Source organism: Conger conger, chromosome 5 (assembly GCF_963514075.1).
Source record: "Conger conger chromosome 5, fConCon1.1, whole genome shotgun sequence".
Taxonomy (NCBI): domain Eukaryota; kingdom Metazoa; phylum Chordata; class Actinopteri; order Anguilliformes; family Congridae; genus Conger; species Conger conger.
This window is the reverse complement of record NC_083764.1, coordinates 50,590,231-50,734,409: the sequence shown is the minus strand read 5'-3', so window position 1 is coordinate 50,734,409 and position 144,179 is coordinate 50,590,231. Positions and strand designations below refer to the sequence as shown.

The following is a 144,179-nucleotide window of genomic DNA, read 5'->3' as shown; positions in this document are numbered from 1 at the left end:
AATTGTGACAGTCACAGACATGCTCCAGGCATGTTGCATACAAATCTATTGGCGAAATTATACAGTATAATGGCTATCACTTATTCCTGAAAAACACACTGAAACATTGAACACCTGCTGCCAGAAATCAATGGGCAAGATATTTTGTCAATCCTTTCTATAAATAGAAATTTCTCAATCAATCTCAGTCTGCCTTTACTGAATGAATGCATAGAATGTAAAAAAGAGACATATAAGTCAGATCAGTTCAGGGTAGCCACTAAACCAACAAATAATCAGACAAAAACAGAGACAGTGAGTTGAACAAAACAGTGATATGTCTAGTCACAGTCTCGTCTGCGTGCTCAGCCCATCCCGACACCCCAGTCGGAAGCTTGTCAGAGGCTTAACTCCCAGGGTGTGTGTGTCATCACCTTGATACAAGGAAGTCCTGATCCTCTGAGCACCAAGGTCATGCTCAGCCGAGCAGGCGTGACATCCTGACAACTCAACACGGCTGAGCAGGGGAAGAGAGGAATCGCAGCCTCAGCAGAAGGAAAATACACAAACCAGGAAGCCAATAGATAGCACCACCAACAAAAACCAATGTCCACTGCTATAACTGTCACAAGGCCCTTTGCATGAGTGGTACTGTCAGGGCTCCATTTTGTATTGTTCACTTGTCAGGTCACACAGGCCAGCGTACAGTACAACCATGTTCCTGCTTTTTAAACAAACATAAATAACTCACTACAGTCAGGGTTTCTCTTAGTCTGGTCATCTCTCCTTATGGGTGGGTTTTGGGGGACAGGGAGCAGCGAGTCAGCACCTCTTTGGAAGCAAAGGGACAGGGGCGACTGATATGATCTGACCAGAGAGGCCCCTGCATGTCTCAATACCGTATTATCAAATGCACCAGCAGCTGATGGCAGCCATGCATGGCATTAAAATATACGTCAGATAGGCTTGGCTCCCTCCTCCTCCTGCTGGTTCAACAGGAAGGACAGCAAGACAGAACTTCCCCAAGGCCAAGCACACATATTAGAACAAATAAAACATCAGAGAGGCATTGAATGGGGTACTCAGCCAAAATGATTATTTCATAAGCTGTTCCTCAAATGCATAACAACTACTATTCATTTTCTCCTGTCAGTAATCAGCTCCAGTGCCCAGAATCAACGTGTCAAAAGAAGCCTTGATGCTACTCTGCAGTGTTCATCCTTACTGTGAGTGAGAATCAGTCAGGGTGTGTAAAGGTTCACATTGAGACAAGCCTCTATGTCATGACCCCAGAATGAACTGTGGCCACTTTGCTCACTTTGCCTATTTAATGACATGGTATGATTCACGCCTGCAGGTGGTGATTTGAGACTAGGAGGCCTGTTTGACTGCATTTTCTGAGTCGGCTTGCTTCTCAGAAACAGGAGTGGGTCTTTAATCCACTTAAAAATACAGTTATGTTGCTTTGGCACCGGGCCAACATAGAGAGGGACTGTGGGAATGATTTCCCCCCTTTTTGCTTGGTTATGTATTTTTTTTAAGTACACCTTTTCTATCCAGTGCTAATTTTCATCAGCTCATAATTCAGAATCTTGTTTGGTTAACACCTTTTATGAGATTCAACTGCTTGGTGCCTCAAGTCAAATGCTCCTCCTGTTTTTATTGTTGTATTTCAGGTACGTTTAACAGTCAGTGTTGTTGTTATGAGGCAGTAATGAAGCCAAACTCCACCCACTATCACCATGAGGATGTTCAGACAAGTAGTTCAGAATAATAATAATAAAATTTACAACTGGGCGTTAAGAAATTAATTATCACGTTACCTTAGCTTTCACCAAGGTGCTATGCCTTCATATTGGATAAACAGAGCAGGCATACAGAGACAGAATAACAGGGAGTAGCAGATATAGTATTCAGAACACAGCATCCCATTTAGTGGATTAGCAACACTGTGGTTCACACTAAGACCTGAGATGCACTTCAGCATCAGGTACTGGACAAAAAGGGGACCTGTGCTGTCTCACTGCCCACAATAGCACGACTACCATCTGCTGCTATCAGGTGGTCTGAAGATGTGTCTGGTCATTATGCATTATGGTTGGGTGCTGTGCCTTTAACCCTTGTGTTGTCTTAAAGGTCAAAAATGACCTGGCACTATGATTAACAGCAGATAAAACCTCATAAATGATCTTTTTTCAACTTGAAATTTGATGACAAAGTTTGTGATGAGTGACAGGTTGTTTTGTCATGTAAAATAGATTTGGGGTTTAAAAATCAATTAAGCTGCTTTATTTTAGGGGTTTAGTGCAGGCATGGCATTTTTTACTCTTAAGACAAGGGGAGTATACAGAATGTTAAGACTACACAAGGGTTAACAAGAATGAAATGTCACTGAACAAGAAAGCAAATCCAAGACGGAAATTATCCAGCAAGACAAAATAGAGAAGAGCAACGATGGAAACAACAAATGAAAGACAGAAGGAGTAATGGAGACGGGAAGACACATCTAGTGTGAGCACATGAGTTTCTGTTGCTTTGCAGAATTTGGGGTGGTGCACTCATTTCTGGCCCCAGGGCAAGATTCCCGCTGGTGTTCGTGGGGCTGTTAACTGGCCTGCATGAGCTCACTGCCCAGGGGATGTCTCCTGAAGGCACAGCGAAGGGGGGAGGAACAGAGCTGTGAGGTAGGAGACAGGGGAGGAGACCGAGAACCCCCCCTTTCTCCAATCATACCGCAGCCTTGTGGGCTGAATTACAATGAGCTAAAGGTGTCTTTTATCATAAAAAAGGAGAGAAACTTCCACCACAAACCCAGTACAAATAGAGCTAAGCCATCCCATTGACCTTCAACAGTTTGTGCTTGGCTCCAAGCTCAGATGAAAGTATCTCATCTCTATAGCTGCAAATCTAAAGCCAGCACTGACTTCAGATCAACCATAGAAGGTATCCTTCTCTAAAGGAACAATTTACAGATACTAATACAGACCACTCTAAACACAACATTAATATCTCTACAGGAACAGGAAAAAGTAGTGCTGGTCATGGAGTGGTGGTGTATGAAATGGTGGTTCATTAGTTTTACACAATACACTGTACCTTGTAGAGGCACATTCTCTGCCAGTGGGATCCCTTTCTGTATGTCTGCTACACAATGACGTCACCACAAACCCCTTTCTCTACCCTGCTCTGAATTCAAGCTAAGACCATCTGCTGGTAAAGCTGTTTTTTGCTGGTCTACCAGCTGGTGTACCAGCTTGGCCAAACAGGGCTGAGCTGGTTTACCAGCTAGGTCAAACTAGGCTGGGCTAGGCTAGGCTGGTGTACCACACTGATCAGGCTGGCTTTAGCTGACAGACAAACTAGGTCAAACAGATGACCCAGTCAGGTCAAGCTGGCCTGATCAACCAGCTTGGTCAATGTGGTTCATGATGGACCCGCTGATTTTCTGGTAAGCCTCTTTCCCTACGTTGATGCAATGTAATGTAATGTTATGATTACAAGCATGCAGTGTAAAGTTTGTTCTGATTTGGACAAAGAACATTTGTTTGCTTAATTACATATTAGGGGCCTTATCTTGCACTTGGCACAACACAGCCGTAAGCTCTCTGAAACAACGCTAGTGTCATTGCTAGTTTCAGAGACGTGTAATGAACTTTTTCTCTCCAGTGCCTTGGCTGTAGCAAATGACCATTGGCTTGGTGTTTAAATTAGGTGTGGTCATGGTAATTCTCTGCGTGTTGCTATTTTTTGATGGATGAATGTGTTCGCATTTTCACCACCCAAAACCTGGTCTTAAGTCATGCCGCAGTTTCTATCACTATTTCAACAGCATAGTATTAGGCTAGGAATGCACCTATAACCTCTTGTGCAACTGTACACCCTCCTGCCTGTTACACATGCAGGGATACAAGTAAACATGCAAAGTACCAAATTTCTGTTTGACAACTTGCTAGGTCCGCCATCATATTAGCAGTCCAGCAAGGGGGAAAAATGACTCATATGATCATGTTACACACTAGACACGCCTATTAATTAATTAAGTCACTCTGAACTTTTGCTCCTTACTTTGGGCTTCAACTATCTGCCCTGAAACTAGCAGATACAGCCAGATATCACCAGATACAGATAAATGCCAACACAAGTGGTACTTGTGCCACATACTGTATCAAAGGTCAGATTTGGAAATACTATTCTTGGAAATGAATCACATCTTGCCTCACATCACATTTTAGTTCTATATTAAAGCCTGTGTTTGTAATACTTTTAGCTCATCAACTAGCTGTTCACCAGCTGACCAGCCAATAGCCAGCTAGTCCACCAGTTGACCACCAGCTTACTCTACCATCATAACCAGCTTTGTCCAGCTGGATACCAGAACAAGGAGTTTTGCAAGCACCAGCTGTCAGCTAAATGGCTACACACCTCTGTTTGGTTGTATACTTTTAGACATATATGTAAGGATTTCTTCTTGCTACTTTTCTCACCTGACTGGCTACTGAAAGGTTTGATGAACCCCCTATAGAAGAGTCGAAAACACAGCGGAAACCTTCTTAGAATCTGGCCTGGTCTTAGATGGAATTTTCAGCAGTGTAGTTGCCAGCTGTTGTCATTTACCCACCTCCAGTTGGTCACCAGCTACCAACTGGAGGTGGGTATACCATCAATATATCACAGGGCCAGTCCCTACTAGGCCTTTGTAATCACTTCACATGCTCTTTACTTCTTACTGTTCTGTGAATGTGTGTATATGTGTGTATGTATAAGCTACTGGATGCCTAAAATTTCCCTCGGGATGAATAAAGTATCTATCTATCTATCTATCTATCTATCTAACTACCAGCTCACAAGCCTAGCCCAAGCTGATCACCAGCTACCAGCTTTAGCGAGAGAGAGATTGAGAGAGACCACTGAATACTTAACTAGTCTTAACAATTAAATAGTCTATTAAACAAAAAAACTAAACTGCCTCATATCCAGCAAAGATGGAAATGCACAAACAAAACACTTCCTCTGGTTCACAGGCTATCATGACAACACCAGTGATATTTTGCAGGTGAAGGCATGAAACTAACCAGAGGATGACAGCAGCTGTTTACCCCAGCTTCTGCTGTGCTGTTTCTTTCTCTATGGTCCTACATTAAGACAAGCTGCACCTCCGCACAGAGGGAGTGTATTCCACAGGGACAAGATGCACTGAATGAGGCTGAAGTTCACAGTGCACTCTCACCTCCTTCTCTGCTACTCATTTCTCTCTCTCTCTCTCTCTCTCTCTCTCTCTCTCTCTCTCTCTCTCTCTCTCTCTCTCTCTCTCTCTCTCTCTCTCTCTCTCTCTCTCTCTCTCTCTCTCTCTCTCTCTCTCTCTCTCTCTCTCTCTCATCCTTTCGTCCTTTCTCTATGAAGTCATTTGAAATCAATGTTTTACTGCCATGAAAAACATTTTGAATATAAATATGTGAGCAGTGAGGCTACGGCGATATGGGCTTGGTTTCAATTCTGTCCTTAAAACTCACACCAAAAATTTAAGTCATAAAAATTGTAATTTGTTCACAATCAATTTTGTGACTTCTGAACTATGTTTACATAAGACAAAACTATAAACTTGCTTTTACTAATTGTTTTAAAGTTAGGGATAAATATAAATAGGGTGTAATATCCATGAACAGGATCGCAGGGGGGCTGGAGCCTATCCCAGCATACATTGGGTGAAAGGCAGGAATACACCCTGGACAGGTCGCCAGTCCATCACAGTAGGGTGTAACATTACTGATGTAATACATCCCGCACTGACCTTTATCAACCAAACAATGTTGTGGTTTACCAAGGTTTTCATGTCAAATTGGTGCAATAAATTGACAGAAATAAGTTTTTGTTAACTCAAAGAACATAATTTTAATTATTTATGTTTCTTATCTCTTGCTGATCTCCACACTCTTTCTCTTTGCACAAAAAAATTAAAGTTCTATGGACATAAATCAGTGTACTAAAATGTACTCGTTCAAATTAATATTGTTCTTATGAACACCAAATAACTGTTTATATCTACCCATATACACATGTGCAAGCGACCGTCAGTCACTGTGTTTGCCTGGTTGGATGAGAGAGAACCAGGGTGCTGGACTGTTTCTCCGAGAGAAATACAGCAATAGCATGAAGAATATGGTCCAGCTGCCAGGTACTTCATCATGTTCCTATGCTATGGCCTCAGGGTGACACAAGCCAAGGGCAAAGAGGCACTGAATGCCACCACAACTACAACAGTAATCTCTGCAAGTGCACAAGCTCCATATACTCACACGAAACCATGACATGTACACAAACAAAACACGGTCATACATACACGTACACACATCACACACACAGAGAGCTGGTGACAGGTATGGATTCAGGACCTTCAGAGGGCAAACCACACTCCATTAAATCCAGATACGACCCACTGAGTCAGGCAGCTGCTCTCATAGCACAGTACAGAACCCTCTTAAAAGGTTAACCTTTCACCAATGCCACACAAACAAGTTCATCTGTTATCCTGCCCACAGGCTCAAAACAAAACAAAGCTTTTCAGAGATAAGGATTCCCCTTTATTCCCCTGCCTTGGCTGCATGCCAGCCAAAATGCAACCAGGTTCACACTGGCAAGCTAACAATAAATATAATTATGGTGAGATGTCTAAACCTTGATATGTTATCTCCGAGTACTAATTGGCAGGCTCACTTTGTTCAAACTCGCAGTGGGAGAACTCGGTTCGTTGAATCAGATGACTTAATTAGTCAAATTCTCCAGCGTAACCCTGTTTAGCAAAGCTGTTTACCTCTGAATCCAACCAAAATATCAAAAAGAGCAAGTCAAAACTGCATATAAATGGAATTTAAATGTAGATTTTGAGCCAAAGGAACTCGTCACATTGTGATAGTTTCATACCAGTCACAGAAGTGAAACACAGAAAATGATGAAATAGACACCTCAATGAATTACACGTTTTACCTGATGAGCAGAATAAAACACCAAGCAATAATGTCTCAAGTGTGGGGTTTGTTAATACCTTTTTGATTCAGCGTTATTACTTGAAGGTTTTGCAACCTGAATGAATCCTGACTGTACAATTACATTATTGTTTTTATAATATAAACTCTATATAACTATATATATAACTCTCAGTGTTATTGCTGCCACTCTGCCCTAAATCTTGGGAGTTGCAAAGGCCCCTAACTAATATTTTACACTGTCGTGCTTGGATTTTCCCTACCCATTCTATGACTGTTAATCCACTTTGTCCTCCGTCTTTTATCTGTGATCAGTATTAGCTTAATCTGACATATTATTTCTTTTTTCAGTGAACTGTTCTGTTTGCCCACAACTCGGCAGTGAGTGAGTGCTGCATCACTGTGAATTGGAGGCTAACGTGACCGCACGGTCAACCAGCATGCAACCAGCCTAGCCTTTATATCACTTGCTTGATGCCACAGCAACCGCATTCCAATGTTCTACCCAGAATGCAGGGTCCAGAAGACTACTTTCAATCCATCAACATAACAGTCCAACTTTGTGTCTGTTTGTATGTCTATCTTTATCATTCTGTCTGTGTTGATCACATCTACCTGCTTATCTATCAACTATCTACTTACACTGTATATCTGTCTGTGAATCAATATGTCTATTTATCTGCCTGAATTTCTCCGTTAGCCCGTCTCTGTCAGACTTCTATATACAGTTTGTCTTCGTTGGTCTATCTATTTACCCTGTCTGCTTGTCAGTCTCCAGCTTCCCCTGTCTGTAACATTCTGAGTTGGTCTGTTTACCTGTGTCTACTTGTCTCTCTGCATCCATCAGTGTCAGTAGTCACCTGCCTGTCTAGGGATGGAACCACAATGGGAAACATTGAGCTAGTGATCCAGATGATAAGCCTGTGCCATGGCACCCCCTTCCATAAGCACTACCTAACTAATCTCACTCAGCCTGCATCTACCACACCGCACACTACAGCTTTCCAGATGGACAACATCCATCTGGAACCTGTACATTACAATCGTCTCGGTCCCGTCGGCCAATAAAACCTGCAATGAATCTGCAATAATAAACTTATACTAAAGGCCACCGTACACAAATCCACAAATCCACCAAGTACACAGATGTGCTGTAACAACAGCAAGATGTATAAAAAGATCTCTAGATATAGAATATAGAGATTAGAATAATAAAAAAAGAGAGAATTATGGAGACACATGAAAGTCATTAAGATCCACATAAACAAAGCCAGACGTTCCTACCTAGAGGCACCAGAATCTTGGCCACAGCTCTTCTCTCCACCATAATCACCTCTTTACATCACTAGCAAAGGCTCCTTTGTCTAAAGAAGATAAACTCCCAGCCATTATCTGCATAGTTTGCTGCTTTTTAAATTGCATTTATTAGTTTGGGACAATGGTCCTTGCAGGACAAGGGAGGAATGTTCTAGAAGGGAATGCAAGTGATGACTTGTCATAGGCTGATATTCTGGCACCTCAATAAAAGCTTTTCCCAGTCTCTCATTTTAAGATGGTTAATCTTAAAATAAAGATGTCTGAGATGTTCCTTTGTAACTGCAGCCTTTTGTTGTTATTCACGGACTTCTTCATTAGGCTTTACACTGTAATCACAATTTTTGTCTGTTTTTCATCTTTAACCCAGTACACACGCTTTAATAATTGTATTGTTAGACTCCAATTTACGGAACCAGCAAGACCATCTCGTTACTGTTGTTGTTATTATTTCCCTCCTGCTCTGATCGGGGCTCCAGGAGCGGAGCAGGCTAGCATTGTTTACATTCCAGCACTACTCATGTTTTCGCTCTCGCTGTCTCTCTGTAGCCATCCGAATGAGCACAGACTCTTCGCAATGCTGAAAGACGTTGCCTCTTTCCAGGTTTCCGAGGGATGCATCACAGGCAGAAAGAAAGACAAGGAAGTCGCCTAACTCTAAGTCAAGTCTTGACTAGAATCTGTCAGCAATCCAAAAACATTACTCCATCAATAATTGTGCTTATGTGGTATCTGGCAGTAAATTATCAGTTTATCTCTCTAAATCTGCAATTATTCATAATCCAACTAATGAAAAACCTGTCTTTTATCCAGGTACATTCACACAGAAGGCAAATACAGGCTGCACTAACAGAAGCCAAACCCCTGAGAGTATGGTTGCAAAATGCCAAGCATTTGACCTTATAAGGAAAATGTACCTGGTGTGCACCTGGCAAATCAAAACAAACATTCATTCTGCAGTACACACAGAAAATATAATTGCCTCCACTTTCTTTTGAATTCACAATTATCCTAGTAAATAAAAATGTAACTATAAAAGTCAACAATGAATAACAACATACTGCATACTTAAATGTACAAAACAGTGACCAGAGATTTCATTGGAGCAGTTTTTGTTAGCGTAATTTGTAAAGCTAAGAAAAGCATAGTTGTCTTCCTCTCCCAGCTGTGCATAGTAGAAGACACTGCTAACACACTGACTACAAACCAGTGCAGGAGAGGAGAGTGCTGCCTTGCTCTCTCACATGTTCTATAAAAACATCCTTCAAAAACACGGAGTGGGGGCTGCTGGTTGAGTGAGCACCAAGGTCTCGTATTTAATCTGACCCATGCCAATGGAAACTGTGGCTAGCAGGCCTGCAGGGGCAGTCCCCATTTGGCTTTGCATCACCCAAGTGATATATCGGAAGGATTCAGTGGGCAGGGATAGCAGAGTTAATTGCTTGAGCAACCCCTGTTGGCTGCTCAGGTGCCCATGGCTTGCTCTTTGCACATGCGTATGACTGGGTCTCCTCCACACCCACTGTTCAGCTTATGGCAGCATTGTGAAAATAAAGCCTGACACCACATGTTTCAGAAGAGATCCACAAATTATCTTCACTCTCCCAAGCAGACAGCAGGACCCATATAAGCATGCTTGTACATTGTACATAGTTTGCTAACTGGATAATCACAATTCTGGTGGTACTGGATATGCAAAATAAAATAAATGCAAGGATTGATCAGGTTTGAATAATTTGTTCTAATTACATTTCAGTAATACAATGCAGCCACCGCCTAGAGCTGTGAAGCTGTGAACCACCCATGCATCTAGCGCCAAAGTGCCACGATGCACCCACCCAGACTTGGCTCACAGTGTGGAAGTTTTTGTTCCTAGGCCGCACCCTCGCCCAGCACTAGCCCGGTCTGTCTGGGCATTCCTATCTGTGTGCAAGCTGGGCTTCTTGTTATGAATTTATGGATATTCATGTAGTTCTTGACATCAGTAGCAAAGGATGGGCAGTCCTCTTCATGACAATTCATAAACCATAGCACTGAAAATCCCTGCTGCAGGAAACCTCCTAATGTTTAGTACAGTAAGAGACTATGGAGACAAGGTTATAGCTAAACCATGTCAAGCTGGGAGCCGGTCGGAACTGGTCAAGCAGCTACCAGCTGTTTCAAAACCTAGCTTGAGCTGTTTTCTTCAGAAGGGCTGTGATTATATCATATCCACACTTAAGATATACATTTCAAATAATTTATAATTTCTACAGCTTCAATGATAATTAACATTTCAAGTTTCCCATCATATCAAATTTTCTCCCCAAGCACTTTTTGAAACTTCACACTGCAAATAATGACTCACTCACTGATCCGTCACTCACTGTTCAAGGCAGGAAATAAAACGGCACATTTTACTCGGGGCTACCAGTCTCTATATATTGTATGCTTAAACAGGAAATTAAATTGGATTACTCTTAATTTTATGTCAAATACAAGTCTTTAGGTACTGCTCCCACTAAAAAATTCTCACACTTGAGTATGTAAACAAATGAACCATCGATTATTAGCTCTTACAAACAACAAGGCAAAACAATAAACGGAGACAGCTAATGAGGATGTTGATAAAATAAGTCATTTTGTGCAGTCCCAAAAGGTCATGCCCTCAAATGACAGGGCATTAAGTAGGATCACTGTAGTTATCCTGATAAGACGAAACAAACCAGTCCAGCTATAGCCCACCTTTGTTTCCCACCAAACTGTTGCCACGGCTACAGGTGGGCCATGGCCCCAGTCCTGAAATTAAGACTGACGAATTTCCATACGGGGCACTCCACTAACACCATATGTTTAGGGAATTTTGTTCTCATAAATACGTTTCTTCATTTTGTATGTCCAATGCACTGCATTTGTAGTCTAATCAGTGTTGATGTCAATGCAATGACAGACAGAATTTGGGACAGAAACTCACAGGTTTATTATGTTCCCCCTCTCTGTGCCCCTTTCTCTCCCTCCACATTTCCAGCTGCCAATCTCACACAGTAAGTATACAATTTTACCTGTAATTTGCATTTCCTCCTGACTTAATTATAGACATTAAAGGCTTCCTCTATGCTTTGGTTCTGTATTGTTTTTCTTCTGGAAGCAAGCGCACGGGTTCTTGCTTTTGGATCAATGAAAATCCCTCTCTCCTCATTAACCCCCCCCCCCCCCCAAAAGGGTTTACACGTTGCTCCCTGGCGTCATGGCAACGGCACAAGCACTTGCCAGCGTTGGTCAAGCGCGAAAGAGCTTGGCAAGAAAAAGGCACAAGAAATCGGATGGGGGGGGGGTTATGGACTTCGACCCCGCACCTCTCCATCCAGGGAGAGCCTCTCCCCCCTTCGGATCAGGCACCGGCGATACAATATTTGTAGGGAAAGCTCTGGAGCACGTTCCTTGCAGTTACTGAATAATGAGAGACATGTGTGCAAACGCAACGGCTCAGGACCTTCAGAGTTTTCAGCAGCTGATGCTGGTGGCAAGCAGCATGTCAGAGCAAAAACAGTCATTAAGTAAGTGTGTTTGCGCACAAACCCGGGCACTCGCACTCTCTACCCCGAACCCTCGATCTCAGTGTGCGCGCCAGACTTCCTCAGCACAGTCCAAGGCGGAACACACAGAACGTGCCAGAACCAAAGTGAAAGAAAAGCAGAGGACAAAGTCCCTGCCAACTGACTTCAGGTCGAAATGAGGAAGCCACAGACGTAAAATAAACCTCTGTGTACACAGGAAAAACTCTGGAGTCAGACAAATTAATTACAAGAAAAGTTTCCAAAAACACTCTCGGGCTCTTCAAACAAGTGCGAGAGCACTGAAACAAGAACGAGGGTTAAAGACAGCCAACCGCCTCCCACCTCCTTTCACGGGAAGACACAGCCCTTACCTTGAAGAAACTTCTGAGGAAGTAGATCACGCTGAGCATTTTGAGAACGGCGCAGAGTCCCCCTTCTCTCAGCCCTGCGATACGGGACCCTGCTTCCCTCTCAGCTCCGCGCCTGCCTTTGCACGCTCGCTTGTTGCTATTTTGGACAGCGTTAGCGGCGGGTGGCTGGGGTGGGGTGGGGTGGGGGGAGCGCAGACAGAGGCTTACGCTGAGGAGTTGCATAACAATGAGGACTTAACTGCGCAGCGTATCTGCGTGGCTGCGCAAACAGGTCGGTCTGGGCAGGCTTGCTCCAAGCCTCGGCTCGTTAGCCGTTTAACTATTCACCACCTCTCCTCTCCACTCCAACCACCATAACATGCTAATTGCGTTGGTTTTGAGAAAAGAGGGAGGGGGGGGGGGGCAAGAAGGGAATGAGGAGGTGAGAGAATAAGCGGGCTGGTGGAGTGTGGATGAGGTCATTTTAAACCCGGAGAGGTTTGGAGAGTGAAAGAGACAGTGTTTTGATGAATTCCAAAGTGGCTCGTGAGAGTTTGTCAAATAGAGGTCCCCTATACGTCTTCCCCCCACCCACCCAGACATCATTCTATTGAGATTCAGTTCCTCCCCAGTCTTGTGGTTTGCTCATAAACCCTTTTCATGATGGTGGTGGTACCACCGATCAAATCTGGAGATCGGACTGGTTTTATTTTCATCCAGTGGGTATTCACTCTATATTTATGCTTAACTTTGACTTACAAGGAAACTCAATTGAAGGTTGAATGTTATCTCCAATTTAGTTTTAGCAACTGCTTAACTCACCAAACCAACATTAAGGAATGTGGACTGAATCCCAGATTTTTTTTTCTGAAACAAGCTCACCTCAGGTCAGTGACGCAGTGATGGGGTTTGTTGATCTGCGCCACATTAGATAAGTAAACATTACTCAATGCATAGATCATGATATGGACCAATCTTACACAAGACTCATCAGCAGGGTTAAATACATAGCCTGTTCTCTCAATCCTATCTTTCTCTGCTTTACTTATTTATCTTTCCCTTCTTCTCTCCAGAGGAAGCAGTCAGTTGTGTCACAGAGTTTTCTCCTGTGTGAATGTCTAAATAGAGTAAATAGAAAGAGTGGCTTTAGAAATATACTGCAGCTCCGAACAGTACTGACTGGCAAGAGGGTGAACCCCAAACATGTTTCAGAGACAGACGGCACAAACATTTCTTTTACAAAGGATCCGTCCTGTGGGAATGAAGAGACTACACATTCTAAACACTGACAGTTCTGTCTCTGCTTCTGTTCAGGTCGAACATTCCAGTTGGATCTGGTTCTGGTTGGTACCAGGAAGTAATTTAAGCTTGAAGACAATAAAGAAAATGATATGTGATAAATGATGACTGATAAAATATTAAAGAGGTATAACTATTTAAAAAATCCTACACTGTAGAACTGATATATTTTTCATAAAGATCATGATATATTTTTACTATTATTATAATTGTGGGTTGCTGTATAATTAAAAGTATGTTCTCAGTACAGTATATTCAGTCTTGTTTGCTACGATGCTGATATTACTGCTACAGGCTGCCCCCTGCTGTCCTTCAATAGTAATGTGCAACCTATAACACACAGGGGGCACAAGAACCCCATTCACAATATCCATGGTAACTGCTTGCATTTCCACAGCCTCTCTCCATAGCCATACATTTCAAATGAAAACATTTGATTGGTTCTGAAGCTTCCCAAGGGCCCTAAAAAGGTTCTGTAGCATCTGAACAGCAGTGCATGAGTCAGCTATTTCTTTGGATGTGGGCAAGGAAACAGAGGAGAAAAACTCATTTTCACCAGCATGACTTTTGTTCTAAAAAATGTTCCCGTTTTTCCATCCTCTGTAAATAATCATGAATCAGAAAAATAAAATGAACTTCAAATCCATACATGTTTTTAAAAATAATTATGGTTTGTACTGGAGTATTTATGGAGTATACCGAGTGTCGCTTTGCTTCAATGAAATGTTATGGTGAACCCTGTGGTCATGACTGCACTTCCTACTACTTGACAACCATGGATAGAATACTGTATGTCATCCCTGGGGATTTACATTCTTTTACAGAAGAGAAAGATAGGATGCAAATTAACAACCATGGATGGGACAAATACTTGTCTAACTAAGAGACCTGGGGCAGGGCTACAATTCCAAATGAGTCACAGAAGGGAGTTTAGGGCGTGAGTCCAGGGCACGGTAGGCTGTTGAGACACACCTGCTGCCGGAAGGGCTGGCACTGACAAAGCTGAGCCACAACCCCATGATGCATTCATCCTCCAGCACTTCAAAAATCCACATTTGCAGGCGTGTCTGCATGTTATAAGCCATATTACGATTATACAGACATCTGACATCACCATTGGGAAAGCAGATTTATATCTTTTGTGAAGACACAGTGCCAGGTTGTAGAAAGGTAAGAAGAATTCACTGAGGAACAGAAGATGCCTCACTCCTGTTTTCTTACAATATCAGGAGGAGGAAAGTGCAGAAAAATCTGAACACAGAGCAGCGTGTGATTCTGCAGCGGCAGTGTAAGGACTTTGGACTCATTGGCCCCTGTAATGTGAGAGCTAGGCAACCATTCAAAATCTGTCCCACCTCGATCTGCCTTGCAAGAACCAATTATGTCCAATTAAATTACTAACCCTCCGCCATATGATATGATACAAAATACTTTATTGTCCCCGTAGGGAAAGTTGTCTTGGACGTGGCATGGAGTACTACAACCATAGCCATCAAACAGACAGCAGTAGAACATACAAATTAAATTAAAATTAAATCAGTTACACACAACACATTTTTGTTGCTTGCTAACAATATGCAGCAAAAGTCAGAAAATGATAACCATAGCGAATCTTGGCACAGAATTTGTAGAGCTTGGCTGCAGCTACATATTATTGCTCTTACTGTTAAATCCAAAAATATTTCGGAGAACTGTTCTTGGAGTCCCACATGTTTTCAAGTTCTTGCCCCAGCTGTTGTATCCATGAGCAAGGTACATACAGTAGTCTTTGCTAAATGACATCTGTAAAGGCCCAGGTGAAAAAAAAGCCCCAGCCTTCATACATAAATAACAACATGTAGGTCACAAAGCTGTAAGCACTTCAAGTAACCAGAGTGAAAAATGCACTGTATAAATAATAAAACAATGTCAAATAACCTGCCAATGTTTGTGTTCCTTTGAAAAGTTGAATACTGTAGGTTCATTTGAGGACCTCCTTCTGGGCAGAGGTTTTGCAAAGCACCATGTCATACTGCGGTTCTGCATGGCTGGAAAAGGCAGGAATAAGGGAGAATAACCAAGGCCAGGCCAGGGGTGGAATGTGATTTGAGTATCCAAGATGAAAGAATGTGGTCCCAGATGCTTCATCTTTGCAGCATCAATCTGTCAGTGCTGGTAAAACTGGCAAACCAACCCCAAGCCACTGTAAATCTGGACTTGCACGTACCTGGAGATGGAGATGAACCTAAAAACCTTAAAAAAACGTAAAAGAAAGTATTTCACGGCACTTTGGACTGTTCACTTGAAACAATATGTTAACTTTCAATGACTTCTAATGTGTACCATAAATGAACGACTTTATGACGTGTAAACCGAAGTTCAATTCAGAGAAAACCATTAAACATTTGAAAATACGGACCATGAAAATCGCTTTATTATGACTGAGTGGTCAGTTGGTCAAGGTACTCAATGTACTGCAAATATAGGCTGAGCTCTACAGAGTTAACGTCACTAGTTTCCATTTAGGCCAAACCACTAACTGACTATGACCAACAGCAAGACACACTTGGCTCAGACCCGCTAGGGCTAGGCTTAGTTCTTTATATTCAAGCTTCCATTTGGTCCCTCTAGTTCCATTTGGTTCATGCCAGGTGCCCAAACAGGAAGCCAGTTTTCATCAATAAGAAAAGTGCATCTGAGCCAGCTTTCCTGTAGTACTATGTGGCCTGCAGTGTCACATGCATGGGAGGAGTACAGACACTTCAACTCCAGTGTACTGCATGCAGGTGCAATCAGCATAGCTGAGACCCCAGTACCATGGCACATTTTGTTAAGGAAAGAAGAAGGAAGTTTCATGTCATAAAAAGATAAAAACCTGTTTGTGTTGGACACAGGGGTCCTTCTGAAGCCTTTTTATAAATGGTACATCTTTCCCTGCATTTTGTTTTCTTGTAAATCACCCTTTGGGCTTGTTTCCTATTTTCTTTTAAAATTTTAACCTCTTTTGAATTCTCTGAAAACCCCATGAGGATCGGATCCTCCTCTGTTATAGTCGACACACATACACACACATTCACACACACAAAAATCACCCCCCACTGCCCAGAACAACAGGCTATTCACTGCCCCCACAATGTCCATGTAGATAACATCCTTCCTGTTCCCAAGGAGACAATAATGACTTCTTGGTTATTATCCAAGCTCAGCGGTGAACTGTAGCCAATCAGCACAATCTGGCACCAAACGCACACTCCAACAATTTCCCATGCAGAGAGAGTCCGCTAACCTTTTTTTTCCCCATTCAGTCAACCTTACAGTGAGACAGGCCTCTCTCTCATAATGTACTGACAGTCCCCCATTTTGTTCATTGAACATGAATCATTGGGGCACGGTATTTAGACAACCTTTATCAAAATGTAAAAGGAAAAGTGACATTTGCGGTCCTGGCCTGGCCTGGCCTGACTGAACGCTCCCAGGGAGACCCCTGCCCGTGTTGGCCGTATGCTCGTGTTGCTGTGCATTGTATCGTCGATGACAAAGAGATATGATCTGCTCCTAGTCAGCCTGTGCTCTGCCGCGAGACTGTCAGAAAGACAAAAGGGTGAAATGTCTACAGTCTGAGCAAACAATGAAATTACTATAATTGCAAACCCCCCCAATCCCACTGCCCCAGGCCCAAACCAGATCAAATCTGATCTGGCAGATCAAACACCCACGCACACACGTACATGCACGTACACACTCGTACACGTACAGTGGCATGAAAAAGTATTTTCCCCCTTCCTGATTTCCACTATTATTGCATATTTTGAACACTAAATGGTTGTAATGTAATGTAATCACACATACAGTACACACGCAATCACCTACTCACCCACTCAGTCTCTAATTCTTTCACACACATTCTCTCACTCTCAAATACATGCACCCACACTTCAGAGGGCATCATACTGTACTGACACTGATCTGTAATTAACATGGATGGATTGTGATGATATCCCTAAACCCAAACTCACCCATCCGCAGTATATTTTTCACAGGGACTTTAAAAGTTTAAAAGGCAACATGAGTTTGTTTGACTTCACTGACCCCAAGGCAATGTGGAATTTGGGGGAAGAATATCTTGACTAATGATAGCTGCTATACCAATCATCACAGAGAACCATAACATATTTTACCACAAACTCTCTGAAAGAAATCACAGCTCACGGTAAGAAATCACAATTCACCATGAGAGATATCATATTGTATTGATAATTGCTTAAAAATACCCTTAAAATAACAATGAGCCCTTGATCAACCTGTGAGACAGAACACATCATGAGTCATAATTAAAAATACAACACTAAAATTGTGAATTGTGAACGTGATGACCCACTTACAGACTTATGGCAACACTGAAGAAATAGGTCAAACAGACTGTCATAATGGCTGTAATGAACGACCTCCTACAGGGTTGAATACTTTTCTTTGACAGTGATGAAGCTGTTAGTGTAATTGTATTGTCTTGCCTCAAGGTGTACATACAGGAGGTCCAACAAGGCCCTGGGATTTATCCTCTCAAGGAAGTACCACTTTTTAAAAAAAGGTATGTGTACAGTATAACAAAAATAAGAGGTAAGCTGTCAAAAAAAGCTCATTACATATGTACATAGTAAAGGAGGTAAGGTGGTTGCTCAGAGCACATCACCCTAATATACACAGCTAACCACCATGACTTGTTGACCAACCGCAGGTGACCTGAGGTTGGTCTGAGATTGCTTTTACAAAATAATGCCATTGTTGACACTGATTCTGTGGAGAATGATTCTTAGATATAGTTGTACCTGGTCTTAGCATGGGATAGAGGAAACGAGCTACTGGGTAAGGCACCAGGTGTGCAACATCCAATGTTGCTGGGAATATCAAACAAAAGCTGACAACACAACAGCTGAATTATTTTGAATGCTCTTGCCGTTCCCTTAATTTAGAGGCAGACAATAAGTCTCACCTCTGTACACCTGCATTTATTGGAAACAGGCAGTAGTGCGGCAGGAATGGGTGTCATGTATAGTACAGTAAGGTAATGTTTTTTTTTTCTACAACCAAATAAACTGCAATGGAACAATGCATTCACTACTTATCCGCGTGAGAGACACATACTTTGTTATTTGAGAAGGCTTGCATGAAATTTGTTTGAAAATAATATAAAACCAACTGGAAATGATCTCAACAGTTTAGGCTTCTTTATGGAGAAGGGGTTAAGTGAAGATATTTTTAATCAAAGATATTCTCAAAACATTGTTAAATTCTGTGGAAGGATCATTCAACTCCATGTGCGATGATTCAAGAGTAGATAACTTGAAATTCCCATTATTTAAAAAAAATCTACCATCCTGTACGTTTTCACCCTGACCCTAACAAAGCGCAACGCATTCAGCAGCTAGAGATCTGGTTGAGTTGGTTGGTTGCTATTTAGAAAAATCAGGTGTGCCAAATTAGGGTTGAAAACAAAAACCTACAGGACAGTTTCTGGACCTAAATACAGTACTGTTCTATGACCTCAAAGCACACAGACACTACAACTGCCTGTTCTTGGTAAAGCTCATGAGAGGCGCTGGGGAATAGACAAGTAAAACTGGATAGATTGTTATTGGTATGCAAAACTAAACAAATGTCTTCTTATGGATATAATATGTAGAATATGGGACCTTTAAAACAAGAACTTGCCAGAAGCCAGTGCAGTAAAAAAAACATTTCTTTCACTTGTGGGAAATATTTGCATACCTGCACATCAACAGCTGACATTGACATGCCAGTAAATTACAAGCTTGGGCGTAATGAAAACATAACAGCACACACATACTGTACACCATGTCATAAAAGGAAAGTTACAAGTGTAGAGTTTAACCTTAATAGGAAAGATCTTCAGTTGGCATTTATACACATTCCTACAAAAGTTATATATCCCCTGCTAAAAGAAAACACTCAAGCTACATTTTACCTTTACATTTTAGTCATTTGGCAGACTATTTTAATCCAAAGCGATTAACAAATGCAGAGGTTCTTCCACAGGTTAAAGCATCAAATCAATAACTGACTGATATCTATGTTTTTACTACAGTTGACCAACTACCAGCTCAGACAAGCTACCAGCACTAGCTGGTTGACCTGCTCATACAAAGCTAGACCAGCTTTATGACCAGCTTGGCCATGCTGGCTGACCAGCACAGACTCAGCTAGACCAGCTTCATGGCCAGCTTGGACAGCTCAATTTTCAAGTTGGTCAAGCTGGCATAGCTAGATTTTACAGCGGGTTCAGGTTTGATATACTACAAGCTGCCATGCAAGTTCTATGGCAAAAAGTTAAATACAAAAAGATGTATAGCGGAAAAAGTGCTGAGTGTTTATGACTCCAGCAACATTACTAAAATCCAGAAAAATGTGAAAATACCAGGGGCACGATGGTCCACTTCCAGCAGGGAGGGTATGGGAGTACAAAATCTAGAGTATACAAACAATATCTCTCCCATGTACCTCTGCAGATGGACTGTAGCGGCTCTGCATACTTGAAATACATTTGTCAAAAGTGACTTTCCTCAGTCCCGCGTTCCTTTGCTGGAGTGCTTGCTGCAAGCGGTATCGTAGTAAGAGACAGTAACCTCATAGTAATCATGCTTTGTTTATACTGCAATTGGTATTTTCATGACAAGATGAAAACATTCCTAATTAGGATAAATAGTTCCACAGAGATGGAATGAGGCTCATTCCTATCCTTCAAACCAAACTGCAGAGAACTGCCCTTCCCCCTCCCTGTTGGTTGTAATCATTTATTTTTGCGTTTCCCTCTGGGGCATTTTCAACAAATAAATGTGTGCACGCAAAGTGCCTCTTTTGTTTTTGAAATCAGTCTAAAATGCGAAAGCAAGTAAAGGGCAATAGCCAAGCTGAATTCATAAAACATTCCATGCACTCAATCCACATCTGCTGAACGCATGGCAAAGTCAGTTTCCTATATTCATACAAAGGAATTGTCACTTTTATTGTTTTCCACCAAAAAAATCTACTTGACCTCCACGTATTTTGACGGAAATGAGCTAAAACTTTTGCCAAAGGAGCAAATATATTTATGGTCAGAGTACTAAGCTTAAATGGCAAACAAGCTGTTAAGGAGATACAGGTGGTCAAAGCTGACCTATTTGGCCGAGGGGGTCAAAAACATGGTCCCAAATTATCACCAGGCCCACAACCCTCATAGGCATTAGTCTAACACCTGGGCCTGTTAGTGATGAATCCCATATAAATGACTCTGCTTCTAGGGAACCCTATAACCCTCAATACAGAGACAAACTGTGTGGCAACATTAGCCCCCGAAAAGTCACACATCTAATTGTGTCTGTGTGTGTCTGTGTGTGTGTGTGTGTGTGTGTGTATGTGCCTGTGTGATGGGGAGGTGGGGGCAGAGTGGAAGTTCGGTCTCAGGGAGGGCTGCGAGTGCAGTATTCTTGGCAACTGTGAGAAAGCTTCTCTCTAGGTCCTGTGAGACTGGGGCCCTCATGTCTCCACGGTAACCCCATTAAACAGGGAATAATTACTTGTTTGCTCCCTCATTTGCATCACAAACAAGGTCTGGGGCACTATTCAGTTTTGGTCCCTGTAAAAGCACCACTGATTATATTAAAATTTTCTCACTTGATATTCACATTTATCTTCTTTTAAATGGGAGAAGTACATTATATATGATTGTTTGCTGCTTTGAAAATTGCAATAGCCTCACCTGACCTGCCTTGATAAGGATATGGTAATAGCATGAACATTTTGAATTAAATCGAGAAAGACTTGAAAGTCTCCAACACATTCTGTTGCAGCAAAATACAATTCAAAGCCATTCTTTCGGTCCTCTTCTATCACAGCAGTGTGGTCTCCCGTCTAGTCCAGTCGACACTGCAGTCAACACTGAGGCAGGCAATTCTTTATCCTGTCATGTTTTGTAACCAGAACCAAAGCTGCTGGCTTGTCTTTATCAGTGGGGTTTTGTGGCCTGTGCACTGACCGGGAGAGTGAGGATACACTGGAGCACACCAGTATACCTCAGACAGCAGCCCTGACAGCTGTATGAATGAAGAAACTCCAGCGGCTTTATTTCAGAGATATAATGGGTGGACAGCTTCCGCAAGAGTCTCGGTGAATACCAAGAACATACAGGGCAAAGTGCGGCATCAGAAAAAGCCACACACCCAAATACCCCCTGCATGCACACACACACACACACACACACACACACACACACACACACACACACACACACACACACACACACACACACACACACACACACACACACACACACACACACACACACACACACACACACACACACACACACACACACACACACACACACACACACACACACACACACACACAATGGAAACCCACGTATAAACAAGCAATTTGGACCTCAACCATTATCAGCAGTTTAACAAGATTTAACACCCTTTTACTGAGTACTTCAGTGATGTTAAGACACACTTTCAGTACCTTAGCAAGGAGGTTAAATACTCTGTCACAGCAGGTACAGTGGCAGATTCAACCCTTATTGTTAAGTGCAGTTCGTCAGGCTGCGCCATCTCAGTTTTCAGTAAAGTTCCAGTGTGTGCCCTGGCCTGTTGCTGAATCTCATATCTCACCGCTGGGTGGGTAGAGTAACCACAGGAACAGAGAGTGGGAAGGAGAAGCCAATCATTACTGTCGCTCTCCTTTCCCTGCATTTCCCTCCCGCTGACATGGCCCGTCATCATAACTGATACTCTCTATCAACTGCCGTTGGCTCACATTCCCTTTGGCTTGCCCTACGAGCCTTGGAACATAGAACAGGGAAGTGTTCAGCTTTGAACACACACACACAAACTCTCAAAAATACACACAGGAACATACAGTTCTTACACCCTCGTAGCTCACATGCGCAAACAGAAGTGCAAACACACTCATGAACAGGTCTTTGACACAAACACACATGCATGCTTGTGATGCGCCTCTGTCTCTCACAAACACAATCTCCCATGCTTTAGCAGCATATGCAGGGTCCGCCAAAGGAAGATACTTTGAGTCCAGACACGGAAGTGGAAACAAGAGCCCCCTTTTGAAAACATTCCCAAGCAGAAGATGGATGGTTAGACTACATGTTGACACCATGCCTGTGCTTTTTCTACTGTAATGAACTGCAGCACTTCTACAGAATAATAGAGTCACAACACTAAGCAGCACCTGCAGACAGTTTAAGATAAGCCAAATTTATTCCCTCAGATCCCATTAACTCAATATACTCTACCGTACTGTAAACACCAGTCTGAAGAGAGCTTGTTAATACAGTCCTGCTACCGTGTGCACTGAGGGCTTCGGGTGAAAGCCCAAGCAAGTCCCAGATAGAGGATACGATTACAATAATCTTTAGTTTTTAGCATTTATAAAAATGTTCCTCCTAAACATACATGTTGGAGAGAGAGGGAGGAAAATATCCTGATAGCCTATCGAGATATTATTTTTGTCCTCTGTGGAGGACACATGTCTCTGGTCTTAAAGAACCATATCATCGACTGAAACTTTATCAATAAATGAAAAAAAAAAAAAAATGTAATCAATCAAAATACAAGACATAATATTCTTTCAGGGGAACATGTATGCCATCCTGGACACATGTACTACGCTAAAAAATTTAAAAAGACTGAACTGAACTTTTTCTCTGCTGGGTGTCAGGAGGATATGATCAGATGCAGAACGTATTGGTGCAGTAGAGTACTTCACAATAATCTTAAGACACTTGAATTTGTGAATGCACCCATGGGAAAGTGTTTAGTTAGCTGTAAGCAACAAAATAAAAGTCAGTGACCCTTGTACAGAAGATACATCAGTGGCAAGTACTTGTTGCATCTAGCCACACACTTTCCCTGGGTTAGCCTTCTTATATAACATCAATGCCAGCCAGACAGGGCAAAGCACGGTCATGGCACAGCTGCGATGTTGCCCTTTTCTTTGTGGAGGTGTTATGTTCTGTAACCCGAGTGCAGGGGAGGTCCTTCTAATGTTGCATTAAGTCATTGTTTTTGTGCCGTGAGATTTAGACACAGTCAGATTCCAAAAAAGGTATCTTTTTTAATATATTCTTACACATTCAGTTGTCTCACAGGTATGTACTCCACTTAAATATAACTGAAGAATTAGTAACATCGGTTCAAACCCCGATAGGAAAAAACATTGTAACATTGGTAATTTTGAAAAAATTGGTTTATATTGTTCCATTCAAGTTCTGTAAGGTACAAGGTTTTTGTGTGACGCCAATGGTATCTTGCTTTGATGGCCTTGTAAACAAGAGTGGCATAAACAGATAACAGTAATAATAGATCCCAAAGAGGAGCTAGCGATTAAATGAATAAGTAAAATATACTAAAGGGTTGTATCTATGGTAGTAAATGATGGTACCAATTATGGAGAAGCTGTCTATAAGGTTGGATATCAAAGTCCCTTGGAGCTGAAAGTCAGTCAGGCAGCTGGACCATAGCAAGACCGGACGCAGGAGTGTGGGAGCTGGAAATGGGCAATCTGTTCTGCAAGTTACGAGAAGAGAGAGAGAGAACTGGACTCCATCAGCTTCCCACCTCCAGGAGACAGGGAGGCATCCAGCCTTCAACAGTATGAAACCTAATCAAAACACCCGGTTAGCTTATCATTTAGAAAGCTAACCCCCCATCCCCCCCGCACAAACTGGTGTGCTCGCAAGATGTTTTATCTTTCCACCCTTGCACTGAATATCTCAGAGGAGCGAGTCAAGCCTTCAGGGGTGGTTACGATCGAGATGGTCAACCTGGGCGATCACATTTTCGCTGTGGTCAACTTTCATGGCCTGGAATGGTTTGCAAGAAGAAAAAAAACACCAGCTCAATCCAATAACATGTCTTGGAACATTTGGATGGAAGACAGCCTCCCATCTGTGCCAGGCTGACATAGACAGCATTTGGAACATTGCCTTACTGATAGTGGTTAACAGCTATTAGGTATGTTGGGTCAGGCGAACACGAGAAACGTCAGACACAGTACAGAAACAGGGTTATGCAAGAGGTAGGAGGTCTTTTGTAAGAACCCTGTATTCACAGAACCCTTTCATCCACAAATAACTACAGCGATCTTTCCAAACTGGTCAGGGATTCAGGTTTTTAAAGGTGTTAGTGATGATTTTTTTCTAAATACTAGCATAGAAACAGGAATAGAAGCACAAATGATATATTCACACAATGCATCATCCATTGTGGTGAAATACCTATAATAATAAGGTAATAATAATTAAGTAATTATGAATTCCAAAATATTTCTGCATTAAGATGAAGAGCAATATGTAATTTACAGCAATATACATATAAGCATATTACAAAAAGCACACTATATAAGCATATTACAACAAGGTTTGCACACTGACTTGACATTTTAGACATAAAACAGTTCAGGCTGCTTCAGATCAACTCGGCATATGTGACACAGGGCCAGAGATTGTACTGCCAAGCACTGTAATGAGCTTAACCCATAAGTCCGACCAGCCCAGAGTGGGTTTACTTACATCTATTCCTTTTTTCCAAGGAGTATTTTTCAATCAATATGGTCACATGATATACCACTTGAAAGTGTTAAAACTCCTGGTTTTATCGGTATAAACTATTTTCCAATGTCATTACTTTAGTGACAACGGTTCCTTGTTTTGTAACAAAACAAGCGTGGGTGGACCTCACCTTCTCTAGCGAACCAAATCATAATAGATTCCAATTACAAAAACATGCTAGGAAAAACATTGATAGAATGTCCATTGTTTACTTTGAATTTCTCTGGAGGAGTTATTCTTTCTTTTTTTAATTTCAACTTTGCATACTTGTACAGAAGTACTTGTACATAGGAGTGCTATTATCTATGTTTTGTATAGGCTCTCTGGAACATGATCGGCCCACCTACGAGGTCCTGAAACATAAGTGGAATGCAAAGGCCAAGATGTCGCTCACATTCATGTCAATGAGAAGAGGGAGCGCATGTACTAACAGAGGAAATCCATGCCTAGCACAATGGTAATAGCTCTCCCTCACCTCTGACCCCTGTATGATCCCAACAGGAAACTGAGCAGGTGCTAGTGCCTGGGCCTATTCTCGAAAAAAAAATGCCAGCCAAACCTACAGTTATTGTTAATATGCATACCTACTGTAATTGAATATATTATAACATTCCTGATTAATATCATACAGTAACTAAGCATACATAAACGTCAATCACTCCTGAGAAACTGATTAATAAGCCTGGATGGATCCCACCAAATACTTTCCCAGGGTATTATTTTCTCCCAGACCAACAGGATTGCCTGTCCACTGCCTGGATCTACACCATGCAGCTGGGAGATCAGAAGAACAAAGAGCCCGGCTGCCCACTGGGAAAAGTGCTGCACTGACTAGCCAAGCCAACACTGAATGCTCTGTTCATCATCGTAATGCCAAACGCCTCATTTGCTATTTTAAACTCTGGCCTCTGCATTATTCAGCTATGTTATTTTTAAGGGGGGGGGGTCTCGTGCATTGCAACAGCTGCTTAGCCCATGATAACAGCAGCTGTGAAATGTTTCTTTAGTGCATGCCTGCTCACACAATATAAAACTTTCCACGAACATTCGCCACCCTTTGTGCCTACCAGAGTGTTGCATGAGAGTTCAGAAAAAGGCAGCAGCCAGCTATTAAATGACTGCTTACATTGTTGAGGTGAGAGGTTTCGAAAACAGAAACACGACCACCTGAGTCAGAATTCACTGTGGCTACAAGACAAAGGTGCAGAAGAGATGTCAGAGGCACCGATCTCTGACCTACAGTACTGCGCAGAAGTCTTAGGCACCTTAGACTTTATTATATATATGTTTTGTGTGTGTGTGTGTGTGTGTGTGTGTGTGTTAGTATAAAATAACACATTTGAGATTTCCAAATATTCATGTTCCAAAAGATTTAATTTTACAGAGACATTTTTGTATTTAATTTCAAAAAGTAACATATTACTGTAAGCAATTGACTACTTTTTACATAAAAACTTGATCAAGGCTGTCTGAGATCAGAAGCAAGGAGCCAACCAAAGTCTGCAGAAGAACTGTGGCAAGTTCTCAAACATGCTTGGAACAACTTCCCTGCTGATTGTCTTATAGAACTGCAGGACAGCATTGGATATCTCAGAGAAGTGAGGCAGTTTTAACGCCGAAGGGTGGTCACAAAAAATATTGATTTGATTCAGTTTTTAACTATTCTGCAAAATTACTCAAATGTAATGTAAAATGTATAGTACATTTATTTAGGACCTTTCATTTAATTTCATTATTTTTGAAAGAATCTTATCTATACAGAATGTTATACAGGTGCCTAAGACTTTTGCACACTGTATATCTTGCCTAAACAACGAGGTGATAGCCATTGATCTTAAATAGTGCCCCTGGAATATCTATGAATTCAACAAAGTACCAGATGATTTTGGCAGAAAATCTTGGTCATCAAAATACACACAGAACTATGTTCTGCAATGGCCATCTCAGTCTCCAGACTTAAATTCCATGAAAAATCTGTGGTCTGAACTGAAGAGGAGGCTATCCCAAAGCTATCAATGATTCTGAAAAGTTCTGCATGGAGGAATGTTCAAAAAATGTTATTTGAAAAATTTAATGAAGCGCACTACTTCACTACTACTGTTGGAAAATAAAGCTTATGTCAATAACAGTATTTTATTTAGTTTACAGCACTTTTTGTACATATTTATCAACGGGGGTGACATGGGGGTGACATGGGGGCGACATGGCTCAGGCAGTAAGAGCAGTCGTCTGGCAGTCGGAGGGTTGCTGGTTCGATCCCCCGCCCAGGCTGTGTTTAAGTGTCCCTGAGCAAGACACCTAACCCCCAAATGCTCCTGACGAGCTGGTCGGCGCCTTGCATGGCAGCCAATCGCCGTCAGTGTGTGAGTGTGTGTATGAATGGGTGAATGAGAACAATTGCACAGCACTTTGGATAAAGGTGCTATATAAATGCTAACCATTTATCAAGGGTGCCAATAATTCTTGAGCCCAATGTACATAATGTCTCAATGCATTCCTCTGACCCAGGCTATTTCCATCATTTCCCTAGGGATGCACCCTGATCTTTGCACCCTAGTTATTTATATAAACAACAGGTCTTGTGAAGAACAAACAAAAATATTGTGAAAACTAAAAAAGCACAACTGCTCAGTTTGAAAGGGAGGATTGAAAACACTTTGAACCTTCTGTTTTGTCTGCTCTTTATGAAATGCAAAGAAAGTCAAACGTTCTGCTTATCACACATGCCACAGTGAAGGTCACTGAAAAATCGGGGTACACTGTGCTCATCTTGTGAGATCTGTATTCATTACAGCTTTTCCGGCCCGGGTGCCAGTGGCAGTGCCCTCCTTCCAGGCTGCTGGGGTGGGGGCTGTTGTAGTGGTATGAGGTGGAAGGGAAAGTTCGACAGAAAAGAAGAGCCAGATATTCATAGTGAAGTGTGCCAATGTTTTATGTGCACGTTTAAGAACTCAAAGAGTGTTAGCAAATTCCTATTCGGTGTTGTTGCAGCATTGACTAAAGAATCTGAATGGTTATCCTGGTGATAATAATGAATAGGTTTAGCAAAACATTCAGGGTATAAGTACATGAAATGTGAGCAATATAACTCATCACAAATAAGAAAACAAATTATGTCATAGAATAAATCCTGTCTGGAAGTAGGATTAGGTTGAAGACAGCAGTCTTCTATCACAATTAGGAGCAGGGCTGCCCAACCCTGTTCTTGGAGATCTGCTGCCCTGTAGGTATTCAGTCCAGCCCTAACAAAGCACACCTCATTCAACACCTAGAGATATCATTCAGCTACAAATTAGTATTATACGTTTTGCCAAAGTGAGGCAGAAAACAGGACAATAGATCTCCAGGGGTTGACAGCCTTGATTATAGGTATATGTGTCGTTTCAAGGGGTACAATCCCAAACATTAAATAAATATTAAGGGAACCTTAACAAAGGCTGTGATGTGTAAGAATAAAATATTACATGCTTTCAGTCATGATGCTGCAAGCTAACTTAACTCAGTAGAGATTTACAAAGATCACTTTCAAAGATACAGAATGTTACCATACAACAACAAAAGCTACAATCACAGTCTAATACTGTAAACACAATATGAAAGTTTAAGCAAGCAGGAGTTAACCGTAATGCTTTCTCACCTTAAATAGACCAAGGATCTTAAGATAACTTTCCAAACAACAGTAACATGATGCATTCTCAGTGTCCTCCCAGCTGCTGTGGATGTATTATGTGAAACAAACATTCCTTGGACACTTGTTTAACGTGCAAGACAATCCTTCATGTTTTTCTGTGTCAACAGAAAGATAAACACTCCATGATTGCAAAATTCTTCCCTGGTATGAGCAGAGCGAGTTCTTCGTCAGATGCTGATTTAGTGAACATCATACAGAGAATTACCTAAACAATCCATCTGAGATTTACATCATGGACAGACAGAGCATTGGCACAGCCAAGATGGTAACCATCAACAGGATTACCCCATTTACACTTGAAACACAAAGCGTGTCTACCCCAGGACAAGCAATAGACACAGAAGCAGTGACCAGCGCACTGACACAGCAGGGCCAGTCTTTTGTGGCAGGCAGGGGGAAATTGGTGCAACATGAGACTGCACTCATGAACTGGCGCCCGGCCCCCGAGACACAAAGGCTGGCACACGTTTTATGCGTGGCTGATGTGCATCTCAAACAGGCCGAGTTAAAAGCAGCAGAATATACTTGGATTTTACTTAAACTTTCATAAGTATGCATGTAAATAACTCAATAAGTTATTTCGGAAGACGCAAAGACTGGTTTGCAAATTTGTTTAAAAAAATGTTGTATTAGATTATTTGTTGCTCTATCAGGTCCCCTTCTCATGCATGCACCTCCCAGTGTCTTACCTGTGACATGATTCTGCCACCACAGCCCCTGCTTGGCATCCTAATGACCCTTACAGACAGGGTTTCCCTCCGGCAAAGACAGACTCCCCAGTCCACACAACACTCAGCTGCCTCTCGCACTGTAATGAGCGTGGTACAGCCCGCAACAGACGGGGGAAAAAAAAGAAAAGAAAAACAGGGCAGGGAGGAAAAGCCCTTCCCTGGAGAATGGGAGGAGGAAAAAAAGAGAAAGAGAAAGAATGGAAAGCAAGTCTGTCCAGAAATCTGAAAAGTGCCGCTGAGCCATGCGCGAGGATGGGGAGGACCAATCGGGAGTTTCTGGTAAGGTGAGGAGGACCAATCAGGTACCTTGCCCAGAGCAGTCAGACAGGTATGGCTCCTCCTCTTTCAGAAATGAGGTGAAGAAGAAGAAGACTGAGGTGTGCTTTACGTTTGTCTGCATGTATGTTTAGACACACCTGGAGATTATCCGGACAACAGATTTCATCTGCGGTAGCCGTATGGGACATGGCAGACCAATTGTGGTCTGCTACCACAAGATATGCTTACAGGGCATTTAGTAGTTTGGTAGAAAGGAAAACACACTAGATTAAAAGATACAGGTTCTGCTAGGAACAGCAGAACTCTCACCAATCTATCCAATAGAGGGGGGGAAATAGTTTTCCTCAAACAAAGGTTTGATTACATTTTCAGATAATCACTCTGCATTAGCAGACTTAAGGCCATTCTCCAAAAAAATCTTTGTTTGAATTTCACATTTTATGTTTTCTTATCAAGAAAATGATGATGAGCATTGTCAAACTGAATAGAGATGCATATTCATACACATGCATATTCATGACACTGCTGGGATATGTATAGGATACAATACCTGCATGTGAAAGAAAACAACTTCACAGCTTCCAGCATTTGGTCACACAACGCTATCTGCATTATATCATTTTGTTCATTTCAGTGTTCCATTGCTTAGCAATTAAAGACTAAGCATGTCATAAATAAGATTAACCTTGGCCATTCTCCTTCGTTATGCTTTTCAGAAAACAACTCAGGGCATGCTTACGGAACAGCTTCTGGTATATTCTGGGATACCTCTCTGATAGCATAAATCGAGTGGATCAAAAGGGCTGTCAGAGGAGAGAGTGAATAAGGTTGGCTCAGACTTGGGGGTCCGTCCAAACCAGCTGCACAGGGAAAAATAACTGCAGAAGCTTCAGAGGAGGGAAAGACATGAAAAGTGTCCTTCTATGGCTGAGAAAGTAGATACCCAACAGATCATTCAACCCTTCAGACCCGTTGCACACTCAATGAACACACAATGAACACTGTGACCGTGTGAAAAGCCATTTTTTGGTACTTTGCTACTTATAGTATTAGCAGTCCAGTATACAATACGTCCTGTATCTCTGGGATGTTTCAGAAGAAAGAAGAAACAGGATGAAAAAAAAAAAAGAAATACTTGTTTTGACATTTTCAACATCTTCTGACTCCAGGTTTTTGAGTGAATTATGAGGGGGGAATATAACTCCCACACTGTTCCACGACTGTAAAGGTCCGGTCAGTGTACTGTTTATCCTGGAAGTACTAAAGATTTATCGCACCCTGAGTTGGCACAGAGAATGTGTCATGACAAACCGTGCACCCCCCAATTTACAAGACAAATGGAAGTGGGCAGCAGGGCTTTCAAGTTCACCTGGAGGTCAGAAACACGATGGCCTGTCTTGCCCTTGTGCCTCTGTAGGCGTACCTTTTCACAGATTTTCACAGATTAGTTCCAATTACTTCTGCATTTTAGACAAGTTGGCTCATATTACAAAGCTTTTGGTCTGCATTTGGATGAGACATTTTAGTTTTCTCATCAAGTTACATATGGTCACTACTGAATAATCTATAATTGCTGCAAAGTAAAAAAAAAAAAAAAAAAAAAAAAAAAAAATACTGACAATCAAATTAACAACCCAGCATATTTCTTGTTTTATTTCATTGTTCTATTCCTTATTTACATTCTGTAAGTATATACAATAGTCCCTACAGGCACAAAGTCCACAAACTGCACAAACCTGATAAGTTCAACAAAATTGCAGAATCATTTGCAAAAGCAAGGAAGGAACCAAAACCTGGACTGAATCATGGCAATAGCCCCCAGGGCAAGACGTTCCCAGACAACAGCGGCAGGAAACACAACCAAAACCACACAAAGGCCTCTCACCTCCATGAACTTTCAAAGACATATGTAATCTTTGAGAGAGATTTAGCTAAGCACACTGACAATTTTCTCTTTTGTTAAATGTGAAAGAAAAGCAACAGCAACCACAGGAAGCATCCGTGCTATCACTATCAGTGGAATTATTTTATTTTTCACTCACATCTCACAGAGCAACAAAACAACAAAACAACAAAGCAACAAAACCCCAAAAATAACCCTTCTCTTTTGCTATGAAGTCCCCACACAGGTGTAGTGAGGTGTAGGCTTTGAAATAGTGAGGTGGAAATTAAATTATATACTTTTTATTCAATATCTCACATAGCAAAAAGACAATTTATTGCACTGTGAACAAAAACATGTGTGTGTGCAAGTGTTTCTCAATGCAAGAAAATGAAATGAGGTCATATTTAACAAAAAGTCTATACAACAGTGTGCCTATTTCAGTTTAGTTCCTCTGCTGTCAGGAATTCCATGGAGGTGTGTTAACTGACTTAGATGTTGAGTTTCTTTACTTTATTCTACTCCTGGGATCCTACTGGGCCTTGACATACAGAAAAGGAGAAATCCTGGATGACCTGTAAACAGAGGACTGGATGACTGGAATAGCCCACTGTTAGAGGAGGGGTGACAGGGTCAGGGGAACAAAGCCGTGATCTCATGTGACCCCCACACTGAAAGCTGATCACCAGCTCCATGGCAGTTACTGTGGTATGCAGTAAGTTTATAGGCCATATGAGTTGTTCTCCAGGAAATCTTTTCATTTTTAAGCTTTTAAATTGCAAATAAGGAAGTGAACATTAAAGTGTAGCTATGTATATCTAATTGTGTATACTAGATTGTGTATATTAGAAATGTATTTAATAATACAAATTATATTACCTGACTAAATGCTAAACAAATCTTTAAACGTTAGCTAAACGTTAAAAAACTTCTCCATCCCTTTTAAGTTTTCTCTCCAATCTCTTCTGAAGAATTGTAACTGACTACGACCTTAAGCCTGGTTGCACCCAGACAGCCAGAGAACCATCTGTTAAAATGTGTCAGTGCTAAGCATAAATAACTAAAATTAGCATTGTCGCCATTATGCAATAGCTAAAAATATTTCAGTCCCAGAGTGTTCTTTGGATAGGGCTCCAACTGTTTTAATATCACAAATATTATTTTTAAAAATTAACAAAAAGAAAAATAAATCACACCCTCACCACATGGCCTGATTGAGAACAGACCAAACTCGTGAGAGAAAAAGGTAGAAGGTTGAATGTGATGGAACAGAACAGCGAATTGAGTAAGCCTGGTAAGGAATTGAGGCAGGTAAACAAACAGGCTAAAACATGTAGCCAGCACATTCAGGGAGGGAACATCAAGAGACCTGTCACAGGAAACTAATCAAACCAGGATAGCGCCCCACCCTTCTGTAGCACCAACACTGGTCTAACAGCTGCCACAGAGCAATAAAATGTGTGCTGTTGCTTTGAATGTGCGGCACAACGTTCCTCCACAGAGTTTAGTGTGTCAATCATGGTCTTCAGCCCCCCGGGTGTTTAAAATTGAGAACAACTGAAAGATTGTGGCATTCTGAAACAACACGTCACCGAATAAGGGCAGCCAGGTGAGCTTTGTGTTTTGGGTAAGCTAACGTCACCGGCTTACTGTTTTTAACAATGAACAGCAAAGCAATTTTCTGCCAATTTAAATATAGACATTATTTTTATGATTTTCTTCCAATTTGAAATGGCCAGTTATGGTGGTCGTGTTTTTAAAGATGAATGCAGAATGATGTTAGTCTCATTCTTGTTATGGAACAGAGGATCTAAGCACAAAAGGCTACAACATACAGTGGGAATATTCTCCAGTCTAGGTTCACTTAATTCAACACATCTTTTGAAATATCCCTATCCTATTTAAGCCTCATTTTAAGACTCAGCATGCACGGGTTTTGTTTAGCTCTGGAAAAAATATGGGGCAAAGTAAAAACTCACCAACTGTCAAATATTACTCTACTTGTTTAAAAAGAAAAACACTCAAGAAAACAGGTTTCCCTGACACAAAGGCAGTAAGCGGACACATATGAATTGTCTGAGCCATGAGACAGGAAGGGCCAAACACACTGAAGCTTACCTGTGGCACGTCAGGGGAGACTCTTAATCTCTGTGAAGAGAGAAAAGAAAAAAGACAAAAAATATGTTGAGGACAGGGAGCTGGAGCTTGGAGCATTCGTGAGGCATGTTTCACCTGCCCCCACCCCCCGGTGTTCTCATCCCTCACATACTAATTATGTGTCCCTAAAATGACATTACTGTCACACGGCATGTAAACGAGTTTTTCAAAAGGCATAAAAGAAACAAATGACTGACAGCTCTGTGCTTTTAATTGGCGGCTCTAAAAATGTGAAGAGTGCTGGAGTAAATAATGTCACTTTGAGCAAGGGTGCTGAAGGGGGAAGTGGATGAAGTTGGACTAATTATTTTTATGGTTTTCCCTGCTCAGTAATGGCCTCCACCTCATATTTCCTGTGTAGTCTCAAAAATCAAAAGTTTCAAGTCCTGGAGATGGATGGATGGAGGGATTGATACATGTATCGATAACCTTTTTGATCTACTTGTCGTCTCTGAGCAGCGTCTTGGTGGATTTACCTCATGCAGCAACACGGGTCTATAAATGACCACCCATATTAAAAGCCGCCACCCAGTGACCTGGTGGTGTCCCCACGAAGTGACCTGAGACCATGCTGTGAGGTATCCGGGCCAGGATGTGGGCCCCTCAGGCCTGCATTAACCCTGCAGGCATCACTAGCAGTACCACTAAAATAAAATCTAATCACCCACTGAGAACTGGTTCCATATGGAACAACCGTCAACCGAATCATGGTATTTTTGAGTGTGCCCCCTTCAGGCTCACCGTAAAGCAGGAAAGCCTCCGAATTCTCAGAGGAAATTTCCTAAATTACTCCTTTATTATCGTTTTCTTCATCTGGAAGGTGGCCCATGGCTTTAAAAGAGGTAATACTTTAAAACAAATGTTCTTTATAGAGCAGAGAACATTCCACAAGTTCGATTTAGGAGCCTTACATCCATGGTGAGATGATGGCAGTGGTTCAAATGGATTCAAGAACAGATGGATATCTGCATGGATAAGGCCAGACCATCAGTATACATGGTCAGGGCAGAAGTCTGGTGAAATCCCCATATTCTGTACCATAGTTGAGGGGAAACATCAGCCACAATACATTGCTTACCTGGCAGGCATTACTCTCTGCTGAAATGAGAGTAACACACTCTATGGTGTTTTCTCCCTTATATAAGCTTGGTTCTGCTCAAGGTTTCTTCCTGTTAGTCAGGGTGTTTTCCCTTGCCACTATTGCCCTAGGCTTTCTCTAAGGGGGTTTCAGGCATGGGCTCTTTGTAAAGCTGCTTTGTGACAATTTTGCATTGTAAAAAGTGCAATACAAATAAGAATATAAGGCTATCCTACAGCAAGATACAGGACAGTATACATGCAACATTTGCTATTTATTAACAGAGCAATCTAATTTATTTCTATTGCTATTCCTGACAGGTTATTCCATTATAAGGATAGCTCTCATAAAGAGAAAAATGAAACATGGAAATACGGATACATAACCAGATAAACCAGATTCCAATCTTTCTACTAACTGTAACTGTCTGCATGGAAGACTTAAAGGAATTCACAACCATATTTGATATTGTTGATGTGCTCACCTATACAATACCCAGCGTAGTTCTATGAGAAGCCTTAAAAATACCTGGTGAATGTTTTGTTGGATAGACAAAGAAATCATAAACCTGCCTATTATAAACTTGTCATAGCTGTCTGGTTCCATGTGTCCAACTATGCACTTTCTCAGGAACTTATTTTCAAACACCTAACTTTAAGCTCCAATGACTTCTTAACAACAAAGTATGCTCCTTCTGGTGTACCTTATCTTAAATCAAGCACTTCCTGGAAAATAAATGCTTTAATGTTGCATGGGGCATGGCAGACCTGGGTCAATTACGCAATTTGTTTTGGGTTCAAATACTTTTCTATGTTTCACTTAACTTGTCTGGTGTACTGAAACCTACGGTAATTTGAAATACACTCAAAAACTGCAAGCCCCTCCACCTGCTTCTCTTGGTTTGCTCAATCACACGAGGCAAGATCAATTGAGCACAGAAAAGGATTTGAATCTAAAACAATTATGTAATTGATCCAGGTCTGGGGAATGGAAGGGGGTGAGTATCTGTGAATGACAGACACAAATTAAGATCTACATAGAGACCATCAGTGACCTTGGGGTCCCAATATGTTGCTTAAGTGAGTTATGTAGGGGATTGCTGAAGCTGGCACCATCATCCTCTTCACATCTTAATGAGTTTTCTTTTGGTGCTTTAAGGCTGCCCATTAACACGCTGATCTAGGGGCTCAGTAATTACTAAGGACACACCTGAACGACAATAATCCCTCTTGATGATTTGCATCTAATTTGGGATCTTGCTGTTGGTATCTTCAACACTGTCTGTGTCTCAGGCCCTGCATCCATGGCAACAAGCATCCTCGCTAAATGGCACTTTAAACTCTGGGTTTAGGCAGACGCTGGGGAGCAGGCTTCAGGCACCCATCATGCAAACAGCCAACCATAAGGACCGAAACACAAAGTAATGACCTCGTCCACATCTAATCAACTCTGCAGTTTCATTTCATTCTATTCTGGGGCATGACACTGCAGTCACACATTTCCGGGAATGAGGAGTCATCAAACGCTCTCGTCCCCTCTTCACCCCCACGTCCGCAACACCTTAACTTCATGCTCTGCCTCGTTAGCAGTGCGCTTTACGTGGGGTCAGGAGGTGTCCGGATGCCCAGAGACGTCCAGAGCTAATGAACTTTGCAGATCTCTTCTGGCCACATCCAAGATGCCACTGCATTCCTCTGGGGCTAAGTTTAAACTTCCTGACAGCCACTTAACTACACCCCCACATGTAGCTATGTAACCCTCACATTCACAATGTACAAACATAATCAGACACCTACACACATAAACAGCATATACACTTTATTAGGTATTTATTAGACCTGTTTTTTTGGACTTATCGGCCCATCCAGTTCAGGGCTCGACGTGTTGTGTGTTCAGAGATGCTTTTCTGGATACCGTTGCTGTAATACATGGTTATTTCAGTTACTGTCGCATTCCTGTCAGCGTGAACCAGTCTGGCCATTCTCCTCTGACCTCTCTAATCAACAAGAGGTTTTTGCCGTAGAACTGCCACTCACTGGATATTTCTTGTTTTTCCCACCATTCTCTTTAAACTCTAGAACTCTAGACTCTAAAATCCTAGACGATCAGCAGTTTATGTGACACTTCGTCTGGTAAGAACACTCCATGGCGCAAGGCACTTAGATCACATTTCCTCCCCATTCTGATGTTTGATGTTTTGAACGAGAACAACCTCTAGACCATGTCTGCATGCTTTTATGCACAGAGTTGCTACCACATGATTGGCTGATTAGATTTGAAATTACAATACAGGTCTACTTAATTAAGTGGTCACTGAGTGTACATACACCCACACAGAAACGCATCCACATATGAAAGATCAGAGATATACACAGATTACACACATGCATAGCCATACACACAAACACACACACACACACAGGCACACACACATACAGACACATACAGTTACGCATAGACAGTGATCCACATACACACCCGCACAGACCCAATGCAAGTCAAGGAAGCCATTATGAGGCTGGGAAATAAGAACAGTGATAGACATAAGGCGAACCTCAGGCTTACTAAAATCAACTGTTTGGTATGCCTAAGAAGAAGAAAGAGAGCACTGGTGAGCACGGTAATCACAAAGGACCTCATAGACCAAGGAAGACCTCTATAGTTGATCAAAGAATTCTGACCATAATGAAGAAAAAACCCCAAACAACTGTCCCACAGATTAGAAACACTCTTCAGGAGGCAGATGTAGATGTGCCGGTGACTACTGTCTTCAGATGATTTCAGGAACAGGAGTTACTGAGGGTACACTGCAAGGTGGAAACCACTAGTCAACTGTAAAAACTATTTCATAAGAGGTACTCAAAAGGGACTGCAGAGTTCTGTGAAGATTTCTTGAGGACAGATGAGACCAAGATTCAAAGTGTGGAGCCTAAAAGGAGAATAAGGAGTCCAAAAGCAGTGACACCAAGAATACCCAAATAACAGAACAAAATGGCCAGAAATTCATACAAAAAGGACAGGATTTTTCAGAAGCCTTCAATTATGGACTGCAGTTCCATTCATCAACACATAGTTTTCTCACGAAATATAAACACGCTTGCGGAAGTTATGTGTGACCTGTGACGTGAGTTTAGAATGTTGATATTTGTTTTTTAGAGAGCATTCCAGTAGCCTACAAACACAAAATGAGTGCCTTGCATGCCTGATGTCACTGGTGGAATGTACCATAGCATGTGGATAATTGTCAAATAAAGTACAGGACAAAATGTGGTAGTGAACGCTAAGGTAAGGTGGTAAAGTTTGGGGGACGGGGAGTGTTTCCTTAAACATTTGCTGATAAGCAAATGCTTTTATAAAGGAATGAGAAAGTCAATATAATATGTACAAAATGGTCCCATCAATTGATATAACGTAGTGCATGGGAATTGTAGTTGGATAGGCTATTGAGGCATTTAACTTTTATATTGATCAGCCGAATACAAGGGTTTCCAAATAACTTGAAGAACAACCTTCAGACATTTTTTCAAGGTTTAAGTGCTTATTTTCTTCAATATTATAAAGTTCACCTTTCAGCAAAAAAGGAGAGCCATCCTGGAAATTTCCTGACTTCCGTTTCCCCTTTCCCAGACTACAGTAGTGTTTTCTCCATCAAATCAGTGACTGAACACCGCTGAGTTGGTAGGCGATGGTTACTGGACAGAACTATGACGCAGAAGGCAAATCGCAGTGCTAGGCTTCTGCATCAAGCTTTTGGCAACCACCCTGAAATTTGCCCAGCCATTGTGTACAACTTATTTGCAATATAAGGGAAAGGTTATTCTTATTCATCTTATTTATGAGTGCATATAAATTCAGAAAATTATACTTCAGTAAGTAGCCAGCTTTTTCCCTATGTGGCAGCGCACCAGTGTTAACACAGCGTACACATAGCTACAGTAGATAACATATGAAATAATGTTCGCCTTTACTTATGGCCCGGAGAACGGGTTTGTTTTCTGGTCGGATGTGACGTCGAACAGCCAACAAAAAATAACTATTTAATCATTTCCTGTTTCAGGATTAAACCTGTCTTTAAAATATAAACTGTGTTGCAAAGAGTGTATGATCGCTCACCTGGCACAACTTCAGCACGGTCCAGCAGACGATGTACGCCGACAAAGTAAATTTTGCCCTCATGTACCGCTCTGGTAAGCAGGTGAGGTGTATCTGCACTTCGTCCAAGCCACCTTCCAAGTAGAAATTCCCCTCTCTGTGGGCATTGGGGTCGTTGTCCTCCACAGCAACTGATGTGCTGTCGGCGTTGTTATTTCCGTCCATCTATTCCTTTTCAAAACTAACCTACATAATTATTGCCCGGATAGCTATTCCCTGATTCCACAGACGCTACATTCGGATGTCAGTATACCTGTCCTCAAATGCGCCGACTTAAAAATGTCTTGTCTCGCTTAGAACGTGGCTTACATAAAGTTTGAGGAAAAGGCACCGTGTCTTGCTCGCTTCATTAGGCTAATACTGGAAATCCTTGACAGTGGTTAGCTTTTAAATAACCCATGAAAGACACCGTTGTGTGTTGCACACAAGATAAATATAGTCCTGGCTTAACAGTCCCGCAAAGAGCTTCCAAACCCCTGTTGCCAAAAAAGAGTAAACGGCTGCCTTGAGTAAATGGGTCTCCACGGCTGCCTTGTACTGAACAAAGTAGCACTATCAAGATGAGCAGGCGGCAACGTGCAAGAGAATTTCTCTGAGAAATGGAGCAGACAATTTCTTAGCTTAACTATGTACGAGACTTCTGGAACACATGATGAATGGATGCAACACTAAACACTCTTGAGAACTTTACATATGTAATAGACCTACTCACCAGCGTGTCTGAAAGCTGACAGGATGGTGACGGTAACGTAAATAGCCACGCATTGTACTGTGGTATGCAGAAGAGCAACTCTGAAAACACAATGCGGTCAAATCTCAAAGTGGATAGGCTACAGCAGCAGAAGACTTAATAAGTCGAAAAAATAAGTCTAATTAGGATACAACTGAAGGACATTTTTTAAATAACATTTTTTTTTTTTTGGACGTGCCGTAACAAGGTTATGAGTAGTTTGCCCTTTTACAATTCTGATTCATTCTCAGCGGACTGATGTGGCAACAGGAGTTTGACCCCACCTTGTACTGGATTGCGGAGGCGTCACGCTCTGGAGCCCCTCGCAGGTGTTTTTGGATTCGGACACGCGACATCCACATAAAGCTCTGTAAATCTAATCGTTTGGGGAACGGTGCAGCTGCGTGAAAACAGAGTCTTATTGTTCCCTTATCGGCCTCCATCCAGCCCGCTGGTCCTGATGCGGATGGATCTTAAATTCAGTTCTCCCGCGCTCCCCACGTGACCTGCGCTCACAGAACTGAGTAAAGTGGTATCGAGTAGCCTATTTTGTGATGAAAGGTTTTGGTCAATAATGGACACTGCGCATATAACTTGTCAATAAAGCAAATACAGCCACTGATTCCAGGCGCCTGCCATCCATTACTTCTTGATCGATATTGGCGCAGACTGAAAAAAATACAGAACTAAAAAATAGAAAACGAGCCCCGGTGGCGCAACAGGCTAAGATGCAGCGAACCTTGCTGTTGCAGTTGCACTCCAACTCAAAGGCCGAGTTTGGGCGGCTCTTTCCGGATCGTTAGATCCATTCGTGCTGCCAGGGGACGTGGTCTTATCCTAGATAACATGGGTAATTGGTATAGATGGGGTATAATTGTCAACCAGATTGGGAGAAAAAGGGGAAAAATATATAAGGCGTTTGTAGGCTACCCGGACAAAGTTTATGTTCACTTGGATCTGTGATCTCCCTCTGTGTCCTTCACATTGTCGGCATTGCTGACTCCCTCCCCTCTTGTCCTGCAATTCCATCAAAACCTGAAAACACTTCTCTTGCCCCGACTTTCTATTTCAAAGTCGCCACGTGTTTGACCAGACACCCGTGAATTTATCTCCCCAGATATTTATTCCGCAGAATACTCAGTTCATTTGACTTCAACGCACGTTTTAAATAATATTCATTATATATACCGTACATTAAATAATATTCAATATAATAGTCATCCTTTTAGAAATCATTCGTCTATCAGTGACCCATTTACTATACCTTCCATATTTTCTCACAAACCCCCACATTTAGGAAGAAATGTCCATTATCACAACCTTTAGCAACCACACCCAATACAGACCACAGAGAAAAGCTTTATTGTCCACGGTACAGTATGTACATAATGTTAAAGCAATCTTAGAAAACAGACGGACATAGGCCTAATATACATTGGACAGAATATTGCACGAAAACCACTTTGTGAATAAAAAAAATAAAGCCAATCTTGTCGCAAATTGTTCCTAAATTATAAATGCTAAATGTGTAAGCCTGTAGCATTCGGTGAAATAATGTATTGCACTTTTAGTTCAAGTTAAAGTCATGCATGCAAACACTTACATTCATATTTTTCACAAAATATGCACTAGACTTGCTATTTTGATAACATTGTATTTGATCAGCAGTTGATTCGTTATGCTGTACAGTAGTTGTAGGCCTACATATATTCTGCTAGACTGTCCCATCATCCATAACTCTAAATTGTGGCACAGAAACCAAAACCACCATTAAATCCATTTTACTTGCTGTTAGCTACTAAAATCATACCTTTTTGAAACGGTTTACACAAATTCCAGCAAATATTTTGATCTAGTTTAATTTCATCATGTACATAATTTTTATTTAATACTGTCCTCCTACAATATACGGATCTTCACTCAGACAAAAAATCAGGCTAAGTACTTTTGCTCAAGAGTACAAGAGCTGTACTGTAATTAATCCAACTACCTGAATCAGCAACCTCAGGTTCTAGTCCACATCGCTGTAGGCGGAAGCACTACCCAAGACATGCCATGATAGGTACATGTCTCTGATGTCACGTCCTCTTAATCCCATTTTTGGCCATTTTCTGGTATTTAAATAAAATAACCATGAATAATAAATTAAAAATAAAGATTGCATACACAGAATCATGAATCATACATCTGATTTGACTACACTGCAATAATTAAATGCATCATCATTACATATGCAATGATGATGTATATGGGGGGGGGGGGGGGATTTGAATTCTATTTAAAATAAAGAGGAGGACCTTTTGCCCTGAAAGTACCGTATTTCCTGCTAATGTGGTATCTGAGAAGCAGAGGGACAGGAGGGTGGGGTGAGAATCTGATGTGGCACACAGCCACTGATGGCAATTTCCATTGTTGAGCCCCTGAACAAGATGGCGGTGGCTGAAATCTAATACTGCTCTGTCATTCACTTCCAGGCTTTAGCAGAATGCCATTCTCTCCCACCACCTGGCCTTTCTTATTCCCTCACACCCACCCCCACCCTCTTTCTCCCACACTCTTCCCCACACTCATTCGACCTCTTTTACTTCCCCTCTATATATCCTTCAGTCTCTGCCTGGCTCTATCTTTGTCTCTGTTAAAAACAGCACGTACCCCATAATCAAGGTCTAACTCCTTTACAGCAGTTGAGAATTAGGTAGCTTGTTCTTGTCAACTGGGTTTTCTTTTGCATTATACTTGTAGAGAGAGAGAGAGAGAGTAACCACAGAAATATAGGTGGTCCTTATAGGCAGAGGTAAACATACCACTGTGAATTTAAAGCTGATATGCTGTACTTTTGTTCATTAAGTGTGTCAATGTATTATTGCTGGTTTTTAATACCTTTTAGGACTCTGTATTGCACTGATGTGTTCATATATTTTCCAAATGATATATATGATACATAATATAAGCTTAGTTGTCTTTAAATTTGGTGGCTGTAAAAATTAGACCTACTACATTGCAATAGGTTACTGGCCACCAGGTGGCAGACACACCAGACCATGCAAGAGGCAACAGTTAACAGTTAAGTGGAAAATGAGCACCAGTCCAGTGCATATTTGCTAATGTGTCATAATCTGGATGGTTCATCAAACTCCAGTGAACTCAATAATTTAGCCAATCAACACACTTTGAAGCTCAACACATCAGTACAGGATGATTGTACAATGAGGCAAAGAAACTGGCCCATAACCTTCACAGCCACAAGGACCACTCATAGTGAAAAGTCAAAGCCATGCGAACAGTTGGGACCAACAGCCTCAGGTTGAATCAAAGGCAATAGTGAAAAGAATAAACCGCTATTTTGAAACAATTATACATTGAAAGTAAAGTGAAAATGGAAAGTGCTTTTTCAGAGACTATAAGGAAATTTGTAGGTATGAGAATGACTATCAATTAGCAAAGACAATATTCATATTACATGGGTAAAGCTCCATTCTGATGTCCAATTAGTTTACTGGATAGCAAAACTCTAAAAAGTGATACATTGCGTACAATATATGAAAAATCCAACAAGAATATATTTTCATATGTGAAAATATACCACATTTATGAGAAAATATATCTGTATTATAATTTGCAATTGCTATTACATGCATACACTGTCAAATATATTTCAACAAAACATACTGTAAAATATATTCTACAATATATGCATCGAAATTAAACGTATATAGAATACAAGGAGTATATTTTTCAATACATGTCAAACATCGATACATTCATATATTTTAAAATATACAGTAACAGTTGACCATACATTAACATTTGTTACTTCATCATTAGTCAGAATAAGTTCCCTTTTCATTCTCCAAAACTGTCCAGTTAAATCACTATCATGATTCATGGTCAATTTATATATAATAAATAACAACAATATGTATTTGGACGAAATGCCTAACTGTCTTTAAAGAAAAAGACCAACATTTTGCACTGACCAACTTTGGTATCCATTGAACTGCTAATGAATTAAAAATTGGTTTTGAGGATGACTTTATTCATAAATAAATAAAGGCTTGGAGAGAACGTGAGAAACACCAAGCTGACCTGCCAGGTTCCTACACATGATTCTCACCCTCTTCCAGACCTTTCTGAATGTTACCGTGGGAACCGGGGAAAGGGGACTTCACTCTCTGTGAGACAGCTCCTCAGAGAGAGGAGGGCCAGTCGGACCCCAAATCTTTATTTAAACCCAATTCATTTAATAAATGTGTCCAATAAAGACGAAACAGACAGCATAGGAATATAGTGTGCTTTGCAAAAGTAATAAAGTATTCTGTCGCTATTTTAACTTCAATTAACAAGGTTTTTTTTTTTATCTGGTAAAAAAAACTGCATCATATGCTTGGTAAAACACCAGTTAAAGGATAGTAAATACAATGAAGATGTTATGTTTTACTGTCCTTTTGCTTGTTCTTCTAAATTTGCTGTACTGTATATAAAAGATTAAAAGGATAGTTGTGGCTATTCCTTTCAGCATCAAAACTAGTGCAAAAGACTTGACTGGCACACCACAATTGTCCTCAAAACTCTGTTTACTGAGGTCACGAATATCTAAATTAATCCAAATTTGTGAACATTTTCAAAAACCATAGAAATAGAGACTAGAGTGGAAATGAATAAAAAATCTCCTATGCAGAGGTGGAGATGCAGTTAGACACATTTGAGAAGGAGAAGACATTAGATATTAGCTGGAGTTGGGGTTGGATTTGGGATAGCAGTAAATGGATTGGTGTTGGAGGTGTGACAAGGAGAGATAGATTTGGGGGCTAGATTGAGGATTAGTCACATTTTGAGTAGGTGAATATAGATTTGCTAGAGATGGGGATGATTGAGGGGTGGTGGCCAGAGGTGGTACTCGAGGAAGGAGTGTAGAAACACAGTTAAGAAGTTGAAATTTGGAGACAGTGTTGGAGCTGGCTTTTGAAGACAGGATTGGTGCTGTTCTTGCTGGGTTCTGTGAAGAGAGAGGAGAGGAAATCAGTGAGTCAGTCAAGTCAGACAGAGCAAAGTGGCACTGACTCCAAGTCAATTTAATGATTATACTCCATCTTAACCAAACAAGATGGAGTACTTTGGCATTAAACACGGAAAATTGAATCCCTTTGTTCAAGGTTAATTAGCTCTGAAATGAAGGAATGGTAAATAAGACAGCTAACAAAAAAAACAAAAAAAACACTGATTAACAGAAAACAACAGTCGATTTCATCGAATCAGAGCATTGGGGAAAGGCGTTATTCTCTAATCTGAGGTTGCAGTGTTTAGCCGGCTTCATATGAATGCACAGAAACACTGAATCTGTCTTCTGTGTGGGCGGCTGAGCTGAGGGAGACAGCTGCTGCTTTGTAGCACAAATCGGCACACTTCCTGAGATGAGACTCGTCTAGTAATGCACTGACAACAAACCCAACATTGAGGACCACACTGACTGGCAGAACAGGGCTGCCTCTTGTCCGATGCCCACCCCTCTCCATACCCCAAATGCTGAGTGCACAGACTTCAGTCTATCCAAGATGATTATTCACCCTGGGCTTTCCTGTAGAAGATGTGGGGTAAAAATGCACCTTAGAAAGCGAGATATTTATATTGTGTGATACTGTATTGTGGTTTTATTGTATTGTATTCACAGGTTGACAAGATGCATATATCTGTCATGCCAAGAAAGCATTTGAATTTGTGAGAGAGCGAGAGAGGTCCCCTTTTGATTTTGTCTCGTGTTTTCTACTCCATCCAGGGAATCAATTAGGGAATGTATTTATTACAAGCCCAGAGCTAATATGCAGTGCCAAGCAACTAGCATGAAAGACAAGGCATTGATGTTTCAAGGTTAATTACATACTCATCTTGCCTTAACCTTAATAATGTATATGCTGCCATCCTGTGGCGATAAGCTTACAAAATAGCTTGCAGAGGAATCTGTGCTGTCTAGCCAGCGTTTTCTTTGATACTGGAGACCACTGGTTTAAGCACATATTTCTGTATTTTTCTCAACCTTAATGCAGGATTGATTTGCTTTGTTAAATTTAGTGCAGGCTTGGATTGTTGCAATTTGTCTTTGAACTGTTCACCCTTCGCACAGTTTGTTAGTGACTAGCTGTCCATACCTTCAGCAATTAGGACCCCACTGATTTCACGTTTTAATTTTGTCAATTAAAAATGTAAAGGAATATTTTCCATACAACACATGGAAGCATGGAAAGCATTCGTTGACCATTCAAAAGTCCTGAAATGTGATTATAAGAGGTATTTCATAATGACAGGCATACCTATTTCTGACATACTGTGACCTTAAAAGACCAAAATTAAGAATTATAAAAACATTTTTTTACTATTAAGATAACAGGTTCTTGAAATTCAGAGGTTGCCATCATGGTTGCAGCAAAAAAGCAGCAGCCATTCCATACCGTGATCATTAGCAAAGTGGTTTCCAAGCAGCCCGGTGCCTGAGGAGCCCCACGTGAATAAAACGGCTAATGTTGTTTGACACCTGACAGCAACCGGGGTGAAGAGTGAATCACCCCCTGCCACTTGACTGCAATTGACCGAGTCTCAGTGACAAGCCTTTGAGGGGCATGCATAAATATTTAATAACTGGTACACCCACGTGATTTCCCACGGGACACTCACACACAAACACAAGGATGAAAGAGTATAGAAGCCTACAGGCCGGGAAGCGTGTAGACTTTCACCCCTCAGACCACTTTCCCTCTCTCGTTCATTATTTTTCAATCTTTACCCCTTTATCTTCTCCCCCTGCACCCCTCCTTCCATTTTGTAGCTCGTGCAAACAGCCCCAAAACCATTATTGACTTACTCCTCCTGTTCCCTGACAGGCCTGCCACTGAGAGCACTTAATTCCACCCAGCCCCCCCGCAGACTGCAAATACACAAGAGCATTGGGCATCTTTCAGGGTGACATACAGAGCTTTCATCTTACAACTGTTGGCACCTGGACAACAGTGACTGGGACACCAAGGTGAAGGTAAAGCTGATGTTATAACTTGCTCCAATAACTTGCTAAGAGCTTCACAAAAGGTTGAACCGCAGGAACAAATTCAGATTAGCAGACCAGAGACTGGTCTTTGGCCTTTTGTCAGTAAGGGGCTCATTAGAATTGGGACATTAAACAGACCACCCAGAGGATATGAGGCTATGCTTAAATGAGTACACTAGAAGAGTGCAATGGTATGTATACTGTATATACATACCACTGGTATTTATCATAGATAGAACCTCCCTGGTCATACACAGGTCTCCCTGCCATCACTGCTAGCTTGTTCACCTCAGTGTGACAGAAAAAAACTAACCATTGCTATGGTTTCAGTAGCTAGAGAACAGGCTGTAATGTCACTGAGGTATGTTATGAGCTGGCCTGACCTTGGAGTTAGTTCACTCACTCCCTCCATTTCCTGCCCTGCAGAGCTGTGGCTCGTCCTACGGTCATCTACAACTGCGATGCAGATTTGATCCAAGATGGCACCATCTGCCTTACATATCTTTGCGTATGAGCACAGGTCTTGAATCTACATTCCTAATCCTTCCAAGCCTCCATTTTATCCTTGTGCCTTCTGCGGCCAGACTAATTATAGACACCCACCCAACCCAGGCCACTTCCCAGTTACACATCTACTCAATTCACACAAATCACAGTGTTTTAAATCCTCTGATTCCTCCAGCAGCCTGTGTTCCTCTGGGGGGGAGGGATATAGATAGCTCCTGCTGACAAATGCACAAAACATGGTCCGTTCCTGTTCTATACCCGCTGTTAAGACTGCAACAGCAGGAGAGACCCCCTTCCTAGCTCCCTCCCTCCCTCCCACCCTCTCATCTCTTCGACAGCATCACCGCACAGGTTCTCTCTCGCCACCGAGAAAGCGCTTAGCAACTGGGGCGCTGCGTCGTCTCCACGGAGATGAGATGTGGTTCCCATGGCAGCAGTCTAACTGTGGGCTCATGGATTTAACACTGTTAAGTCATTTAGTCTGTGATGAGACACCATGCATTTTGTTTCTATGGAGATCTTTACTGCCTGATATGCTATGTAGATTATGGTGAGATCATTTAATGGAATCTGCTGTGGTGCTTGGGTTTTAATTTTGGGTAGTGGTAAGAAACACTCAGTGAGCACTATATTCGGTATTTATTAGACTTTATTTAGTCTTCTGCTGCTGTAGCCTATCCACTTAGAGCTTTGACGGGTTGTGTGTTCAGAGATGCTCTTCTGCATACCATTGTTGTAATGTATGGTTATTTCCGTTACTGTCACATTCAACTAGTCTGGCCCTTCTCCTCCTTAACCTTTCTCATTAACAATGTATTTCTGCCCACAGAACTGCTGCTCACTGGATGTTTTTTGTTTTTTGCACCATTCTCTGCAAACTGTAGAGACTGTTGGGCATTACAATTCCATTAGTTAGAGATGAGCAGTTTCTGATACTCAGATCACCCTGTCTAGTATAAACAATCATCCCACAATCAAAGTCACTTAGATCACATTTCTTCCCCATTCTGACATTTGGTCTGTAAAACAGCTGAACCTCTTGACCACATCTGCATGCTTTAATGTATTCAATTGCTGCCACATGATTGGTTGATTAAATGTGTGCATTATCAAGCTGGTGTACAGGTTTACCTAATAAAGTGCTCACTGAGTGCATGTATCATTAACAGTCATGCATAAAGTCATTTGATTTCTAGTGCAAAAAGAGAGTAACACCCTGCCGTCTGCCCACTGTGTTTTCACTTGCCAGCAGAGCTGGTGTTCGCTAATGTGGTGCAAGTCATCAAGTTCCGTGCCCCTGAGCGTTTTCCCAGTTTGTGAATCGAAGGAGAAAATGGATATTTAGCGTCCCAGAACATTGTGCCGATGACTGGCTCAGGGGCTATGGGGGGACATGGCTATCCCTTGTGGGTGAGGAGGGGGTGCGGTCATCGTTTACACTGGTTTCTGTGCCCCACCTGCTCAATATTCCCACGGTCATTCCTAATGACCTGGAAATGAATAACTGTCCCTGAACATCAAGATCATCTGTGCATGCAGAAATTTAACGGACCTTGGCCGTGAGACTGTGCTGCTCCCTGTGTGGTGATGGCTGGGAAAACTAGAGAACTTGGCTCTATTCGAGGTCTGCTGAAGACTGAGTTACTTATTTCCTGAAGACTGAGTTGGCATATGTCAAACGACACAGAATCCAGGGAGAACACAGTAACTGACAGGAATGGCCAACTCTGTTAAGTAGGATAATCAGGGATTTCAAACTCACATTACTTTAGGTTTGCCACACAGAGGGCTTAAAAACTGAAGGTAAAAATTTTTTATTAGCAATGGGAGACAGCAATGAAGATTCACCAACCCAGAAATGGATTGTGTAATGTGCTATCACTAGCTCATCAGTAATCAATTAAAAATATCATTGTGCCTTGGCATTCATTATGTTATTCATGAAGCCTCAGTATTTTATATCTAGTCATGATGCTATTGAGATAGCAAGGTGGTCTGATATGTGACTGCTAAGGTCCTCTGTCTACGGTGGATGATTTACAGAATAATAACAAAATAAGTACATGGGCGATGGCCTCAGCTGGCAGCTTAATGCAATATACTGCACTTAGCTTCCTGTCCTTGTGCTAGTCTCACAGGGAAAGCCCAACATGTCTACATGAATTACTACCTGGAGATGACAATCTGACACAAAGAGCCCTGGCTAGTCAGAGCAAGGCCTGCTGGGTAATGACCAACATTGCTTTTAATGAAACAACTTTTAAGGCAACTTATTTCAATGGCAAAATTTCCAGACACAGACTAGTCTCCTTACCATCCCTCATTGCTGCTATGACATTGTTTACCTTCATATTTCTCATACTACACCATAAATGTCAGCCTGCCCTGCTAATTTTGAAAAAGAAAATTGTAATGGTTTCGAACATGCAAAACCTTTCACCAATATCCTCTACCTGGCATTTTACAGCTTACATGCAAGCCCCCTCCAATTCCACCAATGCAAGAGAATCTGTAAATGGTAATATTTGATGTCCAAATGTTATTTGTGAACTATGCCCTCAGAGCAAGGAGTTCAAATTAATTGAAAAAAAGGAGGGAAGCATCATATACCAAGGCAAATTTCTATTGAGCGTCTTTTTGCAATATAGAATATAGAAACACATTAATTGGTTCTACTGTAGATGCATTCCCTTTACATCATGTTCTTAAAGCCTTTCTTCTGGACCTTATGTATTTGAATCAGGGATGGATTTTGATATTTATATTTATAATCACAGATCTTCTTACTTACTGTATGTGAGCAGCCTGTGGTGGCTTAACTACTTTCATTTCTTCATCCTGCGTCGCCGTTCCACCTTCTTCTCCTCCAGCATGACGTAGCCACAAGGCCCGTCACGGTTCACGGCTGACTTCTTGTGCCGCCTCATTTTCTCACGTGGCTGCCCCCTAGTGGAGGCAGAGACCTCTCCATTTGGGGCTACGACGTCACTCTGGCTGCTGGCAAACTCTGAGTAGGAGGAATTAGACAACGGGAGGGACCTGGGCCTGGGTGTTTGGCCGCAGTTTGGATTGTATTCCGAGCATGGACTCTTGTATGTTTCCAGGACTATTTTGTCTGAGTCGCTAGTGGTGGTCACACCCAGGCTGCCAGGCTTCAGCAATGGAGGAGACCCCAGACTGTCAGTCCTGAGGTGAGGTAAGGAACAATTATCAAAGCCACACGTCTCATGGCCCTTGTCTCTGTTCCCTCCACAACTGATTTTCCGCTTATGCTTTGATTTGAGAGACCTTTGCCTCTGCCCTTTGCCCTCCATTTTAACATCTTTCTTGCTACCAAGCTGAGGGAAGGGGGCACCCTTGTCTTGGTCCCCAGGGCTGGGGCTGCCACTGATCTTCAGGGAGGACACCTGGCCGACACACTGCTCAAGAATCCGGAGTATGTCAATATCACTTCCTGACATGCAAGGGCTGATGGGAGAATCCAGGAAGCCTCTTGGGAGTGAATGGGGAGTACCCGGGGAATCTGACCTGGCGCAGCTGGTGTAATGCGAGAGATCAGAGGTTGAGATATGCTCAATGAAGGACAGACAAGAGACACAAAGGTATAGCTCTTTGGAGCCCTGCTTCTGCTTCTGCTTCAGGGAGCTCTTGCAAGAGCTGCAGAGTAAATCTTTGTTAATTGCCAGAAGGAACACAGCACTTGTCCCAGAGCCTGGCGATCTCAGCGCAGGGGACGCCAGGTCTCCTTCAGGGGTCAGGGGGGAATCCTTATTAAATATTCGGAAGCAAAAGCCATTCGTGGGGGTGGTGATCTGGCTCTTCACGTGGCTGTTGCTGTTTGGAGAGACTGCTATGGGCCCTTTATCGATGGCAGTTGGCGTAACATCGGCTAGCACTGGGCTGGCATCTGGCTGGCACGCTACACCCTCTTTGGGGTTCATTGGCTCTGTGTTGTAATAATCACTGACTGGCAGTTGGGCCTTTTCCCCTTCCTGAATCTTGGGAGAAACTGATCCACTGTTCTGCTGAGTGGCGGTAGCACCTTTTCCGTTGTCCAACTCATTGTTTTCAGGCTCTGCCTGACTCGTCCTCTCAGCTCTCTGCTTGAACCAGTTCATAATGCCCATAGCCAAGGAGATCTCAGTATCACACAGCTTAAGAAGACAGTCTTTCCCCCTCCAGTTGCTATGCAGGAGCTCCTGGCCAACCAGGTCCAGAGGTGGAGCTAAGGGTGGGGCCAGGTTCTCCTCCGCCCCAACATGGAAACTGTACATGGACAGAGGGAGGTCGCCAGTCAGACCGAGTACACTCTCTGACAGACCCATCTCATCGTCAAAGATAGGGGTCATGCCCGTCTGGCCAGGCTCGTAGAACAGCTCATAGAGGGCATCCCCACTGTAGCTGTCCCTGGGAAAGTGGGCTGATAGGCAGGGAGAAAGTACCTCTCTGCTGGTCTCATCCTGACCTGGGGAGATGTAATCATAGTAGCCTTCATCGCTGGTGGAGATGGTTTCCTGGTTGTCACTTTTTTGCATCACTGTATCCGTCCTCTGTTCCGGCGTCCGAATAGAGACATGGGGAGAAGCAGCCGAGTGTTTGTCAGTCGGCTTAGTCGGGGAGATGATGGACGGTAAAGCATTTACCACTTTGCCCTCTTTCATGGGACTCTGCCTCAAGAGAACAGGTCTGCCAAGACTGTCCCACATACCAAACAAGTCCAGGATCTCCGAGTGGGCAGGAGAGGCCATCTGCTCCACCCCTCCCTGGAAGGACCCTACCACAGGGCTGGATTTCCTGGGCTCGCATAGGTCCCTGTCAGGATCTTGGCCCTGTGTGGCCTCCAAAGGTAGGTGGTTCTCCTCATCTGCGAATATCTCGCCACACCCTGTCTGGGAGCCGAAGCTCTTCAGGGACGTGACGTCCTCACAGATGTTGTGGCAGTAGTCAGAAGAAGAGTCTGATTGGGGGTCACTGTACTTGTGGGGACTCAAGTACCCCATAGAGGGGAGGTCCCGGCACCTGCTGTGTTTTCCAGCCCCATTAGGCACAACCAACTGGTCCATTCCCGCCATGCTAGGAGTCAGGCGAGGGGAGACCGCCTTCTCCTGTTTTGTCCTCTTCTTACCCAGAAGATCTTTAATGGCCTTCCTGGGCCTCCGCAGGGAGATCCTCTTCTTGGGGATAGACTTGGCGAAGGAGGGCACAAATGGCACCTGTGGTGTCAGGTTGCGGTAATCGATAATGTCCCGGCTGCAGGATGCCCCACGGTTCTCCCGCAGTAGCTTTGCCCGTCCGCTCGGCGAGACCGCAAACCCAGAGAAGCTGACACTGCTGACCAGCTTCCCCCTGTGCCGGACAGTGGGTGTGTGGCCTCCACTATCAGTGGACCTGCCATCCACCTCAACGGCACACCACCCCATGCCTGCCACACAGTCGTGGGTCTTGCTCTTCCTCACAGACCCAGTAGGCGCCCAGGCCGCCGACAGGGTATCTGTGAAGGCCGGGGACAGGATGTCCTCGCCATCCGGTGAGGGTGACAATGGGCTTGCTGGAGACTGGGTGCAGCTGCCCTCCATATTAATGCTGGTTTCCATGCCAGCAAGGGAGGGGCAGCCTTCCCCAAAACATTCACTTTTACCATTGCCCCCCTCCATACTGGGGCTGATGTTTTCCCCAGAGGCCAGTGGTCCACCTCCTTTTGGGGTGTTTGGCAGCTCTTCCATGAGGGCTGATCACGTACTTTTCTGTGAAGAAAGCACAAAAAAGAATCGATACAAAAGATCAGAAAACACACTCCAAGGTCCACATCCAACTGAACAGAATTTTTGTTTAAAACCGCAACAATGATACATATTTTATCTCCCTTTATAATTTCCCCTTTTGCTAAGAAAACATCAAGGACTGTGAAATTCCAATCATTGCACATTCTAAACACTAATTTACCAGCATCACCTATAAACATGAGATGACATTCCTGATTTTATTTACAATAAAAGCAATTTAGCAGTTCAACTAGAAGGAACCAATTACATTTCGTTTCAAGTATTTAGGCACTTTCCATACTTCACTACCAGTTCCACCTGACAGATTATCTATCGCCATGTGGTGAATTGCATTACTCAGAGTCAAAGTTTACGCATGCACGGAGAAATTAAAAAGTCAGCAAACGATGTGAGAATTCCATCATGGAATGTGTACATGCTCTGTTAATAAAAAGACAAGCATGCATAATTAATGTTGTGCCATGTCCTATTTATTTGCTGTTACAGAAATGGCGTGAATGTTCACTAGCCTACTTCAGAGTATAATTTACAATGGTTAGTAACCAAACGGCGCATGTATTCCAATGTTCTCAGAAATGAGAGAAAACAACAACTAAAAACTGAAAATAAAAATACACTCGTACTGACTTGGACAAATACATGCTACATAATATTCGGTAAATTCGAAAATACCTAATAATTCTAATAGCCTACTACCATTCACAACAACATCCATAGCCTACGACACAGCTTTGTAATAGCTTTACAGTTATTAGGTTAACAATTGTATGAAGCCACTATTCATTTTATCACCGTTCAGATAACGCCCCACATTTCATCATCTGGCCATTTAAACTGCGTCCCAAACTGCACGTTGAAAAAAAATCAATTACACTTCTAATTAAATTATAATTGTTTTTTGTCAAATCGATTGCTCTGTTAATTATATACAAAATCATTCGTACGCTACGATATCTCTACACATGTATCAGTAGCATGCAGGCAGTTTAACGTTTAATGCTTATGGTATATTTTACCTCAAGTTCAATCAAAACCGCATGTATCATGGAGGAGTACAGTCCTCTGGTCCTCTTCCTCGACGTTGTCGAAAAAATTGCACATGCCTCCAATTAAAAAAATGGAGTAAATGATGGATAAGAAAAGATGCACATCACGTCCTCAAGATTCCAAAAAGACGCACATTCTATAGCCGTCCCGCTAAATTATTAAGCAGAGCAGTCTTCGTACAGTAAAGAACAGTCTATATTTAGGATAAATTACGTCTGGTTAGGGACGCTACCGTAGCCTACTACAGTGCAAATCAATAATTTGGAGCCACGTATTTCTGAACGTTTCTCGTGTTACAATTTCACAGAAGGCTGCCTGCGAGCTCAACTACATTCCATTTTAAAGGCTAATGATCCCACATTACGCCGGAGGGATAGTATCAGTGGCTGCAAGGCTGCAACTAGTCAATCAGACGAACTCGAAGCGCGGTAACGTCCTCATCCCAGAAAACACAAACCTGGATTATTCATTTCGCGCGCGACCTGTTCATTAAGCGTGACAGTGTCTGCGTTCACCAGGTCGTTGCAGCAGCAGAGAAGCAATGTACAGACGGCTAGATGGGTAAAATACGTGCATTTGCGAAATAACACCACAGATAGCCTAAGCAGTCAGTGAGTGGTTTGGACTACACAACACAACGCTTATGCACATGTATCTGCTATGACGTACTGCACATAATGTACACTTTCCAGGCAAGAACGGTAAGATTAATAAAATTCACAAAAGTGAAGAAATATTTTAATTTTCAGTGCAACACAAAAAATATACATAACCTATATACATCACCGTTGCTATTGCCGCTCCATTTATTGTTTCCTTTTATAATAACAATATTTCACAGGAAAATTAAGACATGTGAGGGGGCTCTAATAAGCAAAACCTGCTTGGAACAGCCTTCTCAGCGCTGCTATCCAAGGCAACAAAGTGTTAATGCTCTTATGACGTGTAACAAACATGCTGACCTTAGAAGTCAGAACAAGACAACAGGCATAGGCCAAATTCAGTCAGTGTTAGCTTTGCAGCCTGGGACTCACAGCACCCCCAACATTATATTCTGTTATGTTTATAGACAATACTACATTCAATGCAGCTAATACTCACATATTTCCCCCAAGGCATATTTCCCATCCCACAAATGTTTAAGCAACCGAAACAGATGTAATAGATATTTTGTATAAAAAGGTACAGTACAATGAGACAAGACTCCACAGTGAGAATTTCAGCATCAGCATACATTGCACATTCCGTGGGTCTGCTGTAAAGTGGTGCAGTACCGCTGGTCACAGATAGGGCCCCCAGCCCAGGTACATCTGACACAGATTCTTGTCATCCGTGGCTTCCTGTATGAGGTAATGGACATGGCCCTCGATGGACAGGGGAAGACCCAACACCTTGTTCCTGCTCTTTATCACTCCCTGGAGGCGCTGTTCGATGTCCAGGACGTGGGTTTTGGCCTGAAGAGGAAGTGCAGATATTAGCCATGCATATTTTACATTCAGGCTAACTATGTATTTGGTAGGATTACTTGCCTGATTTGTGGAACTGCAGCAAGTGATAGTTTATTAAACATCAAAAACTGAAATATCTCATTTACAGAAGTATACAAACCCTTAATTTAGTACTTTGTAGAAGCCCCTTTGGCAGCAATTACAGCTTTGAGTCTTCTTGGGTAAGTCTCTACAAGCTTTGCACACCTGGGCACCTAAGTCTGTCAATTCAGGAGGGCACAGACAAGCACAGCCATTTTCTGAAGTGCCAACTGTAGGTTCTCACGCTGCAGTATATTAGCTGAGCTCTGTGGTTGGGACAGTACTTAGGCAGCTGGAGCAGGACGATTGCAGGAATCCCAGTGACCAGAAGAGTCAATCTTGTGTGATGAGATGGGGAAAATCCAACTGATTGCAAGCCTCCCTCTCCACGATATGCTATGGCCACTGTCCTTTGGGTCTGCTGGTCACAGCCAGCCCTGGCATGGCCATTTTACACAAAGTGCCACTGTGGGACTATTAACCCTCGAAAGTAATCTCACCTAATTTCATAGCTATAACTGATTAGGAGATGAAAGCAAAAACCGACATACCCTATGGTTCTCCAAGGCCAGAGCATGACCTCAATATGCAAGCAACAGCCTGTGGCCATGGATTTTACAAAGTTGTTAAAAAACCCAGACGAAATGTGGTTAAAAAGTGTTAGTAATACTAAAAAGACTTTGTTTACTCAGCCCAGTGTCAACAATTTCTACAGTACACACAAATATTGTTCCCTGGTTTAAACCCCCGCCTCCTAAAAAGAGAGAAATGTCAGCTAGCACAGGGAATCGGGCAGCTCGGTACCTTCTCGTTCAGGATCTCCCCGGACTCGTTGGCTTGCGTTTTGGATGTTCCTTTAACAGGCTTGCTCCACTCCACCAGGGGGTCATGAAGAAATGTCTTTAAGACGCTGCAGGGAGGAAAAAGAACCGCGGCAACCGCTTAAAAGGCCCCTACTGGGCAAACCGGTAATAAAATATGATCCAATACTGAGGAGTTTTGCGTCCAAAGGGAAGTATATCCTTTTAAGGTGATTTGTTAAGGAGAAAATACATGATATGTGTAGGGGCAGCCTGTAGCGTAGTGGTTAAGGTACATGACTGGGACCGGCAAGGTAGATGGTTTGGAGGTAGCCGCGATAAGATCTGCACAGCTGTTGGGTCCTTGAGCAAGGCCCTTAACCCTGCATTGGTCCAGGGGAGGACTGTCTCCTGCTTAGTCTAATCAACTGTAAGTCACTTTGGATAAAAGCGTCAGCCAAATAATGTGTAATGTAATGTAATGAATAACAAATTATACAGTTGATGGTTAGTTTATGCTTATATACAACTTTGCTTTACATTACAATCTTAAACATACACTCAGTGAGTCATTTATTAGGTAGAACTGTACACCAGCTTGTTAATGCAAATATTTAAATCATCATGTGGCAGCAACTAAATGCATAGAAGCATGCAGATGTGGCCAAGAGGTTCAGCTGTTGTTCAGACCAAATGTCAGAATGGGGAAGAAATGTGATCCAAGTGACTTTGACCATGGAATGATTGTTGGTGCCAGACAGGGTGGTTTGAGTATCTCAGAAACTGCTGAATCTACTGAAATAACCATGCATTACAATACAACAGTGTTATGCAGAAGAGCATCTCTGAACACACAACACGTCAAACCTCGAAGTGGATAGGCTACAGCAACGGAAGACCAATAAGTCTGAAAAATAAGTCTAATAAATACCTAATAAAGTGCTCACTGAGTGTACATACTCTGAATGAACTTCAAGTAAGTAGCATGTTAAACTCACTGTACAGTGAAGCGGAGGGTGTGGTGGGAGACAGTTAGTCTCAAGCAACACCACTATGTAGCCGCGACCCAAGTGATACACAAAACATCTTTGTGGTTGAAGATTCACTTCAGCTCACTAAGAGGGGAAGCTGCGGTTAAACGTCTCCAACCGGAATCATACCTCATGAGCGGCTCCCTCTGATCCCTCATCAGTCGGATGGTGACTTCACAGGCCTGTCTGAAGAGCCCCTCTGTGCCCATGGGGCCCATGGCATGAACCATGTTCTGGGTGAGGCGGAAGGGGACCACCTCAGGCACATCAAACGTCTCCCCCTACCCCAAGAGGGAGGTGTTAGGGACAGTGTGTGCGTGAGATTGTCAACCCCACCATTGTAGCTTAAAAAAATGGCATTTTTGCATCACTTAATGGAATTTCCAGTACACTGCTAAGTGCTATGCAAGCGGATTTCATCATAGACGGCAACAACAACTTCATATAAGCAGATAAAGCGTTCTACAAACACAAAATTGCAAGGCTCCAGGTCATCTGCAAATTAACAGACTTCACTGTTACAGAGTTTGCTTATATTTAGGTTTCGGCACTCTATTTAATAGAGAGCAGTATACCAGAAGTATTGTTCCCAAAACAGCCGCTTTACCTCCCTATTGTGCACCAATATAGGTGTCATAATAAACTTGGCTGTAGACTTTACCTTAGTTTAATTTTTAAATGTCTTCGTCCTTATATAGAGAGTGTAATACATTTTCCAAATTTACACTACAAGGTAAGAAACTACTGTAAATATTTGTCACATAAATTTCCCTCAATCAGATAATAATGAAACAAAGTAGAGCACTGTAAGAGGGCATTCGTAATATCAACGTGACTCCTTTAAACCACTGTACATCATCTCTTCAAATGAATGTTAACCAAACACCTGTTTCATATAATATTAACTCAGTCTGGAAGAAACTTGTGCAACTACATTCTGAATAAATAAATCCGAATATGGAGGCAAAAATGCTGGACACACACACACACACACACACACACCTTGTTGAAAAGGCAGTTGAAGTCGACGTGCACGGATTCTCCAGTGAGGGAGTCGAACAGGATGTTCTCTCCGTGACGGTCTCCCAGTCCCAGGATATACCCCACCATAGACATCACAGCAGTAGAGCGGCAGTAAGCAGATCTGCTGCTGTACCTGAGATTGACAAGCATACATGTCTTGACATGACGTCACGGTTTGCGGGTGCCATGCATTCCCAAAACTTCACTCAAAATGGTGTGCAGTGTGCGGTGTAATTTACCATGAAGTGGGGTCCGGGAAAGTCCTGAGGAACCACTCATGAAAGACTGGAGGATGACGGGCAAGGAGGACCTCCTTGTGCAGCTTCAGCCTCTCCTTGTTTGAGGCTGATTTGGGGAGAATGTATTTGCGTAACTCCTTCCCAGACAGATAGATGCCTGAAATGAAGATCATACCATCAGCTAATAGTACAGTGGTCAGACCTGGGCCAAATACAGAATTGTTTTGGATTCGAATACTTCTCTACACTTTACTGAGCTTGTCTGGTGTATTTGAACCTATGAAATACTCTCAGAGCGCAAACCCCTACTTCTTGATTTCTTGGTTGGCTGAACTACACCAGGCAAGAGCAATTACGCATTTGACCCAGGTCCATGTCCACTATATTGGTGGTGGTGCAATATAGTGGACATGGACCTGTGCAATTAATTCAGAGATTGCATGTTTGAATCACAGGTAGGGCACTACTGTTGTACTCTTGAACTTAATCAGTTTGTATAAACTGATAGTATGTAAAGGTGTAAAGGTGTATGTAGTGTGAATTGTTAAGCAAACAGTACCCTTCTCCTTGTAGAGTTTGGTGAGGATGTGGCGCAGGCCGGCAGTGTTGTTGACCCACTCGATGATGCCGCACTCTTCGTTGAGTGGGATGACCGCATACGTCCGAATGTGGAGCTCCCTCCTCCTGGACTCTGCATCCTTCCTCAGACACTGAAACACAGAGAGAATGACTATCATAAACACTCATCTGTGACCAGTCCAGTTGCGGCTCCTGACTTTGACCAAGTGCAATACGATACTTGAATGTTGATTGGACCTGGGTCAAATACGTTACCGTTTTGGATTCAAATACTTTTCTGTGATTGATCTTGTTTGATGAGAGTGTTTCATAGGCTCTGATGCACCGGTCAAGCTCAGTAAAGTGTAGAAAAGTATTTAAATCCAAAACAATTGGATATTTGATGTGGATATACCTGAATCATTCAGTGTCAGGACACAAGCACACCCACCAGACCCCTGTTGCAGTGTTACCTTGTTGATTAGGCAGTTGAACTCCATCAGTCTGCAGTCCTTCCTCAGGTCATCCTTGGGTTTGCACATCATGGTGTAGGACTTCCCGTCCGAGCCTTTCAGAGCGATCTTCTTGGGCTTCTGGAGAGAGGGCAGGATCTCCACCTTCGAAGGAAATAAGCAGGGTACAATCTCTCATCTAGACTAGAGGAGTTTGTCATTTTGCACATAGAAATATGTACACTGTATACTGGATATTAGCAATCTGCAGGTATTACAGAACACAAACATTACAATATATATAACTTGAAAATAATTACATGACATGATGGTGCCTTGGTATGGGATTTTGAAGATGAAAATCTTCAAAACTAAACTAAAAGTGTCAAAAGATTGATGGTAGCTCTCTCTCATGATGGTAAATGCAGGGAAGGTGTCTCTGGGGACTCACGCTGTCATCGAAACCTGCCAGGTAGACCCAGTGGCCGGGGAAGGCGTCATGGCCAGGGTTGGCCCCGCCAGTAGAGGGCAGTGTGGGGATGAGCACGGACTGCAGGGGGATGAGGATCTGGCTGAAGGTGGGCTCCTCCACCAGCCGCTTCAGCATCTTAAAATGGACACTCATGCTGAGCGTGCTGCTGTTCCCATCCACCTGAAAACACAGCAGAACCTTCCAGAACCTGCTACCTCTCATCCCTGTAGTCCTATGTACCCAGCATCCAGCTCACCTCTGTACAGTAATGAGACCAGCTCTAAGTCAGAGACATTAGCAACTTTATTTCAGCTTCACTTAGTACAATTATACCTAGGGGAAGCCGGTTATCTGCTCAGTGCTGTGCAATAAGGTAAGTCAACACTAGCGTGGCTATGTAGATTTGCACAAAACTGTGTAGAGCCACTGTGGAGCCTCTACACAGCTGCTGGACATGTGAGATTTCTGAACACCCGTGTAATACCAAAATCCGAACGCGCGTATGATGAAGGGAGGTTTCTTACAGGTTTGTTGCAGAGCTCCAGCAGTTTGTCGGTCAGCCGGGCAGCATCACCGATGAACTTCCCCAGAGACTCTTTCAGGCTGGTCGCCTTCATCAGGATCTCTTTACATCGGTTCATACGGGTCGGATATGAGGACTGCCAACCCACAACACAAATGCAAGTCAATACATAAAACTAGCAAATATACAAACATTTATACATATAACACTATCATTATTAGTATTTCACATTACACCATACTTCCAAAAATGGAATTGCATTATATGGCATAGCACATTATGAAATAAATTGTATATTATAAATTGAAAAGTACAATATTTAAGCAATAACTCACAACAGGCAGTGGTATATTGTTCACAACCCCCATAGTAGTGATAAAAAAATACATTTAAAAAAAGCTTTTAATTAATGTGTCTATAATATTTATATCTTCATATTTGGTAACCGTTTTATTAAAGCAATAACTCACTCCAGGATGTGGTATATTGTAATTTTACCACAGCTATGGGGGGTTGCAACCCTCCGCTGAACATTAGGCCCCTTAGCTGTGATAAAATTACAATATACCACTGCCTGTCGTGAGTTATTTGTTAAACATATAGGAAGTGTCAACAACAGAGTTTTTGGTAATATGCTATGTTTATATGCTAATACATAGCATATAAAGAGTAACATTAAATACTGTATGACTATTGGAGAGAGCAGACCTTGGACACAGCGGTCATCATCCACATGGCCTGCTGTGGGTAGGCGAGGAAGACCTTGGCCACGATCTCCAGCAGCACGGAGAAGACCTCGTCGTTGGAGTGGCAGATGCGGGAGATGAGCTGAGAGAAGGCGGTCAGGAACTGGTAGGGCGACAGGTTGGCGGTGTGCTCAATGACGGCTGCGTTTATCTTGGTCAGGTCTTGCCGCATCTGGAGGCGGTCGGAGCGCCCAGCTGTTCGAGAGCGAAAAGTGTGGAATTAAACGGCGGTTTGGACCTGGTTTGGTTGCAAAAATGAAGCTTTGTGCGCTCTAAGTCTGGCTGCTTTCGAATCAAGACCAATGAAAACTGCTCATTGTAGAGAAACCAGACAATGGTTTACATCACAGTCATTCATAGTGCTCGACAGCCCCACCTATTTCTGAGATAACCAAGCGTCTCTCTTTTCTCACTACCGAAATGACCCTGTAGGTTACATTTCACTGATCATTTAACATGTATGAAACATACTCTGTATGTATTCTGTAAGTACCATGATGAAAGTTGGAAAATGTGTGAACATACAGTAGAGTCCATCATTCCAGGTCACTGGAGTTCTTCATTTAGAGGTTTAATAGCCCACATCAAGTTCAGAAACTCCCAGAACCTCAAGCAAAATGTCTGCAGTTTTATTTAACAAACCTGGAACAGTTGTAAATAATGCGCTGCTGAACCTGAATTTAAATGTCATGTTAAGGTGTTGATGATGTATTAGTGAACCTTGAGCAAAGCACAAATCATTGAGAATTGTTAGAATTTAGCAGCAACAATAATATCAACACCTTGGGCAAGTGGGAACCTTTTTTATTGTTGTTTTTTATTACCTTTTTCCCATTCATAAACTTTTGCACCGAAGTCCAGCCACAGAGAGAGCATTCGGGGCATTGCCTGGTATATGTACTGATTCCCAAACTGTAGCGCCCTACAAAAGAAGAGGATACACACTTAATTAAGCAGGAATATTCTTCAATAAATCCGTATTTATGAAATGTCATACAAATACTATATGGCATAGTTTTAATTTAGCTGCCTTTAGTTAATCCTGTTTATTACAAAACATCTAAAGGTCTAAATTAAACAGGATTAAGCACACATAATAAACACATTCGTTTGCACTTGCTTTCCAAAAAAGGTGACGATGTAGCGAATCAGATTGCCCTGTTTCTCCAGCTTGTTGTCGGTGACCATGGGCATCAGTTTGTCGTAGTACTTGGCCAGATAGAAGTTTCCATCCTCCCATTCTGGCAGCAGGGTGGTCACATCCTAGATTGGGAAAGATTTAAGTGCACTTCACTGGTCAGCACCTCCCATCCCACTACCAATGAGGTTTGTGTCCTCGACAGTCAGGCTTTTCCCCCAGATAGTGCCACTGCCAATTTTTTATTTACCACCTGCTTCTTTCCCTGCCAGAACGAAACACTCAAGCCAAGAAAACAATCTATTTTTTGTTAATGTGAAGAGACATTTTCTGTAAGCATTCCTGTCTGTTCATAAAACCAGCAAGCTGAGTTAATAAATTATTTCATCAAGTACATCCAAGGTTTCTCAGCATGATTTCAGACCGTGTCACACCAAACACCCTCACCCTCACTTTTTATTAGACTTCTGCTGCTGTAGCCTATTCACCTAGAGGTTTGACCACTGTTGTAATGTGTGGTTATTTGCGCTACAGTCAGCTTGGAGCAGTCTGGCCCTTCTCTCCTGACTGCCCTCATTAACAACTTGTTTCTGCCCGCAGAACTGCTGCTCACTTCATGTTTTTTGGTTTTTGCACCATTCTCTACAAACTCTAGAGACTGTTGTGCATGAAATTCCCAGGAGATCAGCGGTTACTGAGATACACAAACCACCCTGTCTGGGACCAACAATCATTCCATTCCATTCATCCCCATTCTGATATTTGGTCTAAAAAACAGCTTGACCACATCTGCATGCTTTTATGCATTTAGTTGCAGCCACATGATTGGCTGATTACATATTTGCATTAACACGCTGGTGTTACCTAATAAACTGCTCACTGAGCAAACATTCATGTACAATCACACAGGCACACACATACATACACACACATACACACACACACACACAAAACATGAACACGTACACACACACGTACACACACACACACAAAACATGAACACGTACACACACGCACACAAACACAGCGTTACCCTATAGGCTTTCATGATGGCGTTGCTCTCAAAGTTGGCGGTTTCCTCCATCAGACGGCCAACCAGCAGCATGGCCCGGCCCTTGATCTGGATGCTCTTGGGGTCTGTGAGCGGCTGGTCATCAGGGAAACACTGCTGCACCCCCTTCTGAAGGACGATCAGCGCCTTGTGCACGTCCCCCTGGGCAAAAAGGACAGGGGCTCTCATAGGGAACACTTAGAAGCTCTCCGCTCCGAAATGATGGTGATTTAGGACAGCAGATATTAATGGCTCAGAGAACACCTGGCACGTACAACTAAATTACTTCCTTACTTCCATTAAGCTGACACAGACTTTTCACAGTTTTCCCCAAAAGGGCTATACAGTACATCGAATTACAGGTAACCGCTAATTGTTTTTTATAGAAAAGCCAAGCGGTGCCCTTCAGTCAAATTATTTTTAATCAACATATAATTAGACAAGACAACTCCAAGGTTATATTACTGTGAAACATGATTATCAGGAAAAAAAGTTATCCGGTCCAGCGCGCCATTTCCCAGAGAAGTTTTGGGATTATTTTGCCAGAGGGGAGAGAGCTGAGATACCTTGAACCACAGCCACTTGGCCTTCTCCACGAACAGCTCGGACAGACGGGAGTTCTCTGCGTTGAGCAGAGCGTTGAAGGCCGTCTGGTGGTGGCCGGCCCTCCTGGACACACGGGCACTCTGGAGCCAGCACTCAGCCACTACGTCCCCGTACGCCTCCCTGCGCCCACACATCACACTCAGTCACGCGCTGACCACAGGCCTGCTGATACGCTCACAACCCTCTACGACAAGTGGAACTAGGTTCAAAAAGCTTTCTTTTACCTGAAAGTCTACAATATAGAATTAATGAATGTTATACTACGGTGCTGAGGAACAAGCTCAGCTTTACATGCAAAATTCAACCACTTTTGAAGAACCTTTAGGGCAAGGACAAGTCCTCAAAGCCTTTAAATGAACCATTCTTATATTCTCATCAGTAAATCAATACATTTTGGATACAAACAAACTTTAATTATTATTATTCCAAAACAAGATTCAAGAACCAATGGGGAAACCTTTAGGTGCTAACTTAATTACTCAATCTGACACATAAGTCCCCAGTCCCCAGTCTGTGATTGCTAAGCAGTAACAAATCCTACTACTACTAGTAGTGTATCCGGTAGTGGTGTGGGTTCCTTACCCCTCCCTCAAGCTGAGCATGGCCCTGCGGAGGGCGAGGATGGGCTCCTTGGCCCTGAAGGAGTTCTGGGTCATCTCCAGCCTGGCCTGCCAGTTGAGTGTCTGCTCCCTATCCCGTGGCCCCGGCCCTGGCCCTTTCTGCCACTGCTTCTCCAGGTCTGTGAAGGCGTGCTCCAATTCACTCAGCATGTGCAGCCTGGTCTCCACAGAAACAGCCAATCAGAACCTCCCCAGTGTGAGACAAACCCAGGCTATAGGCCAACCAGCACTCCATGGTGGAGTGCGTGGGAAGGCTTCACGCGCAAGCACAATCAGTGCCACGCCACGATTCATTAGCGGGAGTTACACAAACATCATCTCGTCCTACATCTACGCTACGAGACCTCTGCCTGCAGCCAGGCTCTGTTCTAACTGGTACCGTAATCAGTAATGTTTATTTAGTGCTTTAGTCAGTACCTTATGATGTACTCGTATCCCCGCTGATACGTCCCGCACTCGAAGCTTGCGGCCGACAGAGGCACCACCTGCTCCTTCCGGATGATTTTCAGCTTCTCGTAAAAAGCTTCAGAGTCCCTCTTCTTGGCAGCCAGCAGCATCTGGCCCTGCCTCAGGCTCCACGTGTTGGACTTTCGATCTACACAACAAATGTAATAAATACGAAATCCTAAAGACAACGGAGAGGTGTATTTTCTCAGATGGTATTGCCAGGCACAAAACTAAAAGTAAAGTACCACTGGCATAAAAACAAAAGCGCAGTGCCTGTCACCTGAAGCCAAGTAGTCCTCCAGAAGGTCCCACTGGGTGAGCTTCCAGGCAGCCTCTACCCTGTATGTGTTCAGTTCGGATTTCCACTGCGGCCTTTCCGACAAACAGAAAAATAAATTATAACTGACCTTAATAGGTCTATTCATGTAGGTCTATAGCCTTGGGCAAAGATAGATTTTAGCCCTGGGCTAAGTGAGTGTTCACACTTGCACATTCTAAAGTGGGCTAGCCCCGTCCTTAGCCATGGGCTAGCCCCAGAAATGTCCCCAAGCACAGTGCCAAATTAACCAGAGTGAATGCTTAGCCCCGGATTAAGAAATGCTGAATGTCTAAAAAGGTCTAATGTTTGCTGAAAGTTAGTAGAAGCAGACCTGTAACACCCCCCACATGAGGAAGGAGCACAGCGTAATGATAAGTGAGTGAAACACTGACAGGTACCTGTTAGCAAGCACGCCGCTGACTTGAGTAATGACTGTCGAGAGCTGTCCAAGTCCCAACATGGACTTCATCACCCCGTGATAATGTGCAATCTATGCAAATCGGGAAAGAAGAGGGATGGATGGAGAAGAACCTGTTAACAGCACACAACATCTGTACCTTGTAATTGATGATGATTTGAACCAGAACCAGAATCGTTTTAACAACCAGGGGGTAGGTTGACTTCCAGCACCCCCACTGTATATTACCGACCTGGGTGAGGCACAGCAGGCTTTCTGAGGCCAAGACCAGAGCTGACCCCAGCCTGTGGGCTGTAGCTCCCACAACTTGGTTTGGAGGCACTCAAACCTACACAGGCTTGAGCCTATTGTCTTGTAAATGTTTACATGTGCGCACATACAATGTACAAATATGCATGTAAAGAGGGTCCTGTTAACGGTACCATTCATTAACAAAATACAGTGAAAACAAAGTCAGTCTTCCAGAAGAAAATAAATAGGGGCCTATGCTGTTTGATGATAAAAAATAACAAGGTTAAAGGGAGATTGTGTGGTGCAGTGGCCAGCTGACTCTCATCCTATATATGAATCCCCCCATCCAGCCAAGTGTTTGACTCATCACAATGGTACTTTATTTACCATTTAGATCTGTAACCATCTCTGCTGTTCACTGTCCAATGCAGCAAAGTAAAAAACCGTCTTAATGCCACCCACATTCCCATTCATTGGTAGGCTGGCACCAGGCCAATGTAGCACAGCTGCCCACAGCTGTCTAGAGGCCCTTTGACTCTCTCAAAAATAGTATCTGCAGGCCTGCTAGTCACATCCTTAGAAAATACTTTTGACTACCACTGTGTACTGTGATTGGCAGATAGAGAGAGATTGAGGGTTTAGCAGTTGTCCGGAACAATATGGAGAAGGCAACAGGCAAAATTCACTGTGCTCAATAACACCAAGGCTTACTGTGGTAGCTGTGGAAGTACTGTGTACATTATTTCACTGACAGAAAGAGTGGATGGGCCGGTTAGTGGTGGGGACGGACTGCAGGCCTGCACAGGGCCAGCAGGGGGCGCTGTACCTGGTCAGACTCCAGCTGGATGGCGCGGTCGTAGCAGGCGGTGGCGTCGCGGAGCAGGCCGATGCTCTCGTGCTCCAGGATCTGCTCCCGCAGCGAGGGCTCCTCCTTCCGCAGAGCGTTAACCCCGCGCACCCCGTCCGGCTCGTGCATGGCTGCGTACAGGGCCTGTCGGGACCAATCGCAGACCAAGGATAGTCAAGGATATATATTTTTTCTGTGGCATTGGGAACGTATTGTTATTAATGATGGAATGTTGGAGAAATAACACAAGAAAAGTGAGAATATAGTCAACCTATTAAATTACAACTCTTTTAAGGTTATGTTATAATTCTTTATTCACAATATTTTTCCTGGTTTTGCAGAAATAAGTTTGCAGTTACTCAATTTACTTTAAAAAACAGAACCAGTTTGTACTTTGCCCCTGTACGCTCACTCCACCTCTTACACAGCAGACAGTGTACACTGCACATGCAGTGTTACACTGATGCTGTACCTGCAGGAAGGTGAGGTGGTCCTGGATATTCTGCTTCTTCTCGATGATGAAGGACTCAAAGTGCATTACGGCGCGCGTGTAGGCCCTGGAGCGGAAGGAGGCCTTGGCCAGCACATCCTGAGGGATGCAGTGGAGAAAGGACACCACGCTCTGGTACTCTCCGTCCTCCAGCCCCGAGTCTGAAACACGGAAAAGCTGGGTTCTCACTCGAAGCCAAGTCACCGTCTCAAGTGCTTTTAAGTGCTTTAAACATTGCGTTCCCATAAAATCCAGGGGCCTGGGGAAACTGCAGCCAGCCGTATTACAAGAGTTACACACCACCGATAACATTCCATTCAGACCTGGGTCAAATATGTAATTATTTTGGGTTCAAATACTTTTCTGTGCTCGATTGATCTGGCCTGGTACAATTGTGCCAAACAAGAGGACCAGACGGTGTTGTCTGTGAGTATTGTGGTCCCGAAACACCAGACTAGTACAGTGTAGCGTAGTACTATTCGAATCCGAATCAATTACGTATTTGACCAAATTACATATTTGTAATTCAGTTCAGTCAAATGCAGTAATGGTAATGGCACTCACCGCTCTGAGGGGCCTGATCGCGGGAGGACCGTCCGCCTGTCCGCACCGTGTTCAGGGCCTGTAGCTTGTGGCGGGCCCACTGGGTCAGGTGGTCTAGCAAGGAGAAGACCGTCTGGGTGCTGAGCTGGCTAAGCCCAGACTCGCTCTCCTGAGGCCGGACCATGCGCGCGTCGTCCTCCTTCAGCACGGCCATGATCTCCTTATTCACCTGCAGTGGGCGACAGAGAGCTCGGAGCTTCATGATGAAATAAACATAATGCTATATTTTCAGAAGTCCTGTACAAAATCAAGATGCATACAAAGGTGTCATGTGGGGTTAGCTTTACCATCTGTAGCTATATAAATGTATGAAAATAAACATCTAGCAATCTTTTTTATCTTAGATTTCTTTGTGAAGGATTCTGGTTGCACTTCCCCATAGAGAAGTCAAACTTTAAAATCAGATGTTTCTCACAGATCTTTCATGACCCCAAACATAAAATCAGTCATAAAATCGTAACATAATATTTTTCTGGAATGGTACCTCATCCTGGTCTTCCTTTGAGCAGCCCAGGAGCACGTACACCAGGATGTGAGGTAGTAGGTAGATGGTCACTTTGTAGTCGTGCTTTATGATGAAGCTGCAGCAGTTGAATACCTTGCTGGCAAGCCCATGCCTGACCTACAAAGGCAAAGAGTCTCTGTAAAGTAACGCTCATTCATTCAAAGGCAGGTCAAGAGGGCTTGTACTATAGTCAAGTGAGTAGGCTATACAATCAAGTCACATTTTTCTTTCCCTCAGAAGGTCTGGCATTAAAGGAATACACCAACATTTTGGGAAATATACCTTTTTAACGACTTACCCGGACTAAGACGAGATGTTCCATTTAATTAAAATTTGTGTGCATTCACTGGCTCGGCTTCCATGTTAGCATAACCTGTTAGCTTAGCATAAAGACTTGAAGCCTACAGGAGTCAGTCGTCTACCTCCTTCAAAGTGAAGAAATACACAATTTTTTTAACTAAAATTGTAAAAATGAGAGACGTTGTTTCACGACAAGTTAGACTGTTGGAACTATAACCGCTGAACACACATGTATCCTTCCGTCTTCCGCTGGTTGAGCGCAGTGATCTGCGCACCTTCTGAAGGTAGAGCTACTACCTTCTTCACAGCGTTTTAAAGACAAGGCTGGCTATAATCAGGCTATCGACCTGACTTTTCTGTCAAAAACACAATGCAGACACAATCATTGGCAGCTTTATGCAGGTAATACAAACAATGCCTCACCTTGCTTATCAGATAGCCCGCCCATGTGGCTGACCAGTCAGCAAACTTACTCCCACGGCTGCTACGGTAGATTGGCTTCTTCAGTTTGGACCAGTTCACCACCTTCTGAGAACTCGTATACCTACAAGCCACATAGACATATTTCAGAGCCTCAACTTCACAAACTGTAAAGCACATCTTTCAGGTTATAGTGATCTTTCAGACAATATGAATGATGAAAAATGACATTCATAATTTTAGCAATCAAATATAACTATAATACACTTAGTAGAATATGATGATAACTATATTAACCACCCTCCAATAATGACTTTTTTTAAAGGCATACAATTTTTTCAATCGGACTAAATGATCATGATAAATCTTTAGCTAACAGAATGAGATTCAGGGGGAAGAAATACAGCACCACAGATAACGGTTACGTTCTTTTATATCATTTGAAATTGCTCTGTTCGGGCCAAATCATTTTTCATACACAAAATGACAAAAGTATTTAAAGGAGTGCCTGAAGCCACTCAGGCGTTGATGTTCAGTGGCAGAGTGCAAGCAAGTGATATGCTACCATAGATCAGCCAGTGTCCTCTGCATCTGAGCCAAATAATGGGAGATAGGCTAGGCTAGTTAGCCTGCTAGGTGCAGACCTGCTGTTTAGGTGGGGCTCCAGGATCTCCTGCACCTGTTCCGGGAAACGTCTCCACAGCCTCCGGCCGGGGGAGTCGGTCCGGCCCTCGCGGCACTCGAATACCGACAAGAGCTCCTGGAACAAACAATCTCTCAGTGGGGATGGAGAGAGCCAGGGGGACAGGATGAGAGATTCGGAGAGGACCTTCATCTCCTCTCCAGAACAAAGTGCCAAATCAGCAGGGGTGGTGAGAGTAAGAATGGAGTGACAGTGTGACCTTTCCCCTGACCTGACAATCACCCACAAATCAGGTTTTCATTGCTTTTCTTGATGAGAAAACATGCCACTTAAAGTAATTATAATCAGCCATCTGCAATTTTCAATTAATTATGTCTTGACTTGGCATGGTTATAGTTATTTTAACAATGCTTTTTTTCAGTGTTTCACATTGAAGCTTATGTCAATAGTTTTAATATCATAAATAGTGTTCACCTTTCTCACTGGCGTACTATGCCTTCAAACCTCCTTCTAAGCTCGACTATAATACATAAAAATACATAAGTAATATACTTTTTCCCCCTTAATTTGGTGTTCAATGCATTTTCTTTTCCATATCCAGACATGGAGTTTCACAGGGCTGGAGCAAGTTCTTGTACCTGCATGGCGTAAGCTGCAGAGTCCTGCGCTCGCACGTCATCTGCGTAGGCCAGGAAGGTCCTGGTCAGCTCGGTCAGCAGCTCGTAGGCAAAGTTGGGGTCGTCCACCCCGCTCTGTCCGCACAGAGGACAGTCAGATTCAGTGTCACCTCATAACCAGCCCTCTGCAGGGAAACACCATCTGAGGAACACCAGCACAACAGCTGCATGCAGCTAACAGCATCAGCCTAAAATTTTCTGGAACAAATTATGGTGCGAACCAGCAATGCTCGCCCTACAACTAAAGAGCACCTACTACATAGTTTGCCTAAAAACTAAATAGAATCTATCACCGTATCAAGCCTGGTCTTGAGAACCCCCAGAGTTTCTGCCTCCACTACATGTCCTGTCAAACTACACAGTGACCACTCTGTGAAAAAATACTTCCAAATGTCTGTGCGGAATTTATCCTTTGCGAATTTCCATTTGTGCCCCCTCGTTCTGCTAACTGAGCTCACCCTGAAGAATCGTCGACAGTTCACCGTGTTAATCCCTTTAATTGAACTCAATGAGTGCCAGGGGCCCCTAAAGGCACCCTAACTGACACCATTTGAGACTGTGTTCTGGAATTCCACGGCACTGAGTGAGTTAAGTTGCGAGATCCTGGTATTCATAGGGTGGACTTTTACCACGAAGGTGGAGCCCTTCCCCTGTGTGTCGGCAGTGGAGAGGTCGAGTCTTCCCGGGTCGATGGCCCCCAGCTCCCCCAGGCACTCCCCGCAGAGCAGCCGAGCCTCGGGGTGCGTGTCCTGGCAGCCCTTCAGCAGCACCGTCACCAGCTGGGAGATCACCGGCTCCACCGTCTCACTGTCCATCACGTACCGCAGCAGCTTCTCCTGAGGGAGCGGGGCCACAGAGACGGACATGGCTTTCAGCCAATCGGGTTCAGCTGTGTGCCGTTTCCAATTGTAATAAAAAAAAGGCTGTCACGCACCCAACCTAAGTAGCCTACAGGTTTCGACCAGCCAGGTCTTTGTCAGACAAAAAAACTGTCAAAAAATGTTTTGCCGCTTGATAAAACATTGCACTAAACCTGTGGGAGCAAAAATTCAGTGTGCGGACATCTTTTTCGTTTTCTTCATATAGTAACAGGACATTTGTTCAGGGGGTTCAGTGAAGACTAAAACTCCATACTACAACATTGCAAATGTAAATATTATGTCTTGAAAAATTTCCATTTAATGTTCATTAGATTTTTTATGTATTCTTTAGCGAGTCCCACACTGATAAAACATTTAATCAGTGGGGTACCTGGCACTTGTACATCATGTCCTTCAGGCTGGTGAGAGCGTGGATGCGCACGTCCACGTTCTCATGCTGAATGGCCCTCATGGACAGCTGTAGAGCAGCCTGCAGGTCTGTGCTCTTGGACGTTTGCTGTGGGTTCAAAAAACGCCATCATCATTCCTGTTCCATCACGCATCATGCATCAGAACGTCACAGCTCTCTTACAGGTTTCCAATGAAATTACTTTTCCTTCTTGTAGAGTAATCGACAGGGGAAGACTGAGGTTACTGCATGTTGTAATTTCAACCATAACTACATATTAGACTTCAATGTATCATCAAGCTGGATTTTTGGCTAAAGCATGGCTGTCTCGCTAAAGTGAAGAGTGGCAACAACACCCCAGTTGCGATTTTAATCATTTTAATCTCAGCCAGCCATCTATCTCCAATGAGACATGCTTCTTTATGTGCTACTAGCCCAGGATTCCAGCTGTGCTGCAGCTCCAGATAGCCTAGGCTGACCTTCCTGTAATCCTGCAGGACCTGGTGGATCTCCTTCAGCTCCGGGTGATCAGGCAGGAAGTAGATTTCATGGAGGAAGTCCTGCACTTCATTTCTGGAAAATCAAAAATATAAAATTAAATGAAACACTATACCGTATCTTTGGAATGTCAACACAGTAATTGCACAATACCTCCTATAGATCCAAACCTAATTAGCAAAGGGGATAACTGTTCATGCATAAGGAATGTGTAGGTTCATGACTGGTTGGAGCAGGGAAGCCATTTTGTGCAAAAAACATAACCACATATCAGGTCAAGTGGTGAGAACAATGTAGCAATGTATATGGACAATGAATCTGATCATAATAATGGACAATGAAATGGACAATGGTCACACAGAAGTCATCAGAGAGAAGGCGACTGCTCTCTCTCTCATCCCCCAATACGTGGTTCACCTGTTCTCTATGATGACGTAGTGCATGATGACCGCCGTCTCCTTGGGCTGGACAGGGATGAGTGGCAACAGAGCCACCATCACATGACTGAGGAGAGGCCCCAGATAGGCTGGGTCCACACAGCGCACAAAGCAGTCCCACGTTCTGCAAAGACAAACAAAAACAAAACACTGACCGCGAGGCTGACCGTAACAAGACCGCAGAGAATGCAGCTCAACCTTAAGGGCCACTCACTGGCAGCAGAGCTCTGGGAAGTCATCTTTGTATCTGAGGCCAGTCCTCAGGGTGGTCATCATCTTCACCCTCACTGAGCTGATGTGCTTGGGTCCCATGAGCTTCATCAGAGCCACCAGGCTGTCCAGCGCCTGGAACGCAGTGGTGGAGGGGGAGAAACGGTCAGGCGCACTCCGTGCTTACGTAATTGCGTAAATAAGACAGCTTCGGAGTTGCTGTAAGGTGTATTTCTTCACTTTGAAGGAGGTAGGCTACTGACTCCGATAGGCTTCAAGTCTTTATGCTAAGCGAACATGTTTTGCTGACATGGAAATTGAGCCAGTGAATGCACAAAAATTAAAATGAAATCAAACATCTCGTCTAAGTCCGGGTAAGTCAGAAAAAAGGTATATTTCCCAAAATGTTGGTGCTTTCCTTTAAAACCACACATCGTCTTATGGATGAGGACCTAAAATAAAACATTGGAAAGGTATAAAATAAGGGACCTTTACCAAGCATTTTAGTCTTGTAAGAAGAATTAAGATCTTGTTCTTTTATCTTAAGTAGAAACTATTAGCCCTATACAGACTAAAATACTTGCTGAGCTTGACTTATTTTTTAGTTTTTTTCAGTGTACTGCTCCAGGTCGTGGTCCCGGTCACAGTCTCTGCGCTCACCATCTTCTTCTTGTCCTTCTCGACGACGCTGGAGCTGAGCAGCTGCATGTTGAAGAAGGCCAGGATGCCCAGGAGCTTCGGTTGCAGGTAGTCTGCCTGCAGAGGCACAAAAAGTGCAAGCAGCTTAGGCTGTTGGCAAAGCACTGCCTTGTGTAACGTAAACTCACCGTGTTCCGAACAGTGCAAATTTCATGACGAATAACTCAAAAATTACTACCAGATCAGCTTTGGTTGTTGTGTCTGTGTAAAGTATACTTCCTTACATTTTCATAAAAACGAGTCACGTACGCAATCCATTTCAGGATACAGTGACGTGGTAATAGTGCATCACTGTGACATTGTGGTGGGTAAGCTGTTGTTAACGACAGACATGGACATTGTGCAGTTATTTGTCATTTTCTCTATAATTATCAGTCCAATGCACATCAATCAAAGTGTTTCAGTGTCTGAGATAGTCAATAAGCAACCATAATCACCATGCGCTGGGGCGTGGTGATGTCGCGCGGGCCCTGGTAGGGGTCGTCTCCCGAGGCGAAGGAGGCCAGGATGGCCAGGCCGTTGAAGACCTGCTGGTAGTGCTCCCCCAGACGCAGGAGCAGCTCGTTGTGCAGGCCCTGGAAGTCCTGGCGCAGCAAGCTCCCCAGCTCGATCTCCGTCTCGCTCTGCGGGGGAGAGAGACCAGCGCTCACACACCCAGAACACAGGAATGAGCAGTGTCTGTGTGTGTGTGTGTGGGTGTGGGTGTGGGTGTGAGTGTGAGTGTGAATGTGCCATACCTAGGTTAACACAGGAAGTTGAGGAGTTTTGGATTTCAATACTTTCCTGTGCTCAACTGAATCTTTCCTGGTGCAACTGAGCCAACCTATGAGTATGTCATAGGTTCCAATACACCATACAGTTGTATTGTATGGTGTATTGCTCAGTAATCCAAAGCAGTGAATCTAAAACCATTACGCATTTGACCCAGGCATGATATGTGTGCATAGCATGCATGTGTGTGTTAGGTAGGGACCCTTCTAATAAGTACTAATAAATAATAATGAAATTGTCAAAATACTTTTTGGCAAATAATTGTATGATAATTATATGATAGTTGATCATTGAAAACGAAAACTAAAATATTAAATTAACATTAAATCCATTTCATATTGAGATCCTGTTATGAGCGGTTAGGTTGCTGGTTACCTTGAGATAGTGGAAGGCCCTCTCAAGCTCGTCCTTGGTGCAGGAGCACACCAGGTGGGAGAAGATGTACTTGAAGTTGTTGATGACGATCTCCCTGCGGTTGACGTTCAGCTGCTTGGCGATGGTGCGAATGAGCGCTGAGGCAGTAGCACTAGCCTTGGCGGCCAGGTAGGGCAAGAGGACCTGCAGGGTGCGCTGTGGAGCACACAGCAAGAGACACAGCAAGCGTTATGCTAACTGCACCCACGTTTGAGTACTTTCAAGGATTTCACATGCGCAAAGGAACCCCACAAAGGCAAACTGACAGTTTTGGGCTAATAACGACAACACAAAGAGTTTCAGCAGAAATTACCTTGAAGGACACGCTTATTAATCCAAACCCACAAAGGCAAAAGTGACAGGATTCTTGGATCTTGGGATAAAAATAGCAACACAGAGTTATGGTAATTGCTCTCTCCCTCTCCAGCTCAGCTTGTGTGTTGAGCATTCTGATGCAAAATGGCTGCCGCTGCATCACCCAGCTGGGTGCTGGTTGAGGTGAATTTCCCCCTCAACACTGTAAAATGTTTCCAGTCCAGTTTCCAGTGGTTATAAAAGCTATCAAATGTTATCATTATGACACAAAGGACCTTGAAGTGCACACTTATTCCAAAGTGGTGAGTGAGTGGGCGCTAGCCGGTCTGCAGCCATGTTGACGCGGGGTCGGCGGTGGCTTACGGTGAGGAAGCGGTTGAGGTCGGGGAAGTCGAAGACGTGTGCGACCTGGCACAGGATGTCGAGGGCCAGCTCCCGCTGGCGGGCAGCCTCCTCCTGCAGGGCTTCGTTGCTCTGGTCGGGCGAGCAGCACAGGGCGGTCACGTGACGCGAGTGCAGCGACTCCACCAGGAACTGCCGTGAGGACACGGGAGGGCCAGAGAGGAGAGGCTCTGAATAGTACATCTCTTCAAATACGCATGAAACGCTATTTCTGGTGCAAATTCTTCGCCTAACTTACCGTTACCGACCTTCAGAATGATAGCCCATTACAGACTAAGGCACCCTTTAGAAAACCCATAGAAATGCCTAGGAACCACAATGTATTTCAAAGGTCATGAGTCTTGAAAAACGGGCATATGATTAAATACAACACTGCCGTCGCATCCGTCTGTTAAAGGAGATGTAACAGGCGTGTTTCATCCATTCATAAGGGGTTAAACATACTTTGTCATAGTACTGCCTATGTGAACACATTTGAGTGCACTCATGTTCTTTGTTTTGCAATTGTGTCTGCTAAATTAAATTAATATAAGTCCTGGACCAAGAGGCTCACCTGGCAGACAGGGTTCTTGTACTGGCTGAAGAAGGACGGCAGCTTGAGGTCTCTGGAGGAGGCCAGGGCCCGTATCTCACTGTAGGCCGCCACAGACACCTGGGGTGACTTGGAGAGCAGGCAGTGGAGGAGCCGCAGCAGGGCGAAGGAGACCAGGTTACCCGTGGCGGCTCTGAAACACAGCACACAGGCAGGGCTCATTCATGGTGTACCAGAAATAATGTTCATGGCTGTGCAACTGATTCTTCATGAATTTGAGCTTCACAAATTTCAGCTTTGACCTTTGAAATTTTACCTTGATATGCACTTTTTAATACGTCTTTGTGGATAACAGTGTTGGCTAAATAAAATGTCATATGAATGTAATCATTTACATGACCTGTGGCATACCTGCCAATCTCTCCCGTGGTGAAGATCAGCGTGTTCTTCACGTCGTCGTTTTGACTGGTTTTGGCATTGGCGTATGCGTCCTTCAGCCGAGAGACTAGGAGCTGACGGAGGAATAAAGCAAATATGAAAAATTAAAGAACAAAGCAACTCAAGCAATTCAAACTGAAATGGACCACAACTAAAACTTAAATACACTGTAGTTCCGACTGAAATGGACCACATTTAAAACGAAAATACACTGTACTTCCGACTAAAATTGAAGTTTCTCACCGAAATCAAACTTGAGACTATCGCACTTCGAATTGAAATGCACCGTTACTTAAAGTGGAACTGTAAATGTTTAAAATGGGAGCGCACCTCCTTCAGGTAGCCGTCCGATTCCCAGCACTCCAGCAGATGTTTGATGTTCCTGCTGAAGCACATGCGGACCTCTTCCCCCGGGTCCTCGATGAGGCCCACCAGCCCAGTGACCAGCGACCTGGTGTCCGGGTCTCCACTGCCCACCGCCACGTGTTTGCACAGGTGTGGGATGTTCTCTATAAAAGCTGGGGACAGAGCGCGGACAGACTGATGCCACACGCATTACATTACATTCAGCAGATGCTTATCCAGACCGTCGTGAGCTGAGAATTATACGGTTCTATCTGCCTTCTGAGTAGTTTTGAGATACTGAGCTTCAAAGATTCATAAGTGAATGGGCTCCAAGCAGATAAGCCCTTTTAAATTTTGCACTTTTTCATACTCTTGAACAGTATTTGTGGAGAACTTTTTGTTTTTTGTTAGTTAGAACCTTATCATTCTTAGCTCACAAAGTGGTACAAAAGTGCTGAAAATGCAAGAGGGAAGTGAAGTGGCAGAAGTGGCTACAACGATAAAAACTTGAAGAAAACAGAAACAAAAGAAAAAGTATCAATAAAGCAGTCCTCGCAAACATGAAGCTAGCAATAATAATAAAGGAAATATAGCGAAGTGCTTTCAATCAAGTGAAGGACATGCAGTTTCAACCATGGAGAAAAAGACAATATATTTTTGTGAACTGAAGTCAGACCCACTGGCTAAAAGAAAAGTTGAATAAACTGAGGTGCCACAGGTGGACGGGAGACTGACTCCACAGACCTAGTTTCACTGCGCTGTCGGTGTCGGGCTTCAGGAGTGTCAGGAAGGGGGTGAAGATGGAGGCCCCGATGGAGGTGGCTTTGCCTTGGTGGGCGCTGCACACAGCCAGCCAGGGACAGAGGAACCCCTCGGGGGGTTCAGGCTCGGTCTGCGGGACGCCAAGGTGAGAGTTCCCCGCCAGGCAGCAGGCCAGCCGCCCCGTGATTCCCGCCAACTCCGTCTTCACCTGGACCGAGCCGTCCTGTAGCCTGTTCCTGTGATGTTACGGCAAGTATGCATAGGCATAGGGCACCGATGCATGACAGTGCTATTCCACAGCTTTACATTACTTATCTAGATATGCACAGTTATGAGAGACATTATGAGTGCAGAATGCCAAGTTAATGTATGATCGAGTGTGAGTGTATCACCGAGCATGCTCAGAATGACGATAACGGAGGAGCATGGCTGGTGTAAGTGTATGATGAAGCATGCTCAGTGTGTGTACTGTATGACAGAGCATGCTCAGAATGACTATGACAGAGCATGGCTGGTGTAAGTATATGATGAAGCATGCTCAGTGTGAGTATACTGTATGACAGAGCATGCTCAGTGAGAGCATACAATACAGCAGAGACAGAATGTGCCCAGTGTACAGAATAAAGCAGCACGCAATGGAGAGCAGGGGTACATACAGCAGCATCTCGTGGATCAGGCTGTGGGACTTCACCCCCAGGTGGTGCAGCAGGTTGGGGAAGCCCCTCACAGCGCTGGCCCTAACCTCCTCGCTCTGGCTCTGGAGGGCCCACCGGTACACCGCTGACCTCCAGTCCGGGCATGTCTTCTTCGACAGCAGGGACAGGAGGTACACGCAGTGCGCTCGAGCCCCGGTCGCTGTGGGAAAAACAGAGGGTGTACTCACATCATTACAGTTACAACCCAATACCTTGTGGGGCTGGCTATAAGATGCTTGACTGGGACCTGGAAGGTTGGTGGTTCAAGCCCCAGTGTGGCCACAATAAGATCTGTTGGGCCCTTGAGCAAGGCCCTTAACCCCGTATTTCTCCCAGGGGGATTGGCCACTTAATCTAATCAACTGTCATTTTGGATCAAAGCATCAGCTTTATAACTGCAATGTAAAATGATACGTAATTATACTGGAGTATCTGACTGTATTAAATTGTCATTTGAAGTTTGAAGTGGAACACAGGACTCACAGAAGGATCTGGCCAGTTTGTGGCTGAGGCTGAGCAGGTTGGAGGAGAAGCCAGCAGATTGGTAGGAGGGGTGAGATGACTGCTCACAGACCCAGGGCACTGACATCAGGGCACACAGGCTCTTGTGGAGGCCTAGGTCACTCTGGCTGCTGACTGCAAAATGGCAGGTCAATCATGCAGGCTGGCATTAGTATCCACACACACACTGAAATGGCAAGGAGGACGATAACAGACAATTCTTCTCAAGAGCTTCTGCTTCTACTACATGCTCTAGCAGGCTATTCTGACCAATTGCCTGTTTATTGCCTTTAAACAGTCCATGGGCCAGTTGCACAGATGCACATTAGCCTAGTTCTAGACTGAGTATAATTTTTAATGGAGACACTTCATAGAAAACTCAAGTTAGTCCAGGACTAAGATGCTATAATCTTATATATAGAGTATAAGCATGGGGACTCTGACGAAGACCCCCCTCTCATCGTGTGCCCTTACAGCTCATGTAGAGAATGGCATCCAGGATCCTGATGGTGCGGTCCAGGCAGGGCTCCAGCTCATCCTCACCGTCGGCGTTAGCCAGCACGGTGCGGCAGCCCTCCACCGCCTGGGCCAGTGTCCGGGGCTGCACCCAGACCGGCCGGGGCGGGGGGGCAGGGCCTGCAGGCGTTTCGGCACCAGGCTCTTTAACCTCCGGGCCTCTGTCACCACACAGTGGGGAGAATGAGGGGCATGACTGGGACTCAGAAGGTTGGTGGTTGTAGCCACGATAAGATCCACCCTTGATTAATATGTAGCCTAATTAATATGTGGCACGGAAATGTTTGCAACACAAGCAAAAAAAGCCACAAGCACAGCGCATGGTACAACTGCAGTGTTCAATTTGACCCCTCTTAATTCCAAAAGAAAGTGAATGGTGCAAAACCAACATAATGAGAATCTCTGCACATTTAATAATTATCGTCCTCTAGTCCACAGGTTTTTTGTAGTTTATAGATTAGATCTCCCTTTACTAATACCCAAGGTGGAGATTTGTGTGACACAGCAGCATAGCATAAAAACAAGTAATAATAAATAACTAAATAAATAAATAGATGACAGTAAATCACTTGGTAGTACATGGTAGTACATGACATGGTAGTAATGGCAAGAAAGTGTGTAAATTCAAGTCCAAGAGTACATTCTGCATAATGCTGTCTGGTATAGGTACTGATAGCTGCTAACACAAAGGAACCAACCTATCACTATACCACTCCACCACCCTAGAGAGGAGGGAACTAATGAGTGAAATCAGTTTTGCGATAGGCTGGAATGAAAACCTCCATTCTTTCAGCCCTCCATGGCACGTGATTGGGCACCCCTGCTCTAGTTGCCGATGCCCCCTGCAGACGGCCGGAGGGCGTACCTGGTCCCGGGCTTGCTTTGGCCATGCGCAGAGCACAGTGCAGCCAGGTGCAGGATGACGGCCACCCCCTCCAGGGTGCAGACGGCCTGAGAGCTGGGCTGGTCCTTCAGCTGTGCTACCAGCTCCTCCAGCCTGGCATCCACCATGGCCCACACCTCGCTCCTCAGCGTCACCTCCACCTGACTGGACCACAAACAACCACACAGTTAGGCTGGGGCTACTAAGATGTGCTACCGATGAGTCAGACCCAAAGACAAAAGCTCCTCGCTTGACTAAAATGGCCGACTACTACTTGTTCACTCAAAAACATTAGCTCTAAGCACTGACTCTAAAATTTAACCTGGGTCAAATACGCAACTGTCGTAATGGAAATACCTTTCTATGCTTGACCGATCTTGCCTGGTGCAATTGACCCAACCAAGAGGACCAGAAGGGCCTGCACTTTTTGAGCTCAGTTACAATTATTTGAATCCATAGCAATTCTGTATTTGACCCAGGTGTGACTCTAAAGCAGCTCTCTCAAAATGACAGTCCTTACACTGAGTTTTTAAGTGGCTTTCCCGACGAGGGTGCGAGAGACAAGCGCAGCCTCTTGGCGGGCATCTCGTTCTCATTCCCATCTGCTTCCTCAGAGGTGGAGGAGCCAGGATGAGGCTCCTGAATGAGTTCCATCCCTTCGGACATCAGGGCAGCATGCAGATACCCTTCCAGATACTGTCCAAGACAAAAAGAACAACAACCAACACAATGAAGTGATCTAAAATAAGGAACAGGCAATGTACTGGCTTCCAGGACAAATTCGCAAAATTTATGTGGGGTGACTGAAGGTATAGTTTATGGAATTATGTATGAGTTATTAGTTAGCTGACGCTTTTATATAAAGTGAGTGACTTATAGTTATTGCTTAGTTATTGATTGGACTAAGCAGGGTCTACTGCCCCCCTGGAGCACTGTGGAATTAAGGGCCTTGCCCAAGGGCCCAACAGCTGCACAAATCTTATTGTGGCCACACTGGGACTTGAACCACCAACCTTCTAGCTCCCAGGCAGGCACCACAGTACAGCAGTTGTTTTATAAGGAAAATATAAATATAAATAAATAAAGGATATGCTGAACTCTGACCTCCATGTGCGGCTGGGAGCCGATGGTCTTGACGAGAGCTTTGCAGATGTCGTTGACACGCTCCCTCCTGATTTGCACAGCAGATTCGTAGACAGGGGGGACAGAGGCCAAAAGAAAGCGGAAGTTTCGGCACAGCATTGTTTTAACGTCCTCCGATACCAGATCTGCCAGAAGCCCCTTCGCCAAGAGCCCGTGGAGGGTCTCCATCAACGCGTTCAGGTGGACCCGCTCAAACCTGGCGTGCGTGTGGCCTTCGAGAACGAACACTTGTCCAGATAACTGCCGGAGCTCCGGCCCGTAGAGGTTTAAGTCCGCTGGGTTAATGGAGCCCAGGGACCCCAGGACCCGCAGGTAGGCGGAGAAGAAGGCTTGGGCCTGTCTCTCAGGGAACCCCCCGAGCTCCACTACGTGGGCCAGCAGTGCCATGGCGACCTTCTTCACTCTGGGGCCCCCACTGGCCATGTCGGCGCACCCCACCTCCCACACCGTCCGTGCCTCGCCGCGGAAGAACACCCCTCGCAGGACGTCGGTGAGAACCGCCAGCGTCGTGGTTTTCAGCGTTTCCACGGCAACCCCAGAGGTCACCTGCAGGGTGGAGGGCGTGAGGTATCCGGCAGCACCCGTAGGCGTCACGGTGAACCTCGCCAGAGTCACCGGCCACACCGGGGAACCGCCCCAGGCGGGCCTACCGCGTAGGCTGACCAAGTCCTGCGTGAGTCCGATCAGTTCCCTGGACAGCACCCCGAAAATGACGGGGCTCTTGGCTCTGAAGAGATGCAGCAAAGAGCAGATGACCGAGGCGATCTTCTGATGAAGGCTTTCGCACTCCTGCACAGCGGCAATGCGGAGAAGCCGAGTGATCATCCACTTGCTGAAGTCTACGGGCAGGGAAAGGAAGAGGTAATGACCAGCTAACGTTTAAACGAGGTAATGATTAAAACATTTTTTAACATAAACCATAATCCTACTGAATACTGAATTCCTTATCTGTCATCTACTCCTTATTAATATGGAACCTGAGATTTTCATGTGTGCGTGTGCGTGCGTGAGTGAGAAACAGAAAGAGAGAGAACCCTAAACTCAACCATTTAGTGTAACACTGTGTTTTGTCTGATTAGCTTAGTTTGATTTGTATGAATGTCTATGGAAGTGATATAGAATCTTCATGCATCTAACAAAATACTGGGAACCACTGCTGCAAATAAGGTGCAGGCTCATGCAACTCAAAGAAGCGCATGACATACCAGTGCAACTGTGCTCCACATCCTTGAAGCGCTCAAGCTGGCAGGCTGGGTCCACAAACATCAGAGATGAAGACTTTATGATATGCTGCACAAAGTCTAGCAACATCACACAGGCTGGTGCCGAACTGCTCTTCTTGGACAACTCCAATGCGACTAAAACAAAAACACAATTATTTGCACAAACTTCTTCAAACATCATTGTACACCAGAGGTCTTCTAGTCTTGCCAGCTATGGTATTTTAGAAAAAAAGTCGCGGAATACACAACAGTGTGGATCTTTAGTGCACAAGCGGTTTTGATGACACTGAAATTTACAATATTTAGCCACTTTCAAGGTTTTCAATGGCCAGTGGAAACCACAACTTCGGGCATGCTGGGTAATACCTCTGTGACAGTATTTGTGTTGTCATGCTGGTTCATGCCAAACAAATCAGATCTTACCGACGTCAACATCTGTCAGAATCCTGTCAATGAACTGACAAAGTATTTGTCGTGGTTTCTGCACTACGCTGTTGTACTCCGTAGAACCGGCACTGCAAAATGACAAAGTTAAACATATAAGGTTACGATTTATGTGACCATATTTCGCTGGTTAAGTTACTGGCTAGTATGAAAATGCATGCAGGCGTAACGTTAGATAATTTAATTGAATATAAGGGTATTTCAGATAATTTGTCAACATGCCCATGCAAACATCATTTATTGCTGGTAGCTTAGCTAGCTAGCAAGCGCGAGACTCTTGAGGTATGTTATCAAGGAACTTACCTTCCAAGTTCCTGCAAAGCAGGAATCATGGCTGACATTTCCAGGCCCTGCTCCATCATAATAAGATTATAAACACTTGTCAATAACAGGCTGAACGGTAGCAGCACAACGTTAGATCTGTCCTTATGCGTCCATGGCACATTGCTCAAAAAGTTTCGCTCCTCCACCGTCGTCTACGGCATTCTCGTAGGGTCAAATCTATGAAGACGCCTCACGGAAACGCATAACCCGTTATCCATTGCATATTGTATGTTAATATTTAGTGGGGTATTCATTACTTAAAAATCATCCAGGCGTCTTGGATATGAAGCCAAAGTTCTTGCATTTCCAAACGATACAATTTGTGGCGTAGAATACCAACAATAGTGCGACTTGGATTCGGTCGGAGCCTGGAGAAAAAGGTCAACAGCAACCCATTCTACAATTCACGTCCCAACAGATCAGTACGTTGTGCGCACGATTTTGTTTCTTTATTAACACAACGCATGTACAAATACCATAACCCATCAAAGCGTCGTACTACAGTGTGAAAAGTGTAGAAAAACACATAATACAAGACCTTGATAACCTAGCCTATGATTTCCAGGAACTCACAAATATTTCAAGGACATTTAGTCTATTTTCTCATTTTCCAGGTGTTCTCCGTGACTGGAAAACTAGTCCACTTAATTCCCGGTTTTGCAGGGTGAGTAGGAGCCCTGCCTGTTCTGAGACAAATATGTGATATTGTGTGGTATTGCTGATGTCAAGCTTGCAGGGCGAAGGCTGGAGCTGGCAATTAGCCTGAAACAAGATTTTATGCATTGTATGTGTGCATTAATGACAAAACATGTGGCACAGGTTTGAGGGCAGCCAATTGAAGCCATATGAGTCCACCTGCATGGGTGGTTTGATCTCCACCATGCCACTTTCTGAGATGTGGGCCCTTACCATTTCTGCTTTTTAATATGAATAAAGCAAAAAGAGTCCTGTTAAAAGGTAAGGCAGCAAGAAGTACTTCAAAGCTTAAAATATAACATACAAATTCAAGTGCTTGGTATCAGGTCTCATACAGCAGTTCCCAGCTTAGAATATGTTCAGAACGTTCCAAATATGGTCAAATGTGTACAATGAAACTTGACAAGAATTTATCGTAAATTCTTTTTAATGAGAACTACAAAAAAGGAACAATCATGAAAATAAGACCAATCACCTGCCTGGAAATCAGACACAAGAATTCCTTCCGTGTGGAAACTTGGGACATCAGGTAATGTCATTATCATACAATATAGAACATTGTTGGCTCTAATCAGAGACAACATAGCTGTTAGTGCAGAAGGAAATAAAATAAAAAAACCGGGAGAGTACAGGTGGGGGGGGGGGGGGGGGGGGAAGTGAACACTCTCCAAGTTTGTCGTCTTCCATCATTGAGGCACATTTAAAAAAAAAGAAAAAGAAAAAAGAAACTGCCACCCAGTTATTTATACATCACAGTTGTTGGTGGGAAGGGAAGCGATTTGTCAGTGTTTACTTTTCTTCGATTTCTTGTGAGATCTGTGTGGAGACCTAGACTTTGATCTAGATTTCTTGTGAGACCGGTGTGGGGACCTAGACTTGGTTCTGGATTTCTTGTGAGATCGATGTGGAGATCTGGACCGAGACCTGGATTTTTTGCTTGATTTTTTGGGGGTTCTCGACCGGGACCTTCGCAATCGCTTTGGCGTCCTGGGTGCTGAAGGTGACCTAAAAGTGAAGTTGAAATTAACACACTGATTAATGTTCCAAGGCACAAGTAAAAATATTGATAATTCAGTGAGAAATAATGAATAAAAGTACATATGCAATGGAAAGTGCTATACATTTTCACACTCGATATACACAATCAATGAAATATTGTATTGCTTATTAGCTAAACAGACATGAAGATGAAGTTACATTCATTTGAGGCTATTCAATTCTTTAAAGGGATTAACAAAGTGAATTACAGGCGATTCTTCAGGATGAGTTTGGTTAGCAGAACAAGGGAGCATAAATGGACATTTGCAATGGATAAATTCCGCACAGATATTAGGAAGTATTTTTTCCTCAAAGAGAGAGGAAAATTTGCCAGAACATGTAGTGAAGGCAGAAACACTGGGACTATCACTATTTAGATACTATTTTGCTATTAGGTACACTTTAGTGGTAGGAAAAGGTGAGCATTGCCGGGCTGAATGGCCTGTTTTCAGCATTATGTTAAGTTTCAATAACCCCTGAGGTCACCTTCCAGAAACGTTATGTCATGTCTCACGTCCAGGATGAAAAGGGCGCTACCTCTTGGAGGACTTCCTGCTTCGGTCCCGAGGCGAGTCTTTGTGAGACGAGCGGGAGCTGTCCTTGGTGTAGGACCGAGTCGAGCGTTCTGAGCGAGGGGAGGGAGATCTGGCCCGTCGACTGCTGCTGGGCGTGGGACTCGGTGAGGCGCTGTATCTGCGTTTCCTGGCAACCAAGCAGGACATTTGTTATGCAGGTAGTTCTAGAGCAGTGGTGCACAACAAAGGCCGATCCGTTTCAGGATTTTGTGCCAACTTCAGCTCCTAATGTTTTCACTACTTCAATCCTATCTTGATCTTACACTTGTAAAGCACCAGCTACAGCCACAGACTGCAAGTGTATGCTAAAGATTTTACTGTGCTCAAGTACAGGAGAGAACCAGCATAGCTTATAGAGCTAAAACTAAGGTCATTAGTTGGAACAAAAACCAGCACCTAGACTAGCCAAAAATATCTCAGACCTTTTTCAAAAATATATAATTTGCCCTCAGATGGATATAGTCCAGATTTATCCAGTTTGGGAAAAGGAAATATTCACCATTTCTTTAATTGCAGACAAGTGAAGTATTGCATCTTTACAGAGACTGTGAAGATCTCTTACCTCTCCTTTCTGGTTGGAGTAGAGTCATCTTTGTCCTTGTCTTTCTCATCTTTCAAACGGACCTCGGTTTTTTCCTGTTCTTTTTTCTCTTGCTCCTTTTTCTCCCTCTCTTTTTCCTTCTCCCTTTCCATTTCTTTTTCTTTTTCCTGGCCAAACAAGCAAAAGGAATATTTTTGATTCAGGAAGCAGGGAAGGGAAATACTTGGATTTTCACTCCTTGACACATCTAAAAATATCAGGATAAACAATTTCTCAAAACGGAAGGAATAAATTAATGAATGGCTGGGATGTGTTAACAGTACCTCGGGGTGGCAGCATTGCACTTAAAACTATTAGCCTTTTCAGAATCCCAATGTTGGAATGAATGGGTGTACATGTAGTAAAACTGCTCCTACTCCGACAATGGAAGCACTCTATGACGAGATGCCATTTCAAAGACTGCACATTAAATGCACACAAAATGACGCAGTAGTAGGACAGTATGAAATATGCTACTGCCACTTCTGTACACATTCCAATATATGGTATTACTTGACACTGTCCTCAAAACCATTGCATGGGACATTTCCTCACCCTTAGCAGTAATTTGTCTCTATAGTGCTCCACTTGCTCTTGCATGCTCTGGCCAGACTTCTTGGGCCGTTTTCCAGATTCCAGTTCGTCTTGAAACTTCATCACTTTGAGCTGGACACAAATCAACAAGTGTGACACATTAACCCACTTTACTAAAACAAAGCAGGGAAGCAAGCATGCTGGGAACTTGGACTGGGCTGAGACAAACGTGGGGCCTGCCGTTACCTCTATCTCCCGAAGCTTGGCTCGCCTCTCCTCCGTGATTTCCGAGGCCTTGGCCAATTTGGAGTCAGAGGACTCGACAGGCCGAGCTGGGTTGGGTGGTGGAGGTTGTTGCTCAGCTGAAGTAGAACTCTTGGGGTCCCCCACATCTTCACTCACCACCTCCTCCCTGTAGAAACAAAGCTGCATTTATAAAAGTGACCTGATTCTACTAGTTAGCAGCTCAACATGCTCTTTAGCTGTTGAATGAGTTGTGCTTTACTGAGGTTGGAGTGAAAACCAACAGATCTTCAGGAACAAGGTTGGTGACCCCTGCGGTACATGGACAGGCACGACCAGTGATGGAAATTACACCCTTTCATGCATAGCAGTTTGTCTCACTCTACTTTTTTCCTAGAAGCAGGTTGGTATACTACTAACCTGGATCAACGAGCAGGCAGCTTCTCAACATGCTAATCTGCCTGAAGACCGGGACGAGCTCAAACTACTATGCACTGGGACTATTATTTCCATCCAAGACTATAAAAGACCCAGCCAGAATCGAGCAAACACCTGGCAGCATATATTTCACTGCTTTAAGGATCAATCATACACCCCTGACAGCCTTCAGGGTTAAGCAGTCAATTTGTATCCAGAAAAAAGGCAATTACTTTAACCACCTATAGTTGAAACTTAGACTTTGAGCATAAAAAAGCTATAGCAAAAACATGGGTCTGGAGGTCTTATGTTAAGCATGCCAAACACCAACAAACTACAGGACACGGCACAGACATTGTTCACATTTGGCGCCACTTACTTCTTCAGGCTTTCCTCGATCTCTTCTGGCGGATCGAAAACTTCCCACTTGGAGGTTGTTATAGCTAGGGAAATGGGAAATGGCTCTTAAAAATACTTAAAATCACAGGAACTGAACACAGTTAACTAGTTTATTACCCAATACAGAAACCTCACCTTGTGCTTCCAGTGCTGAACCATCTACTTCCTCCCACTTTGAAGGTGCTGTTTTAAAACCTTGTTTTTGCACAGACTGGTCCACTGAAGCAGAGGGAAAAAAAGCTACGTTTAGAACATACTTTCAATTCAGCCATATACGTCATATGGAGTTGTCCTTTGTCCATACCAGTAGTCACATTTCAGACCAACTACGCGTTCTTAACATTGAAAGTTTGGTCTCTTAACCAATGAACCTTAAAATATTTAGGAAGGGGCATTGCAAACAGAATATGCCATATCTACTTTGCAGAGTAATGAAACCGAGACGAAAGAAAGAACAGGAGTAAACTATCTGGTTACTGGAGGGTACAACCCAAAAAGAACACAGAATGGAGATGGGAATTTCACGAGGACATTTTCCTATAAGGGTACTAACAGGGAACGCCATCCAGGTCCTCCTCAACCGCCTTTATGGGAACCCCATCCAGGTCATCCAGGGGAGCTCCGTCAATGGAAGGCTCGATTGGGGCCCCGTCCACGTCTTCTATGGGGGCCCCATCCAGCTCCTCCTCCACAATGGGGGCTCCGTCGATGTCTTCAGCTGGCTCCTCCTGTACAACCCAGAGTCAGAGAAGTTGACAAGCCTCCTACACAACCCACAAACCCAGTGCAATCCTGCCTGCCAGCTTCACACCTTCATTATCTAAGTGTCTGAGTGGAGTGTTGACACCAGACCAAAATGATCATCTGATTAACAGCTCCCAAACTTGCCTGAGCCTGATGTAAAAAGCCATGTACAACAAGATCACAGGACAAGGATTTATACACAATGGTCCGAAATCTCACACTTTACAATAATGTACGTGAATGGGCAATAATTAATATAGTGATTAAGAATGAATTGATGTACAAATGCATTAATAACTTTTCATTAGTTAACCTATTTGTTAATCACTAAGCAATGTATAGGTTACATTAATATTTATACATTAGCAAACAATAGGATAAACTTATAATGAGCTAACCAAACAAGTTACAACCAAATATATTAACTGTTTTTTTCATTCCAATATGAACTGGCAACTAATGTAGTCATTACCATCAATTATGTACAAATACAAAGCTGTACACATTACATTACATTGACTTCAGTAGTTAGTTAACTACACTAGTTCATGTCAATTCACGTAACCTTCCTGTACATGTTACCTGACATCTTTTTGCAGTTATCTGCCATTTGCTTAATTGGTGAAAATAATTAATTGGTTTGAAGTGCATGTAGACAAAAAAGAAGCATTTCCCTTTTGACATTTTTGTCAATTTGTCCCCTTAACCATTCTAATAAAACAGATTGACTGTGGAATAGTATATTCCTAGTTACTGCTTGTCTAGTGTACTTTATACTACGATACTTACCTCAACAACAGCCTGTAAGGTACCCTTCTCTGTGTCCAGGCTGACCAGGCCTAGGAAGATGTTCTGCAGTTTGATCAGGAAGGGGTCTGGGTACACCGCCCACTCTTCCCATGCTCGGAAACAGGACATAACCCTTTGCTGGGAGGCAACAGTAGAGAGTAAGTCTTCGTGAAAACAAGTAACACTTGTCATATGTTCACAGATGTGAACCAACTACTGTGTTCCGATTACACATACGTGGGCGGCTTGCTTCATCAATTTCTGAATTGGGAACAGAAAAAAATATACCTTGAAGTTTTCTGATTGAAGGTGGCCCTGTATTATCTTGTAGGTGGCATTGAGGTCAGAGAATATTTGACACAGTTTTGCTTCAAAGCTGTATGGTACAAAATGAAGAAGAGTTAAAAAAAATACAAATTCCCAATTTAAAAACAACTAATCTACTGCATTAGAGTGCATACTTACAATTTCCGATAGTAAGAGGCATTGGCAACTTTAGCAGACGAGTTGTACAGGACATCCGACACCAAATATAGTCGCGCAATCTGAAGGGAAAAAATATATACACATCAGCACTATGGCTACTTGGCTATGACACCAGTTTTCAGCAATAACACAAGAATAAAGACCATTGACAATTGGCCAATTGCGCAATAATGTGAAATTCCACATCTTCCGAAAAATCAGATAACAAAACTCAGACTTCCCCCCCATCTTTTCATGCATATAATAAGTCAGTATCCAGACATCTGCATTCACTCAATCTTTTAGGCAGTAAAGCAAGCATGGAAAGCAAGCAAGTACCAATGACTCATCCTATTTCAGGCAGCAGGGATATTTTCTCAGTGAATATCAATAGAATTAACAATGACCTTTGACAAAACAATGAGAAATCCCACAAGCAATTTATTTGAATGTCGAAAATGTAGATGTAGAATCACTCCCTTTCCTTTCCCTGCTCTCTCCCCCTCCCGCTCGATGTGCTACAGCTGGCTAAGCACCTGGGCCTGAAGCTCACCTTCTTTGGCAGAGGGGTCTTCAGGATGGACAGAGACTCGGCGATGCACTCTACCACCTCCTCGGCTGCGTCGGCGTGACTCAGGCAGAAGACCATGGCTTCAGCGATGTCACCCTTCCTGGGCGCCAGAGCCCGGAGCATCTCCTCCAGCTTGTCCCGCTCCCTGCAGCGGAAGGAAGAGCGGGAGGCAAAGCCCACTTTTCAAAAACTTTAATCTTTTTTGGTTCTTTTGCACAAAAAGTCCAGGATGAGACCTCAAGCTTGGTTAGGTGATGACGGTTAGTGGCACGGGCCAGCGTGGTCGATCAACTGTTCCAGTGACCATCAGCATGCTTAGGGTGAGATGAAACGGCCCAGTACTCGAAACTGAGAACGAACGACTATGCAACCTAACTGAATAACACTATTTTCATCTTTTACTTCAAACAAATGCACACGCCACCACATGCTGCTACTAGATAGCTAGAAGCATAAATTATGTGATTGTTGGAATATATTGACAGCAATATATATTTTTTAAATGTATGAAATATAAACACATGTACGTAACACTGTATACATTTTACAGAGGAATGCCGTGTAGAGGACCCTTCAGTTTGAACACTCCCCATTTATGAGAAACTCACTCGTCTTTCAAGCAGCCTTTTTTGCTGGACTCCTCCTCTTCTTCCTCCTCTTCATCCTCCAGTGTCCCATGCAAGTAGGGGTTCAATGGAGGGGGCCGCCACAATGACCCATTCTTAAACATGCGAAATTCCTCAGTCTTCCACTTGGTGGGAGACTCTCCCTACAGCAAAACATTTCCACATGTCAACCGGAAATTATATTTTAAACAACTTTTTTTCCTCTCTAATTTGGAATTTGAAACTTTGTAAGATATCACAACACAACCCATCACTGCACCAAATGAAATGCTTTGCTTTTGACCCAAGGAGTAGGTCACACGAAATAGGCCTTTCAGTTACAGCTAGTACTAAATGAATATGTGAATCAGTCACTGACTACAAGTGATAGTCAGTAGGTTCCTGGGGCGTTGTTGGAAGGAAATAGTGTAGCAGGAACCAGATGAACATTGGGCGACCAAACCCACCAAAAACCCAAGCAACTGTTAAGTGACAATACGGACTTCCAGCTTGTCTGAAGACACTGCCAAGACCCAAAACCTCAATCCTGTGACTACAGAGCAATGCCTGCTCTCACCATGAACGATTATGCAAAGTGCACCAATCAGGAGCCATCCAGGAAAAACATGACACAGTGTCACCAACTTCAGTCTTAGAATGTCATTGCTACATAGAAATCAATGTCTTACCTGAAGAATGGAGTAGAGCTTCCATCTATAGTATACATGTGCTGGGCTTTGGTTCTCAAACAGGAACCTGTTAATTAAGAAAAATCACAGGAGTAAATTAACAAGAAAAAAAAAGGGTACTTGTGAGCTAAAGGGAAGGTCTTACACACCTGAACATTGGGTTGCTTATCTCCCGGTTCATAACCATGGCTTCAAACATTGGGCCCTCACGCACCACAAACTCGATCATTCGGTGAATCAGGGAGAGCAAATTCCTACAAGAAAAACACAGTTAGAGCAAACGGATTCAGAATTACCTCTTTATCTTCTACCTCTTTCTGTCACATTCACTAAATATACAAGCATAGCAAGCATATTTTAAGGGGTTTGTGAAAAAATTCAACTGTAATGAACCAAATGTGATTCAGGCTAAGGGTGCACTTTAGACTAGAGCAAAACTGTACAAAGATGCTCACCTGAAACAACTGAAAATCTTAAGATTTTAAACTCTGAATTCACTGTTTATTTGCAGTTTTGAGAATACTTTACTGAAAACTATAACCAAAACTATTTTGCTTTTACTTGAAATTCCTAAATACATTCTTAACACTTGGCCAATGGTTAAATAAATGACGTAAGGGCTATGAAAAACCATTCAGCACATTAAACAAACTAACAAGAACAGACTAAAATAATACTAGAAAATAATAAAGTTCAGCATAGACTTAAAGCAGAATGAAAAAAAATTAATATAAAAAAGAACAACCAGTATATTTTGACTGCTTTTCTTTTGTAAGAATTAAAACTGACTGACAATATCAACAACGAGGAATCTGTAAATAAAGTGCATTCAATGAAATAAAAATAAGAGATTTACTGCCAAAGACTTCATTAAACAATACCTTTCCCAAGCAGTATCTTAAAGTGGCTACATAATGACATATCTTCTATGAGTGCATGACAGTGAACAAATGTGAATGACAAAAATTAGGAGGTAAAGGATAAAAGCATCTTGAGGTAATTTACGTGGAGGTGTGAGTGTCTAAGATTAAGACTAAAGCGGCCAACATAACAACAAGGGATGCCTTTCATATATAACACATATTCACATGTATCGGAGCCGATCGTACCCTTGCCAGGTAAAAACCTGAATACTTTCCCAATCCGTCCCGTGACGCTTTTCAGGTCCCTCGCTGCTGGAGACAGCTCAGCTTGTGCAGCTCACCAAGGCCAATGTCAAAGGTCACTCAGACTACATGGATTGGGGCTGGCTGTATGCATGCTCGGCTCACAGAGGCCCAAGGGGTGTGCGGTTGGAGTGAGCAATAGTCAAGATGGTAGTCCAGCAATGTTATGTCCCTTAGCGCATTTCAAATAAGGCACAAATAGTTCACAACTAAATAATATGTTTTCTTAGGATAAATCGCACCTAATGTAGTTGTACGAGTGCAGGGCTTGGTGTGTGCTTGGTAAATCCACTGGGATTTTGAAACCTTCCTAGTTTTATACCATTACATTACATGTTATGTAGCTGAAGCTTTTATCCAAAGCAACTTACAGTTGATTAGACTAAGCAGGAGACAAGCCTCCCCTGGAGCAATGCAGGGTTAAGGGCCTTGCTCAAGGGCCCAACGGATCTTATTGTGCCTACACCGGGGATCGATCCCCGTCATGTACATTAACCACTACGCTAGGGTACGCTAGGCCACCCCTAAAGCAAAAAAATAAAAATAAAATAAAATAAAATAAAAAAGCTCAGTCAACTCATGAAATGCCAAAAACCAGAGGATACAGCCAGTGCTAGTTTTTTTTTTCCTGATGCTATTAACAATGGAGACCCTTGGAGACCAATGGAGATTAGCAATTTCAGAATGATAATGGACAATGAGATCTATAATGAAATCAAATGCATTATAGATCTCATTGAAGTCTGATCCCTGACGGTGCTAAATAAGCCTTCTCATCCGACTATTGCTCTCCCAAACCAACCTCTTGCAGCATGCTTTGTCCAATTCATCAAACTTTTTTTCGTAAACTGATATGGGAAATTTTTTCTACAATTTACGTCAATTTAAAAAAAAAGAAAAACATGTACCTTTCTGTTGGGATAACCACTTTGACTATGGCTTGCGACAGAGTCTGGATATGAAGTCACATCAGATAATAAACATAGAATATGTGAGTATTGTTTGAATACAAGAGACAATCAAAATACTTTAAATGCATCAAAATTTGCATAGAGGCACTTTACATTACTGCTGTCAGTTTTAAAACTTCATACAAAGAAAATGCTTATGCTAAACTGTCCACTAATTTCAGAATGAATGACACATTTTGTGCAACTCAATAACTGAAGAGGTTCATATCAGATTTGTAAGTGGCCAATTTTGTTCAAATAAAAAAGCAAACCATTTCAGCTATATAGATGCACAGCAGAATTTGCTTTCAATTAACAAATACAGCCTACAATTTTAAACAGTGTGAACTGAACTTCATTTCAAACACCAATTACAATCAAATGAGTACTAATTATAGTTCATTAAATAAAAGAAAAACAGTCACAATTCTGATTTCTAATTTATCTTTCTTTCTCACACTTACCATTGCTCCAAATCATTAAAACATGATATACCACTACCCATGAATTTTCTTTTTGAATATGATTTGTGAATTTTGCTATTAATTAAACAGAGCTTGCTTGCTAACTGGAGCCCAATATAAAATAGTTGCAAAATTGACCAATTTGCACCACACAAACCTAGTGACTTTTACGGGTCAAAACAAAGCATTTTGACAAGCAAATCATTTGCCTTATTTAGTGCTATTTCACTGAGCAATTACGATGGCTGAAATTGCCCATTAATTGTGCAGCAAATTACCTTATCAAACTCCTCCTTGTTTTTAGGGGGGGACTGCAGCGTGGCGTTGGGGTTCTTCAGCCGCTCGCGGGGCTGGGCGTTGAAGGGCAGTCCGGAGGGCGGTGGAGGCAGGGTGTGCTCCACCATGGAGGGCGGGATGTATATGGGGTGGGGTGGGATTGGGACTCCCTTACCCCAACCCAGTTTCATCTCAAAATTCATGATGGTCTTGCCTGGAATAATGAAACTCAAATCAGATTTGCTGGCTAAAAAGGTTGCCATTTGCCTAACCTAGGTGATAGCTAGCCAACTGAGCTAACATTAGCACTGACATAGCTGTGGCTACCCATGTAACTCAGAATACAAACTAGCATTCACAAAAATAGCCAGCCCACAGAGTAAAAGGATTGTGGGACACAGGTATGTGCCTTCCTAAACAATGTCCAATCCATTCAATTTGCAAATCAGCAAAGGGTCTGATTTTTCATTCTTAAATTTGAAATCTTAAATATTTGAAAACAAAGTTTTCACTTTGACATTATTGGTTATTGAGTGCAGATTGATGGGCAAAAATATCAATGTGATCCATTTAAAACTGCATCTACAACAAAAAGTGAAGGGGTCCAAATTCTTTCTGCAGCCACTTTATATGGTGGAAGACAATATTCAGCTAAATAGAGCGCTATATGGACATGGATACAGCTTACTCAGAACCCACTACCGACTGAGTTGCAAACATGAGCGAAAATATGCACAGGGGCATGTATATGGGATTCATTTCTCAGCAGCCATGTAAACAGCTTATACAGAATCGTCTGATTTGGAATAATGGCAATAACCAGAATACTGTATGCATGTAAAAGTAGTCAGTGACACTAAAAGTACACCGAATCAGCCCAGTGCACACAGCCTTACCGTTTAAATGTTTGAGTGCTCGCTCTGCGTCTCTCCTGGTCATGAAAGCCACAAAGCCACAGTTTCTCTCCCTGGCCCGCTCCTCATCGGTCCTGGGCCACATGATCTTCACGCTGGCCAACGGACCGTAACGACCAAACTCCTGACAAAGCATCTCCTCGTTCATCTGAGGAACAGAAACATGCAGTCTCCTTATTGGCCTGGTCTGAAAAGCCTGACGTGCACGTGTGATGACGCTACCGGCGCCAATACTTCTTTTTTGCCCCTTACAAACAATTCATGTTCATTGGAGGACATTTCACATCTTCTGAACAGGTACACGCCATGCCCAAAAACATATGGAAGAGATGACTAAATGATTGTTTGCACACCAAGTCAGAGTTTTAAGTATCCAAAATAACCTTATGCTCTGTGCTTACATTTACATTTTATTTACCTGTGGGTTTATGTTTCCAAGATATAAATTAGTGGTAGAAGGGTCCCCGACATCATGTGATCCAGGCGCCGACTCGTCCAGAACTGCAAAACAGCAAGATTAAGAGACTGTTGCTGCATTCGTTCTGACAGTGAAACAATGAAATAGGAGCATGCCACAAAATGAAATAAAATTACCACTGAAGGGACGGTTTCTTCGTGAGCAACCATCCACTAAAAGAAGCAGAAAAGCAGTGTAAAACCTTGTTTCCACACAAAGACAAGTGAGTACATGGCAGGGTTACAGGGGAGTAAGGGCGCGGAGGGGAACAGGCAAGACAGTGCCGGCGACAGGACGGCAAGAAGAGCTCAGAGTCAGAGAATAGTTGAGAACAGTGTACCCCAACGCACTCATACCCCGCCCCACCCCACCCCACTCCCCCCCCGTATTGTGCAAAAAACTTTAGGTGAGAAATTTGAGGGAACAATTTCTTTCATCATTTTTTCCCTTAAACTAATGAACCCAATGCAGTTTGGATTGTTATGTTATTTAGTTTGTCTTTGAGTGCTTCACTATACTTCAGATGGTTAGGGGCCATGTGCCCACAAGTTCGGACCCTACTGATTGACCTCAGTCTGTATCAGATATTTTTTTTATGCAATTGTTTGCAATACAGCATCAGAAGGACAATCATTTTATTCTCCATGACATGCATGACAACTTTCTGGCTCAACGGGGTAAATAATCCGACTAAACAAGAAAAGCCTTCTAATTAAGAACAATTAACAGTTTGTTAAAATTCTTGGATTGCAAATGAGGTCTGAAAGAAAGCCCCAGAGGGGGGCCCCAGGACCGAGTTTGGCAACCACTGATCTAGCACTAGCTGGGGTAGGCACAACCTGCCCATGGAGTGACAGGGCGGTTTCAGGATTTTGTGATATCACAGCCTTATTGCACAGATTAATTGATTCATTTGTTTCCAAACCAGAGCCTGAACTGCTGCTTCTTGTTGGTTTGGTCTCATGAATTTAATCTACAGGGTTTCCACTTCGTTGTCACTAGCACTAGGGACTGCACATTGCTCTCTTTTCAGAGGACCTGTCCCTAGTTACGGTTATGCACCTGGATAAGAGCATCGGCCAAATGCCTGTAATGTAATACAAGGCAATTTAATGAATACACAATGCCTGAAATGAATGGTGAAATTCTGTTTAGCTCCAGCACGACTGAGCTATAATGAATAAATTCAATAAATTGCAATTGGGGATTCAAGTGGGGCAAAAAAACTAAAGAAATAAAGACGTCTGTAGCACTCGAAGACCCTGCTCTAAAGTGCAGAACTCACAGGAGCGTCTCCCGTCTGTGCTGCTGGGGGCCTCAAATCTGCTGACGCGTCCTTTCATCTTGTGCCTCTCCACCCGCTCTTCCTGAATCCTGAACAACAAGAATGACGTTGATCAAAATGTACCATGAAATGCACTGCCATATAAATGAAGAGAATCGTTAATAGCTCCCGTACTGCTTGAGCTCCTCTTTAAACAACTCCAGGTTGCTTTTCTTCTTTCCCTTTTCCCCTTTCTTTGAGGCCTGAAAAGACAAATATTTCAAGTCACACTTGAACTGTGCCAAACCGAAAAGAAAAGAAAAATTGCTAGACAGGATACCTAAAGAAATACTTACATTTTTACTTTTTTCTAGAGATAAAAATTGTGGAGGTGTTTCTAGCGGCAAAAAACTTGTTTCTGTGAAGCAAGATTTGGGTTTGTACAGCTTGCCTTTCTTATCATCTGTGGCAGCTTCTTCTGTAGAGAGATTTTGAAACAATATTAACCCCTTAAGTAGCAACCCCTTTCTTAACACAAGCTTGAAAATTACATATGCAAAATGAAATGCCTACTATTCTTGAACCCTTTAGACAACAGGCAACAGTCTCTTCTGAAAGGCAACCATTTGGGGTTTGTTGTGTAAGAGTATTACTAAGTCAAACTTACAGAAACTCAAACATAGTGGAAATGGATGTTCTCAATGAAAAGATGTTCCGTTTTTGAGTGGAAACAGATTATTGTGGAGGTGCCTAGCACACTTAGAAACACAATGGTGCCACAGCCAAAACACTGGACAAATCCCCTTTCAAATTTGATGACAATATCACCCAAAATGAGCATTGTTTTTTCTAAGTTATGTCTAGGACGTTTTCCAAAAAGGACATTTGGAGATGGCAAAAAGACACATGGAAACTAAATGATATTCTGGGTCTTATTAGGTGTACAATACCGTATTTTGCTTACTAAAACATACAACGCTGAGAGGCAGGGGTGCGATGAAAAGATAAAGAAAAAAAAAAAAAGAAAAAAAGACAGAGCCCCACCAGCCCAGAAACCCCTAATATTTTCAAATATGGATTTCTAATGTCTTACAAAAATGGTCCAAAGAGTCAAACCTTTTGTTGCATTGGCAATGCCACCTCTGACAAAAGCCTTGATCTTGCCATCCCCCCCTTCAAATGCAGCGAGGAACTCCTCGTAAATCTCTGCAGCTGCCCGCTCATCCTCCTGTGAAATGTCACAATGAAAATATAGTTACACCATTACGGAAATAATGCACAAAGCAGGGAGCAACCAAGCCAATTTGCATTTCTGAAAACAATATCTGTGTCTTAGGTAGAGTGGGGGCCTAGTCTCCTGAAAGGTTGGCCATTCTGGTTAAGCAAACCACATTCTAACATTCCCTCATATAGTGATTGATGATTGAGTGATTGATTTCTGACAAAATGCCTACTAGATGCCTAATAAAAATCAGAAGAGATCAGAAACAGCGGTGAAGATTGTACAGTGTAGGGATCAGTGGGGGCAGGTTTGCGAGACAAATGTTTGTGCCAATATTCACTATACTTTTGTGCATGAATTTCAGCCGAGCCCAACTTTTTATCAAACAGGAGTGCCCTGGATGGGGAAACTGGGGCATGTAAGCCTACCTTCTTTTTTATTTCATCTTGCTCCTTCTTGCTGAGAGTTCTTTTCGCAACAGCCATCTTGCCAATGCTGAATGCCTTGAGCTTACTTTCCAACAGTGCCTAAATAACAGGTTACAGAAATCAATTTAGTACAGAAACCAACGCCTCTTACGATTGCACCATGCAATTAATATTTTTTAAAATACATCTCTGTTCACAAAGTTCAACCGGGAGACAATGTAATAATGTGACAAACAAGTCATTTACAGAACCATCCTGCTAGCATTACATCTTAATTATTAAATCAATCAATCAATTATTATTATTTGTAGTGTTTTTAACAAAGGGGCTTTGTCAAAGCAGCTTTACAGAACTGGCCCCCAAGAGTTCACCTAGGGCAACAGTGGCAAGGAGCAATTCCCTGGCTAACCGGAAGAAAGCTCGAGCAGAACCTGACTCAGAGGGGGGGAAGTCATCTGCCGGTTTGTTGTAAAAAATGGTACTACATATAAACAGATGAATTATAGTACATAAATGTCCAATCTGAATTAATCAAGTCCAAGCAAAGATGACTCTGGTAATGTGGAGAGATAGTAGGCTAGTTAAACAGTTTAAGTTGTTCAATGTTAGCTGTCAAAGTAATATTCGCATACCCTAAACAAGCCTGAAACTTGCAATAAATGGTGCAAAGCATGAAGTTAGGCAAGTCAAACAAACCCTCTAGATTTGTTCATGTCTGTTAAAACAAATCTTACACAACCACTTCAAACAAATCAGGATAGCTCATTTCAGTAAGCTAGCTATGACAACGGAGGCAATTAAACTGTAACTTAGCATAATACTTCAAAACCAGACACAACTCTGCTCACTGACAAGTAAGTTCATCTAAGGCTATATAACAATTCAGGCAAAATATAGTCAGTTCAACCGTATAAACACAAAGCCAAACGTCAACAACCATATGGCCACAACCATCGAAATGACATTAGCGCACGAGGGCCACGTTAGCAATCTGTGGCTGTTCACTACTGCACAGATACCAATGGGAGAGAGATAAAGCTGGTTTGCAAAAGAAATTAAAACACGAAATAAGATAGCTAACGTTAACTTTACAACAAAAAAAGTTAACGTTATCTGAACAGTGAATCCAGGCATAGCCAACGTTAACCTTTATGGCTAGCCTTACACGTGTGCCCCTAATATTATGGTTGACAATAAGATAGCAGGTTGGTTAACTTTACTTGGATTAAACCCACCCTAAATTCCCCAATTAGCTAGCTAGTTAGACAGATTGCCTAGCCTAACGTTGCCTACACTTGGGCTAACCTCGTATCTGCTAGCTAACGTTACCGAACCAACTTACATTTACAGCTAGCATGGTAACGACGTATACAAACAATTAGCTAGCTGGAAAGCATTGTAGCCACTGGTAATACATAGCCAAATGTAACGTTATGTTTTAGATAGTCTTGGCTAACGTGGTCCCAACGTATGTCCAATAACACTAAGCCAGGTAATCGTGATAGTCACAAAACAATTGACAAGTAGTTAGCTAGGAGGGAAAGACGCCGACATTACGGCCTGCAATATTCAGTGCAGGGCTAGCTAGCTAACCTAGCTACCATCGCCCTGCTATTGTTAAGCGTGGCAGCTGCACAGAAGGCCAACGAACATAGTTTTCGTATTTTTGGCTTCAGTCACTACGTATATTGTTAACAACCGGAGTTTTATTCTCTTTACAAAATTCAGATATGCACCCCGTTAATTAGTTACCTTAGCGCTGGCTTTCTGCGCATCGGGCGTTTCATCCGCCATCTTGCTTATTTTCCTGTAGTCGATTACCGATGTCTTGATCATCGATGGACAAGCGCTGTGCTATTTTTCTACATTCTGAGGCTGCCACAGAACTGCAAGGCTTCTCGGCCCCACAGCATTGAACAGTTCAATGCTATACACTACAGCCTCCAGACTCTCAAACCGCGCCAGTGACTTTTGCGCAGAAGAGGGACAAAACAAACCATTATTAACTGCAGTAACCGCGTGGGGAGTGGTCCAGAGAGACAACTAAGTTAAGTGATGAACAAATGACAAACATTTCATTTTAATTATAGCAGTATATGGGCGTTATTTCTTTATTTAACGACTTTACGGCTATACAATATACAAATGAAAATACATGCAAACTGTCTTCCCTTTTTCTGAATTAATAAAACAATGATCATCTGGGCATCTAATGTAACCGGATGGTCCGAGAAGACCCCAGACACATGTATCCCAAAGGTAATTTCCCCAATAAAACTAGGACCGCAATTCAATGAATAAACGAGAATGAAAGATACATTTTTTGTTTCTGGTTATTGATCGATTTATATGGCCAGAGGGCGTGTTATTTAGTCTTGCAGATACGTCTATGGTTGAAGTTCAAGGTTAGTGTCGGGAACATGGCGTTGGTCAGTAAATACTTGACAACTAAGAACTCTTCCATAGCTGGGGGTATATTGCTTCTTCTGTATTTCCTAAAGCAAAGGCGACGTTCGGCCAAGTTAAATGGGTATGTAGTCTAGCTTTACAAATAATTACCGCATGGAATATATTTTAAAAAATGTTCCCCAAATGTGGCTAGAGTATGTTCTTGGGACCTAAATAGATTCATCCTGAGCGTATAGTATAGAGAATTTGACTAAACGGCTGTTGCCCGGTTAGGCTACTTGTAACTACCAAGGACCTATTTATTTCCACTGGCGAAGAAATTGTCCACTCTTACGAAGTGACCGCTTTGGCGACGTTGATAACTTTGTTCCAAATTTAGATAAGCAATAATACTGCAAAGGTTGCATGTGGAATATGATTTAATTTGCAAGATTGTTAGCTACATGAATGTAGCGAGACGATTCAGTTGGTTTCTGAGGTTGGTAACCTATTTGCGCGGTGTCAACCCAGGTTTGAGTGATGAGAAAGCGAACGCAGGCTAATATACAGTGAGCACCACAATTAATTGAACAGTGACACATTTTTCTGTTATTTTGGTTCTGCAGTCTAGCACTTTCAGTTTGAAAGGATACAGTCACAATAATGTTGAAGTGCAGACTGTCAGCTTTAATGTGAGGGTATTTTCATCCATATCGGATGAACCATTTATAAATTATAGAACCTTTTGTCGCATATCCTTTGCATGCAATGACTGCTTCACGTCTGTGACGCATAGACATCGCCAGACGCTGGGTATCTTCCCTGGTGATGCTCTGCCAGGCCTGTGCTGCAGCCATCTTCAGTTCCTGCTTGTTTCGGGGACTTCTTGCCTTCAGTTGGATTGAGATCCGGTGATTGACTTGGCCTGTCAATAATTTACCACATTTTGGCCGTCAAACCCCCTTTGTTGCTCTAGCAGTACATTTCAGGTCATTGTCTTGTTGCATGATGAAGCAGATCAAATATTTTTGTAGACTTCAGAATTCATTGCTCTACTTCTGTCTGCAGTCACATCGTCGTTGAAGACGATCAAGTGAGCTCGTTCCATTGGCAGCCATTCAGGCCCAAGCCATCACACCCCCTCCACCATGTTTCACGAACGAGGTGCTATGCTTTGGATCATGGGCATTTCTTTTTTTTCTCCACACTTTCCTTTATCCATCACTCTGGTACAACTTTGTCTCAACTGTCCACAAGATTTTGTTCCAGGACTCTTTAAGTGTTCCAGGACTCTTCCAGACTCTTTAAGTGCTTTTTAGCAAACTGAAATCTTGCCTTTCTTTCTGAAGGCTTATCAGTGGTTTGCGTCTTGTACATCCCCTGTAGTGCTGCTGGTGTTGACTTCTATGTATGGTCACCAATTCCATAAATACTTGTAGTACCTTAAAATGGGGGGACCATGTACAAAAGGTGCTGTCATTTCTAAATGGTTCATCTGAAGTGGATGAAATTACTGAATGTGTCGCTGGATAATGGTGCTCACTGGACTTATAATTGAAAATGAGTACTGCATTCGGAACAAGTTTTCTTTAATACAGCCATCAAAACTCAAGGCTACCGCTAGTTGGCACGACTAAGCAGCCATGAAAACATGAAGAAATGTCATGGTCTTTCTTCAATAGGTTTAAGGATCTAAATCAAATCAAATCAAACATTTCAGTTTATCCTAGTTGTAAGAGCTGCATTACATACCTCGTGCAGATAAAGGTGTTGTGCTTCACTTCTCCTCCAAAAAAAGCTATGAAATTATCATAGCTGGAGTTACAATTAATTGTCGCCAATTTGGACAGATCACAAACACCTTAGTACAGCATAACCAGCAAACCTCTCTCATTAACAAGGTGTTTCTGTCTGCAGAACTGCTGCTCACTGGATGTTTTTAGTTTTTCGCAAACTCTGTTGTGCATGAAAATCAGGAGATCAGCAGTTTCTGAGATACTCAAACCACCCTGTCTGACACCAACAATCATTCCACGGTCACTTAGATCACATTTCTTCCCAATTCTGACATTTGGTCTGAAAAACAGCTGAATCTCTTGACCATGTCTGCATGCTTGTATGAATTTAGTTGCTGCCATATGATTGGCTGATGAAATATTTGCATTAACAAGCAGGTGTAAAGGTCTACCTAATAAAGTGATCACTGAGTGTATATTGTTGGAATTCAAAATTAAATTAATTCATTCTGAAATTTCTGCAGCTTCCCCTATTGATCATCATCACAGCTTTTGTGTTCCACTGACTTTAACATACTTCCTATCCACCATTGCCCCAAGATGATGTTCAGTAAACTAGCCAGCTGTAGCTGAGCGTTTGTGGTTGATTTCTCCATTTCATGAATCACTGTCTTTATTCTTCACAGTAAAAAAGGTGTCCCAGAGGTTCTAGTGAGCTCCAGTGTAAGTGTCTTTTTTTGCTTTTTAAGAGCAGCAAAAATGGATGTTGGCCTATTAGTGGCTGATGATAGTAACAGCTCCAGTAAGATGATTCAATGCTAACATTTTGAGATAAAAATTAGGTGCTAATTTTGTACTAAAAATGGGCTGCAGATATGTATTGGTGGATTTGCGCCTTTCATATGTTTTTTTATGAGTAGAAGGATGGAAAGAAAGACCGTGCAAGAGTGGATAAGGTGTTCTTTGTTCGCCTTTGCCGGATCATAGGCATCATGGTTCCACATATATTCTGCAAAGAGGTGGGTTTATTCAGGTATAAATAAATGCTCTACAGACATGGATCCCTGTTCTCGTCTTGTGATGTTGTTGTGACCGATGCATCAGCGTATTTATTTATTCACTTGTTTGTTTGTCTTATATGTATAACTCAATAGACCAGTTCGTTTAATTTAATATTCATAACTCAATAGTCCAGCTCAATATTGGCACAGGAAGTGCCTTTAACACTTTCAGTCTCAAGCCTGGTATGAAGAGGTTTTGGCTTTGGTTGAGAAAATGTAATGGAATAGCATTTTGATTGGTTGAAAAGGTACAGGATACTGTCGAGAGTGCCATATGGCACTCTTGGGATTTCACGGTAGTTACGCTTGAGTGCTATATGGCTCTTGGGACTGGTTAAGTAAGTAAGTATTAAAACATATGTCCCCACTCTCTAAAGCAAAGGCACATAATCAGATTTAAAAAAATCTAAAAAATGATCCATGTTGAAAAGGCTGGTATGATATGTCGAAATCCATCAATACTGAATATATTGACTGATCTTAAAATGTGATGTAGCCACTATAAAAATCTGTACAGCTGTTGGGCCCTTGAGCATAGGAGCATCTGCTAAATGCCATTAATGTAATGTAATTTAATGTAATGTAATGTAAAGAGCAGAAGAACAACAGCTAAGGGTGTAAGCGCCTTTGTGCTCCCACCATAGTCTGGCTACCTGCTTCTCATCGCAGCTATGCTTGTGTCTCGGACATACTGTGATGTGTGGATGATCCAGAATTCCACCATGATAGAAAGGTAAGAATGCACAAAACTAAGGCCTTCAATGATGCAGTTTATATTTTTAACCTTGTAAACTTGAACTACCTTCTATATCGTGTTCACTATACAACCATTAATTACATCTTCCATTACAGTGGAATCATAAGCAGAAAAATGAAGTTATTCAAGATGCACTTTTATTCCTATATTGCTGTAATACCTGTGGTAATTGTCAAATGCATGGAAAAGCATTCCAATCAAAAACTGTGTGTAGCTTTCTTCCTTTACTGCATGACCCATACTTGTGTGTGCAAATCCTGAATTCTGCAGCTTCACATTTAAGAGGTTGTTCTCAATACATTTATAAAATGGTGACTAACAGATACACCCCATTCAATGCCCCTAAGCAGCTTAAATAGTCTCTATGCTTTGTCATTTTCCACATCACAGCAGGGTTTTCTGGCACAAGTATGGTTTTGGGGTCACACAGCTTGCTGCTTTAGATAGACTTGCCAGACCAGGCCACTATATCTTGCTGTATGAACTGTTTGCTCACCCAACAGCTACCATCATTACATTTTTCTGATGTTTCATCTGCATGCCTGTATGTGATGACTGCCTGTTTTGTGTACGTTTTTGGTTTGCAGTGCAATTATCGGACGCAACATAACATATTTCAAGAAGCACTTGTTCAGCTTCATCAAAATCATGCCATTTGTAAGTCTGCATTTCACCATTATTTTTGCAATTTTACCCCCTTTCTTTCTGGACATGAACTCCAAAAGTCCTGAAAGTGGCATGTCATTTTAAAATATTTAATATATTACTAGAATATTAGATCAGCTTTATAATATCTGTATTTTGAAGTGAAGGAAGTATTTTATTTTTTGCCTATTTTATTTTATATGCATCTTATTGTGTCAAGATGCCATGGTCATTAAGTTTTCACTTGGTCTTGTGTCATGGTTTCTGTGGAGCAATGAATGGGTATGGATATTGTATGATACGTATCGCTTACAGAAATGCTTGGCTGCTAAAGTATACTAATCTTTTTTGGCTTATGTCATTCCTTGAGCATCAAGCTATTTCCCCAATATTCTTATTTCAGATATCACTGGTGAACAATTTCTTGAAGCTGGGTCTGAACGAGCTCAAGCTTTGCTTTCGCGTGAGACTAACCAAGCACCTCTACGAAGAATATTTGAAGTAAGCCATTACTGGTGAAATATTTTTCAGCACTCATTCACCCCATTGCCTCAGTCATACCTCCCAGTTAGCCAGCCTCAGCCAGTTAGACACTTCCACCTGCAACTAGTTATTTATTGTGAATTCATTTTGCGGCATGTTTTTTTAAGTTTTTTTTTTACAGATGTTATCTTGACTTCAAACCATGTTATCGTAAATGTTATACCCAAGGCTATGTTCAAGGTTACCCTAATCAGAAATTATGCCAGCACAGCTTCCTAGTGCGGACGAGTGACTAGGATCAATGTAACAATTACTGTTTCTTTCCCAGAGGTTACACATACTACAAAATGGGAAACCTGGACAACCGTATTGCAAACGCAGACCAGCTCCTAACACAGGATGTAGAGAGGTTCTGCAACAGTGTGGTGGACCTTTATTCCAACATAATCAAGGTGCAGTCAGGCTTCTGCAAAACCAAGTCTTGTCAGTTCTAGAGGTCTTATGTGATATGCATTATCTTATAGTGCAGGGCTGGCTAACTTGTCCTGGAGAGCCACAAGGTCATCTGTCTTGTTTTTTTCTACCTAAAACATCAGAAACCAGAGACGCAAGAAGGCACATACTGAAAGCTGAGTTGACTGTGTAATCAACTAATTGAGCTCATGCTAACAACAAAAGCCATCTGGCATACTCCGTATGCAACCTATTGTTTTTATGACCCCGATGAAGACCTAGTGTCTATACCCATTAGTACTTTCTTTTTTTACTTGTTCTATCCCATTTAATAAAGCACGTTACTCTATTTTTTCACCTGGAGAAAAATTGCCCCGGCCTTTTAACTTGGTGCTGCACTAAGTTTATTCATTTTTTGAGGCAACTCCCCAGCATCAGGACAGTCATCACTGTTCTAATCTATTATAGTAAGAGATGAAATTACAATTCCTTTTTCCTCCAGCCCCTGCTTGATATCAGCCTGTACATCTTCAAGCTGACGACAGCCATCGGTGCTCAGGTGAGGTTCATCCCCCCTGCCCCAACAGAGAGCATTCATCCACACTGTTAAACACTGACCAACTGACCAACTGACTTTTAGAGATTACCCAATCCACAAACGTTGTTGACATTAATGCAAAACTCGTTGAGAAATTCCCCACGTTTCATGATGATGAATGGTAAAATACTGTAAGATATCTCATATATTTTTTTATTACTGTAACTCACTGTGGTGGTGTCTGATGAAGTCTTTTATTGGAAGAATATGCTACACTGGAAAGGCTCACCTTTGGGTCTTCTCATAAGCAAGGTGCATGCCTCTGTGTGACTTATTGTGAAATCAAGGGGCCTGCAGCCATGATGGCATACCTTATGGTCTCTGGGCTGATACTGACGAGGTTAAGAAGGCCCATTGGCAAAATGACTGTCACGGAGCAGAGGTACGAAGGGGAGTACCGATATGTCAACTCACGTCTACTCACAAACAGGTGAGCTCCCTTTGAGTTTTTTAACATTCCACTTCAGTTGGCAGAGATTACTTTGCTCAGTTCAAGCCCTCTCAACCTTCATCCCTTAACAGTGAGGAGATTGCCTTCTACCATGGTAATGTGAGAGAAAAGCAGACAATCCACTCAGCCTTCAATAAACTGGTGAGCAATTGTTTTACGGTGTACCTAGTAAAAAATAAGACAGCATTGTTGAAAATGGAGCCTACCATGAAGGTGACAAATGTAATTCAACTGGGTAACACATCTCTTTATCTGATGTTTTTTTCAGGTTAATCATTTGCACAACTTCATATTCTTCCACTTCTCCATGGGGTTTGTGGACAGTATCATTGCGAAGTGTAAGATTGCCGGTTCTGAAATTCTCGAAAGCTGTCAAGGGCTTACATTTTTCACAATTAGTCTGGCACATGCTACAGTGCAACATGTATTATTTTGAATATAAACAAGAGACCCTCTTCAAAAAATTGACTCCCCTATGAATGAAAACATTGAGCCTGGAGTCTTCAGGAAATTCCTAATGGGTGGAACTACAATTCCTAGTGTAGTGGAACTACACTATAAGAAATATAGTGACAGTGGTGGTACGTTTTTGTTGTTCAAGGATCAAATTTCCCAATTCTACCATGAAAGTACAGTAATGTTCGCTTTGGGTTTTCCAAGCAAAACATTTTAAAATTTGTCATATATATTGCTGGCTAGGGGTACAATTCTATGCACCTATAAGGTACCACCCCGGCAACAAGTTTTGTTTTTTTTAACCTTGTTTAGCTACTTATCGTACCAACATTTCTGAGTGAACCTTCCTGCCAATCAGTACTTCCATGAACAAGTCAAATTGCAATGATTGGTTGAAATCAGATGGGTTATTGTCAAGGCTCTTCCTATTTTTGGTTTCATGAGAAACCACCCTTAAATTAGTAGTTATCATTGCACAGGATTGTTGTAAGGCCCTGAAATCTTCTTTGTGTCTGTAGACTTTGCGACCGTGGTGGGCTATTTGGTGGTGAGCCGGCCATTCCTGGACCACTCCCACCCCCGTCACCAGAACAGCACACATGGCGAGCTGATGGAGGTGAGTGTCGGGGTTATATCCTTTTTATATGGTCTATGGTTATTATGTTCACGCTGTTTCCACACTCACTATTTTCCAGACTCATTTTCCACACACTATTTCAGCAGTGACTGCAAAAGCTTCATGGATGTTGGTTGGACTTGCCAGGATTTCATAACATATATTTTGGATGTTCTTCTGGGATCATGTGTGACTTCCTGGATTAGGTGTCATCTTGGTGGAATCTTGGCAGGCCAACCAATCAGGCTCTGAAGGCCATTAGTACTGCAGGTTTTCATTTTCTTCCTCAAATAAATTTCAATCTGAGACACTGGGAGTGGAATCTCTGGCCAGTCAGTGACAGTCTGAGTGGTTCTGATATATTGTACTTCACAGATACTAAAGTGAATGGGACACAGCCTTTTACATTTTCCTCTTTTTTTCCTAAATTTACCAGTACATTTTTGTAAAACTTATTTTATATTTCGGATATTTTACGAACATATATTTTATGAATAGAATATATGACACCAACTCATTTCCGTCAAAAATGTCAGCTAGAACCTTATATGGTCTTGCTTAATCAATTAATGAACAATGGAGGGGCTTGAAAAGAAAGTACTACTGGCCTCAAGTGGGTGATTTAAGTATCTTGCCCTAGGCAGCCACTAAAGTTCTCAGTTGTCATCGCCCCCTTTCTCCTGCAGGACTACCACCAGAGTGGCCGCATGTTGCTGAGCATGTCCATCGCTCTAGGGAGGATTGTTCTGGCCGGAAGGGAAATGACCAGGCTGTCTGGGTGAGCCTCGCCTAAATCCCTGTAAACTTTAGCCAACTCGCTTTTTCTGCAGGGGTGGCTTCACTCAGTGTGAGTCAGTCAGTTATTCAGCCAGTGACTGAGGGATGAGGAATGGATGAATTAACTAATTGTAGCAGAACAAATTAATAGAATGAGCAAATGTGTGACTAATTTGTAGTAGTTAGTCAGCAAGGGGAGCAGGAATAAATGAATGAATAGTGAATTATTTGAGGCAGGCCATGTCTGAGCTACTAACCGGAATGCTGCAGGTCTTTTATTGCTACTATTCCTGTGAGCACATACTTAATCTTAATTGCCTCAGTTAATCACTAAAGGAGATGTATGGGTGAGTAGTCTGTATACCGTCCAGTCGATTTTAACTTTCTTGACTCAAATAACTAAGGGTTTGGAAACTCCACTATCTGTGAAGTAATATTTCTGGCAAGGCAGAAAGAGTGAGCTCTTCAGACCAGATTAGTGTGTCTCATCTTCTCTTTGGTGTCCCATCCATCCTTCTGTCCTTTCCATCTTCATGGAGATGTAATAACTGATTTGTACTTACAGGATTGTGTTCTTTATGTTAGGTTCACCGCCCGTATCACTGAGTTGTCAAAGGTACTTAAAGATCTGAATGCTGGGAAATACGAGCGAACCATGGTCTCTCAAGAGAAAGGTAACCTGGATATTTTTGATAGCCATTGTATTTTCAGGATGATACAGCAGGAGATACCTGCCATATCAGTGTTCTTTGGAATGGCTAGTGTTTTAAGTATTTAAGTATTTAAGGTGTTTGTTTCTTTTCTCTAAGAAATGGAAGGCTTTCAAAAAGCACTAGTCCCAGGAAGTGGAGAGATCATCAATGCAGACAATCTAATCAAGTATGTTTTAAATATTAAAAATAGATATGTTGTCTTATCATAGATATGAATATTTCTCAATCTTTAATACAACAAAGTATTGTTGATATTTTGAGCATGGCCAATTTCTCACAAATGGAATAAAGTAAAAGAGTCGATTAAGTGTTTAGACTAATCCTATACATATAAAAGGACAGTATATGTTTTATTTATAATCAAGGAAGGCAGTATCATATAAATGTAACAAATGCATAGCTTTTTTGAAATCTATTAATATATTTGATTCTTATGTATTTTTGTTTTATAGGTTTGAGCACACACCCTTAGCAACACCCAACGGAGACATTCTAATCAGAGACTTGGCCATAGAGGTGTGTCTACATGTATTCATATTTTGCATTCATTACATGAATAATAATAACATTGTAAGTTGCTTTGTCAATATGAGTATGATTGAGTAGGAAACAGCACTCATGGTGGAGGCCTCAAGTGCACTTCCTGTGTGTATTTATCAAAACCTCATCTCTGTTTTTTTCATTGCTTTACCTAGAAAATAAGCCAAATGTTGAGATAGTGTCAACATTCAAATGTATCTGTTACAAATTTACTGTTTCCTGCCCTGAGGTATCATCTGGAACCAATGTTTTGGTCTGTGGTCCTAATGGTTGTGGGAAGAGTTCACTTTTCAGAGTCCTTGGAGAGGCAAGTATGGAGTGGCGAATGCCCAGATCTAGTCTCAACACATTTAAGTTACATTACATTACATTATTGGCATTTGGCAGACGCTCTTATCCAGAGCGACGTACAACAAAGTGCATACCCATAACCAGGGATAAGTAAGATAAGTAAATAAATAAGACCCTAGAGGTAAGTACAATTTCAACTGCTACCTGTACAACAAAGATAAGGACAAGGGGCTTTTTTTTTTTTTGAACAAACAAACAAACAGAGCAAAAGTCACCAAAGTTAACTATCCAAACACTGCTTACCTAGCCAACTAAAGTTCAGCCTTATCTTGATGTCCAAGACACATTTTCACAGAGGGATGATAATGTATTGCTTTTCTTTGACTTTGAATTTCACTTCGTATAAAATTAACCCGCACGTAAATGGAAAAACTTAATCAACATACTGATTCCTCTGCTATTGTGCTCCCAGTGATTTATTTATTGTTTGCGTGAAGTAAATGACTGAACAGCATTTAAGTATGAAAGTGGTTGTATAGAAGGCTGGACTTGCCTAATTCTGCTCATTTCCAATTATTTATCAGCTTTGGCCCCTGTTTGGGGGCCGCCTCACCAAACCAGAGAGAGGAAAGCTGTTTTACGTTCCCCAGGTAAGACAAAAATTATCCTTCAACCAGGTAGTTTCTTCAAACTAAATGGAAGTCTCTTTATTGCAATGACTGACTTGGCTGTTATCTCATACAGTATTTTAATCTGTTGATCTACTGAGTTTATTCTGATCTTTTTTGGTAATAATATATCAGTCATGGTCTTAAACCATAGTTCATTCTCGTTGCTTTATGATTGTACCACAATGTTAGTGCGAAAGGACTAAATATTAAGTTGTGGGTTATTAGCTTTCAATGAGAATTAGGTTGCACGCCTACGGTACTGTACTGTATATACACTCTGTGAGCACTTTATTAGGTCATGTTAGACCTATGTTTTGGACTTATTGGTCTAACAAGCTGGTGTACAGGTCTACCTAATAAAGTGCCCAGTGAGTATACATCAGAGGTGGAAACAACATACTGTCCATATTCATTTCAGAGGCCGTACATGACCCTGGGCTCCTTGAGGGATCAGGTGATCTATCCAGACACACACAGCGACCAGAGAAGCCGAGGAATCTCAGATCAGGTGGGGTTCCCATGTGGCCGAGCAGCCTTTACACCCAGTCAGTGTTGTTATGACCCTATGGTGTGTTAAGGTCTGGCTATAAAAATAGAATGGTAGAAGTGTGTGTCTGTGGCTGTGTGTCTGTTGAGTGGGGGTGGCTGTAACCATGAACAAACTGGAGAAAGTCAACTTCCTCAAACCAAATTGGGAAGCAGATGAACTTACAGTGGGAGCAATAATTATTTGATCCCTTGCTGATTTTGTAGGTTTGCCCACTTACAAAGATCATAGGTACATTTTAACATTAAGAGACAGAATATCACAAAATAATCCACAATAACAAGGAGGTTGTCGCCCAAAATTTCCTGGTACATAGCCCCATTCATCCTCCCCTCAATACGGTGAAGTCGTCCTGTCCCCTTAGCTGAGAAACACCCCCAAAGCATAAGGTTTCCATCTCCATGCTTCACAGTGGGGATGGTGTTCTTGGGGTTGTACTCAGCATTTCTCTTCCTCCAAACACGGCGAGTCGAGTTGATGCCAAATAGCTCTATTTTGGTCTCATCTGACCACATCACCTTCTCCCAAGCCTCCTCTGGATCATTCAGGTGTTCTTTGGCAAACTTCAGATGGGCCTGTACATGTGCCTTCTTCAGCAGAGGAACCTTGCGCGCGCAGCAGGATTTTAATCCTTCACAGTGTACATTTACATTTACATTTTAGTCATTTGGCAGACGTTTTTAATCCAAAGTGCATAGGTTCTTCCACAAGTCAAAGCATCACATCCATAACTAGGAAAATACATAGGAAGTGCTGTTTTAAACATATAGTCGTCATAAGTGCAAATTCTTTTTTTTTTTTGGGGGGGGTTAGACAAGAGGGATAGGGATATCAGAAAGGGGGGCGGGGGAAATCAGGAGGGAGGGCTAAGGTAGAGTTTGAAAAAGGTGTGTTTTTAGTCTGCGTCAAAATAGGGGGAGGGATTCTGCTGTCCTGACAGTGGTAGGCAAGTCATTCCACCACTCAGGAACCAGAACGGAAAACAGGCGTGAACATGCAGCTCGACCACCAGGTGCTCGTAGTGAGGGAACCATAAGGCGACCAGAGCTGGCAGACTGGAGTGGTCTAGCTGGGGAGTAGGGAGTGATCAAGGATTGTATGTAAGGTGGGGCAGTCCCCTTAGCAGCCTGAAATGCCAACACTAGGGCCTTGAATCGGATGTGTGCGGCAATAGGAAGCCAGTGGAGGCCAATGAGAAGCGGGGTGACATGAGCCGACTTGGGCTGACCGGTGATCAGGCGGGCTGCAGCATTCTGGACCAGCTGGAGGGGCTTGATGGCACACGCTGGGAGACCGGCTAAGAGGGAGTTGCAGTAATCCCGGCGGGAAATGACAAGTGCCTGGACTAGGAGCTGGGTGGCTTTCTCCATCAGGAGATGATGGATATAGCGTATATTGTACAGAAAGAACCTGCAGGTTCTGGCAGTGGAGGATATTTGTGGAGCCAGAGTTACCCCAAGTTTATTTGCCGTACGGGAGGAGGAAACTACAAAGTCCTCAACAGTCAGTGAGAGGTCGATTGACGGAAAGGACTTAGCCGGGATGTAGAGAAGCTCAGTTTTGGCAAGGTTAAGCTTCAGGTGGTGGGAAGCAGGCAGAGATCTGTGTGGTGACCTGGGTATCGGGGGGGAAGGAAATAAAGAGTTGGGTATCATCGGCGTAAGAGTGATAAGAAAAGCCATGGGAACAGAACCAAGAGACATGGTGTATAGCGAGAAGAGGAGAGGACCAAGAACTGAGCCCTGCGGGACTGAGTTTGTAGGGGGTGAGGGTTAGAGACTGAGCCCCTCCAAGTCACCTGGTAGGAGTGACCAGAGAGGTAGGAGGAAAACCAAGCGAGTGCAGATCCTGTGACACCCATCCCAGTCAGCGATGAGAGAAGGTTGACTTTATCAAAGGCGGCCGACAGGTCGAGGAAGATGAGGACAGAGGAGAGGGATTTGGCTTTGGGATTGGTAGTGTGTTACTGATGGTTCTCTTCGTGACTGTGGTACCAACTGCCTTCAGGTCATTAACAAGCTCCTCCTGTGTAGTACTGGGCTGATCCCTGACCTTTCTCATGGTCATTGATATTCCACGAGGCGAGATCTTGTGTGGAGCCCCAGACCGAGGGAGATTGGCGGTGACTTTGTGTTTCTTCCATTTTCTAATAATTGCTCCAACAGTTAACTTCTCACCAAGCTGCTTGCTTATTTTCTTGTAGCCCATCCCAGCCTTGTGCAGGTCTACAATTTTGTCCCTGATGTCCTTAGACAGCTCCTTTGTCTTGCCCATGGTGGAAACGTTGGAATCTGATTGATTGTGCGGACAGGTGTCTTTTATACAGCTACATAACGATGTAACGAGTTGACACAGGTGTTTTGGGTAATGAGTTGAGATTAGGAGTGCTTCTTAATGGAAAACTAACTGGTCTGTGGGAGCCAGAATTATTGCTGATTGGTAGGGGATCAAATACTTATTTCATACAAAAATACAATAATAAATTTATAAAATGTATATGATGTTGTTATTGTGGATTATTTTGTGATATTCTGTCTCTCAATGTTAAAATGTACCTATGATTAAAATTCTACACAGTTCCATTCTTTTTAAGTGGCCAAACCTACAAAATCAGCAAGGGATAAAATAATTATTGCTCCCACTGTACCTCACCTCCTTAGGACCATGCCAGTTCAGCCTTCTCGCCATTTCTGCGTTCTTTGCTGACTTTTTCTTTCAGTATTTGAAAGAGTTATTTAAGGACGAAGTATATACAGAAAACTGTAACTGTGGCCACTAAAAACATGGTAAAAATATATATATTTGCCTGTGTACAGTGATCAGGTGTGTTCTAGTTTGCCGACTCAGACTTCATGCCTCCACCAAATTAATGACACAGCAGACAGTGGTGGGTGGTAAAAAATGCAAGTCATCCTTCCGTAGTTGTATAAAATAGAATAAATAAAATTGCCTCAACTCAAATTAATCACAGATGGTGTCTATTAAAAACTCAAAACTGCCATTGCGACATCTGGTTCTTCCTCTGCAACTCCCACTCTCTCCAGCAACTCCTTCCACTAGTCCTTCCCATGCATGCACTCTTGACCTTTATCCTATTAGCAACGGAAGGACCCTGGCCATTGCGCCATGACTTTCACAACACTTTTGCCATGGAGAACACAAAAACTGTGTGCATATGTTTTTGTGTATGAGTCGTCTTAAACTGCTACAGTATATTACTTGAATATTTAAAACCCCAAAAATTGTGGTTTGGAAATATCATAGTGAAAATTTTAATCATTCTAACTAGTCCATTGGTTTGTTCCTAGTGTAGGCAGAAACAGAGAGTATGTATTGGAAGATGGACGACTCAGTATGGAGTGCTGATGATGATGATGATGATGGTGTTATGTCCACTGAGATAGGTGCTGAAGGAGTATCTGGACAACGTCCAGCTGGGACACATCCTGGACAGGGAAGGCAGCTGGGACTCAGTGCGGGACTGGATGGATGTCCTCAGCGGTGGGGAGAAACAGAGAATGGCTGTAAGTTGGAATGGTCAGGTAGCTAAGCTAATGGTCAGGGAGCTAGGCTCCGAACCACACCTAAAATCACACGGTACCCATCTAGAATACATACTTAACCTTTTGAAACCCTACATCCTCAAGCAAGGACATTACATTTTGGCTTCCCTGAGTTCTATACAGTATTTCCCTTAACATAAGGGACATAAAATTAAATTTAATTAAAATATTTTCACTGAAACATGTTTTTGTTATCAAAGACACTTGCATCACTTTTCTCCTGGGTCCGCAGGAGTTAAGTTTAGACTCACAATTAAATGAAGAATGTTAATTGAATCCAGGCCTAGTGCCTTATCGGTTGAAATCCTTTTTTTTTTTTAAGAGTCTTCCTCTTTCACTGTAAAAATGGAAATGCTGAACCTGAACGCTAAAATGGTCAGAACCTTCACCATGCATGGTTTTGAGGGGAATTGATGTGACATCGCTTTCTGGCCTTGTGTTGACCTCTCTGTTACTGCTGTGTTTTTTAGATGGCACGGCTCTTCTATCACAAGCCCCAGTTCGCCATCCTGGATGAGTGCACCAGTGCAGTGAGTGTTGATGTGGAAGACTACATCTACAACCACTGCAGGAAGGTAACCACCCAGTGTACCAGTACACCAATCGGTGATGGATTGTAGCTTGTTGTCCTGGTATAATTTGTCCTGGTTACATGTGAGATCATTCCACTGCATAGACTTCCTTTAGAATTGGTAGTTGTTTGAACCCATCTCAGCAAGACTCAGATAAAAAAGTACAACATTAGAGAATGTTCAGAATTACAGTTTAAACATACAGTATTACAAACAAGCAGTAAGTATCTTATCCTATAACAGGCTCATTGAAATCTATCTGTGTGATATGAGGTGTTCATATTAACAGATAGAAGTGGATGTTAAAATAAGAGTGCATATTTTTTATTTTGATTGATATACAGTATAAGGCTGTTCTGTTTTGTGCTTATCTTTTCAGGTTGGCATTACTTTGTTCACAGTTTCTCATAGAAAGTCTCTATGGAAACACCATGAGGTGAGACCACATGCAAATCATAAGTCAGTCAGGAAGCATATGAGACACTTGATAGTACCATAATGAATATAAACAATGAAGTTTCATTTTCAACTGTACAAGAAGGCTGCACTTTAGAAAATGGAACTTGTAAATATTATAAAATGCAAAAAATAAAACATTAGGTACACCTTCCAAAATGTGAATCTGCAGCTATCAAAACAATACTTTTGACATATTTTATTCCACATTTTCATTTAAAGAGAAGAGTACTTCTTATTTGGTAGTTCAGGTACACATTGTTCATGTGGTAAACGGCTTCAAAGTGCTTTTCTGGTAGAATTGGATTATTCAACAATACACACATTTTAAGATGTAGTTGTAAAAATTATTGTTTCTTTTTTTTGGCAGTACTACCTGCATATGGATGGAAGAGGGAACTACGACTTCAAACCCATTACAGAGGAGACGGTGGAGTTTGGGTCATAAGGCGTGACATATTCTTATGGTCCCAGAGGGCTCTTGCAAAACAATATGCCCAAGTATCGCTTGAGGAATGTGTGTGAAAGTTCATTAAGATAAGATATCTTCCTCCACCTGATTAACCAGGGCTATGGTTTATACCCAACATGGTGGCAACTGTGATTTTAGCACCAGTGATTTTAGTACTGCAGTGCAATACTCATTGTGAGACATTCTAAGCAATGGAGCTTGAGAACATGTAGTTGAATCAGGGTTGGTTGCCATTGCACTCGCACAAGCTTTGTTTTGGAGGTGACTGGCACAGCCAGTATTAGTTAATACAATAGTACTATATTCAATTCTGAGTAGTTCACATTAATGGTGTATGTCGTGCTCCAGGCTTTTAGAATATTGACACATACCCTGTCAGGTACATACTGTAGAAATGAGCATCGCCTAAGTTGGCTAATTTACAAAAATTACGTATGAATGTTTTGACTCTACAATAAATCTGTCAGAAATCCTTTAATTGCCTAGTAAAAGGGGCAACATTCGCTCAGGTGGTAAGAGCAGTCTTCTGGCAGTCGGAGGTTGCCGGTTCGACCCCTCCCTGGGTGTATTGAAGTGTCCCAGCAAGACACCTAACCCCCAAATGCTCCTGATGAGCTGTGCCTTGCATGGCAGCCAATCACCATTGGTGTGTGTTTGAATGCTATATAAATACAGACATTTACCATTTAGTTGAATTATACTAAAATCCTAGCCACTACTACTAGCTCTGCTTTCTATTTAAGTTGACATTGCTGTTTTCCTCTTACATGATATACATTGTCACATTTGGATCAAAGGCCAAATTGAGGAATCTGCAGTCCTCGGGGTAGTATAGTAGTACCTTGCTTCATGCACTATACCATGCTGCCACCCCAGGCAATAACTGACATTTAATGAATACAGATATTTTTTAAAGAGGATGTGCAAAGTAAAACTTGTTTAACCCACTCAGTTACAGCAAACAATGTCTCCTTAACGAATGAAATACAACCAGAACTGCCTGAAAGGTAAACATACCGTCTTCATAGGAATGTGAGGGGTATTGATAGATGTCCCTTTAGACTTTCTATGCTGTCTGTGTCCCGTTGTTATTCAACACTGATGGAGTACTCAAGAACTACTCCCTCTGAATTCATCTGATAATGAAATTCCACTCTTGGGAGTGTTTCCTTGCAAAAGCAAATGCAATTCTGAACTCTTCCCACAACCACTGGAGGGCACTAGGGAGAGACTATTGCACCAAATATGTGCAATGGAGAATGAAACATTTGCAGTCCAGAAAGATCAGATTTTTTTTTAAAGTTCCCCTTCGAAAAGAAAGAGGAAAAATGTAGAAAGAAAACTACATACACATGGGTTTATTTTAGGAAATAAATGAGCAGCAAAGCTTTGCCCCCCCAATATGAATAAATGTATAGAAAATGGAAACAAGCACAGAGATAAAACATGGAATTTATTTGTAAACACTCTTGGACATTTTCTCTAATGTAGGTCCAAAATGGACGGAACAGACAGACAGGAGTGGTGAGTTTGTGGTCCATTAAAAATTATGTACATAATCTACAGGAGTGTACCAACCCAACCCACAGTAACAGCTCTGCATGCTCCACATACAGTTGGCATGATTCTTTCAACACTTTGCAGTCTCTTTCTAGAATCAGACCAAGAGTCTGCCATCTTGGACTCATTCCAGCAGTTGAAGACTACATCAACATACAACTTCCAAAACAGGAAATCACATAATCACATATGCACTCATTAATAATTAAAACACATGTATGAAAATACAATCTACGATCCCATAAATAAATATCCTATAAAAAATATACATCTAATATATAAATAAAACATTTCAAAACAAGTAGTATAATTAATGCCCCTTAATAGGTGTCGAATAGAAACAAATACCGGATATCAGTATATCAGGATATCAGTATTTTAGTGCGAGTTAGTGTTTACAAAACCTATGCTGCAATTTTAAATACTAGCAAACTGAAGCGCAAAAGTAGTGTAAAAAAATAATTCCAGTAGTCTCTTCATACTCTTCATTAAAAGGACAGATTAAAAGTACCGAAATTGTAATCCTTTTTTTAAGACCAGACCGCTGATAGTGAAGACGCACATGTGTCCAGCGTATTGGAACACGTTCGAGTTTCACAGAAACCGAATAAAGGTGCTTCCAGTGTTTATCGACCAAAAGGGGGGATGCTGCCATGTTTCCGATCTTGCCTTCTGACTCAGGGCTCCGCCTGACTCAAGGGCACGTTCTCCTTCTCTGATCTGACCACGGTCCTTCGCCGCCGGCAGCAAACCACGACCAGGGCGATGACCATGATGAGCAGGACTGTGACCGCCAGGATGCCTCCTGCGATCACACCCAGTCCGTATTCTGAGAAGGCAAAAGATAGAAAGGTCTGAGCATGTGTGTCCCCCTTCCTGTCCAGTTCCATTGAGCTGGATTGCGCACTGTTGAGTATCCTGTATAGTATCATGCCTCTATTGTCCGTGTCATTGTTTTGTATTGCTCAATGGTCTGATCATCTGATTGGCTGGAAAGGGTTAGGACACGGCCAGAAGCAGTGTTCCTGATGACACACAGTTGGGATGGTCGCTGTACTGGCTAATAGAAATCTTGGGAGTACTGCAATGCAGAGCCTCCACTGTGCTTTGTAGAATCCCTGTTGTCCTCTGACTCAGCGCCATGTCCTTTCATGTCCCGTTCCTATTACATTGATTATTTGCTTTGCAGATGCCCTTAATCAAAATGGCCGACAGTTCACATCTTGTCCATTTGTGCAGCTGGATATTAATTGAAGCCATAGAAGTTAAGTAATGCGCTCAACCGTTAAATAGCAGGGGGGTAGCTGCATGCGATCTGAACCCACAACATTCCAAATGGGATGCCAGTTCCAAAATCTATCTACTTCACTTTGTTGCTTCTATTTCTGTTCTTAGCTGAGTGCAGTTAGCTTTTTGTTAATTGCCTCCCATTTTCCCCAAAGCCAAGCTCTTCGCAAAAGCATAAACTCCACTCAAATAGACTCCGAGGAACTTGTTTGTTTCTTTCATTCAATCGGGACTGGGTCTGTGCCAGGTTTCGGATCTCTCCACGTACCTTCCAGAAGCGGCTTGTCGTCCTTGGGCGAACACTGGGGACGGCTCATCTCCCCCAGCTGCTTCCCCGAGCTGCGGGACGGGATGAAGGCCTGCACACTGAAGCAGAAGCTCTCTCCATTCTCAGCATCCAGCTCCATCTCGCTGGTGTCCGTGATTTTCACTTTCTGCGGAACAGAACAGCACTCGTGTCATATCTGGTGATTTTCTGTGTACATGTAACACATCTATCCACATGCACATCTGCACTTTTTAAAAACATTTAAACAGTTACTTCAAAGCCATGCAAGAACTACTTGAAGACCAAACAAGAGCAAGGAGTGCTGCACAATCCACAATCACCTGACCTCAACCCCACTGAACATTTATGGAGACACAAGAAGACTGACAAAAGCATTCGGTAACATCACAAGATGCTCTTCGGAACATAGTCAAATAATGCTGGGATAACATGATGAATCATCAGGTTTTGTACAAATTTGTGGAGTTTAATGGAAATGTGCTTGAGTGCACGTTGCCATTAAAGCAAAAGGTGGACATACCAAATACTAAGAAATTCTGAAATTAATGTCATTTTTTCAAAGATGCAACTTTACAGGGAAATTGTTATGCTGATAATATAATTAGTAATGAAAAAGTTTGTATTGAATTAGAAAAGAATGCAAAATAGAAGCATTTTCACTAGTGGTCTAGATTAGATTTTGGACCCCACGATACCCTCATGCAGTTACACATATACTTTCATACACTTGCATGCACACACACAGGGACAATGATTGTACTGTTACAATTATTGTACTGTATACTTGGTGTCTCTCAAACACTTCTGTACAGTTCTACTCACATAAGTTTTACTGTTACAAGATTAAATCAAGATTTTACAGTTAAATTAAAGTAGGTGAATGACTGACATTCTCCATTTGAACCTACCTTCCCAGTGCTTCCAGCCCTTCTGTAGGTGACTCTGTACTTCAGGTCATCCTTAAAGATGTCTCGCATGTTCAGCAGTCTATCATCTTCATAAACGGCGGCGATAGGGTCTTTTATGTATAGAATGATCTTGTCTGTGTCTTTGTTTACCTCGATCTTGAAATCAGGTCTTCCTATCAAAGCTATAACAAAAGGAAAAAGGACAAAAAATTAGTATGCCAGCAACAAACTGCCTATGTATATAGAGTGTTTAGAATGCACTGTGTCAAAAGGTGAGCAGGCCATGATGAGACTGGGATCAAGACACTTACTGTCTTTGTATGGGCAGAATCTCTCGGATCTGGTGTGGGGGAACTCCACGATGTCAGAGGTTGTGCCTCTCTCGGGCTCAGACAGGACGTCGGCGTAGTAAGATTCCTTCAGGTTCGTCAGCATCCTGGTCAGGTCGCAGTCCGTATTTTTGGTCCTGATACAGTGTGGATTTCTGTCCCGATCTTTGCCCACTCTGGAATGGAGAAAGATAATCCTCTAGTTTTAACTAGCCAGGTGGTGTAAACTATGGGTTTCATATATAAAGTCAAACACATTTTACCCATGTGGAGGCTAGCATTAATTGTTATAGACATCAACAATGGGCTCAACACCAGTACATAAGACCATCACAATATTATTATTATTATTTTTTTTAAATTACAATAAGGTTTGTTCGAGGCTTCGTTAATCACTGATCCTTTTAATGCTCTCAGCTACCATGTAAGAGTTAGGAAAATACTTATTTCTGGTTTCTTGGGGGTTTTTTTCAACAACATTCTCGCCAAAATGACAATACAATATTTACAATTACTACAATAATCATGTAGTTGAATTCATGTTAACTGACAAATGCCGTTTTCAGTTGGTCATGGCCTCTAAACACAAACAATATTAAACTTCTATTTATTTCATTTCTGCAGTCAAGTCGCGAACACATTCTTGCTGTAGTATTGTGCTGCATACTGAGCAACTGCCACAATTCATCTCAGCAGAACATTGGCAGGTATTCAATGAAGACTGGCGAGTCTTCCAAGACAAATAAGCCGTGTCTGGGGAAAGGCTCTTTTACCATGTTGATGCGTATAAACGGAGTGAACTTGGCAACGTGACTGTCGTCAAAATGGAGATAATTACAATTACTTCCTTGTACAAATATGATCTGCTGTCTGCGTGTCGTCGTTAGTGCGCAAATATTGCTTTGTGTTAAAAAGATTCACAGCTCTATAAGACTGTTTATTTGGTGTTTACACATAAGCGCACCTAATAGACGAGGCTATAAATCTAACCGATATAGTTAATTATGTAATCTATGTTTAGCGCTTTATTTGTTACGATCTGAATGTCCTCTCCCAGTGGAAAGCCAAAGATTCACAGAAAGACAAATACAATGTAATCATTTGTTAATAATTTGACTTACCCATAATATTCAACGGTGTACGAGTAATCTGTGGGCTTGGGTCCCCAGGTTAATATTGTCTTGAAGTTATATGACGACCAGGTAAGGTCTTGTGCCTTAGGGAAATCAATGTTACCTGTAGCCAGAACAAAAAAAGAAGTTCCAAGTTCAACTTGATGTAAATAGCAGAAAGTTAGCCTAGCTATTTGTCAAATTAATCTAACAATTGCGTTTGTATGTATCACATAAACATAAACAACCCTCCAGGTAAGACGTCAGTTCGACATCTGTCATTCTAACGCGTATTTCTCAACATGTTTTCAAAGTGGAAGTTTTGATCCGACTCCATTGCAACACAGACATACATGAAATACGTTGGTGACTGCCTGTAGATGTAATTAATAGTTGGCTACAAGTTCAAACAGCATTGGTGTTCTTTGGAAACAACGTTGCTTTTTCCCGTGGGAACTTTGAAACATACCGTCTCAGTTTTCGACGTAGGCTATATATTTTGTAATTGATAGAATGGCTATAGAATATACTGGATACATTCGCATTTTTTCCCGCGCAAACAATAGTGCCCATGATCTCTTTATGACATGATTACTCATATATGCCTTGGGAATGCTTTTGCACCTTGTGCTGTGTTTTGTAGTTCAATAGCTATTTCCAATTAGGTGTCAGTTTAGTTAACCGAGTGACTAAGTAAGCGTAAGTAAATTACAGGTCAAGTCATTTTGAAACCAAGAAAATGTATAAAGACATTGTACTAACCTGAAGCTATTCCCGCAAAATAGAATGAAAATACAAGTAATCCAATGGCAACAGACGTCCTAGTCTCCATCGTGTCCTTTAATCCCAAAGTAGAGTAGACTCCTCCGCACGAAAGCGAATGTTTAAAATTGGTTTCTTTGTAAAAGTTCCGAGTCTCTATGGGTTTTGTTTGGTTCTATATTTATTTGAATGCAACGAGAATTCACGATTTAAAGTGGAATCGGGCACAATTAGACTGTACTTTCGAAATGCACAGATTTATAGTGCAAGCTACATGAGTCACATACACACAGAACAATTATTCCAGCCCCTTTTTCTCCTCTTAAAGAGGGTTCGGTCACTGGCTGAGCACGCTGTCGTGAAATTCGACTGCGCATTAGATGGCCAAATATGGTCATCCGGTCTCAGAATAAAGCAGTTGACCCCACACCTGCGAGAATGCATGGAGCTTTAGGAAAGGAATTCCATTATGATTTTGTCGGGGCTCGGGTACTTACACGGTTAGTAGGATAACCGTCATTTATCCAAGGTGACAGATGTCGGGCAAGCTACAGCTCTGCGTAAATGAAAAGGTAGTCTGTGTCGCTGGGGTGGTAGCCTATAGGCTGTCCTTAGCTAATCCCAGCCAATATATAATTGGCTTGGACCTTTTTTGTTTGTAAAAAAATATAGGCTATGTACCCAAATATAACATTATTGTAATTATTGTAATACGTCCATGGTACATTTGGGAAATGTGTTCCTTAAAAAAGAAAATGTAATAACTCCACAGTAGATTACATTTAGGCTATTTCTGTGAGTGAATAGAGTATTTTTAAACACCTGCTCTTAGAAAGAATATCCCAGCAGACCTATTGCGCTTTAGTAGCTAAAGCTACATATTCGTTATTTCACCTGTCTTTACCCTGGTGAAAACCAAAGAACAGGTTAGGCTTGTTTAAGTTTGTAAGTACGACTCGAATATTTCGATTTTTGTCTACTATTGGTAGCCTACTATTGTCGAATTCGACAAAACAACAATTGGGTAGCCACCAAGTTTAACCCTTTGAGAGTAGGTTTTTATTTTTCTTGAAAATTTCAAGTCAGTGTTCTGGAACTCAATTGCTTTCAATTACCACTAGTAATTGATACATCAGCATCAACGTTCAAATGAGAACATTGTAATCACACATTTTGTGGTCTTTTGTGAGTTAACCATTTAGACTACTATTTTCACGTAAAAGCAAACGGATGCCAACTATTGTGATATTTTACATACTGAGTCTATTAAATCATCTGAATTAATCTGATCTGATTAAAGACTCAGACTTATTTTCTGTAGCGAGCTATAGTCTAGCTGCCAAACTCAATGACATTGTGCAATTGGCACTCTCTCTGAATTGATTCAGTGAAGCGTGGACTTGTTGCTTGGTAACAAGTGAGACGAATGTGAGGGGAAATTACGGGAAAACTGCTGGCTGTGTGTGGGGCACATTGCTTACAGAAGACCCTTTTATAACCAGAATATGTACAGTATACGCAGCATTCACGTCAATTAATTAAAAAAGGTGGTACATTTGTTTACAGTGATGCTGAAGGCTCGGCCAATTTACAAGATCCAATTTAAAATATTGCGATAAAAAGAAACTAGGGTAGGCTACTTGACATTCGCTCTTAATCAAACAGATAGCAGACTGTCGGCCTAGCAGTCAGCAATGTTCATCTTAAACTTAATAGGCTATGTCATAACTTCTATTTACTAAGCCTACATAAACAGGCGAATATAATGGCATAAAATAAAAGTATAGGCCTTCCGGTGATCGAATTGTTATAGGGATTTCGAATAAAAATGAACTAATAATGATAATAATAAATAGACAATAATGTTGCCCACATCTGTTTTATATAATTAAAACTAGGCTACTCAGTGACGTGTATTTCGAAAAACTATAGGAGACATTGTATCCATACGTTACATATGTGCCGTATGATACGTAGTTTGGCTTTTTCAACAACATGATTATCGCTCACTGGCGGTACTCTACAACAGATTTCAAACCAGACGACTTCTAGTGACGGTATAAGTTAACGCAGAGCTAGACGGTCAGCACAGTTGCCCGTGTATGTAAAACGTTTTTAAATGTATCAGAGAGCATTTCTTTACAGGAAACCGCCTATCTAACGTCTGCATATAATCGTTTCCCTCTTGTCAAACTGTTAAACGAATTACTACATTGAATATAGCGTGTGTGATAACTGTATGAGCGAGACCTAACTATATAGAAGTAAAGTAATACACACACCCACACACATTTGCCGTCCTGCGATAAGTAATACCAAATCAAAATATATTTCAGATAGCCAATTTATTAATTCCACTAATTTAGATCTCTAAAATAATAGGGTGCCAACATTGCTAAGAAATGTTTAAGAACTCTGGCGTCATTTCGTTTATTTTGCATATTGGCCAATACCTTATTAAGTATACAGAAATTATTATTGCGTCATGACTCATAACGTGGTGAGCCCAGACTGCTTAATGGCGCTGCTATAAAGAGCTGCATTTCAAGTAGGCTATCCATATGCGCTAGTCATTGTTTCGCGTTGAGCCACTTTATGCACTTTATGTGCCAAAGCGCAGGGTAGAAAATGATGTCATCCTTGTCCCTGGAATTCCACGTTGTTCCACTGTATGATCGCCGCGATTACACATCATCTCCAGCTCGTTCATTCCTCCGAAGGCTCATTCCTGAAATCCGTGGTTTTATTTTAATGTCAAATGGTTCAGCAGGCACAGGAAAGTGGACTCGTTTACTACTGTGCTATGACTACCACCGCAGTGTGATTAAGGCGACTGGTCTAGTCCCATAAAGGTACTAATAAAATGTATTAGCATTTGCTTTATCTTGAAATTTTATTTATATTTATTTTATTTCCCATAAAGCCTTCGTTTCATTAACCAGATGATTTGCACTTTTAACAATTAGGCAGTAGGACCCAAGTAATTTGTATTCAATTCTATAGTAGAGTAAATGAAAATAAAGTAAGGTAAAGGGAGGATATATGATGAAGCACACTGAACAAAAGAAAAAAGAAAAAAAGTCCAGAGATGCGAATATTGGACAATAATGGTTCAGGGCATGTTAATCAGTTCTGACATATTGTAGTCCTGTGTCAGAAATAATTTATCTGAAGACATTTTGAACATTCATTTAATAGAATATAAAAAAATTCCTTGTAGGCCTGCTCATGAATACAACTTTGAAATTGAACACTTTTTCAACTTGTGTTGCACAGCATGTGGGGGGAGACACATCCAAGGGATTCATATCTGAGTTTGCCTCAGATGCCTGACCCAACAATGTGTTAACATGCTTGCTGCACTATTTTTTCTACACTGACAGGCAAGAGCTGACAACTGAAAAGAGACTGGACAGAACTTTGTATTAGGAAACATGGAATTGTAGGCCTATATCGAGCCTAAAAGCACATTCAGTGCGAGAACAGTTTTGTTTTCTAGATGTGAAAACCCAGTGGGCCCTATTCAATGCAACTGCAGTGCACAGAACTTTGAGCAAACAAATTGAGTAAAATATTCCATTTACATATAGGCTACTGCTTGTCCAAATGAATGTTATATGTAGCTAAATTTGCCATGCATAATTATTACTTTTTCTAAACCTCCGAATTCCCCCCCCCCCCCCCCCACGGGATGGTTAGCTGTTCCTACTACTATAGTGCACTGCCTCGTGTTGAAGATTTATTACTTGGCCGTGGCTCCAGGATAAATTCCTCATTTTTTACAGAGCATTAAAAGAGAAGGAAGAGGAGCTCAGATGACAGGGCTGCATGACTAACAATAAAAATGGAAAACAGGCTGTTTAAATCTAGTTGTAACCACGTGTGACACAAAATTCAGACCATTAAATGACCTTACATGTGACTAGTGAGTTTTGCTTTCACATGTAAAAATTGTAGTTCACATTAAAGTCAATCATGTGAAAATTAGGAATTCAATGTGATTTAATGCCACTGTTGTTTGCCTTTTCATGTGAGAAAAAAGAGACTTGAACAAGTTCAGTTCAAGTGTGACATTGTGTGACAATTTTAAATTCACATGTGAAATTGTGATTTTCGTGTGATTCTTTTCGTAAGGGTACCGAAGTAGCACAAGTGAAGGTAGCCTATGACTGGTTTACTCCCCCCATAGTCTTGTGGGGATAAAATACTATCTGGCCTATTCCACAGGGTTGGCTGGAACTTTGTGGAACTCTTCCAGGAATGAAATAACCAGTGTGGCAGCTGGAAACAAAGCTTGGTTTTGTTTGGGGTGGATGAAGAGTCGGCCAGAAATTCAGAGGTGCTGCATCGCAGTAATGAGACGAGGAGAAAGCATCTACAGAGATGATAACAAGTTAACTGTCTCATTAAAAGAGATTATCATTGCTCCGCTTTCAGGATGAAATCTGTCCGGCTGTTTCAGCATAATTTCCCACACAGTTTGTCCGGTCGATTTTTCTCCTTGTTGAGAGTTCTACCTACTGCTGTGTAAAAGCAATGTGTGGTAACCATTATTCGGAAGAGAAATGCCTTTGAGCAGTCTATACCAGCATGCGGAAAGTGTTTTTCTTATTCAACCACTGAACTAAACTGAGCGCAGTCAACTGATTGAACGTATTATTCTGTCCTTTTTGACCCCCAAACAGGAAATGGTAACTCCATGTGGGGTTTCAATTCCCAGTTCAGAGATATTTTCCCAGCATTTCCCTGTCTCGAAATGCTACAATAAGAAAACAGCAGAAAACAAAACTGAGGACCAAGGATGAAATGCTGCACGGCTTTTATCAATGATTTCAGCAAATGGGTGAATGAATAACCTACATTCAGCTTACATATTTACACTCATGCAGTCGGGCATTAAAATAATTCAGGTTGAGTGCTATACCCAATGCTACAATGGCACAGCTCCATATGGGAGTGAAATCTTCAACTTTAAGTAGCAAGACCAGATCATTTACTTCAGGGCCTTTCCATTTCTGTGGCCCTGTGATCATATCTCATATCGCTTAGTAATTCTGCCTTTACACACTGAGCAGCACTGTGAGTGAGCCACGTGAGTAATGATAAAATCACCCATGGCTCAGCACTGCATAGCCTAATGGTTAAGGTAACTGCCTGGGACCCGCAAGGTTGATGATTCAATCCCCGGTGTAGCCACGATAAGATCCGCACAGCTGCGGGCCCTTGAGCAAGGCCCTTAACCCCACATTGCTCCGGGGGGGATTGTCCCTTGCTTAATCGAATGAACTGTAAGTCACTTTGGATAAACGCATCAGCTAAATAGCATGTAATGTAATTCCTCTGTACATCTTCATTGGCATGCCGGCCTTTCGGAAATGTATCAACTAGGAGAAAGTGTGTAAGGATAAAAAAACCGCTCCCCAAACTTATTATGCCATTCAAGTCAATGATAAAGATTTATTTTTTTTTGGTTTCTCATAACAGATGCTCTTAGTTCAAAGTAAATTTCTCAATTTCAAATCAGTTCTAGTGGAGTACTTTTAACCAGTGTGAACTCTGTTAGACTCAGCTATAATCCTTTTGTAAATTAACACTGAAGGATTTGCTATTACCCAAAGTGTTTCCCTTTGCCCTCCCAATACCATTTCACCCACTGCTGTTTTTAGGACACTTCAAAGTCTCCAGTGCCCATAATCATCGTTCCCAGATGCTTTGGGATGCCTAATTCTCCAAATATTTCATAGTTATTAGTCATTTTCCCACGCTTTGTTGGCTCCTGATTTGGGTGTGTTTCTAAAAGTGAATATTATGATTGTCCTGACCAGGATGTCTCCACATTTCTTTTTGCACTCTAAGAAAATCTGCTGCCACCAAATATTGCTTTTTGGTTTGTTTTCTACATCAGTTAATGGCTCAACAATATTAAATGATATCCACAGTACCACTTGTCATAAATGTGCAATTGCTTGTGCTTAGAAGGTTTTTTTTTTTTTTTTTTTTTAAATGGAGAGCAGACAGTCACTTATGTCATTGTTTTACTACAGAGGTGCACAACTTCAGTCCTCGGGGGCCAGTCTGCGTCCTGGTTTTTATTTGCGAACAAATTTTTTATTTGCTGACAGCTCTATACATTCCCCTGGTTCAAGCCTGTACTCAAGCACAGTAATATCATTAGGATACACTTGCAGTCTGCCACTGGAGCCGGTACTCATACACATGTCAGATAAGATATGATTGAGTCAATTAAATAATCAAGAACAAAATCCTGAAACAGATCGGCCCTTGTTGTGCATCCCTGTTTTACTGTTATTCAGATGGCGGGAAGGAAAGAGGAATACACTAAAACCCAACTCCGTGAATCAAATATTGACCCAATATGGAATAGATGTTTTTACCGCCTGATGTCGGATCCACTCCAATGGATATTGTTGTTTTTTTAAACCCATTTTGATTCCATATGGTTACATTTGTTTATTAAGCCTGTAGTTAGAACGAGTGTCCTTCTCAGGCTTATAAACAGTATCAGTAATACCAATGAGAACAAACAGTCACAAACAGGATTTAAAATGGGTGAGTGTGGGGGTGGCTTGCCTTGTTTGATATACAAATTCTGTCAGATTTATGAGATAACGAGACCAAGTGGACTGCAGAGAGCTCTTCAGGGGCTTAAGGACGCAGCTGGAGTCTTGAGTCTATGACTTATGTAAACAAATGTGCAAATAAGTTAGACTTTGTCCTCAGACTTTGTGAAGGCCCGATTCCAGGAGTAATCAGTCTCTTAGCTGTTGAACAAACAGCCATTATTCAGTTCATACCTTGGTGGATTAAATAACCGCAGCCTTTTGTAAGGCAAGGGCAGGTGGAGTTGGAGGGGTAAGAGAAGTTTGAACTTGAATTTTGAAATAAAATTCCAAATAAGGAATGTCTAAAGCCTTGGGATTTGTCACGAGAAACTGAATCATCAACATGCCACAAACCACAATAACATGTACCTGCTAAAAAGAATACTTTCTGCCAAAGCCTTCCTGTTTCCTTATTACAACTAATGTGCGTAATGGAGGCATTCTATTTTCTGACTAATGTACATATGAAGTCAAAGGTGAAGGATATGGTTGCTCAAAGAACACAATCTGAGAAAACTACAGTATGTTTAAAAACCCAAAATATCTTGTAAGCCCTACTAACAACGACACCTAGGAATGGACTTGTGTAATAATGAATGAAGAAAGTCTGACAGGATGATTCACATTGCCAAATGCTGTATTATTCAACAAAGAATCATGTTGCTGCATGTGTCTGAACAAATAACTGCGTGCAAGAATGTTTCCTGGAGGATGTAAGCGGTACAGTAATTTGCAGTGTGATAATTACTCATTAGTCATTATATACACTCCAAAATAACCCAGCAACACATGCACTTGCTGCATTTTGGAAATTCTCCAGATCCATGTGTGTCAACTGCATAGAAAGATTTGATGGCACTTGAATAAGGTGTATTCACGGTTTAGTGGAAGTTTCCAAAAATGGAATGAAACCGTTCCAGTTATTTTGTTACTTTCCATGTTGTTCACTGAAATGGTCCATACAGAATTGTCCTTACTCATCCTTATTATTGTCCTTAGCCTTATCAATAGTACACATTATTATACAGTATTTTATATTTATTTACATACAAATATTCACTGGCTCACGGGCAAGTGGCATGTAAAATGCAGTTGAATGAGTGGTTTTGAGGGGCACAATATATCACTGAATATCCCTAACAGAATGAACAACCATAAACATGATTTTCATGGCAGGCTTCCTTACTCAGGGCAGCCTGATATATTTCAGGTTTTTATGCCTTACACAGTTGACTTTATAAAGCAACCCAGGTTCTAAAACCTCACTCAGTGGTAAGATTGCCCTTTGCTCAGGGAATGTACTCCGAATGAGATGGATAATCTGAAAAGCACAGGCCAGATGGTTCAGCTTTTCTGTTGCCAGACCGACAGCATAATTCACAGCTAACTGGAAATAAAAGCCAGTTACTTTTGTTGAAATACTGTAAATGGTAAATGGCAGGCATTTATATAGCGCCTTTATCCAAAGCGCAGTACAATTGATGCTTCTCCATTCACCCATTCATACACACACTCACACACTGACGGCGATTGGCTGCCATGCAAGGCCCCGACCAGCTCGTCAGGAGCGTTTGGGGGTCAGGTGTCTTGCTCAGGGACACCTCGACACAGCCCGGGCAGGGGATCGAACCGGCAACCCTCTGACTGCCAGACGACTGCTCTTACTGCCTGAGCCATGTCGCCCCCCTAGAATGGAGTGTAATGGAAACAGGACCAGGACGTGGCCAAGCCCTGAATCCACTTTTATATGTGGGTGCTCTCCATATGCAGAAATAAATGCAAGGCAAGTCCATCTTATTTTATTAATGTATTCTTTCATTTTCATAATTCTTGAAGCAGCAAAATTCAGGAAAATTCTTCCAGAATCACCTAGGAAGGCAGGGGGTCAATGATATGGTACTTTGCCTTTAATGGAGATATATTTTAAAATAAAGGAATTAGGAAATTGACCTTTTAACACCTATTGATACCTTTCTCAGTATTTTGGTTTGATGGTCACTTAATATAAAGAATAATATTAAGGAAGAATAAAACTATTTCTTGTGACAAAGGGTCACAGAAGTGGGACTGTTTGCTTCTTGGTCCTAATCTTCGCTCATAGAGAATAATAGACATAAACTGCATCAGTGGTATGATAAAAAATTAAACAAAACAACCATCCATTTTCCACTCAATTGCTACTTTCTATTCATATCTTTGACAACTTGCTTTACTTGAAATGAAAGTTGCAAATTTCCCATTTTAAGTTGGGAAATTACACAGTATGTGTAAAGCAGAAGAAGTCTTGGCTGACTCTGATGTCACATAATGAAAAAGGAAGTCGATATATGGTAAAGTGGAAACCAGCACATCTCATTATTTTTCACTTTGCGCTCCTTTACTCCACTCCCCCACTAGCACTCCTCCACTCCAGCAGAAGTATGCTTAGCAAAGGAGTGGAGTTAATGTGGAATTAACATGTGCTAACTACATTAACTGTTATCAATTGCATCTCACATACACTAATTCAGTAACATTTCTGTAGATTACTGAAACGTAGCCTGGTCTATATTATATGAAGCCTAGCTGCATATTAAGGGAGTAATTGTTTTCCAGTGTTCAGTAAATAGGTTAGTCGGAAATGGTTGGTTGAATAAGTTGGTTGAGTTTTATGTACAAACAATATAAATGCTTCCTCATTCTAAATTGCTAAATTGTTTGTAGGATATGAGCGATAAAAACAAACTGACATTTCGCAATTTCATAGGATGTGTGATAATAACGACAATATATAAATATTTAGCATAATTTCAAGAGATTTCAAGTTCCCTGCCGTCTCCGCTTCCTGTATCTGGATAGTGTCAGATTTTGCGGGTTGGGTTTTCATAGTATGTGGGCGTGAGCATGATGATGTCACCCAGAAATGTGGAAAGACTCCTGCCAAAACATATATCATTGTACACTTCACCGGGGGAGTTGAGGAGGGCAGAGTTGAAGCCGTTTTTTTCGTCTACTTTGATAATGGTACAGTAGATGGAGGGCGTGAAGGAGCATTCAATGTAATGTCCAACTTTTAACACATGAACTCTTCACTTTAGGGGCTTATTCCTAAACACTTTCCTAAGCACACCTTTTTTACCCTATTCTCCAATCTCCCCACCCAATCCCATTCAATCTTGTCCACACCAGCTCAAATTATCCCCTTATGCTACTTTGCCTTTTACGTTCTCATCTGTGTTTGTGTCTTGTTTGTTGTGCTTTGTTGCCATTTCGGCCTGGTCTTGCTCGAAAACTGGACTTGACTACCTGGTAAGATAAAGGTTAAATAAAATAAGTATCACTTTGACAAGGGAACATAAGGATGTATATCCTGTATGTATGTATATCCTGTAGAGGAGAGTAGCTGTAATAACTGGATTTCTGAAACTGAAAGTGGTTTTTTTTCCATCTGCATTATGATGCTGTTCGGTGAGATCTGCAAAAAATTTTCCTGAAGTAAGTTTCATAGCTCTTGTGATCCCACCTCTTCCAGAGCCCCATACCAACAGCTGCTCCAGTGATCCTTTCAAACTTGCATTCCGCCAGTTGAATTCACTTCATCCCCTTTGGAAGAACTCTGCCCGAACCCCATTGCTCACAATCAACACACGCTTTCAGCCTGTGATCCTCACCAAAGAAAACCACCATGTGCAAAAAACAAATGGCATCTCTTTAAGACTGTGTTGACAGAAAAATGGTTAGATTTGGCAGGGAATGTCATGTTGTGATATTTTTGGTAAATCATTGTACAAAGACAACCACTGTTTGATTTAAACATGTGACAGATTCCAAAGTTAATTTACATCACGGCTTCCCAACCCTGTTCCTGTTGGAAATCTACCTGTCCTATAGATTTGCCAACCTTAATTTGTAAACCTTAAAAGTGATGGTACTAATCAGCACTTCAACATGATCTCTAGCTGCTGAATGAGGTGAGCTTTGGTGTACAAACCTACATGATAATTTCCGTTTTCATTTGAGGATTTAAAACATAAAATATAATTTCAAATAAGGGCAGAACAAAACTGTCAGAAAACAGTAAAATCAGCATGAGGAGATCAAGTCTGTCACCTGGTCTGGAACTGAAGTTATAACCATGTGGTCAGGTCAAAGCACCCTCTCCGATATTAATATTATGAGAACCTGATGTTTGACTCATTCCTGTATGTTCATACTTCCTCAGACTGACTATTTTCGGAAGGCGGCCCATAATCCGTGTCTGTGACTGTTAATGACCGAACCTTTGTTAGTAATACAGAATGCTAAATGCCGTAAATGCTAGCCCCCCTTAAAACTTAATTAAAAGCAGATGCAAAAACCACATCTCTCCAGCGGGCTCGAGCAGTATTCACTGTCATATGGCCAGAAAATTACTCTTAAAACGGAAAGTATGAACCGAACATGCTGACTGTAATCCCAGAACCTCAATCCATGATTTCAGTTCTCATTGTGATGAACGAAGCACTAATTCTTTAGGAAACTCCTGGAGATGTAGAATGTGGTTGTACCACAAAAAAAGTGTTGTGTGCATATAAAGTTTGGCTTCCGCCTCTCCTTATTCCATTTGTCAACTTATTATGGACCTCTATTGAAACCTTGATTTGATGAATCAGCGGGATTAGTGTTTAGCTATATTTCTTTTGAGTGGGGATTTTTAGAAACCAGGAATTATTTCAACATCTCCTTACTTCCTCTTACCATTTCCTAGATTGACCAAGTGAACAAGTAGTGTGGAATTAATTGCATCAGAACTTTGTGAAATTAATCTAGTGACATACTGTAGATCAAATACTCTAGAAATAACAGCCCTCTTAAATAAATAATGTCCCCTTTTAGATTGAATGAACAAGCTGCAGACTTTAACTTAACTGAGGTGACTTTTATCAAAACTGATTTGAAACAATATCAGAAAACAACCTTGGACTGTCACTTAAAACATGGAAATATGTTAACCTTATCATTATTTAACATCAGACATATATTATATTGAATATGGGCCATTGGGACATATCTAGCTGAAGAAATCTAGCACCATCTAAATGGCCTTTACCAGGGTAACATATACTTGGTAAGGCTAACCACATACTGACAGTTTTATTTTTTCTCATAGAACAACCCTAAGTAAGCACATTCTGCCAATTCATTAACCACATAGGAATTTATACAGGATTTAAAACATTAAATATAGAATCAGTGAGAATGAAAGAAATGCAGGACTTCATAGTCTGCCTTCAATAGAGAACATATGTGCTGTGGAGTCATTGTGCTGCCTGATTTCAGCTTCCTTTCTTGGGTTTAACCTAGCACCAGTTAGGGCCAAGGGCAAGTTTAGCTTTCTGATACCACTGATTTATGACTTTGAATATGGTTAACAGTGGACCAATAGCATACAAATGAAGGTGGGGCTCATTTAAATATACCAGGCATAGACTGATGCTAGATCTCCAAGAACTCAGGGCTAAAGGAGCTTGACACCAGTTCAGGCTGAACCCTATAATTGTATGATTGTGCTATGACCAGGAAGCCCACAGTGCTGGCACACAATTGACTTTGTACTGCCCGGAGCAGGGTGCTCATACCAGGGATTGGCTATCTTATCTATCAGCACTTAATCTCTTCAAGCACTGTGTGGCCTGCAGGGTGGAAAATGTTCACTGATTTACATTGAAGAACGCACACACTGCAATTCTCTCTGTGCAGGTGTAGGTGGCACAGCAATAACCTGATGAGGTAGAAGACATAGTCGACAACATAAATAAATTCTTCAAAACTCAAGAACTGTTCCTGCCCAAATGTGTACCAACAGGGGAGACAACTTATGTAATTGACCTACGGCCAATTTGGACAAATGCCAGGGAAATTTTCACTGCAGTGTAGTGTGGCTTTGTCATAGTCTAAGATTTCCCAAGAAGAATGATTCACTTCTACCTGTACACTGTTCATGTGCTTTAATTCACTTCTTGAGATAAAACAGTAATGCTGTCTTTTAAAAATGCAATACATAAAACATTGCAATACGATATTGCAATTACCTGAACAAAGCATGAGGGAACAAAGTAAAACAAATGAAAAACAAAAAATATGTGATATAATGATTGGAAAGCATAACTTTTTTTTGTGCAGAGGTCACAAATGGTAAGGCACTATGACACTATTCAATAGCAGGCCAGAGGCTGAGAGCTACAGTTTTCATTAGAAAAATGTACTCGAAACAAATTATATTTATTTATTTATTTATTTATCCATCCATCCATCCATCCATTATCTGAACCCACTTATCCTGATCAGGGTCGCAGGGGGGCTGGAGCCTATCCCAGCATACATTGGGCGAAAGGCAGGAATACACCCTGGACAGGTCGCCAGTCTATCTCAGGGCACACACACCATTCGCTCACACACTCATACCTACGGGCAATTTAGACTCTCCAATCAGCCTAACGTGCATGTCTTTGGACTGTGGGAGGAAACCGGAGTACCCGGAGGAAACCCACGCAGACACGGGGAGAACATGCAAACTCCGCACAGAGAGGCCCCGGCCGACGGGGATTCGAACCCAGGACCTCCTTGCTGTGAGGCTTATTTATTTATGTATTTATTTATTCATTATTATTATTATTATTATTATTATTATTATTATTATTATTATTTTATGTACCTATAGCTGCCAACCAGTTACCTGCAAGTGCATGCCATTAAAATGGTGCATGTGTATGTCACATGTCAGGCCAATGTTTCAGGTGTGCTTGAAAAAAAAAAGCAGTAGACCAATTGCTCAGGTTTTTTTTTCAGGGACTGCATGGTCCCGGCAGTCTTGGTTTCCTTTCCCCTGGTATCTCAAGGAACAACGTACCTTTTCTTTACCCAGAAAATATTAATTTCTTCCTCTATCAGATGACTCTCAGCACTTCCAAGGAAAACATTTTCCTTGCCCAAGACGACAATCTACGTACATGCACTGCTGGTGCGTGTAACATACACTACTCCGCAAAAACGTTTAGTGCCAAATCAGCTCTGATAAGAGTACATTACCAGTGATAGTGTAACATTTTCATCCCGTTTGATTGCTGTGAACTAGGAGCTCAATTAACACTGAACATTTTGTTCTGTAGCTAATTGTAAGGGTTAGCACTGACTGCAGGACTATCTGACCCTAACCCCAGGCATGGAAACCACATGGGCCTGAGAGAGATATCCTGGGACACTGCGTGAGAAGATGTTCTTAAATGGCCATTTCACTGGATATTCTTAGACGCTGCCTCCAAACGCACCCACGCTATAACCTCCACCCCCTCTCCCACAGGCACACCAGACTCGGAGCCAAGCCCCGAACAGCATATGGCCGAGGTACGAAGCAGCCTTGAGGAGAAAGCCAGGTAGCACTTATCATTCTCACCCAACACTGTTCAGATATCATTCTCATTGACCGCCTCTCTCCCGCCCCAAACTTCACCTCTACATATTGCACGTTCTCACACCTTCCACGTTCTCACACTTGGAAATGATTGAGGCTTTTTCATGACTTATTTTTAACTGTGACTCACTTCAGTCTGCGTTCTCACACCTTCCACGTTCTCACACCTCCTGCGTTCTCACAGACTGAAGTGATCTGAATCACAGTTAAAAAGAAGTCATGAAAAAGCCCCAATCGTATCCACATGTGCACACAAATGTTATTCTATTTGGATGCTGGCATGTGTTTCTTGAAAATAATTCTCTTTTGTATTTGAAGCAATTTTTTTAACTAGGTGATATTTTTGGTGTCTCTGTCTATATGATCAACTGGATGCAAACATATACTGTAGCACAAAATATACAAACCCGCATTTGACAAATTTATTTTCCATTAAAAAGAGTCACATCATGACATACCATGGTCTCTGTGAATACTTGATGCTGGATGGGAGGTGGTGATTGAATTAATATAATCCTTCAACCTTTGGCTCGTCAAGCAGGTCAAGCCGTATCACTGTTCTAAATTAATACTCTCTCTGCTACAAGGTTAGACAAAAAAGCAGTGTGATACGAGTTAAACAGGATTTTTTTTAAACCATGGTAAAGCGATTTGCAATCTTGGAATTTAATGATCGCTATCTCTAGACTGTTGCCACATGGAACTACAACAAACATCCCCAGACACTGAGACATAACAAGCCATTTTGCAACAAAATGAGGCATGGTTTTTTGGGAAGTCCGACTTTGCCAACATATTAATGTTTGCCAATGTGAATGGTTTCATTTCTGTTTTGCACCCATTCATGCACACAGACAAGCACCCACGGGATCATTGTCTTTCTGGCCCATTTATGGCCACATTTAAGCACATTTGAACACATTCAAGCTTCCTGGCAGAAGGAACCAGGTTTTTGGCCAAAATGTCTTGGTACTTGTTACAGTTCATGATTCAATTGATCTTAACAAGAACACCAGGGCCAGTACATGCAAAAGAAGACCACATTTAACCAAAGATATGATATGATTTTAACAAAAGCATCCATCTTACAAATACAAACACACCACTGTTGTACTTGGCCAAAAAACCAACAGTTTTGACATACCATAGTGCCAGTTGAACTTCCAATAGTTTTATGCAGCATTTTCAGTTGCCATTAATTAATTGGTTACACTCATTTATTGCTTCAAGGTGTTGGAGAAAGAGACGGACTCTAGGGGTTTAGTGAAGGCGGGTCATTTTTGACCCTTAGGACAAGCAGAGTATACAGAATACTACAAAAGGGTTAACTAATGAAAAGTTAATTTCATGCTTAATGAATGCATTTATAAATCAATTCATTAATACTAACAACTACGTTAATTAATGTCAATTCAATTCAAAGTGTGACTCGAAATTGTCTCTTTAATTTGATTTAAATTGCCTTCCTACTCAAGTAAGCTGAAACTTTCATGATGTATGTGCAGAAATCGGGGGGAAAGGGAAGGTCACATTAAGACAGCCATTTGGGAAAACAAAAATCTCAAGCTAAATAAAGCAGAAAAGTCAGATGTGTGGGAGTCCTGAAACTCATCGAACAGCTGTTTAAATATCCAGCAGGCCACTGTCCCAAAAATATTGGTCATTGTGACCGAGGTAGTCTCTAACAGCAAGTGAGGGGTCTTCTCTGGTTCTTCTCTGAAGAGCCAGGTGTCCTGCTGACCCCCCCCCCCCCCCCCCCCCCCAGCTGCATGTCAGTATCCTGTGAGAACATTTTCATGCCAGATGATGGATGGAGGGAGCAGGATGAAAAAGCTTAGTGACTGATGGAATTGGGAAATGGACCCTGAGACACTGCACAGGCCCTTTTGCTATCAGTGCCTGGGGCTCCGGGCCATTAAACCAATCAACAGTATCACGCTGTGCAGGTCTGTGCTGAGCCTGCCTGCTGCACTCAAACTGTTTCTGTAATTGGCAGCAGATGGGGAAATATTTTCCAAGGGGATTGAATGTTGCCTCCTGAATTTCCAGTGAGATCATTTGAATGTGTGTGTGTATATGCAGTTTTGTGGGAAGATCTGCATCCAGTGCTCCCCACCCACCCTTTCTGCTCCCTCTTTCAACCGCACCAGAAGCAGGGCGTTGTGCTTTATCAGCGAAAGCCCTCCCTATCTGGCATATGGTTTTCCTGCCGTATGAGTAATGACCGTGCGATGATAGCAGGGTTTTGGCTCAGTATCCAGACGAGCGGAGAGCCGTTCCTAGCACTGCTCGTGAACAAGCCGTCCTGTGGGTTTGTGACTTATTCCTACCGCACTTCTGGCTGGGTTTGGCCGTTCCAGGCTCCATACAGTGGCCTGAGGCCTGGGATAGCCGCGGCTCCGAATTAACCTCCATCTGCTTTTGTGTTTATGAAAGACATCACGACCGTTGTGTCATTTCCTACTGGCTTTGTTTCTCAGAGGGGTTAAGCAGAAAATGTGGATGTTTTTAAGATGTGTTTAAGAGTGAGTCCTGCTGCACCGCTCTTGTCCACTTTACAAGCCAGGGAGCCATATTAAAATGAGACCAACCACCTGTTTGGTAGCTTAAAACTTTAAGACCACCATATTTATCCCTGGAAACAGTAGGCCTGAGCCATAGCATTCATTAAATGAATGTGCTCATTTCCCCACCCTATTTGTATCACCCCATTTTGTATCTCCATCTGCTATGGCATCACTGTAGTACCATTTTCATCCACAGGACGTTTTCATCATCAATACATTACATTACATTAAAGGCATTTGGCAGGTGCTCTTATCCAGAGCGACGTACACTTGATAAGACTAAGCAGGAGACAATCCTCCCCTGGAGCAGTGCTGGGTTAAGGGCCTTGCTCCAGGACTGTGCGGATCTTATTGTTGGTACACTGGGGATCGAACCACCGACCATGCGTGTCCCAGTCACGTACCTTAACCACTAGGCTACAGGCCACCTTGCTCCAATGAACTAGCCTGTGAGCCAATGACTATTTTACACACTACCTACCATGTAGTATGACAGGAGAGATGGAAGACAGGTTATTCTTCACTGATGAGCACATGTGGGTGGTGAGTAGCTTATAGGTGCCAATGCAACAGTAAATCAAGGAATCCTGACTGATTAAGCCCACCTTACCCATTGACTAATGATGTAACCATTAGGCTAATCATATGTCTAATCGGTACGGTTGGGGCTGGGCTTCTTGTAAGTGCCTTCACTGGCTGAACCGCCAAGCCCTATGCACGTCTCACATGGAGTCTGTTTTGGATCATTCTCACAGGGATGCTCACGACCAATTTAGCAAAAAACCACAAGCTCTTGTAGTCATGCTGCCGCCTCTTGTCAGTTGAATTTTTTGCCGCTTGGTTGCTTGTTGTAATAGCAGGCGATCGCAGGGGATTTACGTGTCTCCATTCTTGTTGTTTTCACAATCAGTTGATGATGATGTCTTGCTGGTAATGATGCCAACATAAATAACAGAAATAACATATAAACACCTATATGACCACTTCCGTTTCTCTTAGCTATGATAGAGCACTACTGTAAGCCAATTCTAAATTTGCCGATGGACACAATTTCCATCTAAGAAGAATATATACAAACAGCAAAATCTTTGAAAAAGGCCAAAAAAACATTTGAAAATAAACACAAGGAACATTAAGTAAAGCAATTGCACAACAGGTCAATGGTACCTTCTTTGACCAAGACAGGCTAAGATTTTGTTTTAAAACTAGCTGCTACACTGACCGGGTATAGAGGCAGATATCACTACACACATATTTATGTTGTGCTCTGTAACTAAATGTATATCCTCAAAACAGAACAGTTTGTCTATGTATTCTACAGTACTACTTGTGTGTGCATGCTTATCAGTGTGTGTGTGTGTGTGTGTGTGCCTGTGTGAGGTTGCATGTGTCTTTATCTGGTCTTTATCAGACTTGGGACAAATATGTGGCTTGTTCTATCATAATCAGTCGGAAGTTGTGACGGACAATTTCACATCAATGGTTGTGTAAAAAATATATATGTTTTAGGCTTTCATCTTCATTTAGTATAATATCTTGGCTTTCATAATCTGTATGTCTTATTGCCAAATTCAGAGTAAAAATACACTTTCTAAGTTGTTAAACGCAAAGCATTAGCATTAACAAGTAGCATTGTTTTAGTAATTGGGCAATGTTTTGAGGTTAACCAGCTTGTCATCAGTCATCAGTCACCATGCAGTCACACAATCATGTCAGCTGCTTTTGCAGCCACAAGCTGAGCTAATGTGTTTGGTTACATCTGATTTCACTAAGGAAATATATTTGCTTTCATGACCTGTGTGGCTTAATGTCAAATTCAGAGTAAAAAGAGTCCACAAGATAGCACTGGCTTTTTTCGGCTACTGAGACCACACAGCTACTTGTTCCACGTAGCAACCACTTTAATGTCTTGGCTTTCATGATTTGTATGCCTCAATGTCAAATTCAGCTTTAAATTAACTAAATCAAAATAAAAATGTATAGCCAATTTCACTTTGTTTGACTTTATTTACAATAATTGCCAATAATTTTGGTCCCGGCGGAGTAGGTCTATGTAAATATTTTAAATATTTTAACCTTTTCACACCAATCAAACAAAAGAATTTCAAAGTAAAACCTATTTTCACCAAAATGATTTATAGTTAATAAATCTAGGATTACCAGGGGTGTTTTCAAAAACAGTTCTGGCATTTAAAGAGTTAATTGAAATTATCTAACCAAGGTCTGCTGGTTGACATTTGTGTATGCACACATATGCCTGTATATGGTGTGTGCACAGGTGGGTGTGTTCATGTGTGTGTGCACATGTGCATGTTCACACAGTAGACCTCAACACTCCTTAAAGACAGGCTGGCCTCTGCACTAACCTTCTTTCCCCGCTCTATCACTCCACTCCAATTCCTGAAGCCCTAGTCTGATGGATAAAGTGCTGAAGAGACTCCTTTTCCTGAGACACATACATCATTGTGCTATAAACATTTGCATTCCAGTGTTTGGAAATATCACTGAAATGTCTTGTTCCATATATGGTAATTGTGCAGATAATATTGTACATGGGATGTCCTTACGAAATTGCCAGTAGACAATATACTGTGATTGCAGTAAAAGAAAACCCAGTCATGAGTTATCTTGTTCTGATGTAAAATGCTGACTTATTTATCACCATAGATTAAGTTTTGCATTTGAACTGAGACTGCACTCACTTGTGAATACCATTGTAATTGAACATTGGAGGACATTTTCAAACACTCTCTGTCAGACAGGCACTGTCTGTACCTTTAAAGAACAGACTCATATGGTACATGCAAAACCTGATCTGGATGAAGGTGTCCTCTCCAATTTAAGAAGGTAACAGAGAGGTTATTTTGAATAGAAACATTCAGCAGTGCTAAATGCATCTGGGGTAATCCACATGACATTTTGGTATTTAGCCAAATACTATAGAATACACAAGCCCCCCAAAACACTGCACCGTAAGCTCTGCAGAAATTAGTTCAGCTTCACTGAATTCCTGCTACGGCTTTGTTTGGATGGTCTGCGATTACACTGAGAAAACAGTCCCCTTTTTCATGCCCAATTGTACTGGGGCAATGCATGTTCTCATCCTTTCCCCCAATCAAAATTACATTTTATATTTTGAACGTGGCCACAAATAACTTTTTTTGTATTATGACTTTTTTTTAAGGAGCATATGCAAATTAGCACATGAATAATTAGACAAGCACACATTTGCATATTAGTTAAAACACTTTTTTAAGTCAGAGTTCAATTTTTCACTTGTTCTAATCATTGGATCATATCTATGTTTTATGAAACTACAGTCATTGTAGAAATTAAATATCATAATATCTCAAAATGGGACTTTCCAGCCAAAATCATCGTTTTCATCTGCGGTGCCCAACTGTTAGTGATGATGTGGTGACAACCAAGTAATTTAATACTGAGAGTTTAAACCTTTTTTTAAAAGAGATCACATGACCAGAGTGGAAAACAAAAGCAGCATGGATCAGCTGGACTAATGTACATGTACAGAACTCATGACTGGGAATGTGAGAGGTTGATTATGTAACAAGCAGGCCATTTTAGTGTAATACAGTATACATTAATACCAGGGGACCAGGGATTGAAATTCCTCTAGAAATTGCAAACTCTAATGGTTACCAGAGGTATTGCGGCTTATTAAGCCTTTGGTGCCAAAAGGCAAATATCCCAATTGAAGTCCTTTCAAAACTGTGATAAAACTATGACTACCATGGCAAATTTATGCTATTTTGGGCAGTACTTAAATAATTACTCTCCATGGGCCTTTTTTCTGAGCTGCACAGAGGAAAATATAGGAATTTATAAATTCCTGTTCAATCCTTCCCATTTAGGTACCCAGTACGCTTGCTCTGGGGCCAAAAACCCCCATCGTGAAACGTGACAGCCTCCATGAATTTG

At 42.2% G+C, this 144,179-nt stretch overlaps 5 protein-coding genes across 8 annotated transcripts; 1 reads left to right on the top strand and 4 right to left on the bottom strand.

The window, feature by feature from the left end:
* Nucleotides 1-41,109: 41,109 nt before the first annotated feature.
* Nucleotides 41,110-53,026, bottom strand: amer3 (APC membrane recruitment protein 3). The gene is made up of 2 exons (XM_061242719.1): nt 50,095-53,026; nt 41,110-44,759 (listed from the first exon to the last, which is right to left on the bottom strand). Exon 1 carries the CDS (start codon nt 53,024-53,026, stop codon nt 50,129-50,131), a length of 2,898 nt encoding a protein of 965 aa, XP_061098703.1. The 3' UTR covers nt 41,110-44,759; nt 50,095-50,128.
* A 1,818-nt stretch (nt 53,027-54,844) lies between these two features.
* Nucleotides 54,845-83,777, bottom strand: atr (ATR serine/threonine kinase). The gene is made up of 47 exons (XM_061242911.1): nt 83,622-83,777; nt 83,298-83,389; nt 82,857-83,009; nt 81,613-82,490; nt 81,029-81,204; nt 80,491-80,673; nt 79,584-79,786; nt 79,092-79,244; nt 78,570-78,768; nt 77,896-78,149; nt 77,137-77,324; nt 76,780-76,880; nt 76,390-76,561; nt 75,798-75,968; nt 75,081-75,275; nt 74,372-74,557; nt 73,896-73,991; nt 73,240-73,370; nt 73,006-73,149; nt 72,570-72,663; nt 72,073-72,198; nt 71,451-71,657; nt 70,783-70,896; nt 70,146-70,261; nt 69,505-69,625; nt 68,761-68,898; nt 68,238-68,445; nt 67,656-67,834; nt 67,163-67,327; nt 66,086-66,177; nt 65,649-65,740; nt 65,339-65,516; nt 64,884-65,078; nt 64,262-64,421; nt 63,678-63,857; nt 62,627-62,769; nt 62,331-62,428; nt 61,469-61,701; nt 60,762-60,896; nt 60,217-60,417; nt 59,787-59,930; nt 59,315-59,465; nt 58,756-58,912; nt 58,496-58,649; nt 57,623-57,774; nt 56,467-56,572; nt 54,845-55,587 (listed from the first exon to the last, which is right to left on the bottom strand). The coding sequence occupies exons 1-47, from the start codon at nt 83,678-83,680 to the stop codon at nt 55,414-55,416; spliced, it is 7,947 nt and encodes a 2,648-aa protein (XP_061098895.1). The 5' UTR covers nt 83,681-83,777; the 3' UTR covers nt 54,845-55,413.
* Nucleotides 83,778-84,747: 970 nt separating this feature from the next.
* LOC133128763 (U2 snRNP-associated SURP motif-containing protein-like) lies at nt 84,748-101,002 on the bottom strand. Of its 3 annotated transcripts, XM_061242525.1 has the most exons (26): nt 100,881-101,002; nt 99,129-99,227; nt 98,595-98,706; nt 97,835-97,956; nt 97,674-97,741; nt 97,500-97,588; nt 96,352-96,387; nt 96,176-96,258; nt 95,740-95,905; nt 94,846-95,057; nt 94,062-94,105; nt 92,137-92,241; nt 91,988-92,054; nt 91,302-91,462; nt 90,676-90,838; nt 90,123-90,202; nt 89,946-90,033; nt 89,658-89,795; nt 88,678-88,852; nt 88,260-88,343; nt 88,105-88,168; nt 87,312-87,477; nt 87,087-87,197; nt 86,514-86,659; nt 85,914-86,078; nt 84,748-85,343 (listed from the first exon to the last, which is right to left on the bottom strand). In XM_061242525.1, the coding sequence occupies exons 1-26, from the start codon at nt 100,962-100,964 to the stop codon at nt 85,121-85,123; spliced, it is 3,051 nt and encodes a 1,016-aa protein (XP_061098509.1). In that variant the 5' UTR covers nt 100,965-101,002; the 3' UTR covers nt 84,748-85,120. The 3 variants fall into 3 exon arrangements, with proteins under 3 accessions (XP_061098509.1, XP_061098510.1, XP_061098511.1); XM_061242526.1 differs by lacking the exon at nt 96,352-96,387; XM_061242527.1 differs by lacking the exons at nt 94,062-94,105; nt 95,740-95,905; nt 96,176-96,258; ... (5 more) ...; nt 99,129-99,227; nt 100,881-101,002 and having other exon boundaries at nt 94,846-94,864.
* A 254-nt stretch (nt 101,003-101,256) lies between these two features.
* Nucleotides 101,257-117,852, top strand: LOC133128653 (ATP-binding cassette sub-family D member 3-like). Of its 2 annotated transcripts, none has more exons than XM_061242358.1 (23): nt 101,257-101,387; nt 103,939-103,975; nt 104,173-104,271; nt 104,958-105,046; nt 105,658-105,727; nt 106,119-106,216; nt 106,527-106,650; nt 107,154-107,210; nt 107,537-107,679; nt 107,772-107,841; nt 107,969-108,038; nt 108,675-108,772; nt 109,459-109,550; nt 110,135-110,223; nt 110,359-110,428; nt 110,715-110,778; nt 111,032-111,109; nt 111,678-111,743; nt 112,183-112,272; nt 115,716-115,835; nt 116,345-116,449; nt 116,826-116,882; nt 117,273-117,852. In XM_061242358.1, exons 3-23 carry the CDS (start codon nt 104,245-104,247, stop codon nt 117,348-117,350), a joined length of 1,755 nt encoding a protein of 584 aa, XP_061098342.1. In that variant the 5' UTR covers nt 101,257-101,387; nt 103,939-103,975; nt 104,173-104,244; the 3' UTR covers nt 117,351-117,852. The 2 variants fall into 2 exon arrangements, with proteins under 2 accessions (XP_061098342.1, XP_061098341.1); XM_061242357.1 differs by lacking the exon at nt 101,257-101,387 and adding an exon at nt 101,522-101,658.
* A 962-nt stretch (nt 117,853-118,814) lies between these two features.
* LOC133129206 (tissue factor-like) lies at nt 118,815-123,899 on the bottom strand. Its single transcript, XM_061243140.1, has 6 exons — nt 123,622-123,899; nt 122,869-122,983; nt 121,730-121,923; nt 121,419-121,600; nt 120,490-120,655; nt 118,815-119,763 (listed from the first exon to the last, which is right to left on the bottom strand). The coding sequence occupies exons 1-6, from the start codon at nt 123,689-123,691 to the stop codon at nt 119,612-119,614; spliced, it is 879 nt and encodes a 292-aa protein (XP_061099124.1). The 5' UTR covers nt 123,692-123,899; the 3' UTR covers nt 118,815-119,611.
* Between the last annotated feature and the right edge of the window lie 20,280 nt (nt 123,900-144,179).

Coding starts and splice junctions, on each gene's coding strand:
- LOC133128763 (XM_061242525.1), bottom strand. CDS start 100,964: ATGATCAAGACATCGGTAATCGACTACAGGAAAATAAGCAAGATGGCG. Junction 99,228..100,880: donor CGCAGAAAGCCAGCGCTAAG/GTAACTAATTAA, acceptor CCTGTTATTTAG/GCACTGTTGGAAAGTAAGCT. Junction 95,058..95,739: donor AGCACTCAAACATTTAAACG/GTAAGGCTGTGT, acceptor TCATTATTCCAG/GCAAGACCATCATGAATTTT.
- atr (XM_061242911.1), bottom strand. CDS start 83,680: ATGATGGAGCAGGGCCTGGAAATGTCAGCCATGATTCCTGCTTTGCAG. Junction 78,150..78,569: donor CTGATCCACGAGATGCTGCT/GTATGTACCCCT, acceptor GTAACATCACAG/GAACAGGCTACAGGACGGCT. Junction 65,517..65,648: donor GGAGGACTACTTGGCTTCAG/GTGACAGGCACT, acceptor TTTGTTGTGTAG/ATCGAAAGTCCAACACGTGG.
- amer3 (XM_061242719.1), bottom strand. CDS start 53,026: ATGGAAGAGCTGCCAAACACCCCAAAAGGAGGTGGACCACTGGCCTCT.
- LOC133129206 (XM_061243140.1), bottom strand. CDS start 123,691: ATGGAGACTAGGACGTCTGTTGCCATTGGATTACTTGTATTTTCATTC. Junction 120,656..121,418: donor GGGCTGGAAGCACTGGGAAG/GTAGGTTCAAAT, acceptor TCTGTTCCGCAG/AAAGTGAAAATCACGGACAC. Junction 119,764..120,489: donor CGACAAGCCGCTTCTGGAAG/GTACGTGGAGAG, acceptor TTGCCTTCTCAG/AATACGGACTGGGTGTGATC.
- LOC133128653 (XM_061242357.1), top strand. CDS start 101,549: ATGGCGTTGGTCAGTAAATACTTGACAACTAAGAACTCTTCCATAGCT. Junction 108,039..108,674: donor GGACAGTATCATTGCGAAGT/GTAAGATTGCCG, acceptor TTGTGTCTGTAG/ACTTTGCGACCGTGGTGGGC. Junction 116,450..116,825: donor TCTACAACCACTGCAGGAAG/GTAACCACCCAG, acceptor TTATCTTTTCAG/GTTGGCATTACTTTGTTCAC.